At 37.3% G+C, this 138,453-nt stretch overlaps 1 protein-coding gene across 1 annotated transcript; it reads left to right on the forward strand.

The window, feature by feature from the left end:
• Nucleotides 1-66,209: 66,209 nt before the first annotated feature.
• On the forward strand, nucleotides 66,210-115,207 carry Slc38a11 (solute carrier family 38 member 11). Its single transcript, XM_048344278.1, has 12 exons — nucleotides 66,210-66,288; nucleotides 66,760-66,874; nucleotides 68,443-68,517; nucleotides 76,851-76,985; nucleotides 78,381-78,446; nucleotides 79,370-79,476; nucleotides 81,762-81,841; nucleotides 98,393-98,463; nucleotides 99,373-99,534; nucleotides 102,869-102,981; nucleotides 105,923-106,054; nucleotides 114,914-115,207. Exons 1-12 carry the CDS (start codon nucleotides 66,250-66,252, stop codon nucleotides 115,205-115,207), a joined length of 1,389 nt encoding a protein of 462 aa, XP_048200235.1. The 5' UTR covers nucleotides 66,210-66,249.
• Nucleotides 115,208-138,453: the final 23,246 nt, after the last annotated feature.

Here is a 138,453-nt window from a genome sequence, read left to right on the forward strand (position 1 = left end):
TATTTAAGATTCCTCCATGTCTTTGTAGGGCTAAGTGATATGTCATCTGGATGTACCGCATTTTACTGATCCATGCATACAAAGAAGAACATGCATACTGTTTCTAAGGTTTAAAAATTATGCATAAAACTGTTATAACCATCTACCATCAGGTTTTTATTGGGCATGAGTTATCAAGTTGTTTGGGTAAATATGAAGAGTACAATTACTGGATGTCATGGCAAAAAAGAAAGAAAGAAAGAAAGCTTAATTTTCTAAGAAATTGTCAAACTATCTTCTACAATATACCTGATTTAATTTCTACCAGTAATGATCTAAAATTTCTGTTGCTCACCAGTATTTGGTGTTGTGAATGCTTTGGAATTTTAGACATTCTAATAGCTGGAAAACTGCATCTCATTATTCTTTAATTTACAATTCTCCAAGAACACAGGGTATCGAAAATCTTATTTGTTCTCTGTATATTTTCTATGATGAGGTATCTCTCTGAGTCTTTTGCCTGCTTTCAAAATCAGATTTTTCCCTCCCTTATTGATGAGTTTGAAAAGCTCTTTTTATGTTTTGCATACTATTCCTGTATTAGATATGTGTTTTACAAATATTTTCTCACAGTCTTTGCTTGTCTGCCATTCTTTTTCACAGATCAGAAGTTATTCAAGTTGTAATGAAGTCAAACATCATTATTTCTGTCAAGGATTATACCTTTGAAATTGTACAAAAACCCTGACACTGTTAACTATAGCCTTCTGCAGGGTAATACGAAGGAAATGAGTCCAAAGTCTACATTTTCAACTAGGACCTCTAGCAATTATTAATGAAATATGCTTTTCATCCATCTGAATCCTAGCAAGCACATGAAAGAATCTACAGAATGCAATGAGCAGGATTAACCCTTCTCTATGTTTCCCAAGATAATTCTCTGAAATAATTTCAGCCATTTGCTATAGAGCAAGAAAAGGTCATTTAAATCATTTCTTCTAAACAAACATTGTGCAGTCCTACAAACAAAATCTGTGTGCTAGAAATGACCTAGATTCTAATATCTGCAAACCTTGGCTAGAAGCTCCTGTGTTTCTTCAAAATGCAATTAAACTTTAAACAAACATGGAGGAATAGCCCTTTTGCTTTTCAGTTTCTGCAAAAGACTGTGGTATGAAAAACTAACTATTCAGTGGGCTTTCATTTCACAATCAAATATAGATAAATGCAATTAACTCCCCTAGGACTGATGACTTGTTCCATAGAAACAAGTTTCTTTGCATAGTAGCATAGCCAGAAAAAATGCACTACTAACGCTACACATAGAGATGTTCAGATGATTTTAAAAATGTAATGATATTTAATTACAAGGTGAATCTTTGTGTTGGTTGTTGTTGTTGTTACTTTAAATATTTAACTGTCTCCTGTCATGGCCTTTTCAAGTTCTCTCAGCTTAAGCTGAGCACAGCAGGCCCACTCTAACCATTTGCTCCCACTTGTGCAACTAATGAACGTAGACAATGTGAACAATGATCTTGGGAATAAGACAGGTTGCTGAATAACCAGAGTGCAATCAGGAGCTAGTCACAGCCTGTTGGTGTCTATCTCATCCCTGATAATTCCTTCTGAGCCACTAAATAAAGAAGAAACTGGAGTTTGTAACAGAGAGCAATCCAGGTCAGGCCACTACTTTCAAAACTGTGCATATCATAGTCATTTTTCAGTATTTCTCTTATTATGCCAGCATCTAGTTATTCACCTAATGATTCTTCCACCAGAGCTTCAATAGTATGCATATTTTGTAGAATGTGTCCTATATAGTTACCTCAGGTATACAGACATATACAAAGTCTCTCTGATTAGACAGAGTCTCATGTAGTCATATAAAAATTGCAATGCTCCAATGTGTTCAATATATGAACATGTATCATAACACTCACTAACATAAATCTCTGAATTGCTAGTGTGTTCTTTTTCCAAGAAAGTGTTACCTTCTTTACATATGAGGCCATAACTTCAGCTGAGAAACAGAAAAGTTTTGTGACCATAATGCAATCAAATTTGTCAGAAATTATTGACGTAATAGATTTTAATGTTTTACAATATTAAGTCAGAAAAACTGATCTGTATCAGTGTTTACCTTAGGTGTAAGTGTGCTTTATTTCATGCCAATATTTCTGTTGCTTTATCAAATTTAAAAGTGGCAAGACTATCATATTAAAATATAACAAAATTGTATTTAATAAAACTTTATGTATATATTGAAAAAAATTGCAATGCTATACTTGGCAATTGCAAAAGCATTGTGAAAACAAGGCTATCCTCTCATATGTCCTGAGAGTAATGGAGGGTACTGTACAGGGTATAAGAAGATTAGAGGCACTATAGGCATGTACACACATGCATGCATGTTTTGAGGGAGATGACAGAGGGACTGGATCTCTCAAGGATGTAATGTAAAGCTTCAGCTTAAAAACAATAGTTGGCTATGCAATGGGTAAGGAAATAAAAGGTACAGGTTGAAAGTCTTCAATGAGGCAGCGTAATAATAAGGGCAGGAAGAGCCACATGATGGAGATAGGTGAGGGATGGAAAGAGAAAGTGGGGTCTGTGTTCTAAATATAGAAAGGAGCCAGATCATGACAAGTCTTATACTGTGATAAAGAACTGGTATGATATGTAAATGATACAATAGGAAGCCAACAATAAAGAGTGCATGAAGCAAATATGCAACCATGGAGCCCTGATGATGCCATCTTCCTCCAACTTCCCAGCTTGTTCCTTAAGGATGTCAATTATATCTTCCCCAACCTATTTTCCAAGCTGCCACTGGCATTAACTTTGTGAATGTAGACCTTATTATATCACTTTTCAGCAACAACAACAAAAATGTTTTGACAACTGTCCATGCCTTAAGAAAATAGTCCTACTATACAATATAGGTTTTAAAGATCATTCTCTTAGTTCTGCCTTAATTTCCTTTTTTAGGTTTTTAAGGTTCTCATCAGAGAGTTCTTTCACTTCTTTGGTTAAGATTATTCCTAGGTATTTTTTGTTATTTGAGGCTATTGCAAAAGGTGTTGCTTTTCTGATTTCAGCCTCACTCTTCAGGTTGTTAGTGTATATAAAAGCCATTGAGGGCTGGGAATATGGCCTAGTGGTAAAGTGTTCGCCTTGTATACATGAAACCCTGGGTTCGATTCCTCAGCACCACATAAATAGAAAAAAGTCGAAAGTGGAGCTGTGGCTCAAGAGGCAGAGTGCTAGCCTTGAGCAAAAAGAAGCTAGGAACAGTGCTCAGGCCCTGGGTCCACACCCCAGGACTGGCAACAAAAACAAAACAAATAAACAAAAGCTTTTGATTTTTGAGGATTTATTTTATATCCTGCTACTTTGCCAAAGTTGTGGATCAGCTCTAGTAGCTTGGGAGCAGAGTCTATGGGGTTCTTTAGGTTTAGGATCATGTCATCTGCGAAGAGCGAAAGTTTAACTTCATCTTTTCCTATTTGGATCCCCTTTATGTTTTCTTCTTGCCTAATTGCTCTGGCTAGGAATTCTAGTACCATGTTGAAGAGGAGGGGAGAGGGAGGACATCCCTGTCTTGCTCCTGATTTTAAAGGGAATAGCTTTATCTTTTCACATTTAGAATTATGTTTGCTGTTGGTTTGTCATAAACTGCCTTTACTATATTCAGGAGTGTTCCCTGGATTCCCATTTTTTCCAGGGCTTTTATCATAAATGGGTGCTGTATTATATCAAACGCCTTTTCCACATCTAGTGATATAACCATGTGATTCTTTATCTTGCTCTGGTTAATGTGGTGGATTACATTAATTGACTTGCATACATTGAACCAACTTTGCATCCCTGGGATGAATCCAGTTTGATCATGGTGTATGATTTTTTTGATGACTTGTTGAAGTTGGTTGGCCAGAATTTTGTTGAGGAGCTTTGCATCAATGTTCATCAAGGAGATGGGTCTATAGTTCTCTATCTTTAAGGTATTCATATCTGGTTTTGGGATTAGTATTATGCTAGCATCATAGAATGTGTTTGGTAGTGAGCTTTTACTTTCTATTTAATTAAAGAGTTTGAGGAGTGTTGGTGTGAGATCTGTTTTGAAAGCCTTGTAGAATTCCACTATGAATCCACCCGGACTTGGGCTTTTCTTGGAAGGGAGATCACTCATTGCAGTTTCAATTTCATTGCTGGATATGTGTCTGTTCAGTAGATTTATTTCCTCTTGGCTAAGTTTGGGCATATCAATTTTTGTAACGAATTTGTCCATTTCTTCCAGGTTCTCAAATTTGTTGGCATACAGGTTTGCAAAATAGTCCCTTATTATATTTTGGATCTTTGTTGTTTCTGTGGTGATGTTACCTGTTTCATTTCTGATCTTGTTTATTTGGGTGTGCTGTCTATGTTTTTTGGTCAGGTTTGCTAGCGGTTTGTCTATCTTGTTAATTTTTTCAAAGAGCCAACTCTTTGTTTTGCTGATTCTTTCTATGATTTTTCTGGATTCCAAGTTATTTAATTCTGCTCTGATTTTAATTATTTGCTTCTGTCTATTGGCTTGGGATTTGGCTTGTTGCTCTCTTTCAAGGAGTTTGAGTTGCTTTGTTAAGTTGCTGAATTAGGATTTCTCCAATTCATTGATGTGGGCTCTCAGGGCTATAAATTTTCCTTTGAGTACTGCCTTTGCTGTGTCCCAGAAGAGCTGGTAATTTGTGTGTTCATCTTGGTTTCATTCCATAAACATTTGAAATTCTGTTCTGATTTTCTCAATGATCCATTGCTGGTTCAGCAATGTATTGCAAAAACAGCCTCTTCAACAAATGGTGCTGGCAAAACTGGGTCAACACCTGTAACAAACTAAAACTAGACCCCTATATATCACCCTGCACCAAAATCAACTCCAAATGGATCAAAAAACTAGAAATAAAATCAGACACCCTGAAAATTCTACAAGAAGAAATAGGAGACACTCTAGGACTCCTTGGCATTGGAAGAAACTTCCTCAACAAAGACCCAGAAGTGCAACAACTCAAAGAAAGGCTGGACAAGTGGGACTGTATCAAACTGCAGAGTTTCTGCAGGGCAAAGGATATAGCTCCCAAGATAAATAGAAAGCCCACAAATTGGAAAAAAGATCTTCACCAGCCATACAATGGACAAAGGCCTGATATCTAAAATATACACAGAACTCAAAAGGTTAAATTCCTCCTAAACAAACAAAGAACCAACAGCCCTCTCAACAAATGGGCTAAAGACCTAAAAAGAGATTTCTCTGAAGAGGAAATGAGAATGGCCAAGAGTCATATGAAAAAGTGTTCTACATCACTTGCCATAAAAGAAATGCAAATCAAAACAACATTGAGATACCACCTCACCCCAGTAAGAATGTCTAGTATCAGAAAATTTAATAATAACAAATGCTGGAGAGGACATGGCCAAAAAGGAACTCTACTACATTGTTGGTGGGAATGCAAATTTGTTCAACCCCTCTGGAAAGCAGTGTGGCGATTCCTAAGAAGACTAAACAGAGAGCTCCCCTGCAACCCAGCAGCCCCACTTTTGGGCATCTACCCAAAAGACTAAAAGCAAGACCACACTAAAGCCACCAGCACAACTATGTTCATCACAGCACAACTTGTCATCACTAAGACATGGAACCAAGCTAAACGCCCCTCAGTAGATGAGTAGATCAGGAAAATGTGGTACATAAACACAATGGAATTCTATGCCTCCATCAGAAGGAATGACAATGCCCCATTTGCAAGGAAATGGAAGCAATTGGAAAAAATCACACTAAGTGAAGTGACCCAGACCCAAAGAAACATAAACCCTATGGTATCCCTCATAGGGAATACCTAATACAGGAATTGGCTAGTCATAGTAGAAGACCAAAATACCCCAATAACTATACCCATATGGCCATATAAGAAAATATCAAGTCAAATGAACTCCACATTACAGAAACAAGAGCTACACTACTGTTGTAATTATTCTCAACATGCCATGTGAACTTGTACTACTTTTTTTCTCTTTTTCCTTGTCTGTTTGTTTGACTGAGTGGTTTGTCTAGTTTTGTTTCTCTTGTAGTCCCTTCCTGTGGCTGTATCTTTGCTACCACTGTATTACATCTGAGTACCCTGGATATTGACCGATATGGGTAATAGAACTGCGGAAGGGAGAGGGAATACCAAAATCAAGAGACAAAGAATAAAAAGACAAACCATTCAAAAAGCAACACTTAGAAACTATTTGGTGTAAACTAACTGCACAACTCTTGGGAGGAGAGGGAAAGGGAGAGGAGGGAGAGTGGGAAATGAGGGAGGAGGTAACAAGTAGAACAAGAAATGTACTCACTGCCTTTCATATGAATCTGTAACCCCCTCTGTATCACATTATTAACAGTAGTCAATATTTGACAATAAAAAAATAAGTAAATTTTTTAAAAAGATCATTCTCTGGCATATCATTCCTTATACACCCTGTATCTCAATCATGCCAGGTTGTTTAATGTTCTTTAAATATAACATATCATGTCATGTCTTCTTGCTTTTCCTTGTGCCCTTTCTCAAATATATATTCATAATCTACCCTCAGATTTGCTACAGGCCTCAAAGCTTACTCCATTACTAAGATACCTGCACTATATTTTCTAGATTCTAGTACTACTTGTTCTAGTTATATAGCATTTTACATTAACATATACAACATGTTAATGTATAGTAGTACTTATGCATTTTTACACTCCAAATTATTAGTATTTTGTGGACATTTCATGTGCAGGATTTCCGTTTAGTTTTGGGTTTTGCAATAATGGGATCTGAACTCTGAGTCGTTTAGTGCTGTAGACAGGTGCTCCGGACTTCGCTGTGGCAGTCATATCACTGGCCCTTCATGTTCAGTTCTTAACTGTATCTAGTTGATATTGTAGATATTTAAAAAGGTTTCATCATTTTTTGTCTAACATGGCAAAACTGATTTCATTTTTTTGTTAAAATATGTGTAACTCATTTTTCTCAATGAGTCACAGGCTAGACTTAAAATGTATCAAAATAAAGACAGTTCTGAATTCCAAGTACAAGTAGCTCATTTTTACTTACTAGGGCTTTCCTTACCTAAAAATATGATATATTTATATAGAGAATGTAAAGATACATGAAACATTGTAATGAAGGGATTTGTTATTACTTGGATATAAAATATTGCCAAAACTCATGTGTTGGGAAAAGTGAAGATCCATGAAACATATTAATGAAGGGATTTATTATTACTTGGATATAAAATATTGCCAAAACTCATGTGTTGGGAAAAGTGAAGATCCATGAAACATATTAATGAAGGGATTTGTTATTACTTGGATATAAAATAACATTGCCCCAAACTCACATGATGGGAAAGCCTGGGTCCTGATTTCCATGTTCAGAGTTGGGGCATTTGAGTAATGGTTGGGTCATGAGATTTCTGACTGCATCAATGGGTTAATTCACAGTTGGATTCATACATTGATGGCATTGTTGGTAGATAATAAGATGTAAGGTCTGAAAGTAAGTCAGTAGGAATGTGTACTTGAAATCTGTACCATGTCCTATCCCTTCCACTCTCTCTGCCTCCTGGCTGTTTAGAGGTGAGCAGCTTTCCTCCACCATGTTTTTTCTCCCATTCCATGAGCCTCAATGTAATGAAGCCAGCTGGTTATCAGCAGAAACTTCTGAAACTGTGAACCAAAAAATATCCTTTTTTCCTTTTAGGAGCTTTTTCAAGAATTTTGTAACCATAATAGAAACAGATCAACACTTAATTTGAGTGAGAAAAGGAGGTAAATTATATAGAGTTAGGAGACAAAAATAAGAGACTATTTCTCTCATTCATAAGAGAAACAACAGAATACTGTGGAGATATAATGTCAACAATAACATACCTGTCCAAAATAATTTTAGGAAAATTCTATCAATAAGATGTAAAATGAGAATGCAGAATCTTAGACCTTCAAAAATGATAGGAATTGATGGGGGAGAGGGAGAGACTGTGTGACGATTCAAACCAGTGGGAGGGGAAAAAAGGAAAAAATAAGGTGAAGTGGGTGGTGAATAGGACTGAAGTACTTCGTTTTCATGTATGAAAGCAGAATAATGAAACCCATGAAGGCTATACTTTAAAAGGGAAAGAGGAAAGGATAAGAAAGAGTAAGAGGGAGTTCATTTGATCATTACATGTGCATTACATAAATGTATTCAATATCCCAATGAAACCCCTGTGTGCAATTAATATATAGCAACTTAAAAATAGAAAACAAAAACAAATAAATTTAGGCAGGCAGTTTTCACTGGCTCCTAGGAGGCTTCTGAGACTCAAATCTTAGTCTCTCATAAAAATAAAATACCCCTGTAGAAATAGGAGGCCTTAATTTGGGGCACAATTTTGATACCCATAAACTCTCAGAACTTGGATTTTGTTTTTTTCTTAAACTTTTGTCTGTTTGGGTTTTGTGTTGTTTGTTACAGGGCTAGGATTGAGCCTCTACTTCCTGCATGCAATGTGACCAGTCTAGCATGGAGCTGTACACACCACCCATGTGATCCATCCAATGATGAGATATAATTAGTTAAATCATGTCTAGTTTTGAAAGTCTATAATAATACATTTCAAATCTCCTTTGTCTAAGATCTTAATATGATCTGCTGATAAAAATTGGTGTCTCGGGGCTGGGAATGTAGGCTTAGTGGTAGTGGGTAGTGGTAGAGTGCTTGCCTTGCATTCATGAAGCCTTGGGTTCAATTCCTCAGCAACACATAAACAGAAAAAGTCAGAAGTGGCACTGTGGCTCAAGTGGTAGAGTGTTAGCCTTGAGCAAAAAGAAGACAGGAACAGTGCTCAGGCCCTGAGTCCAAGCCCCAAGACTGGCAAAATAAATAAATAAATAAATTTTATGGCTTGATATTGTCTGGCATTTTAAGAGACAATATTCTGATAAAATTGATCATTTGATATCATCTGATATTTTAAGAGATTTGTTTTTTAAATTGATATTTTTGGCAACATCATGCCATACTTGGCTAATGTCCATTTACTGCAACATAAACAGATAGCAAACACTATGTTATCTGTACTCGGTTAAATGTTATCCACATAGGTAAGTTGCTTACCATTGAATTACACCTGAAAGTCTCTGATCCCAGGTTCCTTCTCATTTTGCAGTATCTCCATTGAAAACAAAATTCTCCCTGTAGGCTTACTATATGAATCCCCTTCTTCCTCATGAGATGCTGCCTACACCTCCAGTCTGAGGCAATAATTGTTGCAGCTTTATCACATTCATGAGGCTTATTGTTGACAGTAGGTTATGATGTGCCTCAGTGCCTCCACTTTCTGCTCCTGCTGACCTCTTTAGCTGGTTTTTCTTGGAGAATGGATCTAGATCTTCCAGTTCTCTTTAGTAGAGCATTCTTTCCAGCTACTATTAATCAATTAGGGTTGGCAGTTGAGAAGCGTCTTGCCACCCTGGGCCAGATTGTCTGCTTCATATGCCTTTTATCTAAGGTAAACAGAAATAATCAGACACTCTATTTCAGATTGTTGTAGATTTTATAACATCTGGAAAGTTCTAAGTCTATTTTGGATTAGTTGTTCTCATTTTAATAAATGGATGTGATGAAAGGTAAACAGAGAGGCTATCATTTTATTTTCATGCTCTCATCAGGGATTCAATAGCAAAGGAAGACAAAACATTATTGCCCTTATTACTTGATTATATTATTATTGACTGTAAAATATAGAGTCCGTAAATCACAATAAAAAAGCAAATATTTAGCAGTGGAAGAACTTGACAAGTTTCTAATACTCAGCCATATCATAAAACAAACATCTCTTCTTATGACCCAGCCATGACCTTCTGAGTTATAGAAAACTCATAGAAATAAGAAAACTACTGAACCTGAACTTCGATAACTTTCATATTGCATTAATAATTTTGTAAACATGATTTTAAAGATTGATCAGAGATTCACTCAAGCAAGCTTAGAATATTTTCCAAATAAGGACTTAATTTGAAAGATTTAAAAATGAGTGAGCAGTAGCTGGATACAATGCCTCACACCAGGAATCATAGCTACTTGGGAGGTGGAGATTAGTATTATATTCAAGGCCAGCCCAAGCAAAAAGTTGAAACCTTAACCAACAAGTTAAACAGGGCGTTTCAGATCTCAGTCTGTGGGAGGCACAGGTTGGGGAATGCAGTGTGAAGGTGGTTCTGGGTTAAAATTTAAAACTTTTTCTAAAAAAGAACAAAAGGAAAATGAAACAAAAACAAAAAACAAAAGACAAACAAACAAACAAACAAAAAAAAACCCAAGAGGCTGGATAGGCTGTAGTTGTGAATTGAGTAGTAGAGAGCCTGTTTAACAAACACAAAGACCTTAATTTAAATCCTATACTACATATATAAAATAAATTATATAAACTATAGACTCTTCTACCACCATACATTGTGGCCTGGTTTCTCTCAGGGAAGTGGTTGAATAAAACAACATGTATCTAAAGTTTTCAGTGTTTTAGATGATCTTTGTGCAACATCATTAACTTTGTACTATCCTACCTGAGTTTGCAAGAGAATTCATAGATTAAAATCTTTGAGTGAGCATATGAAGTAAGGAAAGTGAAAAAACAATCATTAATCTTGCCACAGAAATAAACTAACTTTGTGGAAGCACCTCTTATCCCTTCTTTGACTAAGTCCAATATCTACCTCAAATTATACCATCCAACAAGGACCAGATGTGGTTTAGTAGCAACTGAAGTATGATTTGTCAAATCGAAAGGTGCTGTAATGTAAAATACACTCTCAACTTTGAGAACATACATAAAAATTGTTAAGTACTAGGGCCTCAACAGTTGTCAGGTAAGTGCTCTACCACTCAGCCACTCCTTTAGTTCATTTTTGTGCTGCTCTTTTTCTTTTCTGAGAGAGAAACAATGACTTATTTTTGTACAAACATGCATCTAGACTAAGATCTGCCTATCTAATTTAGGCTTCCTGTTATAGCACACCCCCACACTCATCTTTTGGTTGAAAGAAGTTTTGCTTGGGTTAAGGTGCATGCCTGGGTTGCCTTCAGAGTGAAGTTCTACAGATCTCAGCCTATCATGAAGCTTAAGATTTCAAGTATGAATCATACTTGAAATCACCTGAGCCCAGCTATGCATTTATTTTCCATATGTTTTCACATAATATCCTATGCATCTGTAATGTCCTCTTAACTGTAATAGGATGACCAATGTGCTAGTTTCTCTGGGGATGAAGGGCTCTTGCAGCATAAGGCATTCATTGAAGAAGCTGGAAATGTCCAGGGTAAACCAGAGCCAGGTGGTCACCCTGCATCTATATTAAATCCTATTTTCTCAATTTCAGAAATGGAAAATAATTGAGGAACAGAGAATTGCAAATTACTTGCTCAAGTTCATACAGAAAAATAGAAAAGTGGCAGAGAAGGAATTCACGGTCTGTCTGGCCTCATTTCCTAAACATTATGCTATATTCTCTTTCCATTACAGAAGCTTCTGTTGTTTTCCATTCATTTATATGTTACACACAATAGCATAGAATAATAGATACTGTATTACTTTTCTGTCTGTATGTTGATTTATTTAATTCTTATTATTATAAGAAATACGTACTATAATTGCACTCATTTTACATATCAAGAAGCCATGCACAGATTTATGAAGTTATTTTTTCCATGGAAACAAATTTTCAGCACTCTGAATTAGCCAGCACAGTCTGGCTGCAGCTTTTGTTTTGCTAAAGAAGCCCTTTTTAAACAGGATGCTGGTGAATGTTACATGGTTCATAGAATTCGTGTATTTGTAGTACACATATATATAGGCAAACTTAATTTACTGTCTTACATGCCACTGTACATTTTAAATTCTTAATTAGGATTTGTCCTTTTTGTTTGTAAGTATATATTTTCATATTGTGTTTCAAAGCATACAAATTCAGATATTTTCTGAGGATATGTTCATGTAAATTACTTTCTGTTATGTAATTCATGGCAGAAATCCTTGGTTTTGTATAAAATTCTTCGATTACATTGTTTTCCTTTAAATCTTATAGAAAATGCTAACACTCTAACACATTAACAAGTTTCATTATCTTTCTGGATTTGAGGACTTGCATGATGTCATTGTCATTTTTTTTTTCTGTTTATTTGTTTTGTTTTTGTTGCCAGTCCTGGGGCGTAGACTCAGGGCCTGAGCATTGCCTCTGTCTTCTTTTTGCTCAAGGCTAGCACTCTTACCTCTTGAGCCACAGCACCACTTCCAACTTTTTTCTATCTATGTGGTGCTGAGGAATCGAACCCAGGGCTTCATGTATACGAGGCGAGCACTTTACCACTAGACCATATTCCCAGCCCTGTCATTGTCATTTTTATTCTGCCACAAAATAGGTGGCTTTGTATGACTTTAGTACGTTTGAAGTTTTGTTTTTAGTGATACTCCATTGGAATTTTAAACAAAGTATTTCCAAGGTATGTCTAAGCAAAAAAAAAAAAGAAAAATTCTTTGTATTAATTCATCCTGAATGTAGGAACCCATTTCAAACAACATTATCAATAATCATGTTTTCATCAATTACTAATTGGATTGGTGCTTCTGGCTCCATTATTCTCATTGCTCCCTGGAGCATTCCTCGTTTTAAGTCTAGCTTTCCATTTTCAGTATATATGCTCTTCTTCTAGATAATCTCTATTGTACCAGTTTCTCTATACATTAAGAAAGTTGTTCTCTATTGTGCCAGTTTCTCTATACATTAAGAAAGTTGTTCATTGTTAATACTATTTTCTTGCAGTGTTAAAAGTCTCTTACTCACTCCATGTAGATAATGTAGATAATGAATTAATTTGCTTCTTATAGTCCTTTTTATGCTACTGTCATTTTATCTTACTGTCAGCTCAATTCCTAACACCTGTCCTACCAGATATCATAGAGTATGCCAATTTCTCTATAAAAATCTGATACTTTGGACTAACTCCCTTGAATTTTCATAATTTCCACAATGTGTTTCTTTTTTAATATTAAATATTGACAAAGTTTTCCTATTCAGATTCTCAACACTGTTGGTGGTAAACATTAAGTGAGAAGAAATTAACTTTATTTCCTGACTCAATACACTTTTTTTTTTATAATCTACAATGGTGCAACAAAAAAAATAGGATCAGTTCTAAGCCATAAATTCTAAATAACTAGTACCTTTTACCCATTAAAAGGTAAGAAATGAGACCTTCTACTACCTCCCACTCTTTACAGTGATGTCAAGAACACTGCACTATTGGTCACACAAAATATGGCTCTGCCATATTTTCTATGGAGTGACCTGACTATGTGCACTGCAGTTCCCAGGATGCAACACGCGACTACCAGTAAATATCTCACTCCTCTCTTGTGGTTCATATCCTTTCAACCACCAGTGCCTTGAGAGAGAGAGAGAGAGAGAGAGAGAGAGAGAGAGAGAGAGAGAGAGCGCATTTGAGTGTTTGGGACATTGAAGAAGACATAGCAATAAAACACCATAGTCCTAACATAATTTTGTGGGTTCGAGATCTCTGAACCAAGCATATATGAGGGAGAGGAAGAGAGACCTGAAGGCAAAAAATAATATGTATTTTCTGTATTCCTTTTAGGTACCTAAAATAAAAACAAAATAACAGGGGCTGGGAATATGGCCTAGTGGCAAGAGAGCTTGCCTCGTATACATGAAGTCCTGGGTTTGATTCCCCAGTACCACATATATAGAAAATGGTCAGAAGTGGTGCTGTGGCTCAAGCGGCAGAGTGCTAGCCTTGAGCCAAAGGAAGCCAAGGACAGTGCTCAGGCCCTGAGTTCAAGGCCCAGGACTGGCAAAAAAAATAAAAATAAAAAAAATAACATAAATTTAAAGAGTCCATTTCCTAAACATTCAAATCACTTTTCATCCTCTCAGATTTTAGAAATAGGTTAAATGTCAGTTTTATAAGCTTGTGAGAGAATTTCCATCCATAGCAAAAATGTCAGAAGAGGCTACAGTGAAAACTGCCAATCTTTTAAACAAGAACACACTGGAACATCTTTAGTTTGACTACAACTGTGTGGCTGATCATTGTTAAAGAGTTCCTGACATTAAATATAAACTTCTTTTAACTTCATGATTTTTATTAGTCTTTGAAGTTCAACACAATAACAACTCCCATTGCTTTTGATCTTGGGTGTTATTGCATAGTTACTCTTTGAACATGCTGGGCTAATTTACATATCAACCTAAATAGCATCAAAGATTCATGAAGTACTCTGAGTGTTGTACAGACAGCTTTTCAGACATTGCAGGGCTGCCTTTGGCGTTGACACCTCTGCTGAGTCATATGTAATTGGGTTATTGAAAAATCACAATGGTGATCTTTGACTCTTTTAATAGGTCATTCAAAACAAAATAATTACTTTCTACATTAAAAGGCATTTCCCTCACCACTATTAAATTTGACCCAACAATGTTAAAGTAGTATGAACAAAGTCATCTTAAGCAGGCTTCAGGAGGCTAGTTTGCATTGGCAGGAGATGATCTAACATGACATTTTCATCTCTTCCATTACAAATAAAACATTTGCATTAACAGTCTCATGCATTCAGATTCAAAAACAAATTCTATATAAAAGTTGCGGTAACTGGCAATTTAGTGTTACGAACTACTGTAATTTCCTTCACATTCTGGACAACTCACCCTAAATGTCATTTCTAACATACTTCACTGTTTTCAAATTTAACTGTACCTAGGATTTTGACATTCTAATGCTCTTCTGATGAAAACATACTCTCGTTGGAATCATAATTCCTATTTAACCTTGATTTTCACAATATATTATTTAAAAATCTTTCCTGTTTAAAGCCATGTCTCTCCATGAACCAAACAACATTTTTTCCAACTTATATTTCACGTATTTGGAGTAGATTATGCTGCCAACATCTCTAACAAGACCATGACATGTAAGTCAGTGAAAAAGACTTTAGTACTCTTTTCTCTTTAACTGATTGATCCTCTAAGTAAATGTCACACACACACACACACACACACACACACACACACAGTATGATGAATAGTGTGATGTGGATGTCAGATCTGGCCAGCAAAAGAGGGCAGAAGCTGACTCCATCTCCACTATCTCCCCAGCTGCCCTGCTCAGAGGCCTGGGAAGATTCCCTCTCCCAGTGAACAATAGTGCCCCCGCTCCCCTCCACCCCCCCCCACCCTGCCCCAATATGGCTGGATTTCCCTATCCCACAACCACCAAGCTAAAAAGTCCCCGCCCTTATGAGAAATGAGCACACCCCTAGCCAATGAGCCAGAGACAGAGCTTGCCCGTGAACTAACCGGCCAGTCAAGTGCAAGCCCGGGAAACCCCACCCAATCACAAGGCCATTGTCATGGTTATCCCACCCCATTGTCAATAAAAACCCTGCTGAACTAGGATGCCGGGCTCATGACATGCGCATGGCCGCTGCCATGGAAGGTTGTAGGACCAGCTGGAGCTGGATTAAACGACTCTCTTGACCTTGCATCGGATCGGCTCCTTGGTGTGTTTTTTTTTTTTTTGAGGGGGGGGGGTCGTTGGCCTGGCACATCAATGGCACACAGAAAGCAGGTATTTGTGGCTCATGTCTACAATCCTACTTACTCACAAAGCTGAGATTTGAAATTTTAAGTTCAAAGCCAGCCTGGGCAGTGAAAACCATGAGGCTCTTATCTCAATTAATCACAAGAAGCTGAAAATGGAGCTGTGGCTTAAGTGGTAGCAAAAGAGCCATGTGGCAGTACCCAGTCCAAGCCCTGAGTCCAAGGCCCAGTACAGTCAGTCAATCAAGAAGCATGATCTTTCTTATGAATAGATGGAATGAAAATTCAAATGGATTTATAATGCATTTACTATGCAAATGTGTTGCCAGGAAAATTAGTATGAGCATTTCATAACTTCAGAAGTTTTCTAGCTACTTTTGAGAACTGATGAGTCTTACATGCATTCTACTAAACAGCCTAAAAGATTGAATAAATAAATTTTAAATGGCACAATCATTGCTTTTGTCTTGGTTTAATTCAAAGACTTGTTTTCAGCATTGCTCTCATTATATCTATAATTGATATGTGCACTACTTAGAAAAATCTTTAAAAAATGGCAAAATGGAAAATAAAGTCACTGCAGGAAGATAATTATGACACAGTGAAGTAGGAATTAGAATAGGTAAGACTGTAAATATAGTTCTCAAGATAATAATATGTATTATGCACTATTTTACTTCATTTGCTGTATGTTAATAGTTCCCCATAAAACTTTACATCTTTCAATTTTGAGGTAGAGTAATATTTAAAGTCTCTATTTGATGAAATAGTTAACTTACATGACTTTGGAATTTTAGATTTGCTTTCCAATTCTATTCATCATGCCCTTCATTATTTACCTCTGCTTTCTGGCTGCTGGACAGTCAATAAGTAAAAGCTAATATTGAAACATACTTAAGGTAAACTTCACTGGGAGAGGAAAATGGTCAGGAAAATAATAAAGTGTGTATGTTGTGTTTTTGAGTTATGTATTTCAGTATTTCTGAGAATGAATGTTCTTTCTACCATAGATAACTGACAGTTTACCAAAATTCCAAGGCTGACTTCCATGTAACATTATTTTATCAGCAAACCAGGATCATTTTCCTCACTAGACAATGCAAGAGATGTTTTATGGTGAGCAGAACTCTCATCATAACTTTATGAATACCTTTGGTCAAGGTCTCAATTCTACTTTATTTTCAATATCTGTTAACCATATAGTATAATTGAATTTTAATTATTTGCTTGCATACCACTTAGAAAACTTGATTTCTAAGCTATTGACTCATGTTTTATATAAACACTGGAGATCATTCAAGCACTATAATTTGTATTAGTAATATTTTCTGCATTTCTGATGCTTTGATATCTTGAGACTTTCCTGGCAGGAGAAAAGACTGTGAATATAATAAACAACTTGCTTGGATCACACCTGTTTTGTGCTAAAAATTCATAATCCATACCCCTGACTACCTCTTTTATTCTTTTCTTCCTCTTAGGTTACTATTCACTTTCCCTGATTACCCAAGTCCAGACCACTGGCAACTAAACATAGCCCCTACACTTTCAAACCACCAGACACATACAAACCAGCTGAGCCTGCCCAGCTCCAACTGTCCTTTCCTGTCGAAACTACAACAAAGACACTTGATGTCCTTGTCTCCTCCCTCTTTCTGTCTCTGTTGCTTCTACTTCTCCATGTGGCCCAGCTTGCCATGTTCACTCCTATGGGAAGCAGTGAGCAATGAAGTGTTTCTAAATGGCAATTGTCTCCTGGACTTTTATCTCCATCATATTAGAGTAATAATAAAATCTACATCGGCCCAAAACAAAACAAAACAAAATTCCTTACAACTATTTTCTAGTTCTTAGGAGGCACAGCATATGTATAATCATTAAGGATTTTTAATGTGTCAAGCAATACCAACACAGATCTCTATAGCGTTTCTCTTACAGTCTAAAGCAAGGGGTCATGGTATGAGGAGATAGGATGTGTCTCTCTGGCTTCATGGATATAGATGGGATTTGGGGTGACCAGGACTCCTGTGCTCCCAACTGCTAGCTATCAATGTCCTCTTGAAACTCTCATTGTTCTGTGTAAATACTATTATCCCTTAGCTATACAAAACTATGACTAGATTGAAAATACTATTTTAAACTAATAATTCTTTCTTTAAGAGGATAGAAACGTTCATTAAAAGAGAAATTTGTCAGAGAAAGAGCACGTGGTATAAATATGCCACAGGAAGACAGCCATTAGCACAGCTCCATCTTCTTTGTTACACTACTTGGCCTTGATTTACATAGTGAGGACTGGATGACTTTCTGATTGGTGGGCTGTTTCCTGTAAGGTTGTGATGAGGGTGATTTACTGTTCTGTCTTTATTTTCTCATTCTTTTGTCTTTCTTACTTCCTCATTGATTTGTAGCCTCCTATCCTCATTTTGTTGTCAGGCAAGTTTTATCAGTTTAGCCTACCATCTGCAAGCTACATAGGCTTGTTTTCCTACAAACCTGTATCATAACCACCCCTCCCCACACACTCCCATATACACCTCTGAAGGGATAACTCTAACTGCCATGAAGGAAAAAGGATGACAACCAGTTTAGCTACTTACTGTTGACACAAGGCTATTCTTACAGTGTTTATGCTTATCTAATTCACATCATCCCAGACAGGTGTAAAATGCAAGTAACACTAGAGGATCCAGTGTGCTTTCTGTTTTCATTTTATATACTGATGCATAATGATGCTTACTAATCAACAGGAATGCTCAACCAGACTTTTCTTTTCTTTTTGGCAGAAGGGATCTTTATTACCTGAATATCACCACCAAATTAATCTAGAGAAAGATTTAAGACCAATCAAGACCCAGAGTAGTGGAAAATCCAAGCCTGGATTTCATTTTCCGCCTAGGAAAAACTATGATATCACATTTGAGAAAAAATTTACAAAACAGTTCAGCATTGCTAGGCTAGTCAAATATAAGCATGTAAGCACAAGTATATACTTCTTAAAAGTTAAAAAAAATTATAGGGAAGTGACTAGACCTTCCTTGCTTCAAATTCTGTTGATTTAAAATAAGGAATGGTTGATGGAGAATAGAAGGCAGGTTTGGGTCCATTCAACCAGACTTTTCTGTTTAACATTGAAACTTAAAAATTCTTGCATCCAATGCCTAACGTATGAAACTGTAACCTCTCTGTACATCAGTTTGATAATAAAAATTTGAAAAAAGAAATTCTCGACTCCTTTTCATATACAAGATAAGTTGAGACTACTGATGACAGCCCAACGGGCCCTTTTATGATAATGCTTCCATTTATCTTTGGAAGTCCCTGCATGTATCCTTTCGCTGACCCACATTGCGCCTCCAGACACATGCCACATTCCTCATGCTGTTGTCTAGGTGAACCGCTGGGCTGCAGAATCTTGTGTTATTCAGGATTTGGTACAGGTCATCATTGTTGCACACACACACACACACACACACACACACTCCCAACCATCCTTTCCTTTGTTCCATTGTGCACACTCCCTCTCAGTTCCCATCTGCCTCTTACTGAGATAGAAAGAAAAAGCAGAAATAAAGATACAAAGCAGAATATTAAGAGAAAAAAGGTAAAGAATTAATGAAAGAAGAAAAAATTAAGTAGTGCTGGAAATCCTTTCAAACTCAATAAATTCAGTCATAAATTTAAAAGTTTGATGGCGTCTAAGTAGACATGTTGATGTTGAATGAGTCATGTGTCAGACCTGCAAACATAAATCTGAAAATGAAATTCAAAAATATTTGTGATTAACATAAGGTCTTACTGCATAAATCATATAATAATAATTAGGAGGAAACGTTAAATCTCTTTAGTAAAATAACTCTAAAATCCTTTATAAATTCCATTCTTCCAGAACTTACAAGAGAAGACATTATAAAGGATCTGTATTTGTCTAGTCATTAGCTTCCAAAAGGCTATCACAAAAGAAAAAAGTAAAAAATATAATTTGGCTTTCTTAATTGGTTAAATATCAAAGAGTTAAAAAAATTTATATAAGAGAATCTAGAGGCTGAGTGGCAGGGCACCATGCTTGTAATCCTTGCTACTCAAGATGCTGAGATCTGAGGATTGAGCTTCAAGCCCACTTGGGACAGGAAAGTTCATGAGCTTCATCTCCAATTAGCTACCAAAAACAAAACAAAAAAACAGAAGTGAAGCTGTGCTCAAGCCATAGAGCTCAAGCCATAAAGCTCACGTCTTGAGCTTGGAACAGCAATGCCCAGGCCCTGATTTCAACCCCAGAACTGGCACACATGTGCACATGTACACACACACACACACACACACACACACACACACACACGCACACACACACACGCACACACACACACAATTCTCCTAGTCTGAGGATGTTTTTCAGCTCTAAAAATAGATAATTATTCTATATTATAATTTTGAGTCTTACAAATCATGTATAGTTTTTTTTTTCAGATACCTCCAAGTAGTAGGACTTCTCTTCATTTACGTTTTGTTTCTACTACATTCTTTATATCTTGGCCCTTCAAAACTGTCATTTCTTATTATGTAATCTGCATTAAAAGCAATAGGTTAGGGGCTGGCTAGAAGCTGTAAGACCTAAGTAATTTTTCAAATGGAAATTAATTCAGCAATCTAGGGAAATACTATCACAACCAAGGCCCTGCTGAATCTCATTAAATCAATTTGGAAAGGCATATGGGTAGAAAGGTAAAAATAAATCAACAAAATTAGAAAGGAAATATATTGCTTTGCAGGACTGGGGGATGGGGGAGAGGAGTTCTGGTGTCTGGTTGCTAAGTGACAGGATTTTAAGTAGAAATTATTTGTCTTCCTTGTAGGATAAGGAAGTTTTGAGGACTAGAGTTAAATACTGTTTGCATATGGTCCAGGTTATACAAACTGTGCTTCCCTCCCTAAGACCTCACTCTTCCTTTGAAGAGGGAGATGGCTTTCACAGAGGCGCCATTGCCTAGCAACAAGGTGCTAAGCAGAACTGAGCTGGGTCCTCTCTAGAAAGAGCTCTCTCTCCCCACCCTGCGCAGGCAGCAGTGACCTCCAGCACAGAGGATGCCCTTGAGAGAATCACCTTGACATCTGGAAAGCTACTAAAAAGAGTTTTGCTGAGATTACCCTCAAGGCTAAGCTACCTTTGTTTTTAACAGATGCACAGGGCTCACCCTCTGTGCTCAGCACCACATAAAGCATTTCACAAACACGCTGCCCTTTCTTCCAAGCTCCTGGCTCTCATCAATGTTGAATCATATGGCTAACCCTGGCTATCTACAAACCTGCAGACTATCTGGTCTTCCCTGAGCAACAGTCAAATGTGAAATCCTTACCCCACCCTGAAATAAGCAGGATGACAAAAATCTCTTAGCTGGAAAAATCTGTGCTCCTCACTCCCCACCCCCATCCCTAGTTCCCATAGAAGCCTACAGGGTAGTATGAAAGTAAGTAAGAGGCTTTAGGGCAGCCTCCTTAGCAGTGGCTCCTCAACCCTGAGACCAGAGAAGTTTGCAGCTGGTCCTCAGGCAAAAGGATGAGAGTGGCTGCAAAGTTAGCTGAGAAGGGGGTTGGGAAAAATACACTCTGGAAAAGAGAACAAAGGCATTCTCAAGAGACAGGAGCCACGAGAATACCTGACCCTCTATCCTTGAAGCTCATGAGTAATAATTTTTTCCAATATTCAAATTAACAACTCTCAAATGCAATGTAAAAATCTTCTATAGTCTCCTGATCTGTTATTCAAATTTCATTTAATAAAAATGATTTCTTATGTATCATAAAAATTCATCAGTGCTTGGACTATGCCCAGAAATAATTATGGTTAAGGCTGTAGGAAAACACCATACAGTAATCCCTAAATAAACATTTGTCAAACTGTGACTACTCAAGAAAAATTAGGAAATGTATTCTGAGCCAACCAGATACAAAACCTGCAGTCTTGAATTTACTTGTACTTACCCATTCTTAGACGCATATCTGATTTTTTTCTCTTTTAAAGCAGAAGAATAGAGAAATCAATCGACTACAATTGTTTAAAGAGATGAAAACATGTGATTCAATTTTTGAAGGCTGTGTCTGAAAACACTACGCCCAAAATTAGAGCTTCAGGCTTTTCTGATTTGTGATGAAGGGCCTTCTATTCCACTTGTCTGCTGCCCTCTTGTGACCAAATGGAGTATAGCACCACAGAAAATCCTGTTTCCAAACAAGTCTTCAAGGTCCTCAGGGTAGAAGGAGGAAAATGGAGGGATAGGCTTGACAAGCACACAGACCTTTCACACAGACCCCAGGAATCTCCAATTGCAGTGACTCAATTACTGCGTAGATGGGTTTCTATTCAGTAATATTTTCAGGCCTGTTTCAAAGACTGGAATGGTTTCTCCAGTACCAGAAGAGAGCTCAAAAATCTATATTTAGAAATAAGAAGGACGAGGAAGCAAGATTTAATTGGCTAATTAGAGCTCCAACTTGTACAATTACAGAATAATTGCTTGCCCAAGAACTAAACCTTAGTGTGTGTGTGTGTGCACAGGTGCACACACAGATCTGCATACAAATATGTGTGTGTTTCTACCTTAAGAAATGTTAGACCATTCTTTGGTATGGAATGATGTGTCTCAGGGAATTCATCTAACATTCCCAAACATTTACTGGAGCTAAATAGACATATTTCCTTAAAAATTAAGCTGATTTTTGCCAAGTTGTAGCACTACAAAATGGGATCAAAATTTTCAGTTTTGAGCTAGCTTTTCTAGAGGGCCAGTTCTTTCTTTTCTGTTTTTATTCTGTGCCTTAGAGATCATAAATCACCCAACTGCTCATCACCTTCTGTAAATGATTAGCCAATGGATCCCTAGATGCTGTTAGATATTAGACATTCATCTTTGCGTGACTCATCACAATGTCAAAATTAAGTATTTTCCCCCTGTCTCCAGACATGCTTTCTTTCTAATTCTTCTAGATTTTTTATAATGGGTAGTCTCATTATTTTTCCATTCATAACAACCAAGTTCTTTTAAATCTCCTTTACTGTAACTGCTATATTTATGTTCCAGCTATTCAGTGTTAGGAAGGGTAGGCTTCGAAAATGTTGCAAGTTCCTCATGAGAAGATGATGCTTCCTAAAGACTTACAGGATGATTGGACAGGTGGTTAGATAGAGAGGAAAATGCAGGTATCAGACGCAGAATTATTGGACTGAATAAAGAATAAGGGGGTCAATGTGGTATAGCAATGTTTTGGAATCTAATTCAGGGCAGGAGAACAAATGTGTAGGCCTCAAAGACAAAATGAGTTTGAACTGATAGCTATAAGGTAAGAAATTGGCTGTCAGCTCTAAGAGGAAGGAAGCACTTTAGGCTCAGGGGCAGCGTAGTTATACTATCTGGCATCTTGCCTTGGTGAGTGTGCCTAAATTCCTAGAGGAAGGGAAGTCCCACCCCCAGGTGATGGGTGTTCCTGAATCCCTAGAGATATGTGGGCACTTGGCCTTTAGGTTACTGAACTTGTCAGTCAAGTGTCTGGGACTGAGAGCTTCCTGTGACCTTGCCCCTTGACCTGACCCAGCCAGCTCAGGCACCATTACGCCATGCCACTTATCTCCATGTTCATGTTCTGTGACCTGTTTCCTGTCTCCTGGCTCTTCTCCAGTCATCATGGATCCCTAATCAGCTCTCTATTGGAGCTGAATTGGTTTGTTGGTATTGTTTTTCTTCTTTCTTCCCTCTCTGACTTGTTTCCTGACAGTATTAAGGGTATTTGCAGGCTGCAGGCCTTTGTAATAACTGGCTGCCTGCAGACTGCTAATGCTCTAATAAAGACTCCAAGATGTGATTCTTCAATATGTGGCTTCTCAGATAATTTGCCATATAGAAGTTCTGTCTTATTTTTATTTGGATCTGAATGTTTATTCCCAGCTTGCTAAGCCCTACTATACATTTATAATTCATGCCAATGCCTGTTTCCCATCAGTATTTGAGAATGACAATAAGTCACGCAGCCCATGTGGCCAGAGATTTTGTGCTAACAGAAAAGAAGGCTATGGAAAGGTTTTAACTGTAGAGCCAGAAGGACCAGAGTAACTCCATATTGTACTAAGACCCCTGTACCTGACTGACCTTACTGTAAGCCCTAAAATCCATAAAACGCCCTGGGACAGGGAGTTCTCAGAAAAACTATAAACACCCATAAGAGTGACCAGTAGAGAAGAAAAACAAGTTTCGGAGTTATGCCAGGACTCCCCCACTCAGGTGTGGTTTCCAGTATCTAATTAAAAACCTGCAGTTATGCATGTATCCCCCTTGCTACACCCCTATGGCTTAACCAATCAATTTTAAATGCATCGGTACCTTGATCTGACCAATGACCCTTTCCAGATTCCTTCCCACCACCAAATGCGCCAAACATGCTTTAGGATTATTTTTTAATTTTCCCGTGGTGTGTGTTGATTTGTTAAAAGATGCTATGATGTATGCTAAGTCCCTGCCTTCCCCCAAAAATGTATAAAACAGCTGGGAGCCCAACGCTCAGGGCCTCAGCGTTATCGGTTGCCGACTGAGCGGAGGACCAAGCTCGAGCTTGCAATAAAGACTCCTTTTGCTTTTGCATTGGTGTGGGTCTCTGGTGGTCCTTGTGGGGGTCCGGCATTTGAGCATAACATCACTAGAGAGGTGACACATCCTGACATGAGTTTATAGAATATGGTAAAAACTCTTTCCATAGCACAGTGAATGTGGTCCCAAGATTTTCAGTCTGTATTATGTGCTTTGTTAGAGTGAGGTGAATGTGGGTCAACTGCAAGGACAGAAGGCTGTTCAGGATGGAGCTCAGAACTGCTTGAATTTCTTTGGTTCTGGGTTTGGTCTCTCCACCCAGCTTGTCAGGCACTGCCTAGTGGCAACTGTCACTAGCAATTAATATGGGTTGGGGTGATTCTGAATGCTGGGTTGTAATTTCTGAGATGCAGGAGGAATATCAGGGGCATTGTTTTCCTAATACCATTAGAAAGGAGCCTGGAGCTGGGAGGAAGTTACTTCTCTACTTCTCAACAAAGGAGTTTCTGAAATCTCTACAATGGGCTTTGCATTCTAGTCATTGGTCCCCTCCAGCAAACAATAGAAATGTTAGCTCACTCTTATTTAAGGGTGGGACAGAATGGAGAATAGCAACCAGTCACAAAAGCACAATATACTGAAATTCTCTTAATTACTGGTGGTTCTTAAGGTAACACTTGAGCTGTCATGGATTGTAGGTGAAAGTGACTGTTTAGTTAACTGATCAGCCAGAAGCAATTACAAACACACAAATGAGAGATTAAAGCTTAAACACTACTGAGTGAGCTACATCCCCAGTCCTTTAGCTTTGTTATTTCTTCAGGTAAGATCTTCCACTTTTGCCAAGGCCAGCCTCCAACTGTTAGCCTCCTATCACAGTCTCCCAGACAGCTGGGATTGTCGGTATGAACTACTATGGAAACCAAGTGAAAGGTGTAGGGGAGCCCCCTTTATTTGAGTTTCTAGAAACAGCAGGCTTAGACAAGGTAGTGAGCCTGGGCAAGGGCAAACCTAAGCTGAATAACAGGAGCCAAAAGCAGCTTGACCTAGAGCTGCTTGACCTTGGTAAAAGAAAGGAATGGGGAAGTCCATACAGTTTGCATGTTTTAGTTTAAGGCAAGTTCCACAGAAAGAGAGAGAGAGAGACAGAGAGACAGAGAGACAGAGAGAGACAGACACAGACACAGAACAGAGAGACAGAGAGAGATTTAAAGTTAATTAAGAAGTTAAATAGGTAAATGCCAGCCACACTCAGAACCCAGAAAGAAACAAAGAGAGGGTATTTTGCTTACCTAAATGACTTGTTGCTTTGATTGCTTTGTTTACTGGATTTGTTTAAGGGATTGTAATTGCTGTTTGTTATCACTGGCTGTCAATTCTACATCTGTATGTCTACTTGCTTGCTTTGCCCAACTTGCCTGACCATCTGTGCGTGGCACATGTGATTTTTGCCTCTAAAAACTCAGCCCAACTGAAGCTCAGTGCTGTTATTCATCATCCCAATGGTGGTGAACAGATGCTGTACACAGCTAAATAAAGACTCCTAGCCCAATCGACTGAGTGCTGGTGACTTTATTGTTGTGTGTTTGAGTCCCAACTGGGTGGCCAGGATACTTCACTACTAGACCGCTTGTTTTCTCACATAAAGGCCTACTAATTTTTGTCCTTTGCTGGCTGGTATTGTGATCCTCTTATTTCTGCCACCGCACCCAGGGGAGATAAGATTCTGAGACTAGAGTTTTTAAAAATAAACAGAAAAGAAGGGCATGTTTTGGTTTCTTTTCCTTTTGTCTTATTTGTTAGTTTACTTGTATTTTGGAGTAAAAGGAGGCACAGAAAAGGTGGAACAAGGGTGAACAAATACAACAGTGGTACTCACTAGACACTATAAGGAAAATGAACTCTATGTTTTGTGGAGGGGAGAGAAAAACCGGGAGATGGTGAGGGAAGGAGAGACATGGTTCAAAAAGAACTCCACTTATTACCAACTTATCTAACTGAAACCATCTGTGTATCAACTCTACAATAACAAGAAAGAAAGAAAGAAAGAAAGAAAGAAAGAAAGAAAGAAAGAAAGAAAGAAAGAAAGAAAGAAAGAAAAGAGAGAGAGAGAGAGAAAGAAAGAAAGAAAGAGAGAGAGAAAGAAAGAAAGAAAGAAAGAAAGAGAGAGAGAGAGAAAGAAAGAGAGGAAGGAAGGAAGGAAGGAAGGAAGGAAGGAAGGAAGGAAGGAAGGAAGGAAGGAAGGAAGGAAGGAAGGAAGGAGAGGGAGGGAGGGAGGGAGGGAGGAACGAAAGAAAGAAAGAAAGAAAGAGAAAGAAAGAAAGAAAGAAAGAAAGAAAGAAAGAAAGAAAGAAAGAAAGAAAGAAAGAAAGAAAGGAAGAAAGAAAGAAAGAAAGAAGGAAAGATTTTAATACATTTAGGAAGAAAAATCAGCTTCATTTAGTGATCGAGTGAGTGTTGGAAATAAAGCGGTAAAGTGACCAAAAAGAAGTGCTCTAGTTTTTAACAGGAAAAAATGGCCAGATGGTGGCTTGGTTTGCAGAAAAGAACATGAGTTTAGTTTTGAACATTTGCCTTTGAAATCCTGTGAGATGCTTAAGTGGACTTGTAGTTTAAATGAGTATACATGTTCCAGCTCAAGCAACTTGACCTGGCAGAGATGAATTTAGGGACTTAGGTTTTCAAAGGTGGTGTTTTAAATGGCTAGAAAGAAGGATATTTCTTGGAGAAAAAGAAGAGATTAAAAGGAAAGGAAAGACTGGGAGACAAGAATAAGGACAACTTGGCACTTGGAAGCCAGAAGGAATGTTCCAGGGAAGTTATTTGAAGCTCAGGCAAGCAGGAATGTCATATGCTTTTACTGATCTGGAGATCAGTGGTAACTTCATTAAGAAAAGGAAGTGTGTGGAGGAAACAACAGTGAAAACAGACCAGGATAATTTGCTGATTTATTTAAAAATCAGAAAATGCCCAACATTCAATTTTATATCATTGAAGGGATACAAGAGAAAGCCTGGATCTTACTTTCTAAAAGTTCAGTAGGAAAGAAACAAAGAAGCTGTGCTATAGCACAGAGAATCTTTGCCTTGAAGGTGGAAGGGATTGAGAACATTGAAAGGGTGTCAGTGAGAGGGAATGGTAAGAATCAGCTTATTAATTGAATAAATTATCCATCAAAGAAGTAAAAATGAACCAAACAAGCATTACTAATAAGTAAATATTTAAGCAGAGGCCAAAATTATTGTTTCTGTGATTAGAAACAGCCCTGGGCTAAAGTAGTGATGGCCCAGTGGAAACTTTTTGACTGTCCTTGCTCCCGTCAGTGCTTTGAGTTTGACGGGAGCATCATCACCACTAGCCATCAGTTAGGTAAGTTCTACAACTGTCAGACTTTCCGCATTACACTGTTAGTGATCACAAAGTAGAACATATTTTGTCTTTTTTGGGTCACTGCATATTCCACAATGTTTGCAACCAAAATAGCAAGCATCAACATGCATTTATAAAAGGAAGAAGGAAGCAGGAAAAAAGGAAATAAGGGAAAGAGGGAGAGAGGGAGGGAAGAGGGAAGGAAGTAGGAAGGAAATAAAGAGGAGAGTGGGAGACAGAGGGAGAAAGGCAGGAAAGGATTGGAAATCACCTTTGTAAATAATTCCTATACTGCATTTTAAAAGTGGAAATTAGCTTATTAATAGAAAAACAAATCTTTTTCCCCCTTTAGTCTTTATTGGTTGCTTTCACTATGTGAATTTTATTTCCTAAATCTTGCCTTTTCCCAGTGTCACTATCTTTCTTTATTCCTCTCAGTGGCATTTTCTATTAAGTCTTTCTTGTTTTTTGTCAGAAGTGAGTGTTCTCTCTGAGGAACAGTAAATCATATATCAGGATCTCCAGTAGCTATAATCTCCTCTAGCAGCACAGAACTATTAGTGTGTATTTCCCACCAGCAAGCCCAAATAAGCTCAAACTCCAGGTTCTTTGAAGAAAGCATTTGTGATTTGTGCTGTTTCCATGAGATGCACCACTGAACACGATTACCTGGTATTAAAGGTAATGTAGAATATCAGGTCTTGCCTTCAACTCAGTTTCACGGTCACTTGCTGAGACACTTTCACCTTGCTTAAGTCTCCAGGCCACATAATATTATTATTGTGACAGTTACATAAAATATGGTACCATAAAAATACTGGCTAATAAACACTTGATAAACTCTATTAATAATTAACACGATGTGTATTCAGTATTAAATAAATAATGAAAGAATTAAGTAAAGGTAAGATTGAGTATTTCTGCACTGTGATATATGAGGTGAACTAGAAAAACAAAACCAACAAGTCAGTATTAGAAGCATAAGCTCAGGCTGGGCATGGTGGCAAATGCTACTAATCACAGCTACTGCAGAGGTAGAGAAAGGATTGAGTGTTGGAGCCCAGCCCAGACAAAGTTCCTGAGAACCTATCTCAGAAAGAAAAGACACACAAAAAGGGCAAGAGGTGTGACTGAAGAGGTAGAGCACTAGGTTTCACACATGCTAGTCCAGCATTGTGGGTTCAACCCTCAAAGCCAAACAAACAGGAAACAAATAAACACAGGATAGGCAAATAGGCTCTTGAGTAAGAATACTAGGGATGAAATCAATTCCTTAAAGACTATTTGTGTTTTTAGTGAGTTATTTTACCTTTGCTAACTCTGAGGTTTCTTACCTGTCTAATGCAGAAAACAGATCCAGGACTTAGTAAATAATCAATGTGTTATGGTGCTAAAAGACATTTTCTTTTAAGTTTTAATCTTGACAGGCTGTCAAATGTTCTCAAATTTTAGGAAGTTAGCCTGAATGATGATAAGAAGCAATAAACTTTAAAAAAAAATAAAGCTTCTCCCTTTTCAGAGTCTTTGCCAAACAGGACTATATTACAGATATTTAGTAGAAAAAATATTTTAAAGCAAGAAATGTTCCAAAGAGGTAAATATAACTTCAATACTCCTTTTATGTGTTTGTTCAAAGTAATCCTCAAAGCAGCTGTTATTAAAACTTTCTACTTTCTGTCATCTAACAGTGTTATATCATAATCATTAATAATTAATCATAGGTCTCTGATTCACTCTTGTACACTCTAAAAATAGGATGCTGTGAATAGGCTTACCAGTTTGGCAATAGAATATTGAATATTCCTTCAGCCTAACCAAGGTACCTATTCACATTTAGAAAACATATCTGTCTCAAGACTGCTAAATTGGAAGGCGTTTCATGCGTTGGCATGTTTTCCTGATTTGTAGTTATTTAAACTGATTGCACTAAAATCCCTAACATTTCCTCTTTTACTTTAGTCACAGATAGCAAAGAGCATACACAATCATTTTGAGACCCCAGCAATAGGCCAGCTCCAAATATGGGAGATTTTGTTGTCTTCCGTGGGATAGATATTTCAACCCACACTGCTGAGTGGGAACATTGTATTAATACTGGCAGCATTTAATTGTAACATAACAGGCTCAATAAACAGTGTAAGACACAGATGTGTATGCTTTATAAATGTGAGTTCATCTAATCTTCATGAAATACCTGTTGAGAAACTGATGTAAAAGGTTAAGTCTGGTTGTAAGGGTTACATTCCTAACAAGTGGAGGAGGCAGGAGTCAAAGGTAGGCAGTCTCTGTCTCACATCCTAAACTAATCCCTATGCAACTCATCAAATCAGTCACCACAGATGATTGAGAAATCTGTACATAGCTGTTGGCTTAAGAATGAGACAAATTTGAACATGGGCAAATGTGACAATGTGGTATTTTTGTGAAAAAATATATATGTGTTCCTTAATTTAGTATTCAATATATTCAGTTAATTAAGTAATTTTTCTATGAATGCAGATTGCTATTTTCAAATATTGAGATTGCAGACAGATTATATGTGCACATATATATCTTAGTTTGATATAAAATAACAGGAGCAACAACTGAAAGCCCCTTCCATATGAAAACTTCCATATGAAAACTCCAAGTAGAAATACCATATGCTATAGCAATTCCACTACCTCATATTTTATAAGGAAAGATAGGACTGTGATTAAAAAAATAGGTTTCTGCACTCTTATATTGATTTTAACACTATTCACAATAACCAAGGTAGTAAATGGACCTAAGTGTTTGCCACTGGTAGTATTGCCTAGCGTGGCTTTTGTTGGTCACCACAGGTATGGAACACATTCATCATCACAGAAATTTCTGTTCTAGAAAAAAAAAAAACTGGCTGTCATTTTAAGGCCTGTTTCTTGCTGACTCATCTTTCCTGGGTTACACTGTTTTTGTGTCATCAGTGAGCTACACAATTATGTTTAAGAAAACCATCTTATGAACATAAAAATCATTTGGCAATGTTTATTTTATCAGATAGTTCCTTCAGTCTGCCAACTTTACTTGATCAAAATCATTGGCATGCCAATAGCTATACCCTTATGAACACATAAGATGATGCTAAGTGAAATGAACTACATGTTATGGAAACGATTGTTATATCTCAGTTGTAACTACTTTCAACATCCCATGTGTATCTGTAGCTTCTATTATTGATGATGTTCTTGTATCACCTTCCTGTGGTTGTACCTACACTATCTCTGTAATCTTATCTGAGTATATTGGAAACCGTGTATACTGGTATTAGAAGTAGGAAATTGAAAGGGAATACCAAAATTGAGAGACACAGGGTAAAAAAAAAGACAAACAACTACAAAAGCAATACTTGCAAAACTGTTTGGTGTAAGTGAACTGAACACCTCAGGGGGGGAAAGTGAAAGGGGGAGGAGGGAGGGGGGTATGAGGGACAAGGTAACAAACAGTACAAGAAATGTATCCAATGCCTAACGTATGAAACTGTAACCTCTCTGTACATCAGTTTGATAATAAAAATTTGAAAAAAAATAAAATAATAAGACATAAAATCATTGGCATGATTCTGTGGGGTTTTTTTTCCAAGTGTATTTCTTTTTCTTAAATGGTATATTTCCAGTATCTACAAGTATAGCTTAATATGTGATTATTTTTCAAATCAAAGAAAGCATAATTACACATTTTGTCCTGTCCTTCAGCTTAACACTTCATCACATTTCATTCATCTTTGCCTTTAAAAAAATATGTAGATCTGAACTTGCTGTATCTTACAGAATTATATCTAAATGAATAAAACTTTCCTGTATTTGATTTCTATGATATATTATCACTAGTAGAACACATAAGCCACTGAGTCAGCAGATATGAAAAATAGAAACAAGAAAAACAAAGTTCTTTTAGCCTAAATGTTGAAACAGTAGGATTGGAGTTGTAGTTTAGCTTATTGTGCCAGACTACGATAGCTCCTTGATAGTATCTACCAATGCACTCATTAGATTTATCAGATGCTTAAGTATGCCCTCTTATGCACCTGATACTGAGCAAGTGTTTCTTCAATGTTCTTGCAGATATAATTGGGCTCCAAGTACTGAAGCAACAGTCATCTGTCACTCTAACTTCCCATGCAATTATGTTGTCTGCCGAGTTTTCATTCCCTGGGAACTACAGAGAGCCCAAAGGAGAGCACACGGAACTTTCCACAACCAATGAATAATTCCCTGAGCTCATGAAAAACTTCCATATGAAAACTCCAAGTAGAAATACCATATGCTATAGCAATTCCACTACCTCATATTTTATAAGGAAAGATAGGACTGTGATTTTAAAAAAAAGGTTTCTGCACTCTTATATTGATTTTAACACTATTCACAATAACCAAGGTAGTAAATGGACCTAAGTGTTTGCCACTGGATGAAGATACATAAAGAAAATGTGGTACATAAGCCCAGACCACTGATACTGGACATGAACTATGCAACTTGTTTACCCCACTGGGCTTGTGTTTCATGTTGATCAAATCCTTTCTTGTTTTCCTTTTCCTCCCTTTGGGAATAGAAATGTTTACTTTGTGCCATCAGAAGTTGTGACATGTTTCCAGGCACCAGTGGCTCACACCTATAATCCTAGATACTCAGGAAGCTGAGATCTGAGGATCGAGGTTCAAAGCCACCCCAGGCAGGAAAGTCCAGGAGACTCTTATCTCCAATTAACCACCAGAAAACCAGAAGTGGCACTGTGGCTCAAGTGGTAGAGCTCTAGCCTTGAGCTGAAGAGCTGAAGGACAGTGGCCAGGCCCAGCGCTCAAGCCCCACGACTGTCGTGGTTGTTTTTACACAGCTAAGATTATAGCTAAGATTTTGTGTTTAGTCTTAGAAGAGACTTTGAATTTGGACTTCATACAGTCATTCAAATTGGAAAGACTATGGAGACTCTTAGAGATGGAATGAATGCATTTTTCATTATGAGATGGACACAAACCTTTAGGGATCAAAAGTAGAATGTTAGGATTTACTGAGATGTGTGGGGATATCAAGCTGACAAGTAGTGGACTTGTGATCATTTAGGTTAATGGATGTCAACTTGATAGGGTTCAGAAACACTTAGAAAAATAGTAAAAATATTATATAAAATAATGTTTCTTAAATTCCAAGAAATACAAACAATGGCTTTTTAATTTTGCTTTTGGATATTTTTTCTCCTTTGTCACTGTCTTTTTACTTCTTTGCCTTTTGTCTTGTACATGTTTATCTTTCTTGGGGAAGGCCAGGGGGAGCACAGAAATGGCGGGACAAAAAAAATGAACAAATGCAGCAGTGATACTCAGTAGACATTATGTTGAAAATGAACTATACAACTCAGGGAGGGGAAATTGGGAGGGAAAACCTGACAAAAAAGGAGGGAAGAGATGACACTGTTCAAAAAGAAATGTATTCATTGCCTAACTTACAGTCCCTCTGTATATCACCTTTACAGTAATAAGAAGAAGAAGAAGAATAGAAAATTAGTAAAATATATCTCTGGGTACTTCTACGAGGCAGTTTCCTAAAGAATTACTTAAGAAAGGATTCTTAACCCCAACACATTCCATGTGGTCTAGACCATCTAATAGGTTAGGAGCCTAAACTGAATTAGAAAAGAACCAATAATTTTGCCAGTTGCAGGCCTTTTCTCTGCTCACTTGCTTCCACGGTATGAAGCTACACTGTCCCCACAGCTATATTGTCCCCACCAGATGGATCAAAACCTCAGTTGTGCCAGGTATTCTGTCACAAAGTCAAACACAAAATCAAGCAACTGTATGAAAATAGTGTAGACATGAAACAGTATCTTCCTGGTAGGCCAAATGTTATGCTACTATTAAGCACAGTTACCTGACATAGACTATTTTCCATAGGCAAAAATTCAAAAAATAATTTAAAAATTACTTTATTTGAAAGGCAATGAATGGGCAGAGAAAACTTTACATGGGACTTCTTCCAAATTCTCAAACATCAAATAGTTCTAATTCCATTTCAATTGTTCCAGAACATAGAAAATTAATGAACACTTTGAAACTTTCTTATGAGCAAGTATAACACTGCTAACTAAATATAATGAAGATGATAGCAGAGAGCCATAGCTATGTCATTTTCTCCTGTGGTCTCTTAATCCCACAGGCTGAGCATGCCACTGTCCCCTGAGAATGGAGAGGAAAATATTCCCTTTCCTTCCTGGAGGAAGACTGAGCTGCCTCATACCTTCTCCCTTTCATATATAAGTTCAAAATAGCTGTCCTTCTTCCATCCTTCAAATTAGAGGATTCTTACTTCCCTCCCTTCTACCTTTCCTTTGTCCTGGTGTAGATATGAGCAATGTTGGGAAAACCACTATAGAGTCTGCTAAGCCTATCCCTAGGAAAAGGGATAAGCTTTACAGAGAAAGGAAATCTGACTGGCTTTACTAAAATATGACGTTTGTAAAGGGGATGGTGAAAAAAGGGTTGAAAAATTATTTCATGGTGATGAAGAGAAATTAATTACTTCTTTAGGGCTTTCAACTAGCTTTGGTAGGTTGCTGAGTATTTTTTCTAGCAATGGAAAATTCTTATTCCAGTAATAGTAGAGAAAGACAAATCTAGTGATAAATAATCGCCTAGGAGACTGCTGGGTATCTACAGATCCTTGCCACCCACAGAACCACAAGTGTCATCAAGTGTGAATTCCTCAGGCTGCTGGCTCAGCTCCCATCCCAGATCTATGAAATCACAATTCCCATTACAACATTACAGTACAACCTTCAAAGCATTAGAGCAAGAGAAGCAGTGCTCTCCACATCAAAAATAGCATCTGAAAAAGGGGGACAAAAAGAGAAAAGTAATGATGAATCTAAATAAAAAGGAAACAATCGATTTTTTAAAAGGGCTTAAGACAGTGGGATGTGCAAACTAGTCAAAAAGGCATTTTATAATGAATTTGTATCTAAAGGCTTACAGCTGCTTATTTTCAGAATAATTTAAATTGGTAAATGATAGTAATATTTCAAGTTGGAAAACTATCAGTAGAAATCTGTTCTTATTCCCTGCGCTCTCCAAGATTCTTCATAATTTACGTTTTTAATGAAGCCATCCTTCAGATTTTCCCTCTTCTTTCCTCCAGCGTGGTAGATTTAGAGTCTTCTCCTGAAGTTCCTTTTGTCACTAACCTGGGCATTTCTCCAAGCCCAAAGATAGTAGGGAAAATTATAGTATTATAAATTGAGTATGTAGGCTCTTCCTACAGACTTTTCTTTTTTAAGAAACAAGATCTGTTTTTCATATTAACAAGTCTCAACCTTTCTCTTTGTGCAGGGAATTCTGTGCTTTTGTGTTTTTTTTTAAATCTGTGAACCACCATGCTTCATCAAAACAGAAAGTCCTCAGAAAAAAACTAAGCTCATTACTGTGCAATTCAGAGTGTTGATTTATAAAGTTTGTGTAATTCCTTCCCAAATATAACTGGAATTTACAAATGTTGGGATGGAATCATAGAAATATGAAAGTACTGTAAATACTTAACTCCTGAAAAACCACTGGCTTAGTAAAGTGTTGTCATTGTTTAATAATGTAGACATAACAGTGTAGGTAATATATAAGTAAGATTGAAATAGAAGTCATATTCATGATGAAAAATAAGCCTTTTAATTGTACCAACATAATTGTCAATCTAGAAAACTGAGTTGATTTTGGTAACAACCTAGTTCTCTATCAACAATGACTGGTCTTCAAATATGTTAAACATTTCTCTAATTGTAAGGTAAAAAGTAAAAGAAAAAAATCAACCTTTAGAAGTATAAAGATGTAAGTCCTCTAAAAGCAGGAAAAAAAATACAACTAATCATACTTTTAACTTGTTTGACTGGATTCTTTTTTTCCAATTGTTTTTAAGTAGTTGTATACAAGAGTTTCCATTCAGCAAAACAGTTTATGAATTTGAAAATTAACCTCCTAATTCCATATTCTTATAATATGGTCTCTTAATCTTACAGTTAAGCATTTTAAAACCTTTCCTCCAAAGCTTCAGAGCCTCCCAGGCATCTTGTTTATTCATTCCATGTTCATGATCTATAAAAATATACTTTTATGTACCTCTTTAATGAAAAAAGTTGACATCCAATGTTTCTAGGTTTTAAAACTTGGGCAAAAACAGCTACACGAGGAATGCAGCAAATTCTGATAGTCTTTGTAATTCTCGTGCTAGCAAGTGTACACTCTTCTACATCAATTGATGCTAAGTGGATTGAAGTCCAAGTTACACTGAAACTGCAGGGATAAGTCAGTAATTTTATTAAAATTACAACTGCACAAAGTTTTGACCCATAAGTCCTGTTTAAAACTGTATTTGACTAAAAGAAAATATCAGTGTATCCTGATATTTCTACAATCATATTTACTCCTATTCATAGTGAAAAAATAACTAAAGAAACACATTTAGTAATATGCATTTTTGTCACTCATTGGGGTGAAGATAATTATATCTATTGGTAATTGTTTCTATATGAAGGACATAAAATACACATTAAAGTGATTTTCTCTAGAGATGAGACTAGAGACACTGCCATAAGATGATATTGTTAGTTTTTCCTACATTTATCCTGACAATGTTTCTCATGTTAACTGCAACACATTGTACATAGTCATAATAGTTTATGACTAGCATTTTACAGATAAGTCTAAATTTGAGGAGCTAAGACAATGGCTGAAAATATGAGCTTCAAGACTTAGATCAATCCTCTTCCAAGTAAAATTGTAAAAATCAAAGTTTAAAACTAAACTGCAGCTAAATCTCAAGGAAATTTCATCATGATCCCAATAATGTACATACATTTACACTGCTAGACTGATGGACTGTCCTTTAATCACCATTGTATACTCTCTCTTTCTTATACTTTTGGTATAAGTTTTGCTAGCCTACACTGAGTTAAAATTCAAATAAGTTAATCTCAAAATGGATTTGTCAGAGACAAATACATATTGTATGTGGTATATTCAAATATCTTAACAATTGGAATGACATAGGCACTGAATAATAGTGCCTGGAGCATCAATTAAGTCAAATCAGACAACGACCATCCAGCTGTGCACATAATCTGGAATGGAGAAATTGCAGCCTCCTTGAAGCTTAACTATGGTGGCCAATTATACCTTGATAAGGGTTATAGCATTTTAATTGAGTTTAAGGAAGTGAAACTCAATTCCTTACTATGTTTCTTTTTTTAAAGTTTTTATTATAAAACTGATGTACAGAGAGGTTACAGTTTCATACGTTAGGCATTGGATACATATCTTGTACTGTTTGTTACCTTGTCCCTCATACCCCCCTCCCCCTCCCCCTTACCCTTTCCCCCCCTGAGGTGTTCAGGTCACTTACACCAAACAGTTTTGCAAGTATTGCTTTTGTAGTTGTTTCTCTTTTTTTACCCTGTGTCTCTCAATTTTGGTATTCCCTTTCAATTTCCTACTTCTAATACCAGTATACACGGTTTCCAATATACTCAGATAAGATTACAGAGATAGTGTAGATACAATCACAAGAAGGTGATACAAGAACATCATCAATAGTAGAAGCTACAGATACACATGGGATGTTGAAAGTAGTTACAACTGTGATATAACAATCATTTCCATAAAATGGAGTTCATTTCACTTAGCATCATCTTATGTGATCATAAGGGTATAGCTATGGGGCTCGTGTGATCCTCTGCTGTGACTTGCCTAAACCTGTGCTAATTATTCCCAATAAGGGAGACCATAGAGTCCATGTGTCTTTGGGTCTGGCTCACTTCACTTAGTATAATTTTTTCCAAGTCCTTCCATTTCCTTACAAATGGGGCAATGTCATTCTTTCTGATAGAGGCATAAAATTCCATTGTGTATATATACCACATTTTCCTGATCCATTCGTCTACGGAGGGGCATCTGGGTTGGTTCCAGATTCTCGCTATGACAAATTGTGCTGCAATGAACATTGTTGTGCTGGTGGCTTTACTATGATTTTGTTTGTGGTTTTTCGGATAGATACCCAAAAGTGGGGTTGCTGGGTCATAGGGGAGTTCTACATTTAGCCTTCTGAGGAATCTCCATACTGCTTGCCAGAGTGGCTGAACCAGTTTACATTCCCACCAACAATGAAGTAGGGTTCCCTTTTGGCCACATCCCCTCCAACAACTGTTATTGTTAGTTTTCTTGATATATGACATTCTTACTGGGGTGAGATGGAATCTCAATGTTGTTTTGATTTGCATTTCTTTTATGGCCAGTGATGTAGAGCACTTTTTCATATGTCTCTTGGCCATTCTCATTTCCTCATCAGAGAAGTCTCTTTGCAAGTCTTTAGCCCACTTGATGAGCGGGCTATTGGTTGTTTGCGGTTTTGTTTTGGAAAAAGGTAATTTTTTTAGTTCTGCATATATTTTAGATATGAGGCCTTTGTCCGTTGAATGGCTTGTAAAGATCTTCTCCCAGTCTGTGGGCTTTCTGTTTATCTTGCGAGCTATGTCCTTTGCCGTGCAGAAGCTCTGCAGTTTGATGCAGTCCCATTTGTCCAACCTTTCTTTGATTTGTAGCCTTTGTGGGTCTTTGTTAAGGAAGTTCCGTCGTGCGCCAAGGAGCCCAAGTGTTTCTCCTACTCCTTCCTTTAGTGTTTTCAGGGTGTCTGTTTTGATTTCAAGGTCTTTAATCCATTTGGAATTGATTTTGGTGCAGGGATATATAAGGATCTAGTTTTAGTTTGTTGCATGTGTTGAGCCAGTTTTTCCAGCACAATTTGTTAAAGAGGCTATCTTTCTTCCAAATTATTGTTTTAGCCCCTTTATCAAAGATTAAATAGGCGTAGTTCTGTGGGTTCATTCCCGGGTCTTCAATTCTGTTCCATTGGTCTTCAGGCCTGTTCCGGTGCCAATACCAAACTGTTTTTATTACTATAGCTTTATAATACAACTTGAAGTTGGGTATTGTAATTCTTCCAGCACTGTTCTTTCTGCTTAGGAGTGTTTTTGCTATTCTAGGTCTTTTATTATTCCATATGAATTTCTGGATTGCTTCCTCTATTTCATCAAGAAATGGTGTTGGGATATTAATGGGTATTGCATTGAATTTGTAGATAGCCTTTGGCAATATTGCCATTTTGATTATATTCATCCTCCCAATCCAGGAGCATGGGAGGTTTTTCCATTTCCTTAGTTCTGACTTAATTTCGTTTTTCAAGGTTTTAAAGTTCTCCTCAAAGAGGTCTTTCACTTCTTTGGTTAAGGTTATTCCTAGGTATTTTATGTTTTGGGGGGCTATTGCAAAGGGAGTTGCTTTCCTGATATCAGCCTCGGTCTTCGGGTCGTTAGCATAGAGAAAGGCCGTTGATTTTTGAAGGTTTATTTTATATCCTGCAACTTTGCCAAAGTTTTGGATCAGCTCTAGTAGCTTGGGGGTAGAGTCTATGGGATTCTTTAGGTATAGGATCATGTCATCTGCGAAGAGAGCGAGTTTAACTTCATCTTTACCTACTTGGATCCCCTTTATATTTTCTTCTTGCCTAATTGCTCTGGCGAGGAATTTTAGAACTATGTTGAAGAGCAGGGGAGAGAGTGGACATCCCTGCCTTGTTCCTGATTTTAAAGGGAATGGCTTGAGTTTTTCACCATTTAGAGTTATGCTTGCTGTTGGTTTGTCATAAACTGCCTTGATTATATTCAGGAATGTTCCCTGGAATCCCAGTTTTTCCAGGGCTTTTAGCATAAATGGGTGCTGGATTTTATCAAACGCTTTTTCCGCATCCAGAGATAAAACCATGTGGTTCTTTACCTTGCTCTGGTTGATGTGGTGGATTACATTAATTGACTTGCGTATATTAAACCAACTTTGCATCCCTGGGATGAATCCAGTTTGATCATGGTGTATGATTTTTTTGATGACCTGTTGAAGTCGATTGGCCCGAATTTTGTTGAGAATTTTTGCGTCTATGTTCATCAGGGAGATCGGTCTATAGTCCTCTTTCCGTGATGAGTCCCTGCCTGGTTTTGGAAGGAGGGTTATACTGGCTTCATAGAGTGAGTCTGGAAGTGAACGTTCTCTTTCAATTTCATAGAAGAGTTTAAGAAATATTGGTGTGAGTTCTGTTTTGAAGGCCTTGTAGAATTCTGCAGTGAATCCGTTTGGACCTGGGATTTTCTTGGATGGGAGATCATTTATTGCTGTTTCTATTTCAATACTGGATATGGGCCTGTTTAGGAGGTTTAAGTCTTCATGGTTCAGTTTGGGGATATGAATTTTTTCTAGGAAATCATCCATTTCTTCCAAGTTCTCGAATTTGTTGGCATAAAGGTTTGCAAAATAGTCCCTTATATTTTTCTGAATTTCGGTTATTTCTGTTGTGATGTTACCTGTTTTATCTCTTATCTTGTTTATTTGAGTGTGCTGCCTTTGTTTTTTGGTCAGGTTTGCCAGGGGTCTGTCTATCTTGTTGATTTTTTCAAAGAACCAACTCTTTGTTTTGTTGGTTCTTTCGATGTTTTTTTTTTTTTTTGGCTAGTCCTGGGCCTTGGACTCAGGGCCTGAACACTGTCCCTGGCTTCTTTTTGCTCAAGGCTAGTACTCTGCCACTTGAGCCACAGAGCCCCTTCTGGCCGTTTTCTATATATGTGGTACTGGGGAATTGAACCCAGGGCTTCATGTATACAAGGCAAGCACTCTTGCCACTAGGCCATATCCCCAACCCCTTACTATGTTTCTTTGACAGTTGTTTTTGGTATGTTAGTAGGAGTCTAGCTGCTAACCAGTAAAACATCATAATAATTATTTGATGCAATACTACCATCAGAGCTTAACTCATTTGCATAATAAGTTGTTTTTACATATAGTTCAAGAAATACATACATTTAATGCACAATTGTTTACTAAATGTCTGCTATTCCACACATACCCTTCTCAATACCAGATGTGCAACAAAATAAACTTGATTGTGGCCTTTAAATTCATGATCAAGTAAACAGGTGAATATAAAATTGTAGATTGTAAACCACGTACCAATGAAATAGACCAATGAGGGGAAAGATGTCCACTCATAGATCAGGTGATAAGAAATGACCTCTCTGGTTGAAATGAGTTTTCATCAGGTCATTTCGCCGATTGGAAAATCAGACCAGTGAAAACAGAGGACAAATTCTTCACTGAGAGCAAGTCATTTATTTTCACTTACAGGATTGGAAAAATACATCACAATGCTTAATTGCTATTTTGCTGGTATTCAATAACTATTTATTTACTGAATCTAACTATTGGACTCTACATGTTATTCCATCTCACTTAGCAAAGGATTTTGTGTCGAACCATGGTAAAATCACACACATTAAGAAACAGCAAAATAAGCCAGGAATGGTGATGTACATCTATAATCTCAACTATTTGGAAGGTGGAGGTAGGGAGATCCCAGTCAGATTGGCATGAGGCCACATTAAATAATGATGATCTAAAACACATCTCTGATGAGTACACATTTCAAATGCAGTATGCTTAAGTAGGGGGCTTTATAAGAATGAAAATACAGGCCAGGAAAATAGCACACTAAAATGTGCTTTAAATGTATATCTGCACTAGTGATTTTCTAAAATTAAGAATAAACAAACATGACAAGAAATGTACTCACTACCTTATTATGTAACTATACCCTCTCTGTACATCACCTTATCAGTAAAATTTAATTTTAAAAAAGAATATAAATTTTCAGTGTTCTAATAACTTCTTAGGTATAAAATAATCCAGCTTGGCCAAATCAGTTTGCTCTCTTCCCCCAAATAAATGAGATAGTCACAAATAATTTTTTCTCCTCTTTGAGGATCAGGGAATGGTAAACATTACTGCCGATTTTCCACACCATAAAGCGTTGTGGGCTTAGCTAAGCATTTTGCAGCCCTTCCTCGTATCTCAAAAGAAGTTCAAGTCTGCCATCCAGTGGACAATAGACAAAACTAATAGAAAAATTGCACTATTGTAACCTGCCATTCAAAAGCCACCAGGGCCAACCCAAAGAGTCGTGTTTAGTAAACAATATTTAAGTTTGAAAATAAAAAAAAAACTAGATATTCTTGATACTATAAGACAAGTAAACCTTTCAAGAAATGAAATTCAGAATTAGCCTGGATTCAGATGTTTCAAAATGATCCCAAATGCTTAAAAGATCATCAGGATATTGCAGGTACATATTTTTTCCTCCAAGAAGTTGAAAACTGGTCCTATAAACAAGTTATGGCCAGGCATCAGTGGCTCACACCAGCAACTCGGTACTCAAGAAGCTGAGATCTAAGTTCATGGTTCATAATCAATCCAGGTAGGAAAGTCAGTGAGATTCTTACCTGTCTTTACCCACATGTGTTCATCTGCCCCAATCTCAGTAACACTGGATTCTACATCGTACACATCATTTTTCCTGTTGTAAAATTTTCCTGTTGCTTAAAATTTCTGTCTGCTATAGGGCAGGCTTGGCACATGAGACACACTTAATAGATATTTAAATGAATGAACAAATGTACAGGAATTAAATAATGATTGGAAGCATATATGACAGATGTCTCTGACTCCCCCAATTTAAGCAGAGAAAAGAAATACTACTACCTGTGCAAGCACAAATGACTCTGAGGTCCCTTATGCTGGATCCAAGCTATGGATTATAGCTTGAAATCAGAAAGGAAGACTGGCTCCAAATCAAACCTGGGTGAACAACAACAACAACAAAAAAGCAGCAGTAAAACAACCTGTCTCCTCATCTGTCTGTACTACAAGAATTACACACATTTTATATACAAAAGAAAAACAGTAGAGAAGAAATAGTGAGAAGGTTGAGGCAGCTCCCACAGGACCTGCAGCAGAACTCTGCAGCTGGCCATGGAGCTCCATTGATGAGGTGAAAGCTTCTTGCAATGTTGATGTAGATGCAGTAACCAACAGTCTCAGAAGGCAAGCACCCTATCATCCCTGAATTTCTGGTTCTGGCTTAGGCAGTGTTTCTGGGTCAGGGATGATAGGAATATTGGTGGTTAGTAAGAAATAGCATCTCAACCTGGCTATGTACCTACTTTGGTGTTCACACTCGTTTGCTCTTTGAAGAGTAAGCTGGAGATGTATACTTTAACAAGTATTCACTCATTCACACACATCCAAACTTCAAGCTCCCATTTGCTTCCCTCTCCTGGTGGCCCTTTCCCTGTTAACTCCCTTTTCCTAAGAAGCTGTTTTATAGATTACTTGATTCTATCAAAATAGAACAGAACAACTTCTTTTGTATCTACCTCTCACTCTCAACTCCATATTATAAGTAAAAGGAGATTGATTCCCCGTGACTCAGCTTGGGCAGCGGGAGTACTGGCCTACCTTCAGCTAGGATTATATTTCCCTAGAGAATATGAGGGATTAAAGAAGCAGGACACACACACACACAAAAAAAAAAAAACTCACACACACACATACACACACACACCTCTGTCAACTTCTCTAAATGTATGAATCTAGTTCCATTTTCTTAGCAGTTCATTCGTTCCTTTCCAGAATGGTCACATCTGTCTCTTACATGTAGAGCACTAGTATCCCTTTTTCTTCATACTACAACTGTTCCCCCTAGGCTTTATTCTCTTCGGCCTCTTTGACCTGTGACATTTCTGACATTCTTGATGACCCCTTTCTAGAACAGTATCTTTTGAGTTTCTCTCTCTAACTAATATTTCACTGGTAGGATTCCAAACAATTTCTATTTTTAGCCTAAATATTTCAGTATGTCTTAAATGTTACTAAATTAAAAAGTTAAGACACATTCGCAAAAAGCAGAATCTGAAGCCATGTATGGTAGAAGCATGGTGGCTGGCTTCCCTTCATGGCTTCTTGGCCTCTACACCTCTTCCAATCACAGTTCTTCTTGCTAAGAGACTCAATCCACTGCCCTAGCATTCCTCAACCAGCTTTTCATGCACTCATTATCATTTCATACTAGTTCATACTAGCGCATACTCAATGGTTTATCTTAATTTTATTTATTTTTCTCTCTCCAAAGCCTTGATTCCAATAACTGCCTAGGAATGTCTGATTCTTACTCTTTGCAGACTGAGAAAAACTACTGTTGCCTGGGTAGCAAATGTGCTGTCCTGTCTCTCCTGTCTTAAATGTTATTTTGACACTGGGGTTTGAACTCAGGGTCTAATGCTCTTCTTTGGATTTTTCACTCCTAGCTGATGCTCTACCACTTGAGCCACACTTCCATTTCCTGCTTTTTTCTGACCATTTGGAAGTAAGAGTCTCTCAAATTTGTTTTCCCAAGTTGGGTTCAAACCTCCATGCTTGGAGCTCTGCCCTCTAGGTAGCTAGGGTTATAGATAGGAGGCACAGCACCCAGTTTCAATGCCGTCTTAATCATCCAGACTAGATCTCAGCACATGAGAGGAGAGAGCTATTTCCGTGAAGGCAGATATTGAAGTGTTGTGGGCACAGCCAATTAAAAAAAATCACATTGGTCTGGGAATATGGCCTAGTGGTAAAGTGCTCGCCTCATATACATGAAGCCCTGGGTTCAATTCCTAAGCACCACATAGATAGAAAAAGGCAGAAGTGGCACTGTGGCTCAAGTGGTAGAGTGCTAGCCTTGAGCAAAAAGAAGCCAGGGACAGTGCTCAGACCCTGAGTTCAAGCCCCAGGACTCACAAAAAATAAAAACCACAGCCACTAAGAAGCAAGGACTAGATCTTACCCTGTAGTGTCTAGAGAGAAGACAACTCTGCTGCCACCTTGACTCTAGTCTAATGATACTAATGTTAGAGTCTGGATTCAGACCTGAGTATAAACAAATTTGTGTTGTTTTGAGCCGCCCAGGTGTGTGTTAAACCTCTTTTGACAGGAGACTGATATACTGACCAACTTAGTGATAGCCACCTATTTCCTCTGGGACTATCACTGTATCCATAACAATGCCATAATTTTCTTTGTCACCCAATCATTGAGTTTTCCCCATCTTATGTCTATATCCAAAGTGGAGAAAGGCTAAATAGTGGATGGGTATCAAACTATTTAGTTTAATGTACTAAATAAGACACTATCCCCATAAGAGATTGGGTTTTGTTTAGTCTTTTGTTTTGTTTTGTTTTGTTGCTGGTTCTGGAGCTTGAACTCAGGGCCTAAGCACTGTTGCTGGCTTCTTTTTGCTCAAGGCTAGCACTCTGCCACTTGAGCCACAGCACCACTTCTGCCTTTTTCTATCAATGTTGTGCTGAGGAATGGAACCCAGGGCTTTATGTATATGAGGTGAACACTTTACCACTAGGCCATATTCCCAGACCCCTAGTCTTTTTTTTTCTTCTTGGCATTTTGAGATAGGATCTCAACTCTGTAGCCTCGGCAGCCTCAAACCCACCGTAGTCCCACCTAAGACTCACCAACAATGTGTCAGTCTAAAAGTCCAATCACTTCAGCTAGGATTGTTGTCCCCTCTTATAAAACTGCTCAAAATGAAAAGGTTTCTTATTAGCCTAGAAGTAATAGTGATAAAAGAGAGAGAGAGAAGAAAAGCACAACACCTAAATTAGGTCCATAAAAGATTTCTTATTTACTTACCAAAGCTTTAGTTTACTAATACATTTACCATAATTTTATTTTTAATTAATTCTCTGATGGAAAGCGTGATAGATGTAGTTCTTATCTCAGGAATCAAAATACATACAGACCTATTTAGTTCATAAAAGATTTTTCCTACTTTGATTTCCATGGGCCTTGTCTTTCAGAAGATTTGACTTGGCCAAGATACATAAAAGTAGACATAAAGGATCTTGTACCTTCCTTCGATCTGTAACTGGAACAGATATAAAAGAAAAATTCTTTGGATAATTTAGGTAAGCTAGTTAAGGTTTCTATGCTATTTTTAATTCAATTATTTAAAGGACTTTGTCCTAGAGTAAATAAGAAGTAAACATTATGTGTTGGCCACAATTTAGCCATCAAAACAGAACTGTCTCAAATATTCATTGCTGAGGAATGGAAAATAAGTGTAGATCCTTAGAAAATGAGAAACAGAGGCCTGTAAATTAACTTTGGAGACTGACAATAGCAGGATTCCTTTATCCCCCAGAGGTTGAAGGAAAACAGTTTGTAACTGGCACTGAAGACCACTTTATAGGAATTAGAAGTATAAGTAGGCTGAATGAGTGGGAGATGGAATCCCAGAGGAGATAAAGTCACTGCAGATGCCACCACATAAAGAAAGAAGGTATGTTTATTTGTCATTCCCCCAGCCCATGCCTCCCTTGGCTCTGTGATCTCCCACCCTGGCTAGAGCCTGCCTTCCTTTGACTTCATCAGGCCATGAGTCTCCAGTCCTAGGACAATCAGCCTGCAGTATTCAACTACTCCATATAGAGGAGAGTAGGGCAGGAAACAAACTGGATCTGAGAAAAACAGGTTCAGGACCAGACTTTTCCATGCTAACATGATTGTATACTGTTAGATCATAAACCGTGTCATTTAAGTCAACCCTTTCATTTTCCAAAGGGCAAGTAGCTCCAAAGTGATTAAACAAAGCTGTATGCTCACACACAGCTAGGTTTTATGTCTCAGCATACAACATGCTTTTATGAAGATCTGCTGTTCATTATTAAACAATTTTTTAATCAACAAGCTCTATGGTGAAAGGTTTTAAACATAGCTCAGTTTCATAATTACCTCTGGTAACTGATACAGCTCTTCATGTGTAGGAAACAATAAAATATTTATTGACCTGATATCATTTGTAAGAGATAGCATAGACTATAAACTTTTCTAAAGTAGTTAAATAATTTCCAGTGAGATATGAGTTAGGTAAATAAAGGAGATTAAAAGACCTCTGTCTTGTAAGTGTTTAAAAAGACACCCACTCTCCCAGGCTTGAGATATAGTCAGTTCTTTACCCTTGGACGCCGGGACAAAAATGTGTCCCTTTTTGACATTATGCTGAATGTTCATTTGGAATAACAAAGAAAGATGTCAGCAATGAAAACGGCACAGGTTGTACAGAACAGACTGATACAGATAAAAGACAACTAATCATTATTGATGTGGTTGTGTGGGGGTGGCATTGCCTAGAGTGTTTCCTCCACAGACATGACTATGGGGTGAAAAAGGAAACAGGGAAAATATAATTCAAAAAGGGATATTTAAATAGCATGGTGGGCAGCTGGGGGAGTGATGACTAACGCTGCTGCGAGTAGTGGTTTAGAAACAAAAGAGCTAAGTCTGCTGGGAAAGGTGCTGTTTTCTTCTGCCAAGGGTCTTCTTTAAAGTTCCTGCTGGAAGTGGAGACAAGAAAGGAGAGACATGGGTTGATTGGGAAGGAGGGAGAAATGGAAGTCAGAACCTGGAAGGATGGGCATTGTACAAGAATGTAAACCATAAACCAACTTACCCTCGTGATCTAACCATATACACATACCAAAATTCATTTGGTAGGAACCCAACTGAAGTAGAATTAATAAAACATCACTTGACATTTTAATATCAATTTACTTCTTTCATTCACACACAAAAAACCTTAATAGGCATTGGATTAATATAGTAACATGCCTGATGGAAATTTAAAACAAAAAGCTTCTGGTTAAATATTAGGAAAAATATTATTTGTTTTGGAATAAAGAAAATAAAAAAGATAAGAATGGCTAAATTCAGTTTCCTGAAAACCTACAATCATTGGGTCATGTTCAGGAAGGTTTCCAGGGAACAGGATAGAAGTTGTGACCCTTATATTAGTCATGAGTCACCCACCTCTTTGTGCTAATTTAGGGACGAGTGGAGAGAGAAGGCAGAAGAATGAAGAAGGAGGCAGAAGGTGAGGAGGAGAAACAGAAAAGGGAAAGAATGGAGATGAAGGAGAGGAAGGGGGCAACAGCTCTTGTCCCATTTCCATAAGACTGTGTACTGTAAAGTCCTGCTAAAGCTTCAGAGAAGTCTAGGACAGATACAATGATAGGTTTGAAACTTCTAAAAGAATCTAAGAAAAGAACTGAATATTGCAAAAATTTAGTAATATTTTTCTAGGAAGATGAAATGAAAAATGAAATTTTAAGTCACTGAAATGATGACTGACATCAACAATTTGTAACTGAATTTATTTCAGGAATATGTATGTGTACATACTAAAACTATATATATAGTATATATCAAATACAAAATTGTCTAGCATATATATTTATATGTATATTTATTTATTTAGGCATTAGGTAGAAAAATACTAATGTTAATAATACTAATGTAGTACAGGAGAAATATAATTCAGAACTATTTCAGTCACATCAAACTTTCCTTTTTATTTTATTCATAAGAGTATAATTTTATTACCCTGTAGGTAGGTAAGTAAGCTAAGAAGAGCCAAAGAGGGAAAATCCAAAGCTTGTAATACAATAAAATAATTTCACTTTTATGTAGTTTTTTACTTACATCTTTATTTGTTGGCAGTATGACGATTTGAACTCAGGTGGTTTTATTTGGTTTTTGGTCTTGGATTTTTTTGGGGGGCGGGGAGGGGAAGGGAATGGTACTGGGTTTGACATCAGTCCTCACACTTGCTAGGTAAGCACTCTGTCACTTGAGCCATACTCCTAGCCCTTTAATTTTAAAAGGATGTCTATATTTCATCAGTATACAGGTCAATAGATGATAGCATCTTTTAGAATAAAGGAAAAGTCAGGGAAGTGGAGCAGTGGCTCCAAGTGGTAGAGCTTACCTTGAGCTTAAAGAGCTCAAGGACAGCACCCAGGCCTGGAGTTCAAGCCCCACTGACCAAAAAAAAAGAATAAAGGAAAAGTCAGCATTTAAATTTTCAAAAGCATGCATTAACAATAGAAGCAGTGACAAATGGCTTTAACCCATGTACTAATTGGGTTAAACTAGGAGAATTATAAACAAACCAATAAGTAAAAAGACATGTCATCTATGTGTTTGGAAGACACTTATGTAGTCTTCTGGTCAAAAATGTTTTGCCAGTATCTAACCATAAAGAAATAATCAGAAAAATCCTTAGTGAGAATAACCTAGAAAAAAATAAGATTGGTCTTTGATTTTTTTTTTCATATAAATAAAGAAAATGCTCAGGGAAAATGAGTTCCTAAAGCAGCATCATTCTCAGAGGCCTCCTGACTCCCCTAATGGATGTGTAAATGAGTCTGAGTTCTGTAGTATGAGCAAGAAATAAACTAGTGTAGATGTACTGCGGTTTAAAGATTTTTGGTCTTCATATAATTTAATAGCTTATCCAAATTGATACTCAGATTTTTAGAAGATATCTATTAAAGAGTGTGCAACATTTGCCTCTGCCCTAAGCCTGGGAATAGCTGCTGACAAGTACTTACATTTTCAAAATTTACAACACAAAACTCTCATCTTAGATGAACTCGAGATTTCATTGTTTATTTAAATAAGGCAGCTTATGAGATACGATATTTGTACAACTTCTTTTTATATACAAGATATTCTCATCATTCTTTCCTTTCTTTTTCTAATGCCATTACTGGGGCTTGAACTTAGGTTCTGGCACAATCCCTTTTCTTTTTCACTTAAGGATGGTGATATACCATTTGAGTCATATCTACACTTCTGACTTTGTGCTGATTAATTGGAAGTAAGTGTTGAATAAACATTTTTTTTCCTGGGCCGGCTTCAAACCATAATCTTCACATATTATTAGCCTTATTGAGTAGCTAGAATTATAGATATAAACCACTGGCAACTGACTGTTCCTATCATTTTTAATAGAGTTATATGTTTGGCAGTTTGTTCTTCCTTTGACTTTATGCTTCTAGACAATTAGAAGAGGTAAACCAGGAGCACTTTAATCTACTACCATGAAATGAAAATGATAATTATGTTCTTTGAAAAGCATTAGTCTTCTTTGCCAAACATAAACTGTTCACTAGCATTTAGTCTTAAGGAATCGAAAGCTAATGGATAACATGTGACAAAAGAGCAAATTACCAGACTTGATTCTAAGAGTTGCCACCATGAACTGTGTAATTATAGCCAGACCTTTTAAATTCTTTGAATTTTTCTTGTGTGGATAAGATTACTGGAGACTCCCCAGGCCTAAAAAGAGGATCAAGTGTCTGTTATTCTTTTTTTCTAAAGTTCAAACTATATTGTTACTTGGATTACTATTTATATCCCTATATACCTTGCTTCAAAAGGACTTAAAGTAGATTCCACATTATTATTTTATTAACACATAAAGAACCCTCGAGTAAACCTCTAAGAGGATTATAGAACTTTCCTCTATCCTAGTTCTCAAAATATTTTAGCCATATTGTAAATTTTATTCACTCATGAATTTCTCATGAGCTAAAGGGAAAAAAATCTCTTTTCTAGAACTCCATAATACTTAGAAAGCATAGCAATACTTGCAAAGAAAGAGGAAGACCATGTTTAGAGAAAGTTCCTCTTTGAGTTTCTGTCACTATCAGTTTTCTGAGGTGCCAAGGAACTAAAATAATTGCATGTAACAGAAATTAAAATGTTCAAATATCTGTAAAACTTATATGATTTGGCATACATGTTAAATTTATACCACATGTATAAATGTTAACAGCATCTTTTCCCACAACTTAGGGAAAAATTAAATTTAAAAGGCTATTGACTTAAGTCAAGTACATTTTAATGGTCTAATTTTATCTATTCAAAATTTGGGCAACTATTTGATGAGTATTAATTTGCAAGTCACAGAGAATAATTGAAAATCGATATGTGAGGATTTTCAGAAGTTTTCGTAAATATAATATCACAAATTTTTGTGGATTTCCCAAACATCTCCTTTTATGGACATTGTAGGAAATCATAATTGACAAAGCATCATGTTTGACAAAGGATGAACTTCAGAATTTTCCATACATGAATATGTAATCTTGGAGAAGTTACTTACTAAAACTGAAGGCCATAAACTTGAACATTTCAAGTTGGAGATTGTACTAACCCTAGAAGGGATGTGGCAAATAATAAAGCCATTCAATTACATTTGGTAGGTAACAGCATACAGTGTAAAAAGAGTCAGTCATGCAATAACACAGCCATAATACACTGGTGAGGTGACATCAAGAAATCAAAGTGCTTGTTGAATTCATCCTCACTTCCCTTTTCCCTCACCCAAGTCTCTAACAATCAGGGAGAAACAGTAATGTTTTAAGAAATGTCTTCAATTCATATAAAGTAGAATATGTGAGGACTCACATCTATCAACAGCATTTACCATTCATTCCATAACTGTTTATTGACTAAGAATCCCAAAATCAAACATCTTTATTTCTAAATTTCAAGACAGTTGTTAAGAACTGTGATTAAACTGCAAAAACAAAGAATCACAAAGAAATAATGAGGGGCTGGGGATATAGCCTAGTGGCAAGAGTGCCTGCCTCGGATACACGAGGCCCTAGGTTCGATTCCCCAGCACCACATATACAGAAAACGGCCAGAAGCGGCGCTGTGGCTCAAGTGGCAGAGTGCTAGCCTTGAGCGGGAAGAAGCCAGGGACAGTGCTCAGGCCCTGAGTCCAAGGCCCAGGACTGGCCAAAAAAAAAAAAAAATAAAGAAATAATGAACGTTGATTATATACACTAACCTGATTATCACCTCACCCAGCAAGTGATTGAAGAGGCCACTTTTCACTGTGTACTGTAATTCAATGAAAAGTAACAGCATACATGAAAAAAACAACTGGCCTAAAAATAATTTAACATGTTGGAAAAGAATAATAAATAAGATATGCTTTAAATGCTATATAAATATTTTTCTTCCTTTTTTCTCTTAAAATATAAGGAGTCAGGTGGCAATGGCTCATGCTTGTGATCCTAGCTACTTAGGAGGCTGAAATCTGAGGGTTGAGGTTTGAAACCAGCCTGGGTTGTAAAGTCCATGAGCCTCTTCAATTAACCACCAAAGGGCCAGAGATGGAGCTGTGCCTCATGTGGTAGAGTGCTAGCCTTATGCAGTAAAGCTCAGAGACAGCATTCATGCCTTGAGTTCAAGGCACAGGACCAACACACACCTATGCGCATTTATGCACACACACACACACACACACAAAGCATACGTACGTATATATATAGATGTGTATGAGCATGTATATATACACACATATATATGTATATATGTACAGGGAGAGGAGCATTCTTGTTTAAACAAAAACCAATGCAAATGGTCAGATCGATGATGCTTGTAGGATTTTCTTCTTTCTGACATCTGAGCTAGAGTATTATGTCCCATTTCTTCTATTTCCCTAGCTACACAGAATTTTGCTGCAGGAAAGTTTTAACTGAACTTACCGGTGCAGAAACCAGGACCTTTTATTGAATTATTTCTCACTAGTTACTTGATCTTAACAAAGCATTTAAATGGTACCATTGCCCTGGTCTGAGCAATGGAGTGTGCCCGCAATCAATTAGTTGTACACAGCACACACACAGCTCATCTGACTCACAGCTAAATGCAATTACAGGGCACAGGGATAATGCACAAAGCACTTCTTATTTGAGGCCATATGCCTCTGAAGTGGTTATCCCTTAATTGCTTATAAATAATAGCATAAGAATCAGAGATGCTGCTTACTGCATCGGTCTCCCAAAATAAACAGGGAAGGTTCATTTGTTAACAAGGTTTCTGAGCATTTTCATGAAGAAAAATAAATTTTAGAAGATTTTTCACACAGACCTAAAGCTCATGGAAAAATTAATAAATAAAACAGATTCAATGAAATAATGTAATCTAATCAATGTTTTAGGCTTATCTTGAGCTAAATATATACAAAATTAAATTGAAAATGACAAGATATGGTTTCTAATCTTTGTCCTAATGTCTACTTATATGATCTTGAGCAAATTTCCTGGAGCCATATTTGCCAAGTGGATAAAAATAGACATTTTTCTATTAAATTCTTGAGAATTAGCTTTAACTCCCTATGTTGATAAATCACCCAGTATTTCACAAATGTCTTTTGAAATTTTGGATTCAAATTCTTTAATCAGCTTTATTTTCAATACTCAATTCATATAAGGTCAATAGAATTCACTATTCTTTATGCTAGCTACCATGTCTAGAAAAATAATATTCCACCAATGTTTCATAAAAGAAAGAACAGGCAGCTCAATGCTATAAGACATCAAGGAAATGCCCATTTGAATTGTCTAATAGTGTAAAACTGTCAGTATTAAATACTGGGAAATATGTGGGAAAGTTGGAACTGACACATTAGTAGTGGGAAAATAAGTTCATATAACATTTTATAAAGCTAGACATACATTTATCAAATTACCCAGGAACACCACTAAGTTTGTACCAGGAGAAAACAATTTGTTCACACAGAAACTTGCACATATTTACGTAAGTATTATTTATCAAAGCTGGAAACTGAAAATAACTCAAATATATAAGTAAATTAAGGAGCAAATTTTGATACATTCATGTACTGGAATATTACTCAGTAGTGGAAATGAGTGAACTAATAATAAACTCATTGACATAGATTGATCTTAAAATTACTATCCTAACTTACTGAAACAAGACATAAATAAGTATTTGCAATACAATTCCTTCTGCATGAAAATTTATAAACAGAAAATCTAATCTATATTTGTAGAAAGAATATTTGTGTTTTCATAAGATCAACAGTGCAGGAAGTTGACAAAAAGCACACAAAGAAACTCCCTGAGGTATAGTGATGGAAAAAGTTGGTACCCTGATTTGTGAGAGTGTTATAAGAATGTATACCTTTCTCAAAACCCATAGAATACACACTTAAAATGTGCACGGAAAGATTTCCAGAAGCTTCACCCTGGAAACAATGACAGGAGTTTGAGTTGTAAAACACCTGTGAGGTCAATGGGTATTTTACAAGGGAAAGACAAAGCTCTAACTTTGCGAGCACTAGTCATGTATGACCTTCAACAAGAAGTCTTTGTCTGACTCACAATACCAGAGGCACCAAAAATTATTTCAACAAGATGAGGAAGGCAGAAGGCCTTCCCTGGCTTCCATTTGCTTCTCTGGAAAGACTTAATTATTTAAGACCTACATTCATGTCTGTTATTATGTCCTATTACTATCATCATCATCCTCATCCTCATATATATTTCACAAATGAGCAAGAAGATGCAATATTTAAATTTTGGAGTTTGAAGTTTAGCTTATCTCATTCAACATGATTATCTTCAGATCCATCCATTTTCCTCTAAATGACATATTTTCTATTTATGGCTAAGTAATATTGGATATATACATAATCAATATAGAATATATGCATATATATACATACATACACATACATGTCTAATTGAAATCCAATGTACCAAATCAAACACCAGTTTTCTTGTGAATTGTTGAAACTGTCATTTGGTACTACGGAAATATTTTCCACTAAGGGGACAGTTAAGAGAACAAACTACATTTGTGTTCTAATTATAGTATGTTTCTTTTTTTTTTTTTGCCAGTCCTGGGCCTTGGACTCAGGGCCTGAGCACTGTCCCTGGCTTCTTCCCGCTCAAGGCTAGCACTCCGCCACTTGAGCCACAGCGCCGCTTCTGGCCGTTTTCTGTATATGTGGTGCTGGGGAATCGAACCTAGGGCCTCGTGTATCCGAGGCAGGCACTCTTGCCACTAGGCTATATCCCCAGCCCAGTATGTTTCTTTTGCCAATGCAACTTCCATATCAAAATAGCAATCTCCTTTTTCTCCTTTTTCTCTAATTCCAGTCCAATTTTCTAAAAAATCTGGAAGCTTCCAGCACCTCAGTCAGTTATGACTGGGAAGAGAAACATTTTGTGAAGATGCAGATGTTTGTACTCCCTTCCTTGAAGTGTGTGTGGAGGTAGTTACTAAATTTTCAGTAGGGATGAAAGAGTCCTAAGGAAAGCAAATCGAAACTGAGTATTTGTTAGGTTGAAGAAGCTATTAATTATAAATTATTCTTGGGAAATGAAAACGTGTTTTATTCCATTGCATACAAAGAGAATTCTGATGAAAACAGGAAATAATAGATTCAGAACAGATTAAGTGGAGGGAAGAGGTTCAGAAGGAGAGAAAACGTACAAGTGTTTTTAGATTCTTCTCTGAAATAAAGTCTATTTGGATTGGCTGGTGACATAAGTCCTATATAACCTAACTGGCTACCAGGTCCCCACAAAATTTCCTAGAATGAAACTTCTTGCTTCCTGAAAAATTAGATCACAAGATGATACGAGTGTTTTCAGAACTGTTTAACTCATGTGGTATTATTTAACTGTGTATAATGTTATTATCACTCAATCATTAACGAGATAAATTGTCCCTCTTAAATCTTAGTACCTGACAAATTACAGAAAAATGATGTAATCTTACAATTATAAGAAAAGTAACTGTACATAAAATGAACAAACAGGATCTATCATAAATCAGCAGAAGGATACCTCCAAAACAGGATGTAAAGTAGGAAGAAATTTTTTATACAAAGAAATTTCTGAAAGGGAGTTATTCCTTCTAACTAGAGTACAGAAAAAAGCATGTACTTTTAATGTCACATCGAAATGAATTAGTAAGGAGTTAGTGTTCAGATAAAAGTGGTTATTTAAGTGAAAGGGGGGATGTACCCAATTTATTTTCACTGTACCCCAGAATTTAAGATTTTGGGGGTAGTGTAATAATTATTAAATATATTAGGTAACTTATTTTTTTCTCCAAAAGACACGTATAGAAAATTGTATAGGTTTTTTTTTTTATATAGATCAAACTCACACCAAAAAGTTACCAAATTTTATAGTTAAAACATTCTCTCTCACTTTCGGTGTGTGTGTCACATACACAGAGAGAAAGAGAGAGAAAGGGAGAGAAACACAGAGAGAGAGAGAGAGAGAGAGGCACACACAGAAACAGACATATATGCACAGGGTTTTCTTACATTTTACTTGACTTTTCCCAACTACCTTACAGGTCCAACTTGTAAATCCATGTTTTTTTTTTTTCCTTTTGTAACTGACATTTTGTTTTTAATGTTTCACAGTATGTTTTTGTTTTTGTTTTTTTTCTGTCATTGTAGTACTGACATTTAAGGGCAGGCAACCCCACCGCTGAAAAGATTCAGCAAGCACTTACTATCCTTTGCTTCCTACCATGTGTGGGATGGGCCCCAAGGAGTGAGGTCATGGGAATGGGGTGGCTGTCTGCACTTCCTTTCCCAGACCCCAGAGAAATGCAATTCCTTTGGGACATGGAGTTAAATAAGATGCACGTTTATAATAACTCAAAATCTAGTCTTATTCTTGCCCCCAACATTTTAAAGCTTCTTTTGTTTAACATGAGTTGAGTTCCTTTGCAAAGAGTCACTGAAATTTTGTCAGATACATCTTAAGACTCTCATGTTAGTAGTTAAGAGGAAAACTGAAACAAAACAAACAAGATAGAAATGCAAAAGGAAGGAAGGAAGGAGAGAGGGAAGGAAGGAAGGAATGAGAGAGAGAGGGAGAAAGGAAGGAAGGGAGGGAGGGAGGAGAGAAGGAAGGAAGGAAGGAGAGAGGGAAAGAAAGAAAGAAAGAAAGAAAGAAAGAAAGAAAGAAAGAAAGAAAGAAAGAAAGAAAGAAAGAAAGAAAGAAAGAAAAGAAAGAAAGGGGAAAGAAGGAGGGAAGGAGGGAGGGAGGAGGGAGGGAGGGAGGGAGGAGGGAGGGAGGCAAGGAAGAAAGGAAGACAAGCTTTTCTTCATTTTTACTTTCATTTCCCTTTCTTACATGTTTTTCTATGAAGAAAAATTAACCACTAACAACAATGAAGCCACTTATTATAAAAAGTTATTTTAATGCATCGGGCATTCAGCGTTTCATATCTTACTTTTCATGTTTTCAAATTGAGCACCTTTGCTACTTTCTGTCTTATAATATACCCACAATACTACATCAGTTAGAAGTATGTTATTTTTTAAAAATGACATTAAAAAGTAATGAGAACTAACCAATAAAACTAATCAGAACTGACACTTTACCTTGATCCAAACATTTCCTTACTAATTGAATAATACATGGCTTTGCCTCATTCCCAGTATCAGAAATCATAACACACTCCCTTTACCTTACTGTCAATGGCCTAGGTCCAGTACAAAACTTATCATGGAAGTGAGAAATTACTGTTGGAGAGAAAACTTAAAACTATTCAGTGTTCCCATGTACACTGCATATGTTGTAAGACGCTGGCTAGGCCTACCTGTAGTTCAATATCTCATTTCCCTTTACTTTGAGCAAAGCCACAGAAGCTGCTCCAGTTGTCTAACCATGATTGCTTCAAGGATCAGTAGCCATAGAAAGGACTGTTTATCCCTGCATGATGTTCAAATAATAATTACTCTCTTTTTCCTCCAGCTTACCCCAAGATGCAAAAACAGAAAAGAAAGAAGAGGAAGAGGATAGCATCTGTTCCTGATGTTCTGTAAGAAAATGAGTCCAAAAAGTTACTAAATCCACAGTTTCACAAAAGATCTAAATTTTGCACATGATAGCCAGCCTGAAAGGACCACCCCTGCTTTGTCAAACACCCTATTATGTCTAGTTGCAGTGGCCAAGGAACATACTCTCTAAAGGAGAGTCTCTTTTGCCATTAATTGGCTCACCTAGGCTTTGGATATCTACAAAGATACTTGCCTGCAAATGCTGCCCTACAAGTAAAGACCAGAAAAAAACAATTAAGAGCAAAATTAGGGAGCAAAGCTACTGGGAAATAAGATGTCCACACTAAGATAGCACAACTTGTCATTCAAGCACAATACCTCACTGTAGTACCATGAGGTAGAAGGAAGGAGGTATGTCCTACCACACCATCAAGGTAAAGGAAAGCTTGAGATGCCCAGTCTACACCAAGATGTGAGCTTCTGTTGCCTTTACAGAGGTTAACACAAAAGAGACAGGAGCACCAGCTAAGCTGGGCAAAGCTTTGAGAACCAACCATAGCGAGATATGATCAGGTATACTCACATGGAGAAGGCATTATCCTGAATCCAAAATCTGTGACAAATATTACCAAGCTGGAAAAGACAGGCTAGAGAAGCATACACTACTGAGTTTTCTGTGCATAAAACGAATACAAATTATCCTTTATAATAACAATGATTAATTGTGAAGCCATTTGATGGGGGTCCTCTCTAAGGCTACTGTTTCACTTTAACCTCTCCAATATCTTGCTCTTGAGAATTGTCTTGCTCGTGAGAATTCTTTCTTTAAAGTTTTCCCTCACACCCTTTTGGTGGCGCTCAAACCACATGTGGTTTTTCACTACTGGATTCATAAATTGCTATTTACTTAAAGTCCTTAACATTTTAATGTTCTTAAGTATAATTTTTACAAACTGGCAATCTCTCAAAGGGAGGTGTAGCTCAAAGAACAGAGCACAGGTATTTAGCTGAACCTATCACTGTCTCTTCTTTGCAATTGCCAAGGAGAATTGAATAACTACTTTATACATGATAGAGAGACACAGAGAAGCCAAGATTTCATGAGGAAAAGCTGATGTTGGCCACGATAGACACAGAAAGGAAACACTCAGGGTAACTTGGGGCCAAGACAATGTCTATTTCTGGATCCAATATATAAATTCATCTCACGACTAGCCTCTCGATCCCTAAGGAAGCTCAATAACTTTCTGACTTGCAAGCAAAGAGAACATCTAACATTTTCCTAACCTCTACCATTTGCTACACCTAACTGTCCTCTATAACTACATTTCTTTGTTTCGTAGCCACAACTACATGTAACTATCTCTAGAAGGAAATTACCATTAAACGATCCCAATGTATCTTTAAGCAATTAGGCTGTAAAACCCTTCCTTATATTGTGTAAACTCTAGTCTCCTTAATCTTATAGTATTCAACTACTTATGTTCATTATGAGACATAATATCACTGTGTTACTCTGACTCCCATTCTTTGAAAAAAAATTGAGTATATCTGTAAATTTTTTAATGGTGGATATAAGAGTTAAAAACCATAGCCTGTGTGATATGAGCCACACTAAAGGCATAGAGCAGAAACTTTGTGTGTGTGTGTGTGTGTGTGTGTGTGTGTGATTCCAAATACTCTTGTCTAAAATTGCATTAGATTGTTTCCCCAGAACCATTACAATGAAGAATTGTTTTACAATTTTAATTTAAAGCACCAAATTTTTTCATGAGTTGTAATAACACTTGTTTATGTAGAGCAGACAGTTTTGAGATCCAAGACCAAGGTATTATATTACAAGTTCAGTTTCATCTTGCTAGACTGTTTTATGCCTTCAGTCTTCTAGTAAATGTCTACCCATTCTAGCCTTAAGTCACTTGTTCCTCGGAATTGCACTCGCCAATGCATCTACTGCACTTATTTGGAACATCATTTACCCTACCTAATCAAGGTAGTCAAACACTCATGAAGGTTAGCCTCAAAGTATGGAATGCTATGCTGTGTTTTCAGAAACTTATACAATGCCATGGTATGAACTCTACCTGCTCATAGTGTCACACATATGTAATGGCAGCATTTGGGAGATTTGTGGACTCTCTCCAGAAGCATGTATGAGTTTAAGGCCAACCTAAGCTAGATGGAGAGACATTATCTGAAAATGAATGAATGAATGAATAAATAAATAAATAAATAAATACAAATCTTTACTCCTTACTAGCAATGATCAAAATAATTGGATTGACATATTGTGTTAGTCCTACATTATCTTCATAGTATAAACTTGTAGCTATCCAGATACGCAAATGCAGGGTTAATCAAGGAATCTAATATTATATCCTTGTCCCTCCTTACAGAGGATGAAAGGGTGATCTACTGACATGTGAGTGATAATGTATGCTTTCATCTGTTACACTTAAGAGTTAACTTCTTTTTATTATGTTTATAGTATACATTTATAACTCAGTACCTGGCATAGGGAGTTGGGAAGACCCATTTATGAAAAACACCTCTGCTTGAAAATCCTCAGATGTAACCTTAACTTGCAATAACATTACAGATACAGCTACACTGTATAAATATATATGTTTGTTTATTTTTTTGGATCACCTACCCTTTCTTAGTTGGGAAAAAGAGAAAATTAGAGGAATTATGCAGTTATTAGGTGGTAGCATTATTCTATAGGTCCCATTGTAGTATGATATTGTAGTCCATTGTTTAATTAGGGACACTTGGGAATAAAAAAGATATTACTGAAAATTACATTTGGACAAGAAGCTCGAACAGAATTGTCTTGAGCAATTCAGGATTTATACATTGCTGAAATTTTAACTCATTTCTTAGTACTCCAGTACCATCTTCACTCCTCACCAGAAATGAGATTATAGTAACTCTACAATAATCACAGTAGGAAAATATCAAAACACTTTACGAAATGATAAGAACATGATGCCACAAGAATAAAATAAAGGGGCTTGGGATATGGCCTAGTGGCAAGAGTGCTTGCCCCGTATACATGAGGCCCTGGGTTCAATTCCCCAGCACCACATATATAGAAAATGGCCAGAAGTGGCGCTGTGACTCAATTGGCAGAGTGCTAGCCTTGAGTAAAAAGAAGCTCAGGCCCTGAGTCCAAGCCCCAGGACTGGCCAAAAAAAAAAAGAATAAAATAAAACTCAACCAGTGATAGGTAGGTAATAGAAGGTAGTTACAAGAGTAATTTCATAAAATAATTAATCCACGAAGACAAATGATGCATTTGGCTACCTAGCTGAAAGTATTGAGTCAGTCTTTTCAGATTCTTCAGTATTAAGAATTTCAATCTCTCAGGTTAAAAGAAGAAAGAGACATAGATAGGGAAAGAGATGCATTTGCTTTTGATTGTATATTAATGGTCCATTTGTTAGGAAAGATAAACCAATATCCCAATACTGTGAAAGCTATCAAGTGTCCTTGGGAGGAGCTGCTTGCTTGTTTGATTAACTCACTGACTGGTTGAAATTTTGAGACAAAGTCTTACTAAGTATTTCAGTTCAGCCTCAGATTAACTCAAGCCTCAGACTCTGGAATGCTGGGCCAACAGGTGTGCACCACTACATAGGGTAAGGGTTCACTCTTTCACACACACCAACTAAAAGCTCACCTTACAAACTGCTTTCCAAGATTAAGAGAAAATATAGTCCTTCACAAGGATGTATGTTGAAAATCATTACCTGTAGTTTTATCCCAACTGCAACTGTAATGCTGTCAGAAAGAAGATTTACTATTAAGATATTACTTTTTTAAGTCAGTCACCTTGGCTCATACCTGTAATCCTAGCTACTCAGGAGACTGAGATCTGAGGGCCATGGTGGTGGAGTGTGAGCCTTGAGCAAAATAAGATTAGGGACAGTACCGAGGCCCTGATTTATTCAAGCCCCAGGACTGACAAAAAATAAAAATGTTTTCTAGCTGGACACCAGTAGTTCATACTTGCAATCCTAGCTACCAAAGAGACTGAGATCTAAAGATAATGGTTCAAAGTTAGCCTGGGCAGGAAAGTTGGTGAAATTCTTACCTCCAATTAAGCACTAAAAACCCAGAAATGGAACTATGGCTCAAATGGTACAGTACCAGCCTTAAGCACAAAAGTTCAGGGACAGCACCCAGGCCCTGAGTTCAACTCCCAGGACCAACACATTTAAAAAAATCACTTTCTACATTCAAACTTTTGCTCAGATTGAGCCTTCTTCCATTATTTCTAAGAAAGTTGGTGCTCTTAGAAGTCAACTAGCCTGGATCATAACCAAATAATAAAGAGACGTAAAAATAAATGGGCAAAGTATATTGCCTATATAATTGTGCCAACCTATAAAAAGCTCAAATTAAGGCTGTCTACATTTCTGAAAGTCCAGTTTCCATAGTTCTGTCTGGAGTTCAAATAGACAGACTCAATTAAACTGTTTTATGAGGGCCTTTTTCCATGTAAATATGCACTTACCCAACAAACAAAACACTGTATAATCTGACTAAACTGTAGGGTTCAACACATGAACTATGTTTAACTCTGAATGAGAGGATAGTTGGTGATTCTGTCTTTTCTTTCTTCACATTTTCTTAATGACCGTATAGTACTTCTGGAAATATACAAATAATAACTGGAAATTATAAAGCTGCATGGCTAGTTTCTTGTTTATATATACATATATAGACTATTAAACACAAACTCCTCCACACACACACACACACACACACACACACACACACACACACACACATACACACACGGCCTTTCCTATTTTAGTTATCTCTTGTTGTATAACGAATAGTTAATGGCCTGGAAAATCAGTAAAAAAAAAAAAATGTATCATAACACATTTATTGTTGATCAACAATTCAGGATAAATTTAATTGAATGACTTGGCTTGGGGTTTCTCATAAGACTACTGGGATGGTAAATAGTCCAAAGCCATCCCAAAATTTCATTGGGGTTGGAGCCTATCACACACACACACACACACACACACACACACACACACACATATCTCACTGACATGGCACTTAGAGAAGGCTTCAAGTCCTCACGACATGGGCCTCTCCGTAAGTAATTAGAACTTCCTCACCACACAGCAGCTGCCCTCTCACAAAATGGATGATCTGAGAGAAAGTAGGGCAGAAACAACAGTGGCTTTTTATGACTTAATACGGGAGTGACTCAGAGCCCTCCCCCCAGATGTTATTCTCTAGAAAGACAGCAGTTTTACACTGATCTCAAGAAAAGAGAAATTATGCTATTCTTCTTTTCCTTTTGTATTGTGTTTTTATGTTGATGTTGAGGCAGCCTACATCAAGGCTAGACCTCTGTAGTGAAGGAATTGCAGGCATTAGCCACTCTTGCTCAGTTTAAGCATTCATTTTTTTCTTGTTTCTTCCTTATGTTGTTTGGGTTTGTTTGTTTGTTTTTTCTTCTGTTTTTGTGCCATCCTGAGGCTTGAACTTAGGGCCTGGGCGCTGTCTTTGAACTTTTTTGTTCAAGGCTAGTGCTCTATCTCCTGAGCCACAACTTTACTTCTGATGGTTTTTGTGCTTAACTGGTGATGAGACTCATGGACTTTCCTAGGCAGGCTTCCAATCATGACCCTCAGATCTCAGCTTTCTGAGCAGCTAGGATTACAGGCGTGAGTTACCAGCACTAAGCTAAGCATAGTTTCTTATGGCGAACCTTGTAGAATGTATGGACAAAATACTTTTCTTCAGCATTTTTGCTCTCAGCTGACATTCTATCAGTTGAGTCATATCTCCAGTGAAGTATTTGGCCAGTTAGTTGGAAAAAGAGTCTTATGGTCTTTTTTGGCCAGGCTGGCCTTTTCTACACATATCTCAACTTCTAGGAATACTGGCTTAAGGTACCAATGCCCAGCTATTTGGATTTTTGTTTTGTTTGTGCTGGTCTTGGGGCTTGAACTCTAGGCCTGGGCACTGTCCCGGGGCTCCTTTGGCTCAAGTCTAACACTCTACCACTTCTGTCCCAGTGCTACTTCCAGCTTATTATGTGTAGTTTATTGGAAATTAGAGTCTCTGGGACTTTTCTGCCTGCCCTGGCTATCTTTCAACTGTGATCCTCAGTTCCTCAGATCCTCAGAGGTTGCAATATCTCAACCTCCTGAGAAGATAGACTATAGGCATGAGCCACTGATCATCACAGACTCTAGTCTCAAAAGGGAAAGAAATCATAACACATAGGCAGTGTATTTAGTAGTTGGTAGTTAGCTGGAGACAGGAGTCTCACAGACTTCTTTGCTTGGGCTGGCATAAAACTGAGATCTCAGATCTCAGTCTGCTGAGTAGTTACGATTACAGGCATGAGCCACCAGCACCTGGCCTATCATTTCATTCTTAGAGTACATTGAACTTGGTTTGGCTCTTTTCATACAGAGTTAGGTTCAATTTGCTACTATTCTTTATGGCTTTTCTCTCTCATTACTTAAGGAAATAGGATGTAACTTTTTTATCCTGATGCTTTTGTATTGTAATTAAGATTACTAATTTGAATGTATCAAAATCACAAACTTCACATGATAAAGGATAAACACAGTTTTAAAAGAAGGTCGGAGGTATTGTGTATAAAATGTATGACTGACATAGTTGATTCCTAGATATATAAATGTCTCCTACAAATTATTTTTTTAAAAGATCACTAGACCAAATAAAATGTTCAAAAGACCTAGAATTAAATTCTCAAAGATGACTTTGCATCTCAAAGATGCAAACGTAGTGAATTTATGAAAAAGTCCACCTTATTATAAATTGGGATACTGGAGATATGTACAACAATCATATACCATTTACAAACACTCAGGAACAACAAGTCTTACTAAAGAAACTAAGTCCTGCAGAAACACAGGAATTGAATGCAGGAAATTAGGAATATCACTACTGGTGGTAGGAGTGTAACTGTGACTAGCAATTTGTTAGGAAATTTGGAAATATTTACTAAAATCAAAAATACTTCTTCTCTGCTACTCAACAGTTCCACTTCTACAGAAATTGTCAGCTATATGCTCCAGAAGTTATAAAATAAGAAATAACTTTAAATATATTTTGCTCCAACAGATGGCTAACTGAACAGTGAGGCAAATAAAATGAATCAATTTTATCTGCCTATATCTACAGTCAAACATTGTGCAAACAGGTTAAGTAAGCATTCAAAAATACTAGTGTAAAATAACATGTACAATACGGTTTCATCCATATAAATCTTGGGGGTGGGGGCGTTATATACGCCAGCACTGAGGCTTAAATTCAGGGTCTGGGAACTGTCCCTGAGTTGTTGTTTTTTTTTGGCCAGTCCTGGGGCTTGGACTCAGGGCCTGAGCACTGTCCCTGGCTTCCTTTTGCTCAAGGCTAGCACTCTGCCACTTGAGCCACAGCGCCACTTCTGGCCGTTTTCTGTATATATGGTGCTGGGGAATTGAACCCAGGGCCTCATGTATATGAGGCCAGCTCTCTTGCCACTAGGCCATATCCCCTGCCTGTTGTTTTTTTTTTTTTTTTTTTTTTGATGAAGTCTTGTGCTCTACTACTTAAACCATAGCACCATTTCTGGCTTTTGGTTGGTTAATTGGAGATAAGAGTCCTATGGACTTTCCTTCTCCTGGGCTGGCTTCAAACACTCAGCTTCCTACTTAGCTAGGATTATAGGCATTAGCATTCCCTGATTCATCATCCTTATAAATCTTGAACGTGGGGCTGGGGATATGGCCTAGTGGCAAGAGTGTTTGCCTCGTACATACACGAGGCCCTGGGTTCAATTCCCCAGCACCACATATACAGAAAATGGCCAGAAGTGGCGCTGTGGCTCAAGTGGCAGAGTGCTAGCCTTGAGCAAAAAGAAGCCAGGAACAGTGCTCAGGCCCTGAGTCCAAGCCCAGGACTGGTCAAAAAAAAAAAATTACCTATAAATCTTGACCGCAAGATTTTTGTGTGTTATATATAATTTATGACCAAAAATGAAAGAATGAAATTATTAATCATTATATAAAATACTAATTTCATAAACTAGGGATGGTATGAAAGAAATGTGTCATGGCAATGGGCTTCAAATTTCACTATTTGAAGTCATATGAGAAAATATTAACAAGTAGTAACTGGATGATAGAGAGCATGTAGAATTTCTTTTTATAACTCTAGTTTTTCCATATTTTAAAACAATTTTTCATAATTTTAAATGAATGCCAGAGGAGATAAACTTCCTTATTTATAAGCACATATATTATTACCATTCTTACTGTCCATGATTATTTACGTATTATTACCATTCTCTGTTTATTCTATATTTTCCAGTGACTAAAAATTCTTAGGCTTTGCTTTCACCATCTGTGATAAAAAAAAAAAAGGAACAAGTAAAAGGTCATCTCAGACTCTTTCTAGCTCACACTCGAGGTTGTCTTCCTTTTCCATCTTTATAATCCCCTTTTCTAAGTTTTACAGGCTTATTATCTGAATTCAATAACAATCTATCTTCCTTTCTTCTCATCTTTTCTGAAGTTACCAAGAGATAGTTGACGAAAGCATGCAGAATTATCAAATTTGCTAAAATCTTAGGAAAGTCTTAGATATTTTTCTTGTTCTTGTTGATGCTGCTGTAGTTATTTGTCTCATGAACATAACAGGTGCCATTCAGAGTCTAGCATTTTCACCTGTCATTTCTGACCTAGAAGGAGTGGGGGACGGGAGGCAGAGAGTGTGCTGACAGGAAAGGCTCAAAAAAGTGGTGACGGGGCAGGGCCAGGACAGGAGTGCCCTCTGTTCTTACCGGCATCAGACTCCAGCAGAGCCTAGCCAATTCATAAACGATTTGAAATGGGCCCTTTCTAACTCTCTACAATCCAGGCAAGACAAGGTGGGTGAATCAAATTGTACTTTGCAGCCTCGGAAAGAGTAGTTCTCCATCCTCCCTGAGGGAGGCAGTGAGGATCAGGACGGCACAGAAGCAGTGGAGGAGACAGGGCTGTCTGGGTTAGAAACACCCTGCAGCACCCCTGCATGGGGATTCTGCGCGTGGCTGGAGAGACTGTGGTGAGAAAGTAGTGGGGGCGTGACCACCGCCCAGCGACCTCAGCAGTGCCAGCCCAGCCTCCTGCAAAGCCGATTGTGCCTTAGACCTGGAAGTGGTGTTTGTGCAAAGTGGACCAGGAGGCTGGCAAGGTCAGAGACGGACTCCCAACCCCAGAACTTTCCACGTACTCAAAACCTCGGTGCAGCTATGAGTTACCATGGGCAGCAGCGCCTCATCCCCCCACAGGTAACACTGAACACCTGGGCTGGCTCTGAGCCAGTTCCAGTGGCTTCCTCCATCCTTGTGACCAAAGGTCAGCTACCACCCCATAGGGGCTTGGCTTTGCACTGCAGAAAATTTTCCAGAAGGAAAAGTAAAAATGCCTTTATCTGACTTAATTGATTTTTTAAAGAATTTTTCCCTTGGCCAGTATTTTTCAATACCACCTCTTTAATGTCACACAATCTCAATGCTGTCTGGGTAACTTATCCAGTTGCCTGTAAGGATTTGTGACAGCTTTGAGGCAGTCACTGGAGGATGGAGTTGCTTACAAAACTGTTGCATTGCAAGCTCTTATTCATCATTATTTTATTGTCACCATCGATACTATGTATTAGCATCAATGTCTTGTTAAAAATTTGCATTGGATATTTGTCTGACATTTTCCTTTGTTTTGGCATTAGTAAATAGTAAATCACCTTTTCATCCTTGAAATAGAGGGATCTGGATGACAGGGAAACCCTGGTTTCTGAGCAGGACCACAAAGGGAAATCTTGTCAGTCTGCTGCTGTTTTTAATGTTGTCAACTCTATTATAGGATCGGGTATAATAGGTGAGTCTTCTGTTTTGTTTTTGTTTTCTATTTTAAATGAAGTGGCCACATTTAAAACTCTTAGTATGCTGCTACTTTGGTGTTTTTTTTTTTTTAAGGGAAAAATTTGAATGAGAAAATTGGTGATTTTCTTTCACAGAAGTCTTTTCCATTTTCTTCCATAAAAGTCCTTCTAGTCTCTTTCTCAACAGGGAAGATATGGTTTTGATCATACCCTCTACCCTCCCCCAACACACACCAACAGCTGACTGCATTCTTCACCTGTCCTGCATAGGGTGTTATTCGAAAGCATTCCAATTCAGAAAAGGCAAGCAAAAATAAAATTCTGCAAGCTATAATACTAGGAATGTAACTTCTTACTACAAAGCTTAACATTTTACTTGCCTGAAATTTTGTGCTTCTCAGCCTGGCACTATTTTGTCTTATTTTTCCACTTGTTGATGAACTTTAGATTGTACATATATAGATCCTTTTAAAAAATTGGTACATAAATTGGTAGGACCCAAGGTGGATTCAAAACTTTAGAGGAAAAGATATCTCCTTAAAATTCTACTTGCAATGAAGTAGAACCTGTATTAAATGGTAGGGTTCTTGCCTAGCAAGCACACAGGACCTGTGTTTTAACCTCAGTATGGGGGGAGGGGGAGGGGTGGGGGGACTACAAAAATTCTTCTTCCATATTCTGTAGAAGTGTTGGAAATTCTGCATGGTGGATTCCTAGAATTGATTCTTAGTAGGGTTTTTTTTTAATTTTTAAGGAGAAGTCTTTTCAAAACACAAGGTTTTTGGAGTGGATATGTTTAAATTATTTTTATTTTGAATAATTTATCAATAACCTAAAATTGTTCAAATTTCCAAAATTACATGAAATAACTGTATGTCCACCCTTTAGCTTTATCAAAAATTGTTTTTATTAACTTTTTTTGACATTTCCTACATGATTTGATTCCAGTGTCAGTCTTCCATAACATCTCATGACAACACTGTTTTCCTTATCATCAGCTCTATTTTCTAAACTAGTACATAAGAAAGTTAGAGGGCTGGGGGTATGGCCTAGTGGCAAGAGTGCCTGCCTCATATACATGAGGCCCTGGGTTCGATTCCCCAGCACCACATATACAGAAAATGGCCAGAAGGGGCGCTGTGGCTCAAGTGGCAGAGTGCTAGCCTTGAGCAAAAAGAAGCCAGGGACAGTGCTCAGGCCCTGAGTCCAAGCCCCAGGACTGGCCAAAAAAAAAAAAAAGAAAGAAAGAAAGTTTGAGATCATTACTTTCTCTGCATTCTAGGACTTAGGTCATCCTCATCATTTGCGTAAACTGACATCTGATTTTCTTTTCTTGCTTTATTTATTCTTATTCCATTATCTGCTTTCTTGACACGCTCTTAATTGAATGATACCATATTTTGGAATAAGTGTTAATATGCTAACATTTCATTTAAGGACTTTCCTATATACTGCTTACAAATCTGTCATGAGAATATGTAAATTTACTCTACTATAAAGTATCAGAATTGGGGAAAATGTCTCTATTTCTGTCTTTTACTAATGTGGGGCTGTTTTCCCCTAGGACTCCCATATTCAATGAAGGAAGCTGGATTCCCATTGGGCATATTGCTTTTATTCTGGGTTTCATATATTACAGGTAAAATATCATATAATTGCCTACCCCTGCCTTTTAGAGTGAAATGGTCTACACACACAGAAATATACTCTACAATTGGATTTCCTGGCTAATTAAGAATTACATCAAAGGATACTAAAGAATTTAAACTTTAAGTCTAAGGAGATTTACTTTTCATATTAATCCTTTAAACAGATTAGTAAGAGGAGAAGAACCTAAATCCTTTCCATGTGCTTTTTTCTTTATATGTGAAGTGGCAGATGAGAAAGTCACTTTCAAGCTGGTGAAGTCTAAGCCAGGATACCACTCTCACAGTGTGCAGCAAGGTTTTGTGGGCAGGTGCATTGGGAGGAACAGCCCTGGACAGTCCTGTTTGCACAGGTGAAACTGAAGCCAGTGCTCAGTGATCAGGGCTCACCTGCGAACTTCTAATCAACTTTTTGTTTTTTGTGGGTTGCTTTTTTCTTTCCTTCTTTTTATAGTTATTGTAGAGTTGATATACAGAGGGATTACAGTTATATCAATCAGGTAATGCAGACAATTCTGTTTGAACCATGTCTCCCCTTCCCTCACTCTCTCCCAGTTTCTCTCTCCCACCCACAAGATATGCAGTTCATTTTCCAGACAGTGTCTAATGAGTACCAGTATTGTATTTGTTCCCCTTTATTCTACTTTTTCTGTACCTCCCATTACCCTTCCAAATACAAACAAACTAGCAACACAAATAAAAAGAAAACAAAACAGCAATGCCTCTGCTTCCTTTCCTTGGAATTCATTTCATAAAATATTATTTTATATGATCATATGCAGATACCTATCGAGCCTTTGCCAAGTATTCTTATGCATATCCTCCTTTGGCTTCAGTAAAAGTCTACAGTCTTATATAATTATCATGTCCCATTGTGAAATATATACATATATTTTGGTGTATTTATGCATAGATTTATTGATACATTCTAATTTCCATAAATGGAAGAAACCATGCAGCCTATGCTTCTTTTAAACTTTTTCCCTTCTGTTCCCCTTCTGAATGTCACATAGTCACTCTCCATTTAAATGTAGACTTTACTCCTAATTTTCTCTTCCTACTATCTTATGGTAAACACAGTGGCTTTCTTTCTCTTTAGGATCACTGAAATAGAGGCAGTGATCATAAAGAGACATGGACAGGGCTTTTGTGTTGTGGTTACCACAGTGAGCAACTAGATTCTCTGGAACCAGCTCGTGGCAGAGCCCCTCAGCTGCCTCTCTTTCTGAAGTGGTGTCTGGACCTCAATAGTTTCATCTGCCTGTGAGTTTAAGACCCCACTCCCATACTTGTTCCTGTATAGTCTTCAACTTATTACTGAATTAGAAATGCAGAAGTCAGGCTCCTTTCATTTATAAGGGCCCAATGTGTAGTGCAATTGGAAACTTGGAGCTCCATGGTTCCATGATACCACTAGTCTCCACCCAAGATGGAACCCTTAGCTAGTTTTCTGACCTCTCCTTCCATCCCAGCACTACTGAGAACACTCCATACATGAACTTCTTGTCAAGAGATTATTCCCATCTCGGTTTTGAGTAATCTGACCAAGATGTCTGCCTTTGAAAAAAGGTCTCAGACTTTCCAATCCAATCCTTAATAGTGTCATTATTCCTCAGACTAAGGAAGAAGTAATAGAGTATTCAATAGATACCATATCCAAAGCGGTAGAATCTTTGGACTGCTCTCCTCCCTGCCTTCTTCTTACCCCTCCTCCAAGAGCTAAGCCTCTTCTAGTTTTTACAGCTGTTTGTAGTTTAAGACCCATTGCTTGATAGCTTGGGACCCATCTCTTTGTGCTTATTAGCAGTTACTACGTTGAAAAAAAATGTGTTGCATTTATCAAACAAGATAGCATTTATCACATTTTTTAAAGCCCACTCAATGTTTATCTTTGTCCCTTTTAGATTTCCTGTTTCCTAGTCAGTCAGTGTTTACAATTACTGGTCAGGCATAATTTCAAAAATTCATTGAAAACAGTTACACACCCTAAACAAGTAGACAGGAAAGTTAAGCAGTATGTGTCACCTTGGATTCAGGATTTGAGAAGAATAAACAGTTAGTAAACTGAAATCATACTATACATAAGTGAGTCATAATGTAAATACCTTTCTCAATTGATGACATACAGCAGTAAGAGAGATTGTGAACAATCCTTTGTAAATCACCTATTATAATTTTTAATTAGTGGAAATCGTTAACTCATCCATTGGATGCAAATCTTTGAATTGTTGGGGAAAGAAGGGATCACCACAGAAAAGCAAAATATTTGATGTTATGATTCATTTTAGGTTTTTATGTTCTTTAACCTAACACTATAATTCAATGATGCTCTCACATTTTTGAAATATTGAACATTTTCATATCCAACTAAATAACATCAGTTCATTTGTAGATTATTTCTAAATCTGCCTGCATTTGAAGATCAAGCAAGATATCACAGTGATTGATATTTGAAAAACTAAACTTTTAGCCAGGTGCCAGTGGCTCATGCCTATCATCCTATTAAAAAGGCTGAGATATGAGGATTACGGTTTAAAGCCAGCCTGGGCAGGAAAGTCCGTGAGACTCTTTTATGATCTTTTTTTTTCCAGTCTTGGGGCTTGAACTCTGACCTGAGCACTGTCCCTGGCTTTGTTTTGCTCAAGGCTAGCACTCTGCCACTTGAGCCATAGCACCATTTCAGTTTTTTTTTTTTTTTGTATGTGTGGTGCTAAGGAATCGAACCCAGGGCTTCATGCTTGCTAGGCAAGTATTCTACCACAAGGTCACAATCCGAGCCCTGTGAGAGTCCTATCTCCAATAAACTATATAAAAATCCAGAAGTAGTGCTTTGGCTCAAGTGGTAGAGCACTTGAGTTGAGCAAAAGAAGCTCAGGGACAGTGCCTAGAGCTCAAGCCCAAGACTGGCAAAAGAAAAAAAAAAGAAAATCTAAAACTTTCAGGAGAATATATTTAAGCTATATTTTACAAACAGTTAAAAATGTGCATTTGTTATTTACTTGAGTCTTAAAATTGGTAACTATGAACAATAAATTTTGATACTTTATAAAAACTCTCAGCATTCTCAAATCAAACATCCAATTCTTTACCTAACTAACCCTCATGGATCTCTGGTGCTGGTAATGGCCTTTCAGTCTTCACCGTGAGTCAAGTCCTCACTGGTTTTCCTCCTTGTTTCTGCCCATCTAATCATCAGTCTTCCATGTTGCTGCAGAATGTGCTAAGACCTCATTGTCAGGTCAGTTACTCTCCCATTCAAAATGTTCGAAGTCTCTGAAATAACAAGACCATATAAATTTTTTCTTTCTTTTTCTGCAGTTTTCATTTTTAGTGTCATATCTATTTTTTCTAGTCAGTCTCCTTTTCTGTTAGCCATTGTGGACTGTCTCATTCCCCACCTATGGAATATTCTTTCACACTGCCTTCCTGATGATGCTATCCTGTTTGAGATTCCTTTCCTTCTCCACCTGGTGAGATACTGATTATTCTCCCAGGTGCTACTCACCTGTAGTGAAGCATTTAAGCAAAGGAAGTGATTGCTGCAACTTTTGTGCATATAGAATAGCTTAAAATCTCTTTATTATGTCACTTACCATACCAAATTAAAGTTCGATAGGCAGACAGCGAACTCTGCTGTACTGACATTAATTTATTCATCAAATATATACAAATCATCAATCACCCAGTGATTGATTCTGCCACCAGTATAATAATAAGAAACATTATCCAAGCTTTTATGAAGCTCATTACAAAGTGTGTCAGAAAGACAAAAACATGTATATAATCATAATATATCATGAAAAATACCATAATAAAGATCTGTACATGACGATCCATACACTGACATTTAAGTCAGCCTCAAAAAAATATTCTGACAAGGAGCATGTTTCTTTGTTTATGAAAAAAGTGTAAGTTAGACAAATAATGGCTGGTTACTCTTAAGCAGACAGAAATATAGAAAGGCAAAAGGGAAATGTGCTAGTGCTTCATTGTGGCTATAGTGTGTGGCAGATTTTCACTGTGGAGAGAGAGGGGTTGGAAGGACTTGCAGAGAGGTAAATGCAAAGACTGCCATATAATGATAATCATTATCATTTCCCCAGGACTGTCTCAGTGCTGAGCAACTTGCAGCCACAATATTAATCCTGATTCAATGAGGCAGATATTCATGTTTTACTTTATAGAGGGGGGAACTGAGACTTAGATTTAAATGGCTTACAACAGATCTGCAGTTACTAACCCAGAGTTGGGGTGTTGATTAAATGAATGCATAGACTATGGGACTACCCATCACCCTGGCCTTTGTCCTGATTTTTTTTATCTCTAGCAAAATGGAGTTCAGCCATTGATTTAATTTCTCTTATCTATTTTTATTCATTAAATGAGATACTAACCACTTAGTATTACTGTGAAAACCAAATCAGTTAACTTAAGCAAAACATTTGTTAAAAAGACCTGAGACACAGAAAAGTTGTGAAAGTATTTTCTAGAGTCTTAGAGCTGTCTTGGTACCTGACTCCAGACACAATGTTTTGCCAAGCACTAAATGAAAACTATCAAAGATAAATAGGAGGGCTGAGAATGTGGCATAGCAGTAGAGTGCTTGCCTAGCATGCATGAAGGCCTGGGTTCAATTCCTCAGCACCACATGAACAGAAAAAGCCAGAAGTAGTGCTGTGGCTCAAGAGGTAGAGTACTAGCCTTGAGCAAAAAGAAGCCAGGGACAGTGCTCAGGCCCAGAGTTCCAAGCCCTCGGGACTGGCCAAAAAAAAAAAAAAAAGATAAATAGGAATAGTACAACTTCTCGCTCATTAGCTTCTAGATGACAACAGACAGAGGATAGGCATTCCAGAAAGGTTGGCATGATGTTTTATCTTGTAGGAAGTCTTAAAGAGATAATACTTGTAATTTCTCATGAAAAGCATTTTCTTTATATAGAAAACACTAGATCTCTCTAGAGAATTTTAAGCCAAAGAGCCACTTGAAAGAGGGATAAAGGTAGAATGTTTTTGTAGAGAGGGGAAAATGGAAGTATCTGTGGGTTAGTGAACGACGGTCCTGAAAGAAAGTTTTTGTAACAATTCAGATAAGAATTTATAAAAGCCAAAGTTCTAAATAAATCAGATTAGAAATTAGAAGATACTCTTTAACATTAATGATGCAATAGTTAATGCACTTAGAGACCAAAGAAATATAGAAAATAAGGTGCTGAAGACTAGCTTCAGCAGTCGACAGGGTACCAAGAAGGAGTGTGGAGTAGGTGCAGGAGTGAGAGAGGCGGACTCAAAAGTGATAAGTTAGTCTCTGGCCCAAATAGCTCAGAGGTCTTTATCTGTGCTATTCTTAAGCAGGAAAATGGTTATGTAAAACCCTCTATTTATTTAAAGCAAGCATCTTTTACACATGACTCCAAGGGTTTTTTTTCCCAGTAAACTCTAACAAATTGTTTGCATATTGCTCAGTTGTTTATAGTTATTTTAACATATCCTGTCATACTACACATTGGGTTTCTAACCACAATAAAGCTTTGGTCAAAGATGTGAGACATCTCTTTATCTTAAAGCTTGCAGTTTATACATTACTTTTTATTTATGCTACCCAATGCCAAGTAAGTTAACCAAATATTTAACATAGTTAGTAATTGAAAAATCTCAAAGGGCCTCTCTCTTTTTGTAATTGTGCTTTAAAATCCATTATCCTTTTACTTTACTGTCAGGTTCAAAATAGGCATAAGTACACATTTTTGTGGATATTCTCCTACATACATTTCCTTCTTTAAGCACTATTGTAGCTGTTTACCCACTATTCCTTTTTATGTTAAGTCATTTGTGCACCATGGCTTTCCAAACTACCTTATTCCCTCCCAAATTAAAAGATTTGTGCAGGGGCTGGGGATATAGCCTAGTGGCAAGAGTGCCTGCCTCGGATACACGAGGCCCTAGGTTCGATTCCCCAGCACCACATATACAGAAAACGGCCAGAAGCGGCGCTGTGGCTCAAGTGGCAGAGTGCTAGCCTTGAGCAGGAAGAAGCCAGGGACAGTGCTCAGGCCCTGAGTCCAAGGCCCAGGACTGGCCAAAAAAAAAAAAAAAAAAAAAAAAAGATTTGTGCATCTCACTGTTTTTCCATTAATCCTAACTTCCATTTCTCTCTCATGGTTATAATATCCTGTCCCAAATCCTTCCAGGCTAAGTGTGGTCAACAACCTTTTTCCATTAATTGCTGCTCCTGTGGGGGCCTTCCAAATCCTACTTCCTATCATATATGCCTCATAAAAAGGTCCCCCTGTGGTGGAATTAACGGTTTCTCTTTTGTGGATGGAGTTGTAAGGCCCAAAATACCAACTCCAAATTTTGGGATTTAAAATGGGTTTTCTAGCTTTTAAAGCTAGGGGCATGAAAGGCTTATTGGACCCTGAGTCTTTCTCTTCATCACAAATAGATTTCTTTCTAAGTTTCTCATATAGCTCTCTTGCAGGTTTTTCTCCTTGCAGCAATCCTGGGCTTTAACAGATGCTATTTCCCCCACTGGTGAGGAAGTAGTTATTTTTTGTGTCAGTCACATAGTCATACACTTTCTTCTCTACAATGCCCGTATCTCCTGGAAAATATGTACAAATACAAATATACTAGGAGAAGTAGGAGAATCAAATGCCATCTCAGCCCCAGGCCTAGCCTACAAGGCTTTTCCTCTCCCGGATCCATGTCAAACCAATGGAAGGTGACATGAGGTTCCTCCAGTAAGGAATATCAACAAGCCCAGAGAAGTTCTAGGTTTCTGTTGATATTATTCATAGAAGTGGGAGCAAGTGAATAAGCAAGCAAGTTCCAATAGAAATACCAAACTAGACTTTGGACACTTAAAATTGGCTTACGTAGATCTCCAAGGTAACATGGAGTCAAGGAAATTTAGAGATATGGGGTGCATGCGCTCCAGACACCAATTTAGAGACTATCACATCTGTATGAAAATTAAAACCACAGGCTTGAAGTGATCAGAATAGAGTATTATGAAGTAGGAAAAAAAGCCCAAATATACGTAGTAAAAGAAACTGTTGAAACAAACAAATAGGCCAGTAAAAATACTGAAATGATTGAAGGAGACCCAGAAGAAAGTGGTATCATAAATACTAAGGGAAACAGTAGATGAAAGTAAACAGAAACTAAGAAAGTGCAAGGATGAGAGAGGGGGGAGGAGACTGTGAGAGCAGAAAACATTAACAATTAAAATTTAGAAAATAGAATTTAAATACATCGTCTTGGAGATTGTTAGTGAACTAGATAAAGAAGCTTTACAGATGTGAGAGAGAATTCAAGTAGAAACTATACTGCAGAGATTACATTTTCTTTTTTTTTCTTTTTTCTGAATTTCCAACTTAAATCAGTCAGGCACCACTTGTTCACATCTGTAATCCTAGCTTCTCAGGAGGCTGAGATTTTAGGATCATGGTTAAAGCCAACCCAGGCAGAAAAGTCCCCAAAACTCTTATCTTAAAAAAAAAAAAAAATCACCAAAAAAAAAAAAAACAAACGCAGAAAGGGGAGCTGTGGCTTTCCTTTCAGCAGAAAAGCTAAGGACAGTGTCAAGGACCTGAGTTCAAGCCTGGTACAAAAACCAAGTGGGGCGGGGCAGAGAGTCATGAAGGAAAAGAGAACAATTACAACACCTTTAATATCCAAACGTAGAGATCAGTACAACTGCAATGTCATACAACAAAAACACTGAATTGAATAAAAAGAATTAACTTTTTAAAATTTCTATATGTTTTTATCCTTGACTTTAATTCTATGGTTGGAACTGCAATGACCATGTTGTAAAGTTCACTCTTAAAAATATTCTCTTAACCTTAGTAGCTTTAAAATTGTAACTAAGTTTATTTACATAGAAAAAACACATGCGCTGATTGTTTTGAATGTATTAGTTTCTAAAAATACAATTAGTTTCTAAAATACAAGTAGAATTTCATTTATAGTCTTCACACTTTGTATGCCTATACAGTGTCTGAATACCAATGTGCTATTATTTGGACAGTTGGTAACAGTGGTTGTCATGTAGGATGAGGAACAAAAACTAAAGCCCTGGCACTTTGAATCTCACCTGTGATCCGCTGTTACCCAAGTTTCCTAGATACATTAAGTATATTTGTATGTTGATTGAAAAATATGCAACTGGAAAATACTGTACTTCACAAAACACCTGAATGAAACTATATAAGCCTTGTCTTGGTAATTCTGCACCATGAAATAAACTCTTCTTTAAAATTTCCCTTTTTCTCAGTGGTATTGAAATAAAAATGTAAGTGTATTCTGACATTTTTCCCCCATAGACTTTTCCCTTGTTTTGTTGATAAAAGGAGGGGCTCTTTCTGGAACAGACACCTACCAGTCTTTGGTTAACAAAACCTTTGGCTTTCCAGGATATCTTCTCCTCTCTGTCCTACAATTTTTGTATCCATTTATAGGTAAGATAATTATGAAGATGAATATTTGAATTATTTGTTTTGTCATACAATCATTTTATTGTTGTTGTTGATGTTGTTGTTCTTGTTGTACCAGTTGTGGGGCTTGAACTCGGGGCACGGTGCTCTCACTTGGCTCTTTCAAACAGGCTGGCAGTCTGCCCCTGAGACATGCCTTCAGTTCTAGCTTCCAGTTGGTTACTTAGAGATAAGAATCTCATGGGTTTCTCTGCTGAGCTGGCTTTGAACAGCAATTCTCAGATCTCAGCCTTCTGAGTTGCTAGCATTATAGGTATAAGTCATTTCTAAATGGAAATAGTTTAATAATGCCTTGGGAATCATTAAGGAAAATTAGCAGTTGAAATACATTCCAAATTAAAAGTTCATTGTGTACCATTTTCTTCCTTATTTTCTGGCCCTTTGGGTCTAAATTCTAAGTCTTTTTCTGAAATAAAATGAGAATGGTTTTCATTTGATTAATGTTTGAGCATTTCTTATTTGGTAAAAAAAAATAATAAAATGATCTGAGATGAAAGTGAATGAGAGAAGTAATAACTTTCTCTTAAGACTCGATGCATTATTTTTTAACTAAGTATTTGTGAAAGCCATGTGCGAGTTTAATATCCTAATGTTTGAGCCATGATCATGAAGTGTTGCTTGACACTTTGTAAATCGATAAAATTTTAGTATAAGCTAATGATCAAATTAAGTTTATTTTTATATCAATATCAGAGAAACTCTTACCCCAGTGGCTGCATCTGTACATTACCACAGGATGATAAGAATGTATTTCCCCTAAAATGTTACATTTTCAATTGATATTTTGATACCTTTGAAATTTACTATTGTTATTCTTCACTTAAGCAGAACATGTGTGGAAACTGAACTTTAGCCATGAAATTAGTTGTATTTTAAATGTCTACCAAAACTCATTGTTTAAGAGTACTCTGGGACCATCAATGTATAAAGTAAATTTTTTTTATAAGGCAAAATGATACCCTACATAGATTTGTTAAAGTTGTACAAGTTGATAATCATAGCATATCTGTAAAACTAGTGAGATATACCAACAGTTGGAAAGTAACAACTAATTATATTTAAAATATTTGAGACAGGGGTCTGGGGATATGGCCTAGTGGCAAGAGTGCTTGCCTCTTATACATGAAGCCCTGGGTTCGATTCCTCAGCACCACATATATAGAAAACAGCCAGAAGTGGCGCTGTGGCTCAAGTGACAGAGTACTAGCCTTGAGCAAAAAGAAGCCAGGGACAGTCAGTGCTCAAGCCCCAAGTTCAAGCCCCACGACTGGCAAAAAATTAAAAAAAAAATCAATAAAATATTTGAGACAAAATATGTGATGCTTTATTGAAGACTTTTATTTATTATTCTATTTTTAGCTATGATAAGTTACAATATAATTGCTGGCGATACTTGGAGCAAAGTTTTTCAGAGAATCCCAGGAGGTAAGTAAAAATAGGAGGGTTTAAGATATTCATATGTGTGTGTTGAATATATTCATATATGTATGTAAACATATGTGTGTACATATGTTTCTTTTAGTTGGTGGGCACCTAGATTAATTATGTAGCATAGCTGTTGTGAATAGTGCCACAAGAAACATAAATATACTGTTATCTATTGTGTGTTTAATTATATTCTTTAAGGTATATAATCCAAAAGTGATCTAGTAGAATCATATGATAGTTCCATTTTTAGATTTTTTATTATTTTTTGGCAGGAGAATCCTCCATACTGATTTCCAAATGGATGAACTACTTTACATTATCACCAACAGCGTATATGTGTGCCTTTCCTCCCCACTACATCCTGGTTAATATTTGTTACTATTTTCTTTTCATTCATTCTCTTTCATTCTCTCTCTCGCTCGCTCGCTTGCTTGCTTGTGAAAAATCTACTAAGAATTCCACTAATTCTACTAAGAATTCAGACAATTCCACTTCAATTTTCACATTTGATGATTATTAGAATAATTTAAAACCATGAGTCTGTTTGGAAAGCAGGAAGAATCCAATTATGAGATGATTCAATTAATATAAATGTAAAATTGTACATCATCATTTGAAAAATGTGTTCCTCTTTAAATTATTTCTGTTTTTTTCATCTTATCTTGCTTTGGACTTTAGTAGCAACATTATTGTTGTTCATGCAAAATTTATGTTGTCATATCTTATAATGAAATGCTTGACAATTTAATTGTGGCAACAATGTGTTACTTTTTATTTGGTGTGTTCTGTTTGGCAGTACAGGGACTAGAACCAATGGTTTTGTGTATGCTAGACAGGCCTTCTATCATTTGAGCCATGCTTCTAGTCCTCTTGTGTTAACTTGTACCTGCAAGTACTAAATAATATTTACTTCATTGTAGTTGATCCTGAAAATCTGTTTATTGGCCGACACTTCATTATTGTGCTTTCCACAATTACATTCACTCTGCCTTTGTCCTTGTACAGAGACATAGCAAAGCTTGGAAAGGTAATTTTTACTTTTCTTTTAAATAGACATAGAAATGAGCTTTGTTACTTTCATTAATTTTTCTTGCCCACAGTCGGTTTGGCAAAGTTCTTATAAATATTTACTAATGTTTATTTTTCAAATTTACTTATTGTTATGCTAGACTGACTGAAACCTATGACAATCATTTAATTGTGACTGAATAACCACTGGTTTGTTTGAGGTAAATGGAAACTAAAGAGTGGGTAAATGCAAACTAAATACATCTTTCCTTCTTCCATAAGGAAGACATCTCAACTGAGCTCAGACAGTGCCTTTGGAAACTTAGAACATACAAAGAACTATGCTTAAAACATGTCTAGTGGAAAGTGTCCTATTATTTTGTTGGTAATTTAAACTATTTAAACTTAAAGTAAGCACCCAAAGAAATGCTAAATGTTTGAAGAGAGATATATGTTAAACCGGATTTAATCTTTAGATAATGAATATGTGTCTCAAATATTACATGACGTCCATTAATCTGTATAACTTTAAATTTTCTCTGTATCTGTTAATAATTTAAAAATTAACATAAGTTAAACTGAGAAGTCAGGATGAATCACATCAATGGCTTTGGGTATTTTAATTTGTATGGTACAATGACTATTATTCTCAAATTCTATTCAGTAAATTTTTAGTGTCTGTGTATTTATTAATCAATTCTTGATGATTTGAACAATATTTTGTGTTTATTGCAAAAGAGGACTACTAAACTTTTTCTAATGACACTAAGCAAGTAAGCTAATAAAATCATCCATATGAAGTTTCATTTATCAGGCTGTATTTTATTCCCTTATTCTCAAGATTTTACTCAAGAAATTTTTGTCATTGTGTCTAAATGATTTTTTGTTATTTGATTTTAAGAAAAAAATCTTACAACATAGCCCAAACTGGCCTGGAACTTGCTAGATAGTCCAAGCCTGTGTTAAATCTCATGATCTTCCTTCTTGTACCTTCTAAGCACTGGGATTACACAAATGCACTACCACGCACAGCCTAATTAATTTTTTGACAATCATTTTTCATATGATACTTTTACGTTCATATGACTTTTAGTTTTAAGTTTCTAAGAGTTGATCTAGTCTTAGTTTTTGCTGTAATAATAAAAACATTAAATATCAGTGATTTTTGGATACAATCATTACCCCTTTCTCCTAGGTAGAGTAGAAATAATATTTGAGAGCATCCTGACTACCATGTCTTTTCCCTCTATCAGTAACCAAAAGCTCAACAAGATTTGTGTCAAAAAAGGATTTCATAATGTGTCAGTTGTCTGAATAATTGAACATTTCCCTTTCAACTGTTCAGTGTAAGCACAAATGTTATCTTCTGAGAGAAGACAGAAAACATTCACAAAAATACTACCACTATTAATGATACCTGAATGTTTTCCTCTAAATGTCCCTTGAAAGTATCTTACTGAAATTTCTAAATATTTAAATCTCCCAAAGAGCCAAGCACATTTGTAAGAAGACTTGCTCTGGAATAAAATGCTCAGATTTAAAAATCCCCTTTCTGTCACTTTCTAGCTGTGTAAGCTTAGACATATTGAATCTGTTTCTCAAGAGATCAATGGACTCATACGAGGAATTTCTTTCTAATGGAACAATAACATATTACAGAACAAAGAATGAGAATCACATAAAGTAAAATAAATTTATGGTTTTTATTAGCTATCTTAGGAAGAAATCTAGATTCAAAATTAAGAATAGAAACCAGGATAATGAGTGCACAGAGCTAAAGCACACTCAGAACGATTTATATTTTAACTGGCTGGAACAGTGACAGCTTATAGGACTAGACACTGAAGAGACCCAGAACCACAAAGGAAAGACAGAACAATGGAGCTAAGGAACAGAGTAAAAGTCAAAAGTTCCAGAAAGTTATTTGGAAGGTACATCCATTGTACTGCAAGTGAAAATGTGATATAAAGCAGAGACACAGGAAGACAAATTGCATATGTCCACATTAAAATAAAGTTGAGAGATAAAAGGAAGAGTAATTTCACTGTTACTTTCTATCCAGGAAGCCATTAAACAGGTATGAAGTCATGTTAAAAGATCACAAGTCATATTTGACCATTGCTTATCTTGAGAAACTGGGGGACAAAGACTGATACCTGATAAGTTACAGGCCTGAGGTTATCACCAAGAATCTATAAACCACGGAAGGATAAAAGCACTTTGTGCATGTTTACCCAAGTAAAAAATATTTTGAATAAAATAACCTATATTCTTCACCAATGATGTCTTCATTTTCTTTTGTAGATATCCTTTATTTCCACAGTTTTGTCGACTCTGATTCTCGGAATTGTAATGACAAGGGTAATATCATTGGGTCCACACATGTAAGTTTCATTACACTCATCTGTCTTTGATTTCTAGCCTTTGCATAGATATTTAGATGACAGAAATGCAGAAATGTAATCAGAAACACTGTAGGCCTTCAGTACATAGAGTGTAACTACAGATAAGTAAATGTGCACTTTTCAGTTGAAGACTAAAGAGATTAAAGAAAGTTTATTTAACATTTTGATGGTCATCCTAAGAATTGGAATAAGGAAAAGATTTTAAATGGAGTTTGATTTAGACTTTTAAAAATTTCAGTTTAAACTGAAATGAGAAAGACAAAGCTTGGTTTGAACACGTGTAATCCCAGTACTGTGGAAGCTAAAACAGGATAACCCATAATTCAAGGGCAGCCTGAGCTATACAGTGACACTCGAACTCAAAAGAAAAAAAAAAAAACTGTACTGCAACGTGTGTCTTACTCCAATTCTCTAATTGAAATTATTATAGTCAGTACGAAAGCTGTCTTTTATTCTCTTCTGATTATATTATTTAATTATTTTGTTAAAGTGCTCTTTCATTTAACTAATAATAAAAGTTAGCGATGATATTTGTTTTTTTAAATTTCTTTTTATTGTCAAGGTGATGTACAGAGAGGTTACAGTTACATAGCAAGGTAGTGAGTGCACTTCTTGTCAAACTTGGTACCCGCTCCTTCATTTTTCTCCCTGTTTCCCACCCTTGTGCCCCCAAGTTGTACTATTCATTTCCACCATATTGTCTTGTAAATATTACCGCTGCATTGGTTCACCTTTGTCCTTAGTCTCAACATTTTGTTGTTCCCCTTCCCTTCCTTAATTAAGATAAATGTATATACAATATCTAGAGTACAAAAAGCAAATGCAGTATTCATCACAGCACAATTTGTGATTGCTAAAATATGGAACCAGCCCAGATGCCCCTCAGGAGATGAGTGGATCAAGAAAATGTGGTACATATACACAATGGAATTCTATGCTTCTATCAGAAAGAATGACACTGCTCCTTTTGTAAGGAAACAGAAAGACTTGGAAAAAACCATACTAAGTGAAGTGAGCCAGACCCAAAGAAACATGGACTCTATGGTTTCCCTCATAGAGAATAATTAGTACATGTCTAGGATAGTCCTAGCAGAAGATCACAATAGCTCAATAGCTATGTCTGTATGAATACATAAGATGATGTTAAACAAAATGAACGTCAAGTTATGGAAACAAGGGGTAATATCACTGCTGTACTTATTTTCAACATGCCTGTGAAACCTTGTCCTTTTTCCCCGCATATTCTCTTCCCGTGGTTTAACCCCTGATATGACTGTAACTGATTCTAGTACCCTGGATATTGTATATACGTGTATTGGAACTAGGGAAGGAAAGGGGAATATAAAAACTGAGAGACAAAGGATGAAAAGACAAACCAATGCCACAGCAATATTTACAAAACTATATGGTGTAAACCAAATGTACAGCTTACAACTCATGGGGAAAGAGGAAAATGGGGTGTGGGGAGGTGTGGGAAAAATTAGGGAGGAGGTAACGAGTTGAACAAGAAATGTAGTCACTGTCCTACATATGAAAATGTAATCACTCTGTACTTCACTTTAACAATAAAGAAAAAAAGAAGGAAAAAATCAAGTACAGTGACAACAGGGGATTAAATCATAGGAAAAAATGAAGGAAAAAAGAAATAACTTCAGATAGTACATTAAAAGCAACAACAACAATGAAAAACCTCTTGTTTCTATATCTTGGCATTCATTTCACTTAGCATCATCTTATATGATCATATGTACATAGCTATTGAGCTTTTGTGACCCTCTGCTAGGACTATCCTAGACATATACTAATAATTATCAATGAGGGAAACCATGGAGTCTATGTTTTCTTGGGTCTGGTTCACTTCACTTAATATGTTTTTTTCCAAGTCTTGCCATTTCCTTAGGAATGGGATGATGCCATTCTTTCTGATGGAAGCATAGAAAAGCATTGTGTACATATACCACAATTTCTTGATCCATTCATCCACTGAGAGGCATCTGGGTTAGTTCCATATCTTAGCTATAGTAAAATAATGCTGCAATGAACATGGTTGTCCTGGTAGCTTTAGTGTGGTCTTATTTGTGGTGATTTGGGTGGATGCCCAGAGTGCGATTTCTGAGTCATAGGGGAGCTCTATGTTTAGTCTTTTGAGAAACCTCCATACTACTTTCCAGAGTGGTTGAACAAGTCTACATTCCCATCAGCAGTGCAGTAGCGTTCCTTTTTGGCCACATCCCTGTCAGCATCTGTTTTTATTTGTTTTCTTGATAATGGCCATTCTAACTGGGGTGAGGTAGAATATCAATGTTATTTTGATTTGCATTTCTTTTATGGCCAAAGATGTTGAGTATATATTCATGTGTCTATTGGCCATTCTTATTTCTTCTTCAGAGAAGTCTATCTTTAAATCTTTAGCCCACTTATTTTTTTTTTTTTTTTACCAGTCCTGGGGCTTGGACTCAGGGCCTGAGCACTGTCCCTGGCTTCTTTTTGCTCAAGGCTAGCACTCTGCCACTTGAGCCACAGCGCCACTTCTGGCCATTTTCTGTATATGTGGTGCTGGGGAATCGAACCCAGGGCCTCATGTATATGAGGCAGGCACTCTTGCCACTAGGCCATATCCCCAGCCCTTTAGCCCACTTATTAATGGTGGTTGTTTCTTTGGGAATTGGTTTGGGGTTAATTTTTTGAGTTCTAAGTATATTTTAGATATGAGGGCCTTGTCTGTTGTATGGTTCGTAAAGATCTCCGAATTTGTGGTTATAATCAAACCAAGAGAGTTGTTTTTGAACAATGCATAATAAACATTTGTAGAAGAAATGAATAATACATTAGGAAATTTGTATGGCCACTTAAATATGTTCTCTATACTAAATAAGAAAAAGTAAAATTAACATAAGCCATGATTTGAGCATTGAAAGGAACACTGAGTCTCCAGTGAATGGTGCCTGAGGAAAAAGAAAAAACCAATTCTGGCAAATAGCTCTAACTGACAATGCCACCTACAAGGTCATTTATTCTCCCATCTATTTATACTTGTTCTACTATATTACTTCCTTTGTAACTATATTTGTTTATCACATGTTTTGTAGCTCACCAAGAAGATATATTTTAATATACTCTAGGTGTACTTGGAGGATAGCATGAAATATCTAGTCTAACTACATTTAATATGGCCTTATTCTTTGTAAAAAAAAAAAACACAGACACATGTTTTGAGCGGATTTCAATAGAGAAAGAAAGCATATGTATCTGTCATCATTATAAAAATGTTCCCTTCAACTCACTTAATCCTAACTCACAGGAACATTAGTCAGATTCAGTTGTCATTACATACACAGCACCCCAGCCTGAGTGGCTTATACACGTTCTTTCTCATAGCTCTCCAGGCTGGAAGTCTATGATCAGAGGGCTAATGTGGTTGGGCTATGGCAGTGCCCCTTTTCCCCCTTCTGTGGTGTCCTCAGGTGGGAAAGAGGGGCAAGAAGATCTCTGTTGTGTCTGCTAATAATGGCCCTAATCTCCTTTGGGGGCCAACCTTTATGACCTCTCATAATTCTAGTTACCTCCCACAGTCCTCTCCTCCAAATGCCAGCATACTGGAGTTCTGGCTCTAACATATGACTCTGGAGATGACAAAGATTAATCTATAGCTGTTCGAAAATACACTCAGTTCACTTGTTACATCATGACCATTTTAGTCTTGTATTTAGCAAACATTGCTTCTACAGTTCTTGGTTGTGTTGTACCCTGAAAGAAAAAGAGGGTGCCTAAATCACCACCCATTACAAGCTGTACCGAAATTGTTTATTTTAAAGACAAAAGAAAAACAATCTCAGTATGCACTGTGGTATGAAAGAGGGGCAGTGGCAAAACCAAAAGAGTTTCTTAATGATCTGTGGAGGGGCAGAAGGGGACTTTCTCAAAGAAGAAGATCTGATATCTTGAAAGATTTATTGTAATGTTTCTGTCTAGATAAGGAATAAAAGATATTAGATAAGCCAAGAAGGATAAGAAAACACAAAGGCATATATTCAATTCTATAGATACTAATATACCATCTATTATGTTGGTATTAAATTCAGCTCTAGCTTTCAGAAGCTAAATTTATAACAAAAAACAGTGAGTATATGAATAATATAATAGTAATGTCTCTTTTTGGAAACCCAACTTGGCCTCCAACTCTGAATCTCCCCTCTCAGCTTCCTTGTACCCAGATTTGCTTTGAGCTAAACTTTATATTATAACATAATGAACTATTTTGATTGAAACTTTTTCTATAAAAAATTATTCAGGAACAGATTATTGTGTTATAGATTGTATATATATATGAACCATTAAACAATATTGAAAGGAAAACAAGAAGAAGTAAATTAGAAAACTTACATAATGGATTAATCACCAATTGTGCCCCAGGAGAAGAATGACTGAAAGGAATGATTTCCAACATTGGATTCACATTGGAATCAGGTGAATAGCTTTTAAAACTATTATTGGTCACGGCCTGGTTGCTCATACTTGTAATCCTATTCAAGAGGCTAAGATATGAAGTTCAAACTTCAAAAGCAGCCTGGACTGGAAAATTGGTGAGAGTCTTATCTCCAATGAACCACCAAAATGCCAGAAGTGGAGCTGAGGCCCAAGTGGTAGGGCACTACCTTGAGGGGGAAAAAGAAGAATCTCAAGAGCAGTTCCCAGGCCCTGAGTTCTAACCCAGTACCAGTACACACACATATACACACACACACACACACTATTGTCAGGGAGTGGTCTACATTCATAGTTTGGGCCAATGTGATATGGTAGCCAGGATAATAAACTCATTTTTTTTAATGGTTGATGATTCTGTGAATAAGGACTTATGCCTTCCCAGATTAAAAACATTAAAATCATGAATATATAGACTAAGGTCATTTCTAACATTCAATCTTAGATTCTGTTACTTTACTATTAGTGATTATTTTTCACAACTGAGTCTCTAATGTTTTTTCGGTATTTCTGTATACAAAACGTCATGTGAATTGCTATCATGAATACAGAGGGAAGTAAACATATCTCTGCTCTAGGGATTCCATTTAGTTGAAGAGATAAAGTTGTACAAATGATGATCAATGGACAGTACTGTTTAACTTAGGAAAAAGGGAGAGAATTCACTTCCAGGTGGAGTTGAATGCTTTGATTTTGTAGCCAAAGAGCTATTTTCTTTGGTTGCAAAGAAAATGTGGCTTCTATGTTCCTCTCCTGATTATATAATATTTTTTCTGAGCATTTGAAGTTTTTTTTAACAACAGAATGTTTACTTAACTCTTCCAATATGTTAAAGGACTATATTTTAAACACTGTGCCACCTTTTATTTCTGTTTGAACACTACTGCAAACAACTTCTGTCTGTCCTTATTTACAATCGAGCTAATTAAGTCCCATGTCCAGGGATTGTCATAGCAGCTAGTCAAGCAGGCTTCTTTCTGAGAATATAATAGTCATAAATGCTTATAATCCATAAAACATGAGAAATTCAATACACCATGTGTGATTTTCTTCATTTCTGATTCAAATGAATGATCAGAAAATCTATAGTTTTTTTTTTTCATATGGCTTTTAAAGTGGTATTTGAAAAGGATCTTTAAACCCACTATCTGAAAAAAAAAGAAAAAAGGTGGGAAGGTCTGTAATGGCTACTGGTATTGACCTTGTTGCTATGGAAACAGCTTTTTAGTGGTTGTGTTTTAAAAATAAAACACAATTCAATTTCCTTTTCCATAACTCATAGGCCCATAAATTCTGCTCTTTTGATATGATTTGAAATATCTCACAGTCCAACGACTTTCAATTCTTTTTGGAAATTATGTTCAGTTTCATTCTGTTTTCTAACCTTTTGCTTTCTAAAAACTGAGGTGGCAAGGCAATTTAATTGCTTTCCAGAAAGTGTGCAAGGATAAAAGTGCAATAATGTAGTTCTGCCGCTGTTTTATAGCTACAATGAGAGGCATTATTGCTACAAAATCCCTTATTAATATTCAACATTTCACAATCAGAATGGAAACAATAACATGCAATCAAATCTCCAAACCTTTTCTTTTACTCTGATTAAGACATCTTATTTACAGCATTTTAATCAGTAATATAATGTTTTAAACAGAATTCCAAAGCAGAGTACCAATGACTGAAGCCTATAATCCTAGCTACTTAGGAGGCTGAATCCTGAGGATCACAGTTCAAAACTAATCTAGAAAGCTTCATGAGGCTCTTTTTGTTCTTTTGTGGGTGAAATCTTGAATCTTTATTAGCAACCATGATTTTCTTAACCATCTTAAACTGTCCTTGAACATGAACCAGCACTCTGAAACACACTGAAAGGCTTTCTACGTTGGAACTTGCAGGGCTGCCCTCAAACCCACTGAAAAGATGCAAAGACCTGACCAGGGCATGCTGGAGACCCTAACACTGAGCCTCTGGGCTCACCTCCTCTCCCTGCCCCAGACAAAATCTTTGAAGTCCTACCACATTCCACATCTGTATTTTTTTTTTTTATTCAGCGTGGATTTTCCTGTTCTAGGAAGAATACATGGATCTCGTTCATGAGACTCTTACCTCCAATCAACCAAAAAAAAAAAAAATGAAGTAGAGTTGTGGCTTAAGTGGTAGCATATCAGCCTTGAGCATAAAAGCCAAGTGAATGTTTGAGGCTTTGAGTTCAAGGCCCAGTTGTGGCACCAAACTAAACAAAGAAACAAAAACATCACTAAACATTTTTAATGTATGTTTATACATACAAAATATATCTTTCCAGGCTGGGAATATGGCCTAGTGCCTTGTGTACATGAAACCCTGGGTTCGATTCCTCAGCATCACATATATAGAAAAGGCCGAAAACGGTGCTGTGGCTCAAGTGGTAGAGTGGTAGAGCTAGCCTTGAGTAACAGGAAGCTAGGGACAGTGCTCAGGCCCTGAGTTCAAGCCCCAGCACTGTCAAAAAACAAACAAACAAAAAACAAGCATATATATATATATATATATATACACACACACATATATTTATATCTTCCCCAAATATATCAGTTCATATTTGTTCCCTTACCCTTGTACATTTTAGCTCTGATATTCACTAATTTAATGTTACATGTAAAGAACTAGTGGAGGTTAAAGAAAGGATAAGGAAATGATCACGATAAAGATGCCAGCCTTCAGTGTCTGGCTAGTGCTACCTCTCTCTTCTTCCAGCATTGTGTCTTGAGCTCTGCTTCCTGTAGTGTGAACAAAACCCATGTGTCTTCACATAGTTGAAGGAATGAAAAGAAAAATAGTGGCTGAAGTTATACTTTCCAGTTCTTTATAAAGTTGCTCATGGCCTTGACACCTCTCAAAGGATGCACATCATGATACTGCTGGACCAGGGATCATTTCTAACATAAACTGTAGAGGAGATATGACCATTTGAACCACAGAACTTACTTCCTCCTCACTTCCCCATCACCACTAGCTATAGTGGTCTTGTGTTTAAGAAGTTTTGGTGATTCTGAGGTGAATTTTATCTAGAATGGAATGGGAAATGAGTCTAGAGAATGAGGAGAGGCTTTACTGAGTCTGCTCCTTAGTTGATGGCTATTGCTAGTTCTTATGCACAGGAGAGGCTGTATCAAATGTGTATTTTAATTGGTCTTCTATAGCAGGAAATATAGGGACAGATGGGAATGGAGAAAACTGGAGGGAGGTTGTCTACCAAAAGTGTCAGGCAAAAGATAATTGCAACAGTGTAGGATAAAGGCTGGTAGAAATTAAGTAGAAGTGAAAATCAAGTAATGTGAGGCTGGTAAAATCTGTAAGCCTTATTGTCTAATTAAGGAGTTTAGGGATATGGCTTCAGCCCCAAGGGTTGGGGTTATAACCAAGTCTCCACATCATATATCTAGATTGGTACATGGTCATATTTCAACATTAAACAGAGAATATGAAAGTTTGTTCAGCTGATTGCATTTACTGAATGTCTGCTGCATCAGTGGCAATTGTAGATCCTGGATTTATAAAGACAGAAAGGGAAGAAAAAGGAAGGGAACAAGGAAGAGGAAGAGGAGGAAGAGGAAGATGAGAAGAAATAGGAAGGGAGAAGGAAGGAAGGAAGGAAGGAAAGTAAATCTTTCCCCTTTTCCACCTACATGCTACCTGATCACTCCAAACTACAATAATAAGCACAGAGACTTGACAGAGGAATTGGAGATAATATAAGCAAAATTAAAACAAAAATAAAACAAAATGAAACAAAAGATGATGAGTTAGAAGGGATTAGTGTCCCAAATGGCAAAAAAAAAAGTGCGTAAATATTTATGGTGCCAAAAATGTTACACAATTCATATTTTGAAGTCTAATATTATTTTCTGGAAAAAACAAAAAACACCCTCACAGTAAATGTTGTGTAAATTGTAAATCAACTTTTACATTTTGCCATTAAAAAGTGAAAGTTTGCATGTTGAGAATGATTCCTAAGAAGAATGATTTGCTAAGCAGCTTTCTGTGTTGTCTGTAGAAGAGAATGAAATATACTAAGTGTGGAATGAGGAAGTGGCAGAGGTATCAGCTGGTGCTGAGCTGAGGGAAGTGGTCAGATCTGCTTGCAATTTATAGTGTGTGGTGTGACAGGAAAACTTGAGACGTGTGCACTTGAAGATGTGAAATGTTAAAGGTGACTACATGAAATTCTCATAGCCTTCTAAGATTGTATAATTTGGAAGGTGCTTCTGTTTTGTCATGTACCACAGAGAGCCATGAGGTTGACTGACCCTCTTGATCAGATGTCTAGCTTTCTCAGGCTAGACAGCCATTACCCTGAAGCTAGTTTTCATCAATGCAAAAACTGGAGTTTAATTTGATAGGACTTACTTCTTACTGTATTTATTGTCTTATTGCTCCTGAGCTGTTGTAAGGATACAAAGTTTACATTTCCAACAGGATCAAATACTTGAATCCAGAAATCCAAATAAAGACAAAATTGTCTTTGCAAAACTCCCCCAAAAGTCTTCATACCCAGCTCCCCATTAAAAAAAAATCTTAAAATTGTGTGGGGATCAAGGTTAGGACAGTGGTAGAATTCATTCTTACTTAGCATGTGAGAGGATCTGATTTCAATCCCCAACCCCAGCACCAATATAGGCTCTGATGGCTTTTGCCTATAGTCCTAGATATTCAGATGGCTGAGATCTAAGGATTGGAGTTCCAAGCCAGGCTGGGCAGGAAAGTCCCTGAAACACTTATCTTCAATGAACTACTCAGAAAAAGCTGGACGTGGAGCTGTGGCTCAAGTAGTAGAGCACTAGCCTTGAGCTGAAGAGCTCAGGGATAGTGCCCAGGCCCAGTGTTCAAGCCCCAGGACCAACAAAAAATAAAATGTATTTGCATTGTAATAACATCATACTCACTTCAAGAAAATGGTTAGCCTGTATCATGCTCAATATCTTCATATCTTAATACAGAGCCCATAAACTTCAAATGACTAAAAAGAATTATGAAAGAAATAATTATGTGTAGGCCTGCCCACCTCCCTCCCCCATCTCTCTCAAGTCCTGGGTTTTTTCATTTCTTCTTCCCTTTCTCCTCTCCCCTCTCCACTTCTCTTCTCTTCTCTTCTCTTCTCTTCTCTTTCTTCTCAAATCTTCTCTTCTCTTCTCCTCTCCATTCCGCTCCCCTCCCTCCCCTCCACCCTCCTCTCCTCTCCTCTCCTCTCCTCTCTTCTCCTCTCCTTTTTTCTTCTCTTCACTTCTCTTCTCTATATTTATCCCTCTCTTTCTAACTCACTCCCTCACTCATACAGTATATGTGTTGTTCCACTGTTGTTCTTACAGGTCCCCCTAGCTCTGCTCTCACTTGTTTTTTTCATTTTTTCTTATGTTCCTCAGACTTGAAAATGCTCAGTGTCATGTCTTTTTTTAAGTCCATTGATTTTTCTGTCTGTCCAAATCTATTTGAATCTCTCACAAATTTTTCATTTCAGTTGCTGTTCTTTTCTAATCCATAGATTGAAGACATGTTTTAGATAAAAGAAAAACATGTATACCCTCATTTAATAATTTAAAAATGAATTGATTTGATTCATAATTTACAACATTTAAATAAGATTCCTAGATATTATGTCATTTCTCTTACAGCTCTTTTTCATAAAGATACATTCAATTTGTTGGGGTTTTTTTTGTCTTGTAAACTGTCAAATATCCATGGTACTTTAAAAGCAAACAAAATATACTCAATTTTTATCATTGTGTGCAAACTTTCTTCCTCTTTCCCCTTAAAAAGTCCCAATAATAAACAGCACATTGGAGCTTAGGGCATAAGCTATATACTAAAGAAAAAGTTAAACTTTTTCCGTTAATTTCTCTAACTCTGTTAGTCCATTAGATGTCAATGACGTCTCCAGAAACAAAAATAGACCTTTATATCTCCTTTCATCTCTGTGCTTTCCAATTTAAAGTAGATGAAATTATATAAAACGGAAATATAATTCCTCAGTGGCATTAGTTGTCATTGTAAGGTTGAGGAACTGCCTGTGGCTTGTGGCAGCCACACTGAACAGAGGTGAGCAGAGCGTGGCCATCAAAAAAGGTCTGTTCCCCAGGAAGGCTCTGCTTTATCACACAGAGTTTGTAGTAAATCACTTTATTGCTCTCTTTTGTTTTGGTTTAGCTCTGTAGCATTCCTAATAACTATAGCAATAGTTATTACACAGTGACCAACAGAGATCTGTTAAAATTTGAATAAATTACCTAAGTTGCTTGAAAGTCAGAAGAATCCACCTTCAATTATATAATACTTAACAAATTCAAGATTAGAAAAAAATACTAAAGATCCAGAGAAGTTTTATACAGGAAGTGTTGTGTGAGGAGATAGAGTTCAGGCAGCAGGAACATAGACTAGATCTTTTTGAAATAATGTTTTATGGTGGCCTGCAATATTGAACATAAATAGCCTATCATGCATCTTCCCCTTAGAGATAAATTATATTGTTATGTTAGTCAGCCATGTTCCTATGGTTATACCTTCACTATACATTTACATATTGACAACAAAATGCAGTTCTAATGAATATTTTTGCAAAATATATAAAATTTTACATTCCTTTTTACATCCTGATGTTTCCTTCAATACCCTATTTTATACACTTCTATTTTGGCAGGGTTAGAATTTGAATTTTTCTGTATAATACACAAGCTCATGATGAGCTCACATTTTACTTATTGATTTTTTTTTATCAGTTCTATTGCTGGTCACTCTGGCCTTTTCCCAAATTTAGCTAGTGAGAACAGCTCAGTAGTGAACATCGTTATCTGTTCTTTTCACATACTTGTACATTTACTCATCCTAGCAGAGTCTCACAAGTTTTAATGATGTCTTTATTTACTAGGAAAGGCCGAAGTCTCCTCCACAGGTGTTCTACAATTCACAGTTTCCTTGGTAATGGGCTAAAGTTGTCCTTTCTCAGCAATTTATCAATATTAGTGTGGTTGCGTTATGTGTTGAATACTCTCTCTATAGATTTAATTTGAATTTCCTAATTAGTAAAGAAAGTGAGCAAGGTATTACATTTTTTAAAATTTATTTATTAATTAAACAAAAATTTTTGACAAGGTGTTGTTTGTGCACAAGGGGTACAGTTACATAGTAGGGCAGTGTGTACATTTCTTGTGATATCTTACACCCTGTTTTTCTGTCCCTTCCGTAGGTCAGGTAGACATATATACAATACACAGTGTACCAAGAACATATACAGTAGCCACGTGGCCTATGCCAAAGAAAATTCACCTAGGGCTTTAAATGTAATGTCGACAGTACACAATATGTCAACAGTAGTCTTATATGAACGTACATACACAGCTTTTGAGCTTTTGTGATCCACTGAGAGGTCTATTTTTGACCTTTATATGTTGAGTAGTTGTTTGGTTTTAGTTACGTAATGTAGGGTCACTGACCCAATCCTGTGGGAAATACCATTTGACAAGAAGTTTTTGGTTTCACAGACCTGGTCTCTACTGTCTCCCCCTCCCCCCTCCTTAACATTCATATATCAAGGAGATCATGCCCTTTTTTTTCTGTGTCCTAGGCTTATCTGGCTCAACATTATTTGTTCAAGTTCTGACCATTTCCCTGCAAATATTTTTGTTTTATTTTTTGCAGTACTAAGGGTTAAACTCAGGGCCTCCAACATGCTAGTCAAGTGCTCTACCACATGAGTCATGCCTCCAGCCATTCCTTTTGTATTTTGTTTTGAGATCGAATTTTATTAACTTTTCCTAGGCTGTCTCAATCTTACAATCTTCTTGGCTCCACAAGTAGCTGGGATTACAGACATATTCCACCATGCTCAGTTTACCTGTTGGACATTTCTTAACTATTCTCACTTCCTTTTCTATCAGTTGACTTGTGTCCATTGCTCATTGAATTATTTTTCTTATGGACTTGAAAACTTTTTCAATACACACTGGATAATAATTTTTGATTATTTAGAATACCAATCGTATCTCCCAGTTTTAGTTTATCCTTGTATTTTTCATTTTGCATATCACTTATTTTATTTTCCTACCGTTTTATATTTTCCATCCATTGGTATTGTTTACCTTAAGGCTTTACTTTTCTGAGTTCTGTGTGTGTGTGTGTGTGTGTGTGTGTGTGTGTGTGTGTAAGAGAGAGGGAGAGAGAGAGAGAGTCCTAGGGCTTGAGTTCTGGGCCTGGATACTGCCCCTGAGCATTTTGTTCAGAGCTAACATTCTACCATTTGAGACACAACTCCATTTGAGGCTTTTTCGGTAGTTAATTGGAAATAAGTGTCTCTTAGGCTTTCTTGTCCTGGATGGCTTTGAACTACAATCTGCATATTGCAGCCTCCTGAGTAACTAGGAGGACTGTCACCTGAGTTAAAGTTTCTTAACTATCATGAATTAATTTTTGAATTCAAATATTAATTCAGAGACGATTGATACCTATATTAGCAAATAGGGTGAATAGGTGTGAATAGGGTATAGTGCTACACTCATTTGTACCTTTTTTTTTTTTTTTTGCCAGTCCTGGGGCTTGAACTCAGGACGTGAGCACTGGCACTGAACTTATTTTGCTCATGGCTGGGGCTCTACCACTTGAGTCACACCTCCACTTCTAGATTTTTCCGTTTATGTGGTACTGAGGAATCGAACCCAGGGCTTCGTGCATGGTCAGCAAGCACTCTACCACTAATTCACATTCCCAGTCTCATTTGTATCTTTCAGTAAAAGCATAACATGATGATAAGATTATGCACAGTTTTTAAAATAGTGTTTACATTGTTACTATGTGTGAGTGTGTGTGTGTGTGTGTGTGTGTGTGTGTGTGTCTGCTGATCCTGGCACTTGCACTCACAGCCTGGGCACTGTCCTTGAGCTGCTTCTGCTCAAGGCTAGTACTCTACCACTTGAGCCATAGATCTACTTCCAGTTTTCTTGGAGATAAGAGACTCATAGATTTTCCTGCCTGGGCTAATTTGGAGCCTGGATCCTCAGATCTTAGCCTCTTGAGTAGCTAGAATTACAATCATGAGCCCCTGGCACCTGGCTGTTATTGTCATTTTTTACATGTTACTTTTATATATTGACATTATTGTATTTAATTTGGACCCTGTATTTTGTTGAACACTTTATTAATTCAAATGGCATTATCACTTGGGTCTCCTAAACCTTCATATGGATGTAATTGTATATGCATGAATGATCTATCCCTTTTAAATGATTACATATCTCATCATGTATTTTATTAAGCTAGCTTGGACTTTCAATAGTGTTATCTGGAAACAGTGATGTGATATTGAATATCCTTATAAAGTCTTGTACAATTTCTAATTTTTTACTTTTGGATGCCTTACCTGTTCTAGGCTTTTTAGGGTAAATATCCTTTATTAGGTTAAGGAAGTTTCATTTTATTAACATACTATATTAATAAAATGTATAGTATGCATAGCATGTCTGTCAAATTAAATTCTGAATTACGTATTTTTCTGAATATTTTCAAAATGCTTTTTTCGCCAGTAATCCATGAATATGGTAAAGTGTAATAAATGTGGATGTCTAAACTACCCTTCCATTTAGTGAAAAATCCTTTGTAGTGATGTTTCTCAGGCTCTAAACTGATTGATTTGATTGTATATTTATTTATTTATTTATTTTACATTTAACTTCTATGTTTCCTTTACCCAGGCTAGATATAATAATGTTTGCAATCTCATTTAAAACAGTAAAACAAGTTATCTCTATCTCTCATCTTCCTCTATCTCTTTTTCTCTAGCTCTCTCTTTGTAACTATTACTGGAACCCAATCTCAAGCTACTTTAGAAATAACTGGAAAATCATATTCAATATCTCTTCCTCCTTTACCTTTGAAAAATCATTTTTGCTTAGAAAAATGTATTATTTGGGACATATTCGAGAGATAATCTTTTTTTGAGATCGTACTGCTTGTTGTCAAACATATTGTGAAAACAATAAAATGTTTTCCTCCTTAAGGCTGGACTTCGACAGGTATACACAGTGCTGCTCTTTAACACTGGCTGCAGTGAGCCAGTGAAGGCAGCAGGTGGCAGCAGCTCCCACTCAAAGAACTGGAATTGGAGCCGGTCCCATCACAGTTAGAGGCCTCCCTCACAGGCTCCAATTTCTGTACAGTTCCTTTCTGATTAGAAATGCCCATTTCGTGCATAGAAAGAAAACCTATGTAATGCACAGATCCAACAAACTCTGCCAAAACAGAATGAGGTGTGTGTGTGTGTGTGTGTGTGTGTGTGTGTGTGTGTGTGTGTGTGTGTGTGTGTGTCCTTTTGCCTTCGAGAATAAATAACAAACAGGAGAACTGGGGTTTAATTTTAGAATTCCTCTTGTTAAACTGGGTGTTTGTGGCTCATTCCTGTAATCCTAGCTACTCGGGAGGCTGAGATCTGGGGTCATGGATGGAGTCAGTCTTAGTTGGAAAGTCTATGATTCTTATCTCCAATTAACCACCACCAAACAGGAAGTGGAGCTGTGACTCATGATAGAGCTGCAGCCTTGAGCACAAACTCAGGGACAGAGCCCAGGCCATGAATTCAGCCTCAAGCCAAAAAAAAAAAAAAAAAAAAAAAAAAAAAAAAAAATTCCTCTTGTCTATTCCTACTTCTTAGTATGACCAATTTTCCCAACACAGACTTTATCTTCTTTCTCCGTGCATTCCTTTGGGTTTCACTCCAGCCTTTTTTTCTACTTGTCCTTACTTTAGAACCTTGACATATTTTAGTAATTCACAGCAAATAATAAAAATATAATTAGAATAAAACTTTGGTAAAAACTAATGACTGTATCTTGAATATTGTAATTCTTCTGGAAGATTTACACATTGTATGCCATTTAACCTGAAAACTAACTCAGTGACCTAAGTACTACAGCTATTCCCATTTTACAGATGTAGAAATTGAAGCACAGAAGGCGCTAGTAACTTGCCTATGATCTCACAGCTAAAAAATAGTCATGACTGCATTAGCACACACTTTCTATTTGATCTTAAAGCCTGTATTATTTATCATTACTAGGAGGTAAAAGGAAATTGCTAAATATTATTGAGTATTCTAATTCCAGTTGGACTTAAGGGCTTCAAGCCATTAAAAATGCCTGGCAATCCAGGTGGGGTAGCTCATGCCTATAAACCCAGCAATTGGAAAGCTGAGGTAGGAGGATTATAAATTCAAGGACAGCCTAAAGTGCATAGTCAAACCCTGCCACAAAAAGTAAAGAATAAATAAATGAGCAAAACAAATAAATGCATAAATAACTTGTATATACGTCCCAAACTCCTTTTCAGAAGTTTATCAACAGGTAGACATTTGAGATCACTTGTGGATCATTTCAATATAGAAAAATTTATATTAGCTGGAAGACACTGAGAAAACAAACCTCTCAAGTTCATCTTGTATCTGAGGATGGTAGACAAGTTCTACCACCCAGAGTCATTACCCAGAGACTGAATTTTCTCATGTCTTAAATTATAATAATTAAACCAAAATGTTGTTGTAAAATTAAATTAGATGACAAAGCAAGCTGCTAACCCCAAGTCAAGCCATCCTCAATGAAATCTAGTGTGAGCCTATCTCTCTTAATAATTGCAGTGCCAACTAAATATCCCCTGAGTAGGCTGAGCATGAAAATGTGAACAGGGACTAAACAGTTATTGGACAAGAATAATGGTACATCTCCCTTAATAAGTATCAGAAGTGATGAAATCATACTAAATGTTTGTTGTACAATTGATTGAGCAAGTAAATACATTCACAAAAGTAGATATGCTCTGAAATTAGAATCTGCCCAAATATTTGATATATATCATACAGATCTGGGGTTGAGGTAACATTGGCATTCCCAGGAAATTCATGTGTGGTTAATATTAATGGAAATCCCTTATTCAATTCTGGCCAAAAGATACTCATAGTTTATGTGACATCATTTCTTCTTCTCAGATATACCAATTATGCTGGTTTATTTCTCAAATTCACTGGCTCTCTTCTAGACCCAAAACAGAAGATGCCTGGGTATTTGCAAAGCCTAATGCTATTCAGGCTGTTGGGGTGATGACTTTTGGTGAGTATATGACTTCAGTGACCCTTTCCCATTGTGGGCCCCTCTGTTCCATGGGCAAGTGTTGTTTCATGTTTATATCTGCAGAGCAGATATCCTAAGGCCTAGACTTGCTATTAGCAGGACATGATCTAGTTTGGGCCAGTATAGAATTAGGCTCAAAACTTTGCTCACTCACCACTAAAATTTGCTTCAGTTTGGAGAAATCTGTTTCTCTTGCAGAAAACTCTCATTATAGTTACTCTTATTTCTTTTTCTTCTTATTCTTCTTTCTTGCTTTTTTGTTGGGGGGAGGGGGACAATACTGAGACTTGAACTAAGGACCTGGATGCTATCCCTATGATTTTGTGCTCAAGGCTGGTGTTCTACCATTTGAGCCACAGCTGTACTTCTGGCTTTTTTTTTAATGGTTAATTGTAGATAAGAGTCCTGCCTAAGCTGTCTTTGAACCAAAATCCTCAGATCTCAGCCTCTTGAGTAGCTAGGATTACAGGCACGAACCAGTGGTGCCCAACTAAGCTTGTTTTTTAACCCAAAAGTCAAGTAAGTGTTACAGATATCTTCAAAAACTTGTTCACAAAGTATTAAGACCTGGCTCAAAATCCAAAGCTACACTATGTCCCCAAAAGAAAAGAAGTCATATGCTGATATTATGATGTTGTTAAGATCGTTTCCTGAGGGTGGGATGGGCTATTAGCAGAGGAATATTGGAGAGAAATTTACATTGGTCTGACATAAAGTAACATAAAGATAACACATAAGGCTGGTGTCAGTGATGTTTCTCATTCATACATCTATTAGAAAACTTAATTTCCAGCAAGTTTAGTAAACTCATACAACTGAACTTCAATTAATTGAAATTCTTAAATAGCAAGAATCACTAAAAAAAAAAATGATTTTTTTGTATTGCAGCATTTATTTGCCACCATAACTGCTTCTTAGTTTATGGCTCTTTGGAAGAACCCACAGTAGCTAAGTGGTCCCACATCACCCATACTTCCATCTTCATCTCTGTATTCATCTCTATCATCTTTGCCACATGTGGATACTTGACTTTTACTGGCTTCACTCAAGGTAAAGTGAGAGATTCAGTCATATCTTGTTTTGGTTCTCAGGGGGATTGGTCTGAGGGTACCTAGTGTCCTGTTCATTGTTAATACAAATTTACAAAAAGCTCTGTTTCAGAAGACCTTTCTTGGGTACATTCTCCATCCTCTCTTTCTCTCTCTCTCTCTCTCTCTCTCTCTCTCTCTTTGTATCTCTCTCTCTCTCTCTCTCTCTCTCTCTCTCTCTCTCTCTCTCTCTCTCTGACCTGCTTTTGCATTTTTCTCTTATGAAACTATAATCCATACTCTTTTCTTTCCAAGCATGAATTCTGGCTCTCTTCCCTTTATTCCCCTGCACATTCATTGTCAAAGGTACCAGTGGTCTCCCAAACACAACCAAGCCAAGCCTTCCTGGTTCTTCTGTGTTTTCTGAGTCAGTCATCATCACTGAGCATCTTTTCTTGGCTTTAATTTTCTTTCTTTAGAAGAAAGGACACTATTATGTTCTCCATGTTATTATTTTTTTTCTGTGAATATGTTTCCTTCTTTCTTTTCTCACGTTGAGCTCTCTAATCCCTCACCCCACCCAGATAGTTAGGTCAGGAAAGTTGTCTGCTTTTCTGATGAGAATTTCTCTGTAAATCCTGCCCAAGTCTTTTCATCTCTAGCCTTTACTGGAGATTCTATTTAACTGTGCCATTTTTGCCTTAAGCAAAACAACAACAAAATTTCCATTAAAACCTGTCCTTTCCTCCCTGCCTCAAATGTTACTTCACTTTCCTTGTATCCTCCAAGCTCTTTTCTTTCTTTTCCTTCCTCTGACCCTTTCATTTAGTCATTCATGTAGCATATTGTTGCGGTATTCTAACAGCAGCCTATATGCAGTGATTCATATATTCAACAGCTTTACAGGTCTAGTGTTTCACTTGACCTTCCAACAACCTTTGGAAAGAAAGTGGAATAACTAGTTTTACCTCCTACTGGAGACACAAAAAGACAAGTAACTTGTCCAAGCTGGCTGGTAACAAACTAGAAAACAAATGTTTGGACACCCAATTTCAATTTTGTTTCCATCCTCTTTCTGCCTTCCCCACCATGTTGGTCAACCAAACCCCACTAAATTCTGTCTCTTAACCTCCAAATCTTCTTAAAAGTTTAGTTTTTTCCATGACACTGAAGTGCTCTGGGGAAAATGGCTGAACAAGAAGTTCCAGGTCACTGTGAATATAGGCAAATATTTCTCAGGAAATGAAGAAACATGACTTAAAAATAATGATGAGCTGGGCACTAGTGTATTATGCCTATAATCCTAGCTACTCAGGAGGCTGATACCTGAGAATTATAGTTTGAAGCCAACCTAGGCAGTAAAGTCTGTGAGCCTCTTTTTGCCAATTAAGTCCCACAAAAAAGCTGGAAGTGGAGCTCAAGAGGTGGAGTGAGATAGCCTTCAGTGGAAATAGGGACAACTCCCGAGCCCTGAGTTCAAGGCCAAGTACCAGCTCAAAAAGTAAAGTAATAAAGTAATTCTAATGGAGTCAAAAGTATATTACAGTATAGTCAAAACTGACCTTGAGATTCTTAATAAGAACTGTGTTTTAAAACCTTGCCAATAATCACTCTTGCTTCATATTGCAGAATGGCCTAAGTGTTTTAGTCTACATAGGACTTCAGATTTTTCAAGTGCTGCTTCTTTAAAATATAAAAATATAAGTTTATTTTTACTAATAATATTGTTTTTGTTTTTTACATCAGACATAATTAAGTCTTTATTGACAACTCTGCTTGGTGAGGTAGTCCATGGCTATAACTGCAGCACTGAAAAGGCAGAGGCAGAAGGAAAGTTTGAGGCCCATATGGCCTATTTAGCGAGAGTCTATCTTAAACAAAAGAAGGAAAAGAAAGAAAAAATTTCATGTCACAAGCTTTTGAGTATTTTATCGAATTGTTGTCCTTGTTTTTCTCCCATAGCTATACAAAATAATTCTGGTATTGTGCAGGTCATTTCTCCTTAGGCAAATTAGTCTTATGTGTACCTACTATATTCTTATTTTCTCTCCTTTTTCTGTAGATAAATTCCAGTTTGTGAGGCAATGGGAATTCTGGATTCTTTCTTGCTGTTTCCAGTGACTTTTGAAATGTTGCAGGGCCTGTGTGTTCGTGGAAGTTAATTAATAGGAACTTAGGACTATTGTTTAACTCAGAGTGCTGAGACCTTTACAATCAGTCTTGAAGCAGTTTCCTGCCACTACTTAATCTTCTTTTGCCAGCAACAGACATTAGAAAGTAATGTTGGTGGAGGAAGGGACAAATAGTGACTTAAAGTAAGACTTGGAATATATAGTAAATTGGAATATTTAGCTCTTTCATGAAAAAAAAGAGAAGTGTTTTGTTTTCTTCTTTTGAAATAAAGTAGTACAAGATGTGACTGATCTAATTTTCTATTCAGTGTAATTGAAACAGAGTGAATACAGCTTTCAAATTTAAGCATGTCCAATCTAGGAAATAATAGGCCCAAACACATGTCTCTGTATTGCTAAGTGTTGTTTCTCATGTGACCACTGTGCCCTCATTAGTTCCCTGGATTTCTTCGTAGGTACCTGAAAACACACAGACTGCCAATAAGAAATGTTTTAAAGTATATATGGTCTATTATTTAGTTTGGAACTACTCACATTTACTGTTCTCTCTTGAATTGCCATATGCCTGGAACATATACTGTTCTCTCTTGAATTATTTTCAGTTTTGAAGCAGTATGTTTGGGCACATCAGGTGATGAGAAACAATGTGTGTTTAGAATTCCTTGGTGTGGTCCTGAGGTTGCTTCTGTAGGATGATGGGCGGGAAATGCAACTCCCCTGACAGCCTGCTCTACTCTTCCCTTCAGGATTCTCCTTGATCTAAGAATAGCATTTCAAAGGGAAATGTGTTTACTTTTGCAGACTTTTTTTTTTCTTTTATAACACAGTCACTTACCAGAAACAAAGACCAGAAGCAAATTTACAAAGCCAATGCAATAAGAATTTAAGGAGTTGATTCTGATGTCCGGACAATGAATGAAGTATTTGTCAGAAATTGGTACAAATTTAAGGCAAACTTACCAAAAACAAATAAGGAAAGTAAGAGGAAAACAAAAACCTGTTAGCGCTTAAATTATCTTTGAATGGAGCATCTATTGGTTTTAATTTCAGTAGAACTGAAGGGCTTAACTGTAAAAACTTAAGTTTATATCTGGTAATCCAGTCTCCAAATTAAACAAAATGAAGTTGATGGAGCTTCATTTTGATTATAAATAATACCTCATATATTAATTATTTCAATTACCCCATATGTAATAAATAAGTATAATTTATATTGTTCTTTAGGAGACTTATTTGAGAACTATTGCAGAACTGATGACCTGGTGACCTTTGGGAGATTTTGTTATGGCGTCACAGTCATTTTGACATACCCACTTGAATGCTTTGTGACCAGAGAGGTAAGCACAGTTCCCTTGTGACACATTTTGCTCTACATTTGCTCTATATTTAATTTGAAAAGACTTCACAATAGCCCTATTGTAATAATCCCCAGGCATATGGCAAATGACAGGATTTATAAACTCTCCTGTGTCAGCTATAAACCATTGAAATTTAAAGATTACTTTATATTCCAATGTTAGTAAGGTAAAGTTTTCAAAAGTTTGAACTGAAAGGTAGGTTTGGTGCTTTGGTTTATATCACCATAAGTACAAACATTTATACAACTGCATTCCAAAATTAGGGCTAGGGTTGAGTTCAGCCAAGCTGAAGTCGCTTAGTCTACTCTAGCATTTTTTTGAATAAATTAAGTACCAAGGTTTCAAAAAAGATATCTCCTTCATTAGATGTTTCATAAGTCAATATGCATTAGAGACATCATGGGCTAGATCCTAATTGGTTTTGAAATTTTTAAGTAAACAAAACATATAGCTCTTATATTCCTTGAAGAATGAAAACACAACTTAAACCTGTAGTTGTACAGCTATATTTAATAATATTTTTAATATTTTAATGTTTATTTTAATATTTAGTAATAGTTTTATATGTACACTTTTATTTAACATTCAAAAATCATGTAGTGAAGTAAACATGTGATATAGTACATATATATCTTATATATCAGTTACATATGTCATATGTATCTTTTTTTAAGTTTTTATTATAAAACTGATGTACAGAGAGGTTACAGTTTCATACTGTATCTTATATATCATATATATAGTTTATGATGTTGGCTCTAAATGATGTTATATATTCATTTTGATTTATGGAGAAAGATTATCAGAAAGAGAGTTAATTCCTTTGGTGTAAAATTGGATAACATGTCTTTTTTTAGGCATCTCATAGTATTGTCTATATACCCACTGTTCTGGTTAGAAGTGCCAGGTGATCCTGCGTCAATGGTAGTTCCTTCAGGAGTCACCCTAAAGGGTGACCCTAAAGGGTCTTAAGATCTGTTCCTACAGATTGTTAACCTAGTGAGTCATGTGAATGGGCCTAAAGTATAAGGTAAAATGTCTACAGAGCTGGAAACTCACTGAGTAATCCTCAGGCATCTCAAGGCAGCCCAGGGCTGTTCAAAAGCCAGTTCTGGAATGAGGAACCTCCTGGGGACAAGGAAGAGGGACATATCCAGTGTTACTTGTGTCTCTTCCATCTGTACTAACACACGGTGCATTTGTAACTCAAGCTATCTTACTACCTTGGCTAGAAGGGAGTTGAATAAGGATTTTTTAATACAAACTTCTAAAATTTAAGAGTCTTTCAATACTTTGTTATTGTTTGAGTGAGAAAATGGTCTTCAATCAGCATCTGCTTAGCACTTTCGGCTAAGATCTGATCTCTAGATCAACAAGAACAGATGGTACATTTTTCTATGGTTTCTGGTAAACTGCATGGAGACAATCTGAGTCACTTCACATGCCTGGCTTCTGTCTTTAGCACTGAGACTTGAATTTCCTTTTTAGCTGTCATGACAGGAAAACAGAATCTGAGCAAGATATTTGCCATGGTAGCAAATACTATTCAGAGAAATTCTGTATATACATATTGCCAATTCATTTTACTCTTTGTTCCACATATACACAGAGGAGATTGAAAGAGAAAGTGAGGGGGAAAAATGAGACCACCAGTTCACATAATCAAAGCTATATCTATTCATATATACATTGGCCAGACATTTGTAAAGAGGGTAGAAATTCTATGTACCCATAAAAAATATCCCTGGTAGCCTGCATGACTGATTATTTTATCACTCTTACAGCCTTATCATAGCATATATATCCTTAGGAATGTATTTTAAATAAGATTCTATTTGAGGAGATTAATTAAGACTGGTTAAAGTTACTGGTGTTACCATTAAATTCGTAGCAGAGCTGTTGTAGCATTAGATCTGTGAGGAATGCTGCCTATCTGGGTAATGCCTTTGAAAGTTGCAGCCTCTGACTCTTTGCTATATTTTCAGTCCTTGTTCCCAACACACAGTGGCTCACCCCTACTGTAGAGTGAGTCTCCTTCCTGTCCTCCCAAGGTAGCATTCCTATTCCACTTCTTTTGCTCACTGTTATCTTAGATTGGAATTCTCTAAAAATCATCTTTGTTTCAATCTTCACCTTAGGCTAAGGTAGCCCAGTCACATCTTAGGAATGTTCTAAAGAAAATTACACGAAGGAAGGGAATTCTAGGTAATGGAAGCTCCTTATAGTTCTAAATTTTTCAGTTCTGCCAGGAATTGATCCCCATTTGTTTCATTATATTGGTGGTAGATCGCCAGTTAGGACTTTCATTTTTTCAAATTATAGTACAGCATACATGCATTAAGTAGATGATTACTGATTGATTTCCTGATCTGAGTATTAGTAGAAAAATAGATTACAATTCTAATAGGAAAAATAGAAAAAAATGTTTTCTCTAGTTTTGTTAAAGGAAGGCAAAATAAACTAGAGTTAGGTTGCAATAAATAGGATTTAGTATTTAGAATGAAAGTTCCTCTTGGAGAAGAATATTATACTTTCAGTATAGACATGTTCTAACGACCTTCCTAGTCACCCTTCAAATGACCCAAATAATATTTGTACATTCTTTTAGTAGAAACATTGTTGGGCCAAGAAGAAGGATAAGGCAACTTCCTGATGATTTTCTTATACTTGAAAGATACACATGTACCCAAATATTGTCATACCAGTCTCCTGGTCTGGGTCTGTAATCCACTGATTAAAGCACAACTAGAAATATTTGTATTGCTATATGATTCTATCTATGTATGAGTACTTTGGAAAGCTACAGCATTCATAGTGACTTAAGATTTGACTGTATTTTCTAAAAGCTCTTACAAAATTCTCTGTCAGTAAATACTGCCTGTCTCAAGAGCACTTCTCAAACAGATCTGGTTTTTGGCAGGTACTCGCCACTGTCTTTTTTGGTGGGACTCTTTCCTCGGTGTGTCACATCATTATAACAGTGGCGATTATTACTGTCACCACACTGGTGTCCTTGCTGATCGATTGCCTCGGAATTGTTTTAGAACTCAATGTAAGTAACTTAGAGATTTACTCCATTCGTTCTAAAGACATAATATTTCCACTTAATGTAAAAAGTATCTTTCTTTAAAAAATTGTCACTTTCTAAAGTAGACTGAAGAAATGCTTATAATACAAAAGTGAATATTGATAATGGTGATCATCTGTATTTTATGGGACTGTCTGGGTGAAATGCAGTAGTGGATGGACCTTTTGCTCTTCTTACCCCAAGGGGCATTTGGCAATTCCTGGAGACATATTTGTTTGCATAACAGGATAGCAGTGCATCCAATAAGAAGAGGTTAGGAAAAAGTCCAATGGCCCATGGTCCTGCCAAAGCCCTCACAACAAAGACTTATCTGATCCAAAATGCCAATCGTGTCATGTTTGCACCTTCCATTACTAGCACATACAAACATTTCTAAAAATAGTGATTTGTTAAATGAACCTGGATTTTTTGAATAAATTATCTAGTAAGATTCATTGAAAATACAGGAAGAGAGTGAAATTATATCCACATTGCACAATAACTTACCACAGCCCAATTTTGTTAAATATTTTTTCTCTCTGTCTTTCTTTTCCAGTCTCTACTCTCACCACCTAAGACTATATCTTTACCATATCTCATCTAAATTAATCCAGATTTTTGTTCAACTATCACACATTTAATTTCTACTTTCCATTTACCAGTATCCTATTTTTTATTGTTATTATAAAGGTGATATCCAGAATGGCTATAGTTACATAAGTCAGGTAATGAGTACATTTCTTTTTGGACAGTATCACTCATTACCTATCACCCAGTTTTTCCCTTCAATCCCTATCTGTAAGTTGTATAGTTCATTTTCAACAGTGTCCAGTGAGTACCACTGTTGCATTTGTTCACATTTTGTCCCTTACACTTCCAAAGACATATAAACAAACAAACAGAACAAAAAGAAAAACAGCAAAAACAAAACAAAACAAAAAAAACCTCTGGGTAGGGGGCCAGATGGGGGAGGGGAGATGAGGGAGGAGGTAACAATTTGGATAAGAAATGTATGCACTGGCTTACATATGAAACTGTAACCCCTCTGTATATCACTTTGACAGTAAAGAAATGAAACAAAAAAAAAAGAAGAAGAAGACACCCAGAAACAGGTGAATATGAGATATTATGTAGAAGCAGGCATGGAGACTAAGTAGATTCCCCATCTTCTTCTCAAAGAGTTACCAAGATTCAATTACATGAAATAAAAATATGAGTGACTATCTCATCTTTAAAAACTGACTCCTTTTAAGGAACTCAGAAGGGTGGAGTAGAGCTTTCATTTAAGCACAGTGAGCCCACCAAATAAAAAATCAATTCAGAACAAAAAAACTTCTTGGTTTAAAAATCTCCACTTTTATACCAGAACAAACTCTAATGTTTAATAATCCAACCCCTTGCCTTTTTAAAAAGTTATTTTTCATTTATTTCTCTCTGGTCAACTTTATCTTTGGGTGTGTGTGTGTGTGTGTGTGTGTGTGTGTGTGTGTGTATCTTCCTCTTATCCGTTACCTTACCTATTCTTTCTTTTCTGTCTTTTCCTATAATAATTATTCTTCTATATCTGTCAAATTATTACACAGATTTCACATTACATTTCAGCTTCTAATTTATTTATTCATTGACCATATATTTGTTGTCTGACTGCAAATATAATGATGAGAGGGTATCAAAAAGGATTCCTGGTTATCTTGCCATTTTGCCAACACAAAACTTCATGATGAAGACAGTAGAAAGAAGTGAACAGCTTCCCAAAGACAATTTTGGGGGAAAAATACACAATTTGATGACAAATGCATTTAAAAGGAGAATAGGTTAAAAAAGGAGACTAGGTTAAAAGGATATACTGAGAATGACTCCCTATGTGGGCACTGGTGGTTCACACCTGGAATCCTCACTATGTGAGTGTTTGAGATGGCAAGATCATGGTTTGAGATCAGCTGCAGCAGAGACATTCATCCCAATGTATACAAGAGACTGAGACTGGGAGGGTGACCATGTCAGATCAATCAAAGCAGAACATGTCTACAAGACTTTGTCTCAGAAGTGGTGCTGTGGCTCAAGTAGTAGAGTATTAGTCTTGAGCTGGAGAGTTTAGGAACAGCAACCAGACCCAGAATTCAAGCCAAATGACTGACAAAAAGAAAAAAGAAAAAACTTTGTCTCTACAGAAGGGAAGTTGGATAAAGCAGTGTGTGTGTGTGTGTGTGTGTGTGTGTGTGTGTGTGTGTGTGTGTGTGTGTGTGTGTTTCCAGCAATAATGGAAGCCTTCACTGGGCAGATCACAGCTCCAGCACACACCTGGGTAAGAAGTGAAATTTGACCCTAAAATTAAACAGTGAAAGACAAAGCTGGCAATGTGGCTCAGCACTGTCACTCTAGTCCAGCAAGCGCAAAACTGAGTTCAAACTATCCAAATAAATACGAATGACTCCTCGGTTTTATTTTTTGGAACTAGGAGAAAGGTGGCATTTGTTGAGAAAAGAATGGAAGCAGATCTACATAGGTAGGGTAATTATTCTTCCTCTTTCGCAATCTTGCAGAATTTCCGAACAGAATTTTGAATCAAATGGTCATATAGGCACACAGACAGCAGACTTTTCACTAGTTCCACAAAGAGTCAAGGGAACCGGTAGGAATTATTGTCAGGATCATAAGTCCTGGTGCCTTCCAGCTGCCATGTTGATTTGAATTTCCATGCAAAGGCAGTAGGAATTGCAATTTAGGAACACACTACTGGGAAGTTTCTTGTATCTAAGGAAATGGAAAATGGATAGTATGCCTTTTTCCAAAACATTGAGAGACAAGTGAATTTTCTGTTACCACATCTCTTATAAACTTTCCCCAGCTAAGAATATTGTGTTCAAATTACCACATGGGTTTCTGCCCTTAGACCACAGTTCATGCCTATTTCGGGCATACTTGACCATACTCAATGTTCTTCAATATTGTTGAAAGAAAATATATTGATCAATTGCCTGAACACTTACCACATCTCTAAAGTGATGAAATGATTCTATTCCCTTTTAGTTAACCAAACATATACATATTGCTCATATTTTAGAAATGATATATTATCATAATTTTAAATATTCTTTCTATAGAATTAATTGCTTATCTTCATGACACAATAAAACTTGAAGTATAGAATAATACTAAATATTCCCTCTTACACTCATGTGGAAAGTTTTTTATAATTAAGAGAAAGTCATTATTATTACAGAGTATTCAGAGATGAATATTATATGAATATTGATTTGAAAGCCAAAATCTGCACTGGAAGTAGAGACAATTTAAGATGTGATTTTACATTCTTAGATTTTTTTTAAACCTGCTTGTATAGCACATGCATAAAAAATGGAGACTGCTAAAATATCTGCTATGACCTTGTAGCTCATGACAAATGTGACACTAATTTTAAGGTACTTTGTAGGATCCCTGTTTTCAATAGATCACTATGATAATTTGAGTTTTCTATCAATAAAGCCTTTTGTATATACAATAACACAGTTGGCTCTTTAGAAACTTAACTGGGAATGTGGCTTAGTGGTAGATTGCTTGGCTACCATACATGAAGCCCTGGGTTCGATTCCTCAGCACCATATAAACAGAAAAAGCCAGAAGTTGCGCTGTGGCTCAAGTGGTAGAGTGCTAGCCTTGAGCAAAAGGAAGCCAAGGACAGTGCTCAGGCCCTAAGTCCAAGCCCCAGGACGGCAAAAAAAAAAATAATAATAATAACTTTATACAGAACGAAACTGAGGCACAGTGATGAAAAGTAGAAAATCTTAGGTCATCCTAGTTGAAAGGAGAACAAGAATAAAACCTAGGTAGTTGAATCTTTTATCTCAAGTCTGAGTTACTAAATTATGTAACATAATTCTATTTTTATCCAGTTTCAAGAATGATAAATTATGTGTTGTGCACTGTGGAGTATGCCTATAATCCCAGCCCTGAGGAGAATCATGAGTTCAAGGCCAGCCTGGTCTACATAGCCAGACCCTGTCTCAAAATCCAGGGGTTACAGATGTACCTCAGTGGTAGAACACTTGTCCAGCATATATAAGGTCATGGATTCAATCCCTAAAACCACAGGTACAAACAACAACAATTTTTTTAAAAACCACGTACACATAAAAAAATAACTTTTATATTGTGACTTCTAAATTATCATTAAGTAAAACGATGACTTTCACAGATAGGATGTCTATTCGAATCAGATGTTGAGAATTAGATCATTCATTCTGTTATATAGTAAAGCTAAAATTATAATTCTATTATTTGAGCTATATTGTTTATTTAACAAAATTAAAATATTTAGAATTTTATAAAATTATTATCATGGAGGTAGGCAAAATTGACATATTTGCCCAATGCAAAGGCACTCACAGTTTTAAAGGATTCATTTGAGAAGCAAACTAATTAAATGTAAGACCCATTTTGGAAATTCCAGCCCTGTGAGTTGGCATGGTGCAGCTGTTAGAGAAGAGAGCATCTGCGGTAATTGGGCCCTATGGCTTTCCACTTGCAGCAGTACAAAGAGAAAAAAAAAAATGAGGCAGCTGGTGCTGGTGGCCATAGTAAGCAGCCCAACAAGAACTGTGTGTGGCTTTTATGGAAAGGAGACAGCCAGCCACTGCCCAGGAAGAACCCAGCGAGGGAAGCAAAGTCATCACTGCAAGCAAACCATGTCCCACTTGCCAAAGACTGCCTGAGCTGAGGAGCTTGATTTTTTTTCTTTACTTATAGGAATCAATGTCATGAATCTGAATGGATTACAAAGTTGAACTTTACAAGGTAGATCAGCATTTTCTTATTCACGCAGTTTGTATAGTCCTGGTATCATATGGGAGGTTTCCATGCAAGCAGAATCGAGGCACTTTTCAATCTGTACTGTTGGTTAAAAAAATAATAAATAGGGCTGGGGATATAGCCTAGTGGCAAGAGTGCCTGCCTCGGATACACGAGGCCCTAGGTTCGATTCCCCAGCGCCACATATACAGAAAACGGCCAGAAGCGGCGCTGTGGCTCAAGTGGCAGAGTGCTAGCCTTGAGCGGGAAGAAGCCAGGGACAGTGCTCAGGCCCTGAGTCCAAGGCCCAGGACTGGCCAAAAATAAAAAATAAAAAAAAAAATAATAATAATAAATAGCATTATCTGTTCTTTCCCTGTTGTTGTAATCTTCAAAATGTTCTGGCATCAGCAATGGATAGCACGGTTGTGACTTTATACATACATACATACATATATACATACATGCATACATACATACATACATACATTTATACATACATTTATACATACAAATGATATTGTACTGCCTCCTTAAATAACAGTTGTGGTTTTGTGACATGTCAAGCACTTTTAAAAATTATTCCAGCTGGGCACTGTTGGCATGCAACCGCAATCCTAGATATTCAGGAGGCTTAGATCTGTGGATTGAGGTTCAAAACCAACCCAGGAAAGAAAGTCCATGGGACCCTAACCTCCAAAAGACAACAAAAAAGCAGAGGTGGACCTTTGGCTCAAGTGGTAGAGCACTAGCCTTGAATGAAAAAGCTTAAGGACATTGCACAGGCCTTGAGTTCAACCTCCAGCCTAGATGTGTGCACACACACACACACACACACACACACACACACACACACACACACCATCATTCCAAAGCTAGTGTTTTATAGTCCTATCTTCAAGCAATTCTATATAAAATAGATTAAAGAAGCTGAATGCTTTCTAGAAAATAGGCCTTGTGGAACTGTACCATTATTTCTCTATGACCATGCTATCAAGCAACATCTACTGAAACTGAGCTTACAAGCATTCCAGGAGTCACTAGTATCTAAACAAGATAATCATCTCAGTTTCTGCCAGTACAAACACCAACTATCTAGTTTTTCCTCTAATCATTACTTTCTCATCTTAAAAATTATAACATAAACAAAACACTATTGTTCTACTCTGCCTAGCAAGCTAGGTTAGGAACAGTCCCAGAGGGATGACTGATGGTGATAGTCTCCTCTAGTGACCAGTCTGCTTCTCTCTTACTGGCACCATCCCACGCCACAATTCCAGGTGCATTAGTACCATGTACTAAGACAACATGTACTAAGACAACATAAACCTCCTGGACATGGGTTTAAATTCTCTTCTCATTTGAAGAATTCCTCAGGGAAATCCACAAATTAGTTTTATGGTATTTCTCATAAATTTGAAAAGCACTAGAATTTCTAAAAATTGTGTTGGAGTCTATAAAATCTTTAATTCACTGAAGTCCAGCCATTTTACAACTAACCTTTTGTGTATTGCATATATTTATAGATACTCAATTGTGTTCAAGTATAAATTAATACAGAGTACCTGGTCCATGTACTTTAGAATATACTTGGAGCCTACTCATATTTTCCAATTCTTGTAACTCTTACTGTGGAAATACTTTCCTGACAGTGTAAAGACTGCTATTCTTCCCCACATTTTTAGGTCCTCCCTGGACAGTCTGATGTCATAATATGAAGCCCTTAATTGTCATTTCTCTACACTTTTTGTTTTGTTTCAGTAAAATATTTTAAAGTATATTATTGAACCCCTTCTGGCTTGGAGATAGTACTTAGTATAAAACATACAGCCATAAATTTTTTTAACAAATTGAGGTATTAGAAAAAAATATTTTTTTTAAATATTTAAGATATAATATGTTATTTTATATCATCTAGTTCTAAATTTAGTTTGCTTTGATTGATAACCCTGGGGAGAAAATTTGTACAGTATTTGAAGATAAAAAATAATTCTTCAGATGGCAGTTAGTAAAACTGTCTTGAAAGCCTGATGTCAGTGGCTCATGTCAGTAATCCTAATTGGCATCAAGGTGGTAGAGTGCTAGTCTTTAGTGAAAAAGCTGAGGATAGTGCCAAGGCCCTGAGTTCAAGCTCCAATACTAGCACTGGAACAAAAAGTGAAAAGGGAAAAAAATGTATTATATTTTACATTGCTGCTAAGTGAGTAGATTTAACTGTTGTTTTGCCATATACAAAATATGACTAGGCACCAGTGGCTCATGCATGCCTGTAATCCTAGCTATTCAGGAGGCTGAATTTGAAGACTATGGTCTGAAGGTATCCCAGACAGGAAAGTCCCAGAGTCTTATCTCCAATTAATCATTGGAAAGCCACAAGTGGAGCTATGGTTCCAATGGTATAGTGCTAACCTTTAGCCAAAAACAAAACAAAACAAAACCCAAAAACTCAGGAACTCCAAGGCCCTGAGTTCAAGCCCCAAGGCTGGAACATGCACACACACACACACACACACACACACACAAACATATACACACAGTAATGGGGTGATATGATAAGATACATTTATTTATTTAAGTGTGGTAACCGTATCATAATGTTATAAACTCAATATAATATAATAAAATTTGATCCTAAAACTTATGAGTTGAGAAAACAACTTTTGCCATAAAATTTTATTATATTGTATTAGTGTTACATTTTGTTTAATATATAATAGACATAATTAGAAAAAATATATTACACAAAATGCTTGAATCTTTGCAGTATTTCTAGTGAGAATTTTCCCTACTTAAGTAGAAAGACTCTTCCTTTGAAGCCAATAACAATTGATGTTTTTATAGCAGACAGTTCTGTTATTTTGTAATTCAAAAAATTATATGTAAGTGGTCTTTCAAAAGGTTTTGAAATCAAATTACCAATTTATCTTCATTAATACCACCCCTTTCATCATTTATCCCTTAATCTATTCCAACCCCACCCATTCCCTCAAGTTATTATTTTATTAAATCTTGATATTCTCCTTTAGGATAGATTGATACATGATAACATGAGGGAGAGTGAGCAAGTTATAATAATTGGTACTGCTCTCCATTTTCCAGGGCAATTAATATATCTGGTTTAATTTGAAAGAGAATATAGAAGCCAGGAATCAATGGCTCAAACCTGTCATCCTAGCTACTCAGGAGGCTGAGATCTGAGGATCATGGTTCAAAGACCAGCCTGGGCAGCCGAGTCTGTGGGACTGCAAAAACAGACAGAAGGAAGGAAGGAAGGAAGGAAGGAAGGAAGGAAGGAAGGAAGGAAGGAAGGAAGGAAGGAAGGAAGGAAGGAAGGAAGGAAGGGAAGGAAGGAAGGGAAGGAAGGGAAGAAAGAAAGTGTATAGATGCTCTAATTTGGGTTGGTTTTCTTCTCTCATATACTCAGACCCTACTGCCACAGAAGCTCAGAAAAATAGAAAAGACATTTGCCTATACAGTTTCTTGGAAATCTCCATTTGTACACAAAGGGAAAATAGACCATTAAGGTTTGAAAAGCAAAGTACGTAGTTATTTTTAAATGAAAAAATACAAGAAAGATGATATAACTGAAAAAGTATGAAATTTCAAGTTTTCCCGAAACCAATCTTATTATCTACAGCATTCTATATCATTTTCTGATTCTTTATTCTTAAGTCTGACCTACACTTATTCTTTACTTTTTTCATTGGTAAGTATTCCATTGGAAAAGGAAAACTTGACTTCCAAGTCTTACTTGGAATTATTATTATTTTCTTTGTGAGTCTTGCTGATTTGTAAATACTGCCTGGAAAGTCTGGTTTCAAAATATGACACCCTCAAATTGACATTTTTTTCTCTATATATTTTGTTTTTTAAAATTACTTATTTAAAAGGTATTATATCGAATTTTGTTTGACTCAAATGTTCGATGAGACATACAATTGAACATGTGCAATGAAAATTGTTTTAATATGTGCAATGAAAGACATGTTTTCTAAAGCTGTCCCAAGGGAGCTTCCATCCAGTAACAATTTCTTGGTTCTTGTCTTCAACCCACAGGGTGTTCTCTGCGCGGCGCCTCTGATTTTTATCATTCCCTCAGCATGCTATCTGAAACTGTCTGAGGAGCCAAGGACACACTCAGATAAGATTATGTCTTGTGTCATGCTTCCTGTTGGAGCTTTGGTGATGGTTTTTGGATTCATCATGGCTATCACAAACCCTCAGGACTGTACCCATGGGCAAGAAATGTTCTATTGCTCTCCTGACAACTTCTCCCGCACAAACACCTCTGATTCTCACATTCAACTGACAACACAGCTCTCCATTTTAAACCTCAGTATCTTTCAATAAGCTGACAATCTTTGAAAAAATGCATGTGTTCATATACTTGTAAACCTCTTTCCCCCAATTATTTTCATACATATCTCTGCACTATAAAGATTCCACTGACATTTAGCAAGACTTATTTCTCCTCACTTTTCACTGCAGTGTAAAAGACAAAGAAGATGGATATATTTTACCTTAAACAGAACAAATGTTTTATTCTAGTAAATTCACTACATTAATGCTAAATGAAGAAGCAAAAGTGAAACCTTTTATATTTGCTCTTACCCCCCCCCCATTAAAGCATTACTTTTATTTAATATGTGAGCCAATGTAGTGTGCTCCAAAACACATATGTGTTTATGAGTTGGTATTTTGTGTATGTATCCTTCAGGAGCAAACAAACGTTTTTAAAGATCTGTTGAACTGGAGGAGGAAAATAAAAAACTATTAACAATATCAAAGTAAAAATTCTAACTTCATTTGGTTAGAGACAAGTAGCTCCCTGGAAAACAAGTAAAGCCTTCCCTGTGTTAAGAAGCATGAGCCTCAAAGACCAGTCATGCATCCGATTTTCACTTGTTGAATCTGTAGTGCTTTTAGGAATATACAACCACAAGCTGAAATTTGAGACTCCAAGTTCACAAGCAGAATTAGGCATTTTCTCAGCTCTGGGATGGGGGTGGGAATCCTCAAAGAGATGATGGATGCGCTTGTTGACTGGGTTCCCTGGCAGCAGATGCTGATGGAGTTTTCCATGCAGCGGGAAAAGGGGGTGGGGGGAACAGGATTGAGAATAGATGTGAAACTACAAGTGGACAATGCTCTGGTCCTTCTGCAGGGAGTGTGGAGCCCATCGCAGTTGTCCTCTTCAGAGGAAATAGTGGAGTTAGTACTGCTGCCTCCAACAGATGTTTGATGTGGGCACCTGCAGAGGAATGAATCCTTGGGCTAGCAGCTCTTTGCAGCTGAGCAGAGCCAAAAGGAAGTGAGAGCTGGAGGCTGGTTGTCTCCTGATGACTTAACTACCACACGCTTTCTTATTGGGATATCTTGAAATACAGCTTTATCAACCACAGGTACCCTGGATGGATTTTAATGACAATTTCTACTGTTATGAAATGAGGATTTCATGTCTTTATATCTATGATACTCTCTAAAACTATCTAGGGGGGCTGGGGATATGGAAGAGTGCCTGCCTCATATACATGAGGCCCTGGGTTCGATTCCCCAGCACCACATATACAGAAAATGGCCAGAAGTGGTGCTGTGGCTCAAGAGGCAGAGTGCTAGCCTTGAGCAAAAAGAAGCCAGGGACAGTGCTCAGGCCCTGATTCCAAGGCCCAGGACTGGCAAAAAAAAAAAAACTATCTAGGAAAATTGGGTTTCATTATATACATTAACTTTTGCCCAAGACTATTTCTCATCTTTTCATTGGTATTTCAGTCAACTATCTATAGTTTTCTATTTGTTGTTGCTAAATTAAAATAACATGCCACAAAAAGAGTTGGTATATACAAAAGTGGTACAATTCACACGCAAAAGAAAAACAAAACAAAAATGTTGCAAGATACATAAAAATAGTCTCACAGTAGTTTGGATCAAGTAGTGATCACTAATTCACCATGCAACTTAGTAATAAAGGCATAAAGAATACCAGGGAACCTGTTTCTTAGCAGGCTTAGGATATAAGTAGTAATATTTGTTTCAACAAACCATCTGTGCCTAATTTAAAATATGTTGGCCTTCTAGCTTTTCTGTATTTAATTTATAAATTCGATTGTATAGCTATTTAAGAGCCATAAGTCTAAGCAGTTTGTACACATTTAGGTAAAATAATTAAAAGAAGTTTCACTCCATACTAAGGGAATGTAAAAAGTAGGTGAAACAGTTTAGCCCTACATTACTCAAGACTGGAAAACAATGTCCACCCAGTTATTAAGGTCACGAGAGATGAAATAATCAGAGTGTACAAAGAGAAATATGTCAAGGATCACATAATCTAGCACTTAACCATCTATTTTCTTGTACTTTGCCCATTGCTTCAGACATGCTAACCTTGAGTTTTGAAGTAGGACTCCTACTAATAACTAAACAAGACCTAATAAGTACTAGTTTGTTTATTGCTAATCAATGGTACAACATGAATTCCTCAGCCTCAGTGAGTAGGTATATGGATTACCATGTTTGAATAAATCTTAAGACCTCATATCTACTTTGCAACAATACAGAACACTATACTGACAAACTAACGCATCACTTTTTTTTTCTGTTTTCTGCCCCAGTTTAGTAGATTTCCATAGAAACCCACCATTTTTCTTCCCCTATCAAGGTAAGTCTCAGGTTTTCAGCCTGTGTTTGAGATTGCCAGTCCATTGAAACATCCAAAGTATTTCCTCATTTTAAAAATATGGTGATGGAAAGCAAAACCATCTTCATACCATAATGCAAATATTTAGCTGCGTTTCCTTCCACATAAGTTGGATGCCAACTATGGAATTTAGGAATGAGATCCTTGTCCACTTCACCTACAAGCTTTGAATTCAGCCCTCCCTAAAACTATATTCAAAATTCCAAGTGAGTGAATGGCCTTGGCTCTGGATTATTTCCAGTAATGACAAGTGATATTTGTTACCACCTGTCTTTCCTAAAATGAATCTGAATCCAGGTTATCCAGCTAAGAAAATCCCAACTTGTTTTCTGCTGAAATTTTAATGTACCCATGCACTTAATTAAAGACACATTTCTTAGGAACAGGCCTCCTTCTGGTTTATCTGCTACTGCCCCAGGTAAGAAAGCATTTTAGTCTGTTCAGAAAGGGAGGAGTGGTTCTTGATTGGAGCAGGTATGGACATGCAGGGCAAGAGCTGTGCGCTTCAGCACAGGCCAGTTAGTGGCCATGAGAGAGATTACCTATAATAGCTTCATGGATTGTGATAGTTAGCCACAACAAGTGGATATGCTCCTTTAAGAATATATATGTACTCTAAAAAAGTACATGAAGAATTTACCTGGTATAGCAAAATAAACATGAATGGACCAGAGATACTATAAGGAAGAAAACACATAGATAAGGAGAGGAAGAAAAAGAGGACAGTTATTATTATCTCAGGCAGTAAGTACTTTGCAAACTAAAATGTGTGCCCGCAGTCACCTGGGGGAATTGAAACAAACACATGTTACCAAGCTTCATTGTGGCTCAGTGCTCCAGGGAGGAGCCTTAGAATTTGCATTTTTCAAGTTCCCAAGAGATGCTGACACTGTGGCTTCAAGGCCACTTTAATAAGACTGGAGGTTAGTCAAAAGAAATTAGGAGATGGGACATCTGCATAGAAGCTAGGGCAAAATAAAAGCTAGACACAGGAAGGGAGTGTCAGTAGAATTAAGAACAAAGAGGAAAACAGAGATTACAGCCTAAAGTCAACACAGCTGTGGTGGTTCAGCTCAAGTCTGCTTCCAAGCCTGCCAGAGCCCAGGGAAGTTGGCCTCAGCTTTACAGCCTTATAAGAAGCCAGAAAACACATTAGTTACTCAAAATTACACCCATAATTCCAAGGACTCAATTCTCAATGGAAAACAGGTGAAAAAGTGGGGTATGTACAATGTTCTTGCTAATATTGTACATATAAAGGATTCATGCTCTGTCTTCCATAAGACACTTCCATTCATGTTTGCTCCTTGACAATGAAGATTAGCTTTGATATTCTCATTATATTCGTTTATATTCATGTGTAACCATTCCATTTAAAAAAAAATGGCAAACACTGGGTTTAGTCTGTCCACTGGGTTTAATCTATCTTTCTTGAATCTTACTTGATTTGGGTTCTTACCAACTCACACCCGAGCAAATGCATAACCCAAGAATTATACCTTCCGATCCTTTCCTCTCATTTTCTCCTGCTATCCCTCCCCCCATTCCCCTCTTCTCCAGGCTGTAAAGTTAATTTCCAACATAGTATCTTGTGTGTATCATTGTTGCATTGGTTCACCCTTTGTCCTTTGTCTCGCCATTTCTGTTATTCCCCTTCTCATCCTCAAATCAGATAAACTTATATACAATACAAAGGGGACTAAAATCAAAATCAGTGACAACAGGGGATAAACTAAAGGAAGGAAAGAAAGAAAGAAAGAAAGAAAGAAAGAAAGAAAGAAAGAAAGAAAGAAAGAAAGAAAGAAAGAAAGAAAGAAAGAAAAAGAAAGGAAGGAAGGAAGGAAGGAAGGCAGGAAATAAGGAAGGGAGGGAGGGAGGGAGGGAGGGAGGGAAAGAAAGGAAGAAAAAGAAAGAACAAAGGAAGAAAAAAGGAAGGAAGGAAAGAAGGAAAGAAGGAAGAAAGGGAGGAAGGAAGGAAGGAAGGGAAAAGAAGTTAACTCCATACAATACACTAAAAAAAATCATATCTTTCTAGTTCATTTCAGTTAGGATCATTTTATAAGGTCATATGTATATAGCTATTGTGATCATCTGCTAGAACTACCCTACACATATATTAAGTATTGCAAATGAAGGAAACCAGGCAGCCTACATATCTTTGGGTCTGTAGTCTTTCCATTTCCTTATGAATGGGGTGATGTCATTTTTTTTTTTTTTATATTTTTTTTTATTTTTTTTTTTATTATCAATTGAACATAAATTTTTTTTTTTACAAGGTGCTGTGCAAAGAGGGTGCAGTTACATAGTAGGGCATTGTGTACATTTCTTGTGATATCTTACAACCTGTTTTCCCATCCCTTGTCTAGGTCAGGTAGACCCATATGCAGTATACAATGTATCAAGCACATATACAGTGTTCACAGACTTGGTCTCTACTGTCTCTCCATCTCCCTTTGTTAACAGTCATATATCAGGGAGATCATGCCCCTTTGTTTTCTGTGTTCTAGGCTTGTCTCACTCAACATTATTTGTTCGAGTTCTGACCATTTCCCTGCAAATAACAATATTTCACCATTCCTAATCGCTATGTAGTATTCCATTGTGTATAAGTACCATATTTTTTGGATCCATTCATCTGTGGAGGGGCATCTGGGTTGTTTCCAAATTTTGGCTATTGTGAATTGTGCTGCGATAAACATGGAAGTACAAATGTCCTTTTGATATCTTGGGTTTTGCTGTTTAGGATAGATGCCTAGGAGTGGTATGGCTGGGTCATAGGGTAGGTCTATATTGAGCTTTTTGAGAAACCTCCATACTGTTCTCCAAAGTGGCTGTACTAATTTGCACTCCCACCAACAATGGAGAAGGGTTCCTCTTTCCCCACAGCCCCTCCAGCATTTGTTGTTTCCTGAGTTCAGAGTATAGGCCATTCTAACTGGGGTGAGGTGGTATCTCAGGGTTGTTTTTATTTGCATTTCCTTTACTAGCAGGGATGTTGAGCATTTCCTCATGTGTTTCTTTGCCATTTTTATATCTTCTCTTGTGAAGTCTCTCTTTAGCTCTTTTGCCCATTTCCTAATAGGTTTATTGGGCTTGGAGGGGCTTAGTTTTTTGAGTTCTCTGTAGATGACAGATATCAGGCCTTTGTCTGTTGCTGTGCTGGTAAATATCCTTTCCCATATCGTTGGCTGTCTTTCTATTTTGGTGGCTATGACCTTAGCTGTGCAGAAACTTTTTAATTTGTAGTAGTCCCATTTGTTGAGTCTTTCCCCTATTTGTTGTGCGCCTGGGACTCTATTCAGGAAGTTCCTTCCTGTGCCTATAAGTTCTAGTGTCTTTCCTACTCTGTCCTTCAGTAGTTTCAAGGATTCAGGTCTGATGTTGAGGTCCTTGATCCATTTTGAGTTGATCTTGGTGCATGGTGATAGGCTTGGGTCTACTTTGAGTTTTCTGCATATGGCTGCCCAGTTCTCCCAGCACCAGTAGTTGAAGAGGCTATGTTTATTCCATTGTATGTCTTTAGCTCCTTTGTCGAATATCAGTTGGCTGTAAGAGTGCGGTTTTATTTCTGGGTCTTCAATTCTAATCCACTGGTCTTCCGATCTGTTTTTATACCAATACCATGCTGTTTTTGTTATGATGGCCTTGTAGTAGAGCTTGAAGTCTGGTATGGTGATACCTCCTGCACTATGTTTTTTGCCTAGAATTGCTTTGGCTATTCTAGGTTTTTTGCTGTTCCATATGAATTTATGGATTGGTTTCTCTATTTCAGTGAAGAATGTGGCTGGGATTTTGATAGGTATTGCATTGAATTTGTATAACAATTTGGGCAGTATGGCCATTTTCACTATATTGATTCTGCCTACCCATGAGCATGGGAGGTCTTTCCATCTCCTTGTGTCTTCTTTGATTTCCCTTATTAGATTTTTGTAGTTTTCATTGAATAGGTCCGTCACGTCCTTGGTTAAGTTGATCCCTAGGTACTTTATTCTTTTTTTGGCTACTGTAAATGGAATCGTTTCCATAATTTCCTTTTCTGTTTGTCTATTGCTGGTGTACAGAAAAGCTGCTGACTTTTGTGGATTGATTTTGTATCCTGCTACTTTGCCAAATTGGTTTATTAGATGTAGGAGTTTGGGTACTGAGTTTTTTGGGTCCTTGAGATATAAGATCATGTCGTCTGCGAATAGGGATAACTTGATTTCTTCCTTGCCGATGTGGATCCCTTTGATGTCCTCCTCTTGCCTTATTGCTATGGCTAGGGATTCCAGTACTATGTTGAACAGAAGTGGGGAGAGTGGGCATCCTTGTCTTGTTCCTGTGTTTAGGGGGAATGATTTAAGTTTCTCTCCATTTAATATGATATTAGCAGTTGGTCTGTTGTATATGGCTTTTATTGTTTTGAGGAATGTTCCATCTATTCCTGTTCTCTCCAAAGCTTTTAATAGGTATGGATGTTGTATTTTGTCAAAGGCTTTTTGGGCATCGACTGAGATAACAATGTGATTCTTGATTTTAGTTCTGTTTATGTGGTGAATTACATTGATTGATTTACGGATGTTGAACCATCCTTGTGACTGAGGGATGAAGCCTACTTGGTCATGATGTATGATATTCTTGATCACTTTCTGGATCCTGTTAGCTAATATTTTATTGAGGAGCTTTGCATCTGTGTTCATTAGTGATATTGGTCTGTAGTTCTCTTTTTTTGTTGGATCTTTGCCTGGTTTGGGGATGAGTATGATATTAGCTTCGTAGAATGAGTTCGGGATTTTTCCCTCCGTTTCTATTTCGCGGAAGAGTTTGAGGAGTATTGGAATTAGCTCCTCACTAAAGGTTTTGTAGAATTCATTGGTGAATCCATCTGGGCCTGGGCTTTTCTTAGTAGGGAGGTTCTTGATTACCTCCTGTATCTCACCGTAAGTTATTGGTTTATTTAGTTGATTTATTTCTTCTTGGTTCAGTTTGGGCAGTTTGTACTTCTCTAAGAATTGATCCATTTCTGTAAAATTATTGTTTTTTGTTGAGTAGAGGTTTTGGAAATAGCTCCTTATGATTGTTTGAATATCGTGTGTATTTGTTGTAATTTTTCCTGTGGAGTCCCTGATTTTACGAATATGAGTCTCTTCTCTTCTTTTTTTTGTGAGTCTTGCAAGGGGTCTGTCAATTTTGTTTATTTTCTCAAAGAACCAGCTTTTAGTCTTATTTATTTGTTGAATGGTCTTTCTATTTTCAATCAGATTTATCTCTTCTTTAATCTTTGTAATCTCTCCCCTCCTAGTCGTTTTAGATTCTGTCATTTCTTGTTTCTCCAGTTGTTTTAGTTTCATCGTGAGGGTATTCACCTGCTCTGCTTCCATTCTTTTAATGTGGGTACTGAGTGCAATGATCTTGCCCCTCAGTACTGCCTTAGCTGTGTCCCATAGGTTTCTTTGTGATGTGTTTTCTTTGTCATTGTGGCTTATGAATTCGTTGATTTCATCTTTAATTTGATCTGTGGCCCAAGTGTTGGATAGCAGCGTGGGGTTTAGCCTCCAAGAGTGTGTATAGGCTCTGTGGTATCCTTTGTTGTTGAGGGTTACCTTTAATCCACTGTGATCAGATATAATACATGGGATGATGTCAATTCTTTTGTATTTGCTGAGGTTCTTTGTGTGGGCTATGACGTGGTCTATTTTGGAATATGATCCATGGGCTGCTGAAAAGAAGGTGTATTGGGTCTCTGTAGGGTGGAAGGTTCTATATAGGTCTGTTAGATCCATTTGGGCAATGGTGTTATTTAGGTCCTCAGCTCCCTTACTAATCCTCTGGGTGTTGGATCTGTCTCTTGGAGAGAGAGGAGTATTAAAGTCACCCACTATGATTGTGTTTGCATCTATCTTGCTCTGTAATTCTGTGAGAATTTGCTTGACATATGTCGGGCCTCTTTTGTTCGGTGAGTATACATTTATCACCGTGATGTCTTGATTCTGGATTTTTCCTTGTATCAATATGTAGTGTCCTTCTTTGTCTTTTTGAGTGGACTTTAAAGAGAAATCCAGCTTGTCTGAGGTCAGGATGGCTACACCTGCCGTTTTGGTGGGTGCATTTGCTTGGTAGATCTTGCTCCATCCTTTCATTCGAAGCCTGTTTTTGTCCCTTGCTGTAAGGTGGGTCTCTTGTAGACAACAGATGTCAACTTTTTGCTTGCGGATCCATTCTGCCAGTCTGCTCCTCTTGATCGGGGAGTTTAAGCCATTTATATTTAAAGAGATCAAGGATAAGGGTGTTTTTTCTCCTTCCATTTTCTTGTTGGGCTGTTTTTTCCTGTTGTTTTTTTTTTTCTTCTTGTCTTTAGTGAGCTTGTGTTTCTGCTGGACTTTGGCTATTGAAGTTTCTTTCTGAATCTGTCTGTGTGTCTTTTACGATCTCTGTTGGGTGGGCTTCCCCTCTTAATATTCGCTGTAGGGCTGGTTTTTTATTCACATACTCCTTTAGCTCCTCTTTGGTGTGGAAAGATCTGGTTCTCCCTTCGAATGTGAACTCCAGTTTTGCTGGATATTTGATCCGAGGTTGTAAATTGTTATTCTGAAGTACTTGGATGGTGTTCTTCCACTCACTTCGAGCTTGGTAAGTTTGTGTGGATAAGTCGGATGTTATTCGAATCCTCTTCCCATTGAAAAAAGTTTCCTTCTTCGCTTTGGCTGAATTCAGAATTTGCTCTTTAATCTTGAGGTCTGTAGTCTTGAATATTATGTGCCTTGGGGTGGTTTTCCTGGGGTCTGGCCTGCCAGGTGTCCTATAGGCTTCGGTTACCTGGATGGGGTCCCCTGTGAGATTGGGGAAGTTTTCTGCAATAACTTTATTGAGAACATGATTAAGCCCTCTGCTCTGATATTCGGCTCCTTCTTCTATTCCAATTATACGCAGATTATATCTCTTGTCTTTGTCCATTAGTTCCTGGAGTAATCTTCCCTGAAGCTTCACCTTTTCTTGGAGTGTGGTCATTTTCTGGTTGTTGTCAGCTGCTTCATCGTCCAGGCGAGAGATTCTGGATTCCATATGGTCCACTCTTTGTGTTATGGTTTCAATTGCGGAGTTTATGGATGTCAGAGAGCTATTCATGGTTGTCATATCAGCTCTGATCGTGGAAATTTCTTCCTTTAAAGAGTTGTATTTTAAATCTATTTTTTCATGCATTTCAATTCTCAGGGTGTGGAGATTTTCTTTAAAGGCGGCTTGCATTGTATCCATTTTTGCTTCCATTTCTTTAAACGAGGCTTGCATTGTATCCAGTTTTGCTTCCATTTCTTTCTTGGCTTCCTGGGTGTCCTTCCAGATTTCCGCTCTAAACTCCTGGAATTGTTTTCTGATTTCATTTCTGACGGTTTCGATCATTCCTGTTAACATGTCCTCATTTGCTTTTTTATTCTCCATCTCCTCTCCAGTCGTGCTGCTTTTTGGAGCTGGCGAGTTGGCTTGTCCTTTGATGAACTGAGTTATGTTTCTTTGTGATTTGCGCATCTGGAAGTCTGTGTAGATCTTCCCTCCCTTCTGTGTAGGCGTGTCTGCGTCAGCAGGTGCTGTCGCTGTGGCCCCGCCCACCAGTGCAGGGCACGCCTATCAGAGCGGGCGCTTTCGCCGGGGCCCCGCCCTCCTGTGCACTGTGAGTCCCCTACAACAGGCACTTAAGTGGGGTCTGCCTCCCAGAGCGAGCCCTGGGTTGTTGGGTTGTGCTTGCGCCCTCCCGCGAGTCCGTTGGGGGGGGGAAGCAGTATGTGTGGGGCCCAGTGGGATCGACTGTCCGGGTGTGGCTTGGCACCCTCAGACCTCGCCTCCGCTGCGAGGAGGGGGAACGAGATCAGGCTCAGGTGACCCTGCTGGGCTGGTATTGCCCACCAGCGCCTGTGATTTTAGTTGTAAGAGTCCGCAAGGTCTAGGCGCCTCGGGTGGGGCTTGCCCTGCCGGCCGTCCCTGGCCCCTGTTGGGAAGGGGGCGGGGCCGGTTCTGCCAGTTCAGGAACCTTTGGGGGCTTGGGGCTGTTCCGCCCTTCCCCTGCTAGACTGGCTTCCCAGTGCCTGCTGGGAGCTTCCCGCCTGATTTGGGGAATCTTTGTTCCCACGGGAGTGGGGAGGGGGAGGGAGGGAGATATATCGTCTTTGTCGGGCTTGGGTCTCCCGTTGGGGGAAGGGATTATGGGGGACTCACTTTTGCTGCTTTGTGTGTGTGTCCCGCACCGCCGTTGGCCCTTCAGGGGTTGGCGAAGTGTCGTGGTGGCTCCCCCGTTCCCTCTTTCTGCCGCGCTGGGTTCCCTTGTCCGAATCCGGTGTGGACCCGAACTTCTCGTCGCTGCTGGGTGTGTCTTGGTCCGCACCCTGCTTTGTGTCCGTGGGGTCTCCCGCTATATGGATTTTGCGCTCCTGGCAACCTGTCTGCCGATCGCCGGGTTTCCCTTTCCCAGCCTGACCCTGTTTGGGCCAGGGCCGGCTGGTGGGGGGAGGGTGCCCCGGTGAATCTCCGGCTCCGTGTAGGTTTTCGGTTCTTCTTTTTTGCTCCTTTTTGTTTTCCTGCGTTTCTCCACTGCTTCTGGATGCTGGTTTTGCTGGGTTCTTGGTGGAGTGTTGGGTGTTGGAGTTCCCAGCTCGCTATTCAGTTGGTGCGAGTCGGGGTGCCTCCCTATTGTCTCGGCGCCATCTTTCTCCCCCAACAGCAAGATCTGATGTCATTTTTTTATGGAAGTAGGGAATTCCATTTGTGTACATAAATCACATTTTCTTGATCCATTCCTCTACTGAGAATCATCTGAAAATTCTCTAATTCTTTAGATTCTGCAAAATAAAATTGTAAACTGTGTTCTAAGGAAAGATATAAAATATGTTGTCCCAGAAAAGCAGATTTTTTTTTTACATATTGGTACATATTCCTTAAGTCTTAAAAAGAATTTTCTAAGCTACACCTTCTAACTAACTTCTGTTCCCCACTAAGAAAGATGTAGAGAGGTCAGAAATGGAGTGATCTGTCTTTGGGTTTCATGTACTTTGCTGTGTCAAGGTATTTCAAAATGAGATTTGATTTTAAGCTATAAGAATAGACAAGTGAAGTGTAATAAGTTTAAACAAAAAGAAAGAAATTGGGCCTAGTAAACTCCTGGACTTTGTCAGATGGGCTTATTCAATTGTGGAAACACTGGGAGATGTTCTCTACTCTAGAACTCAGACTAACCTTTTAAAGTAGAGTTCTGAAAGAAGAAATAAGCAATTAAATAAAGTTTGGCTAAGGTAAAACGTTTCCTAGGAACAAATAATTTTATATGTGTGAGCAAAATGTCATCTGAGGATCCCTTCCTATCCTCAAGTGATGTGGTTAAACTTGATCTTAAACCTCATTCCACAATTCAGAGGAGCTAGGAGTGACTTCTGCAAATCCTTCTCACTTTCTTTTTCATACTTGAAAGAGTCTGTTCTGCCAGTGGCCAAGGATCGCTTCCTCTGCATCTATAAAACCCCCGTAATATTCAGAAGTCAAAACAGTCTTTCATCACTCATGCCATGCAGTGTCTAAGTTATTTCTTGTTACTGTGCTTCTTTTGAAGATTTAAAGTGGTGGCAAGGAACTTCTCTGTGTAGACTTCGCCATCCACATGCAGCCTCAACTCTTAATATTACAGCTCCTGAAATAATGAAAAAATAATTTCTTCTTCCCTCCTCACGTCCAGTACTTGTAGGTGTCTAGGATTTGTACACCTTGTATCATCTTTGTACATTTTTGTACATCTTGTATTCATTCTCTCTTTCTCCACCTCTATGGCTCTATCTCTCTTTTTCTCTGCCTCGCATTAGCCATTTCCTTTTTTGCCAACACAAATGCTATTAATAAGAAATCTTCAAATAGAAACTATCAAGTTCACCTGATTTTCTTTCCATTCACTGACATATAAACGCTCTATCCTTTATATTTTTAGCCTTATTTCTGGTAACTTTGTTCAAACTACTGCTTCCCATTAAACTGAAACTTACATTCATGGCTATACACAGGAGCTGTTCCATCCAGATGGATGAAGCAGACTGAAGAGCCCCTACTGTGGCTTCCCAACATAGTGAACGCACAGGCTTTTCTTCAGCCATTGTAGTTTTACCAAAAAGGGTTCTGTTAAACACACAATAGTGTGTCTCCATGCTTTCTTGGCCCACTGCATAAATCTAGCCATTCTGAATCAGATTAGAGCAATAGTGAGAAGGATCATTCATCTGCTTTATAGGCTAGAGGAATCTCTTCAAATCTACTAATTTTACCTAGTTTCAAATATAGAGTGATCATACAATGTCTGACATGCTGAGACATCTGGGCTGGGGATATAGCTTAGTGATAGAGAATTTGTCTATCATGTGTAAGGCCCTACACCAGAGACAAAAATGCAGAGATTTCTACTTCATAATAAGAAATAGTAACTTCCACTTAATAATTTCCTATTAATAATAGGAGTGTGAGTCTAGGAGACTGCAAGTGCTGCACTCCCATCATCCTCTACCCCCATAAATTCCAGTAGATTGTAAGATCATATGCAAATATCTCAAATATGTCTCCCTTTAAAAGATCTCTCTAACCCTTTTCCTGCAAATGTTTTCCTCTGCAAGTATGGTGCTATATGTATCTGACAGCACAAGGAACAATCCAAAATAAATAAGAACTTTCCAACCTTATAGCTGACCAATACTGGCATGAGAAACACAGGAACTTAGTAAAACTTCCATGCCTGGAATAACTTAAACAAGTGTGTAATTGTTCGCAATGTGCTAAGAACAGTTCATGTGCTTTGTAAGTAGTAAATACAATGACCTCTAAGGTCTTTAATGATACTCGAGAGTCCGTCTATATTTTGTTTTGCTTTTCCGTGTCCTTCCTTCCAGCTTTTTTGTACATTTTCATCCATCTCTCAGTCCACACATGACAATGGCATAATGATCTACCTACATTCAAATAACGTCCCTATATTCTAGCATCATGCACCCACTGTCCACAGCATCCTCTGAGATCCACATATTCAGCATTTCCTCCACTTTAACCTTTCCTTGGCAACCACTGGTTCTTCAGCATCTGTGGCCTCGAAAATGTCATAATACTGCAATCACTCAATATATCACATTTTCAGATTTGCTTGGTTTCCCTGAAGAATGTGAATGTAGGGTTGAGCCTGATTATTTTCATGGCATGATCTTTACTTCTTTTTAACATTGAATAGAATTCCAAATATTTGATAACATGGTTCAGTTTCCAATAAAACTAGATGGACCATGGTTTGCGAATTGATTTACTTCTTGAATGGTATCTTCCTTGCTTCCAAGTTTTTTGCAATGATGAGTAAAAGGAACCCCAAGATAAACTATGGTAAATGGGTGATCATGATGTTTATGTAGGTTCATCAATTATAACAGATGTGTCACTCTATTGAGATTGAGATGATGCAGAAGACTATGCATGAGTGAAAGTAGGGGATGTATAAGTAATCTCTGTACTTTTCCTTTAATTTTTACTATGACTCTAAAACTGTCCCCATAAATAAAGTTTTATGAAAAATAAAAAGAAGCCTGGTACCAGTGGTTCACGCCTGTAATCCTAGCCACTTGGGAGGCTGAGATCTGAGGATTGCAGTTCAAAGCCAGCATGGGCAGGAAAGTCCATGAGACTCTTATCTCCAATTAACCACCAGATCTGGAAATGATGCCATGGTTCAAGTGGTAGAGCACTGGCCTTGAGCTAAAGAGCTCAAGGACAGTGCCCAGACCCAGAGTTCAAGTCCCATGACCGACAAGAAAAATAAAATAGAAGTGAAAATAGTAACATCAAGTGTTCTTCTTTCTTAACTATTATTTCCTTTTCTAATATTAAAACTGAAGTCTTCTAGGATACAAGCAAAGTTGAAAACTTTGTTGAAGACTTAAAATTATTATCTGTAATGAATTCCTTTTTTGTGCAACCAAGTTAGCAAGCATACAGATGTAACCAAGGCATACAATGTTCAACTGGAACACTCAATGCAAGGCATGAATAGAATGGTCTCCTTCTGACTCTTACATTGGCAAAGCTTCTTCACAATTACAGCAGCAAGGTTGCTCCAACAAAGCCCACACAGGCAGAATTGTTGTCCTTTTCTTTTTTTTTTTTCTTTTTGCTTCCCAGAAACACCCAATACTGAGGTTGTTCACAACACACTATCTGCAAGATACGTTACCATACAAAACCTGTTGAGGGTTGTAGAATGATAGGTTTAAAGATTTGAAAAGGCCCTAATTCTGTATTAGTATGTGAGAAAATTTTGAGAGTATAATTTTATAGTGTTGAGGTAATTTGTACCAGCCCATTCTTACATTGCTCGATAATCTTGACATTCATTAAAAGCCTTAAAGAGTCTGTTCTTTTATTTCCCTTGGAGGCAGCTGGCCTTTCCTTTGGCCTTCACCCAGGGTCATTGTCTTTTCTTGCTAGGTCTACCATCATTCCAGGCTTCCTCTGAATTTTACTTCCACACATTTCCCCTACCTTAATACTTCCAGGACCCTTTTCAACCTGTGGTCCAGGTCAAGTTGACTAAGCTCAAATCGAGGTTGTTCTAGTAACCCCAAATGTGAGCTGAGAGTTTTCTGATCAGACTTCCTCCAGATTTTGGGCAACACCATGGTTTACCTGAGCTAAGCATTTCTCTATAGTATACAAACACATATACATAAACATTTGTGTTTCTTCTGTTACTTCTATCTTTTCCTTTTTATCTTGATGGAACATGAGCAGACTACCAATGGCTCATCTATATAATAACTTAGTTACTCAGAGACTGAGACCTGAGGCTCACCCTTCGCAAACAACCTGAGCAGACAAATCCTGAAGACTCAAGAATCTAATTTCTAATTAACCAGCAAAAAGTCAGAACTGGAGACCTGGCTCAGGTGGTAGAACACCAACCATGAGCAGAAAATGCCAAGTGAACAGAACTTGTACTATCCTTCTTTTAAAAATACTCTGGTCACATGTACTTGATGATTTCCCACCACCCCTTGGTAATCACAGTTTCTTTGAAAATTCTGAAGCTCTAAATACACCCTCAAATGGGAAGATTCTGTAAGGGAACACTTATGGGCCCTTTGACCCAGAAACATTGGACCAATCATAAATGGAAATTCACACACATGATAGCCAAGTATAGTGAATGCTTGTGGTGTCTAATGAGTACCCAGGAATTCCTGTCTCAGCAGAAGATTGATGGGAAATTTATAAAGGAGAAAGGAATATCTTCTCATATATGCTACTCAAAATTAAACAGAAGTATATGAATTCTGTATTTTGTTGACCTAAATACCAACATCAATTCATCTGATTTATGTTTGAGATTTATCATCACGATCTGTTATTTTTCATATTTGAACATTGCTGTAAATGAAAGTCTTTGATCAAAAAGATGTCTTATAGGAAGCCTCGTATATGTGACTTCAATTTCAAACTCCTCATAATTCATATTTGAATTTGTCTCAATTCATTGGAAAAAAAAACACATAAACTTGAAGGAGCTAATTTCAAAAGTAGAGTGTTAGGTTTTTTAAAGTAGGTAGCCAGTAAAGGAGAACGCCACGCGGTATTCAGGCAGGAGAGAAAGTTTATTACCGAGCTGCTGGCCTGTGGCCGAGATGATCCATGGCCAGAGAGAAGGGAGAGAGAGAGAAAGCGACCCCCACCCAGCCCTGCCTTATATCTAGGGCAGGGGTAAGGGGTGTGGCCAGGTGGATTAGGATGTGACCTCAGGGAAAGGGGAGGTAACTGCCTCCAGGACTGCAGGTTACCCAGGTGGAGACTTAATGAGGTGGGGGCATCTACATGGAGCCCTCAGGGAGAGGACATAACATAGAGCACTTACTTCTACTAAGAAAAAAAAAAAGAAAGTTGTGTAATTCACACCATATTTTTTAAATGACCTTTGTGTTCTAACACTTGCAGTTCTCAAATAATATAAATACGTGACATCTTTGTATCAATACTAAAAAACACCGAAAATAGCAAAATACCATCAAACATGTGCTCTCTTTCATTTTTATTTAGTAATCACTGTCATGGAATTTTTTTTGGACAACTAATTTTTTACTTTTAGGACTAAAACCATACCATGCATTAGCATAATCTAAGCAACAGAAACTAGACATCAACTAAAACTTCATAGAAAAAAAGACAGCTTGATGGGATTCCAGGGGACACTCCTGAATATAATAAAGGCAGTCTATGACAAACCAACAGCAAGCATAACTCTAAATGGTGACACTTAAAGCCATTCCCTTTCAAATCAGGAGCAAGACAGGGATGTCCGCTCTCTCCCCTTCTCTTCAACATAGTACTAGAATTCCTAGCCAGAGCATAAAGGCAAGAAGAAAATATAAAGGGGATCCAAATAGGTAAAGACGAAGTTAAACTTTCTCTCTTCACAGATGACATGATCCTATACCTAAAGAACCCCATAGACTCTACTCGCAAGCTACGAGAGCTGATTCAAAATTTTGGCAAAGTTGCAAGATATAAAATAAACCCTCAAAAATCAACGGCCTTTCTATATGCTAATGATCCGAACATCAAGGCTGAAATCAGGAAAGCAACTCCTTTTGCAATAGCCTCAAAAAACATAAAATACCTAGGAATAACTTTAACCAAAGAAGCAAAAGACCTCTATGATGAGAACTTTAAAAACGTGAAAAACGAAATTAAGGCAGAACTAAGGAAATGGAAAAACCTCCCATGCTCCTGGATTGGGAGGATTAATATAGTCAAAATGGCAATATTGGGGGCTGGGGATATGGCCTAGTGGCAAGAGTGCTTGCCTCGTATACATGAGGCCCTGGGTTAGATTCCCCAGCACCACATTTACAGAAAAGGGCCAGAAGTGGCGCTGTGGCTCAAGTGGTAGAGTGCTAGCCTTGAGCAAGAAGAAGCCAGGGACAGTGCTCAGGCCCTGAGTCCAAGGCCCAGGACTGGCCAAAAAAAAAAAAAAATGGCAATATTGCCAAAGGCTATCTACAAATTCAATGCAATACCCATTAATATCCCAACACCTTTTTTTAATGAAATAGAGAAAGCAATCCAGAAATTTATATGGAACAATAAAAGACCCAAAATAGCAAAAACAATCCTAAGCAGAAAGAACAGTGCTGAAGGAATTACAATACCCAACTTCAAGCTGTATTATATAGCTATAGTAATAAAAAAACAGCTTAGTATTGGCACCAAAACAGGCCTGAACACCAATGGAACAGAATTAAAGACCCAGAAATGAACCGACAGAACTATGCCTACTTAATCTTTGATAAAGGAGCTAAAAAGATAGGATGGAAGAAAGACAGCCTCTTTAACAAATGGTGTTGGCAAAACTGGTTCAACACATGCAACAAACTAAAACTACATCCTTATATATATATCACCCTGCACCAAAATCAATTCCAAATGGATCAAGGACCTCGAAATTAAAACAGATACCCTGAAAACACTAAAGGAAGGAGTAGGAGAAACACTTGGGCTCCTTAGCACAGGACGGAACTTCCTTAACAAAGACAAAGAAATATGACAAATCAAAGAAAGGTTGGACAAATGGGATTGCATCAAACTGCAGAGCTTCTGCAGGGCAAAGGACATAGCTCGCAAGATAAGCAGAAAGCCCACAGATTGGGAAAAGATCTTTACTGGCCATACAGTGGACAAAGGCCTCATATCTAAAATATATGCAGAACTAAAAAAGTTACATTCCTCCAAAACAATCCTGCAAAGAACCAATAGCCCCCTCAAAAAGTGGTCTAAAGACTTAAAAAGAGACTTCTCTGATGAGGAAATGAGAATGGCCAAGAGACATATGAAAAAGTGCACTATATCACTGGCCATAAAAGAAATGCAAATCAAAACAACATTGAGATTCCATCTCACCCCAGTAAGAATGTCATATATCAAGAAAACTAACAATGACAAATGTTGGAGGGGATGTGGCCAAAAGGGAACTCTACTTCATTGTTGGTGGGAATGTAAACTGGTTCAGCCACTCTGGAAAACAGTATGGAGATTCTTCAGAAGGCTCAATATAGAGCTCCCCTATGACCCAGTAGCCCCACTTTTGGGCATTTACCCAAAAGACCACAAACAAGAACACACTAAAGCCACCAGCACAACAATGTTCATCACAGCACAATTTGTCACAGCTAGAATCTGGAACCAACCCAGATGCCCCTCCGTAGACGAATGGATCAGGAAAATGTGGTACCTATACACAATGGAATTTTATGCCTCTATCAGAACGAATGACATTGCCCCATTTGTAAGGAAATGGAAGGACTTGGAAAAAATTATACTGAGTGAAGTGAACCAGACCCAAAGAAGCATGGACTCTATGGTCTCCCTTTTTGGGAATAATTAGCACAGGTTTAGGGTAGTCACAGCAGAGGATCACAAGAGCCCAATAGCTATACCCTTATGAACACAAAAGATGATGCTAAGTGAAATGAACTCCATGTTATGGAAACAACTGTTATATCACTGTTATAATTCTTTCAACATGCAATGTGAAACTGTAGCTTCTATTATTGATGATATTCTTATATCACCTTCCTGTGGTGTACCTGCACTATCTCTGTATCTTATCTGACTACATTGGAAACCATGTATACAGGTATTATAACTAGGAAACTGAAAGGGAATACCAAAATCGAGAGACACAGGGTAAAAAAGACAAACGATTACAAAAGCAATACTTGCAAAACTGTTTAGTGTAAATCAACTGAACAACTCATGGGGGGAAAGAGAAAGGGGGAGGGTGGAGGGGGGGAATGAGGGAGGAGGTAACAAACAGTACAAGAAATGTATCCAATGTCTAACTATGAAACTGTAACCGCTCTGTATATCAGTTTGACAATAAATTTTTTTTTAAAAAGCTTGATATGAGACATGATATTGGCTACCATAGCAAGAAACTATAAATATTCCATGTGTATGGTCTGGACAGGAGATTAGCTGTCAGTCTGTAGCAGACCCTTCTAGATTCAGATTGAACAATGTCATTGCTTGAAGTCCTTTTCAACCACATAAACATGGAATAGTTCATGAAGGAAAGGTCTTTTATATCATGCATTAAATTTATCCTCTTTCACTTGTGCTTTATGAACCTTCAAGGCAACAATTTATTTTACATTTCTTTTTTAAAATTTTTATTGTCAAGGTGATGTACAGAGGAGTTACAATTACATATGTAAGTTAGTGAGTACATTTCTTGTCAAACTTGTTACTTCCTCCCTCATTTTCCCCCACACTCTCTCCTCCCCAATCTGCCCACCCTGAGTTGTTCAGTTGGGGTACAATATATTGTCCTGTCAGTATTGTTGTTGCATTGGTTTTTCAAGGCAACAATTTAAGGAGGAAAAGTATTTATGAGGCACTAGATTACATCTGTACTGCAAAGTGCAATGGCAAAAATGATTTTTTTCATTTCTGAGGCATTTTCAATTGATAGAGAGAAAATTACATTATTGAATGCACATACCTACAGGGAAGTATTTGGAGGGAGAGTTAGTGTCTTAATGGATCACATATCGAGTGATGTCTTGCCTAAATTCAAAGCGACAATGTTCAATGTCAATGACCTTTGAACTGGAAAAAAAAAAGGCAGGGTGAAATGTGTTCAGTAATTATTTGTTCTGCATAAAATTCAAAGTGATGAAAGAGGCACAAACATTTTTTATAAGATTTACAAATCACTACAATTAATTTTCAGTAGCCTTGTAAAGAATTGTGGCTATCAATTTAGAATAAAATGGAAAAACTAGTGTCAGGCTCTGGTGACTCATATCTGTAATCCTAGCTACTAAGGAGGCTGAGATCTGAGGATTGCAATTTGAAGGCAGCCCAACCAGAAAAAGTCTGAGATGCTCTTATCTCCAACTAACCAGAAAAACAAAGCTGGAAATGGAGCTGTAGCTCAAATGGTAAAACAGTAGTAGCCTTGGATGCACAGCCAAGTTCAAGCCCCAGTATTAGCATAATATGTGTGTATGTCAGTTATATAATATTAGTTATACATATCAATAATATATACATGTACACTACTGATCTTTCCATGAAACCTACCTTTACCAATTTTATGAAACAGTTAAAAAAATTAAAACATTAATAAAACCAGTATTTTTATTGAGCTATTGTAGTCATTTAGATTGAGCTTACCTAGTCTAGGAGAACATCAACTATTTTATTGTGTCACTTATTGATCAATTGGTAGATAATTCTTCTGTTTTTATAACAATATGTTCTTTCTGATTTCTTGGAAATATGAAAACAGCATCAGGATTTTCACCCTGTTCTGCGTTCATATATCATATATGTGAAATACCTAAGATAATTTTGCTTATTGAGACCAGCACTTTGGTTGAAATTCTTGCACAACACATGGCCACAGGGATGAAATAGAGAATACCAGAGGGACTAAGCATTTCTCCCAGCAGGTTAGCCATTCCTGCAGTATTCTTTTAGCTTTAGCTGTTTTTTTGGAATTTGTGCATGTAGTTTGTTTCGTTTAGTTAATACATGTGCTTGGCCAGTTTCCTTTGACCTACTTCCTCTGTACTACTTAGAGATTCACCCCAGCTGCTTTTCCATCTCTAGTCTGAGGAGTACCCTTTATTAGCCAGGCTACCGACCAAATTTACTAGGGAAAGGCCAAAATAAATAGCACCATTGACAGACATTGAAAAATGAGTGTCACTTTGCCAGGAGGTCCAGTAGACTCAAAACCCCTCTGGAGCCTTTACAGGAATGGTGAGTCAACAAATGAACCTTGGACTCACTGTTGCCTGACAACCAATGCTCTTCTCACAGCCTAAGGTGCAGGATAATTTCAGGATGGCTTTCCTGACTCATCTTCGGACCTTGCTCATAGTCTCTAAAGAGGTAAAGACAAGATTCCCCCAAAAGGAGATGGATAGATAAATGAATGACTGCTTTGCCAATATCAGGAAACCAATTATCACTTCAAATACACTAAGCTATGTCCACTCTCTAAAAACCCACAGTACAGTATTTCTGATAGTGTAGTATTTCACTATTTGTGGAAACCATCCATAACATTAAGGAGAGGAGGTGTATTTTGAAAAGTTTACTCTGGCTGGGAATGAAGGTCTGAGGCCAGAGTGCATTGGTTAAGAAGACTGTGGTTTGGGGTAGTGGTAGGTGGATTATGTCTACAATAAAACAGTGTTTCATTTTAAAAAATATTTGTTTGAAGACCTTGTTTCTGGCAATAATCACATAGCCAGTCCAGTTATTAAGACTGTTTCTAGTACCCCAAAATACAACTAACTTATCTGTACATAACAGTGTGCAAAGCTAACAATTCAGTGCCTCTACTCTCTCTTCCTTAAATAGATTAGTGGTAGCACCTGGGGTTGTTCTGAGATTTTAAAAAAAAATTACTTAACTATAAGGGTGATGTAAGAGGGGTTTCAGTTACATAAGTAAGTTAATAAGCATTATTACCCCCTCCTTCATTTTCTCCCATTTCCCTCCCCCTCTCCATGTTCTGAGATTTTTTTTAAGCAGTAAGTATTTACAACTCTTAGAAGAAAGTTTTGCACACAGAGTCTGAATATTTGTCAGCTACTACAATCAGCTTTCTAGCCTCTGATGTTACAGAGTGACAGATAGAAGTAGGCATATGATAATCCTCAAAATTGTCCAGGAACTTGTTAAAGTACAATATAAAAGGAAAAATGCACCCTTGCTTTACCTCATTGGTAAATGTTACCTCAAATTAGACTGTCTTTACTGACTCCAGTCTTGAAGTACCATGAATGTCTACATTCAACAAAATTCAGTTTAGCTCCTGGCTGATTTCTGCCCACAGAGTAAAAACATAGAGGGGCTTTAAAAGATACAAACAGGATTTTGTTATTCAAACTGATTTTTCCTTCCAGGGAGAAGTAAGAGCATCTCTTGCCTCATTGCCTATGTCTTAAGGAACACCTAACAGTGCCCATATCTCCTGGGACATGGAGCGCCCCCACCCCTTAGCCTTTTCCCAGAAATCGCTGCTGCACTCTATCCTAGTGCCAGCCCCCATGTGGTTCCAGTTTCTAATTTCCACATCCACTGGGTGTCTTTCCCATCCCAGGGGAATTAGAGCTTCTTGAGGAGTGATCTTTGAGCTGCCTACTTAGCTTCTCTATTTACCTTTATCTGAGTGATAAAGGTAACTTATCTTCTATTTAATGATCCCTGCTTTGTGGAAGCTTGAGAATGACTTCCACTTTCTGAACTGCATGCTGAATGACATTCATAATTCTGTTTGTGTTGTCGGTAATCGTTACAGAGCATAGGAAATCAAACACACTGGTAAAGAGAGCAGGATCCAGCTGTTACAGAGCATTTTAGAAACATTTGGAGGCAAGAAAACATTGGTGTGCTTTTCAGCTGACAATATTTTGCAAATAATTTTAAATGAGGCTTAAATTTTGTTGGAAGTAAGTTATTACTTTATTATTTTAGTAAAATCTGTCTGTTCATTTACCTATTCTATATTGTGATGTTGTGCTGTGCAAGAGTGTCTAGGGCCGGCTGTGGTATTTACATCGAGAGTCACTAGATTTCAGCATGTTAAAGTTGAGGCCTGCAGGATCATGTTGATACCAACTTCATGGTAATTTTATGACAGTAGAGCTTGAGAGAGATGGTAAGGGGCTGTGAGGGTCTATTCATTAACTGGCAAGAATAGTTACTAAACAAGAACAAGCAAGCTCTGTAACCTGGGGACTTTCCTTTGCATAGAACAAAAAATAGAGGGAAAGAGAAAGATGTTTCCTTCCAGATGAAGAATGAATATCTGAAATACTAAAATTTTATCTTCAAAGAATGTCTTAAAACACAGAGT

This window comes from Perognathus longimembris, chromosome 4, assembly GCF_023159225.1.
Source record: "Perognathus longimembris pacificus isolate PPM17 chromosome 4, ASM2315922v1, whole genome shotgun sequence".
Taxonomy (NCBI): domain Eukaryota; kingdom Metazoa; phylum Chordata; class Mammalia; order Rodentia; family Heteromyidae; genus Perognathus; species Perognathus longimembris.

Coding starts and splice junctions, on each gene's coding strand:
- Slc38a11 (XM_048344278.1), top strand. CDS start 66,250: ATGAGTTACCATGGGCAGCAGCGCCTCATCCCCCCACAG. Junction 66,289..66,759: donor AGCGCCTCATCCCCCCACAG/GTAACACTGAAC, acceptor TCCTTGAAATAG/AGGGATCTGGATGACAGGGA. Junction 106,055..114,913: donor GAATTGTTTTAGAACTCAAT/GTAAGTAACTTA, acceptor TTCAACCCACAG/GGTGTTCTCTGCGCGGCGCC.